Source organism: Agelaius phoeniceus, chromosome 1 (assembly GCF_051311805.1).
Source record: "Agelaius phoeniceus isolate bAgePho1 chromosome 1, bAgePho1.hap1, whole genome shotgun sequence".
Taxonomy (NCBI): Eukaryota; Metazoa; Chordata; class Aves; order Passeriformes; family Icteridae; genus Agelaius; species Agelaius phoeniceus.
The window spans coordinates 8,520,989-8,646,099 of record NC_135265.1 but is presented as its reverse complement, the minus strand read 5'-3'; the positions used below and the strand labels follow the sequence as shown (position 1 = coordinate 8,646,099).

Below are 125,111 nucleotides of genomic sequence, written 5' to 3'. Positions count from 1 at the left end.
AAATACACCTAAATGTTTCTCCTCATTTGGGTGTAACTGAATATGCAGGAAAATTGGAATATCTTCTTGTAGATTATACATTGGAGATATTTTTTTCCTATTTATATGGATCTTGACAGGACAAAACTATTTATTGAGAGTTAAATAATGACATCTGCTATCAGGAATATCAAATCCAGTAGAAGATGTTTCATATTAAAATAGAAACTCATGGCCAAATTTCCTCTTGATGAATACAGACACAGCTTTATAAACTTCTTCAAAGTTTCACTCTTTACACCAGAATAAAATTCAGCTCAAGGAGGTTCCATTAACACTCATCCACATGTGCAAAAAGAGTCTGCTTTTTAAAAGTGTCTCACAACAGCAACAACAAAAAAAGGGCAGAAACAAGCCCTCAGACCTTTCAGGCTTTGTTGCATTAGGTGGAATCGAAGTGACCTCTAGTGATTCCCTGCTAACCGTGCAGCTTGGCAGCTGCCTGCACTGAGCTCAGGGGGGAGAGGGGATGTGTGCTGCTCTCTCAGCTGGTAAAAATGCAATCAATACCTGATTAATGCAAAATTACGGCAATTAACAGCCTTTACAATAGCAATTCTTATAATTCAAGTGTAGAATGTTTTCCCAATCTCTACCGTTCCTTTCCATGCAAGCTGTGCATTGTTAAAAGGAGTGTTTTTATCAGTCTGCTAAAAATCAGCAACACAATGAATTTATTAGTAACTTATCATCCATGTGTCTTCTGGCACTGCTGACGTGCTGTTCTGTAGGAATAGACAGGATAGGAAGTGCATTAGATTTGTGATTTAACTCATTTGTTCCTATTTTTTGGAACAGTCACGGGCTGATCACAAAATTATTACCAGTTGTGTAGGGAGTGTGGAATGTTGCTGTGGGGCTGAGCCATCCCCATCCCCAGGTTCAACCAGAGAGATTATCACCTCTGCAAGGTCATCTTTCCTCTCCCAGACTATTAAGTTTTTTTTTTTTTTAAAAAAAAAAAAAGCATAGAGAGAGAGGATGTTACAATTCATCAGCAGTGGGGGAAATGAAAATTGTGTATCAGCCAAATTATGTCAGTTTACCATGAAAATCAATACCAAAGGGGGTTAGAAATGGGATGTCATCATTCAGAGGCAATGCAGGAGAAGATCTGTCAGCAGCAAGACGGCTGTGTGCTCTGTCCCTGTATTCCCCAGGGATATCTCAGGGTTGGGGAAGGCAGAAAAAATCATTGATTCCTCTGGCACAGGAGATTGGGATGGGCACAAAGGAGATTCTCAGGAGATGCTGAGCTCTGCTGGGACTTAGATTGTAGATATTAAAAACCAGGCCTTTCATAGATCAGATGTGTCAATCTCTGAATCAGAGCTGGGTGAAAACCAGGACCCTATTCCTACCAGAAGAAAACCCACCCAGCTGCTTTGGTTTCCTTCATGTTTTGAAGAATTAATCTCTGACCTCTGATTCTTTCCTGCCCTATCTCTATGTCCATTAAAGACCATGAGGTTTGACATCTGCAGGAAGGAGGACAAGAACATTGCTTCTGTCTTGCTCCCTCTCCCTGCTGTCAGCTCTCCATGATGGCCATACAGAGAGCAAAATGCAATTTAAATCATTCCCAGGGCTGATTTTGTATTCCCTGTAATTTTCATGGAGGCTGTGCCACAGCCACTGCAATGCAATGAGCTCCCTTGTTGTGGTCAGTGCCAGGCTGATCACCCACTTGCAATAAAGATCCTTTTTCCCCCTGGATTTGTCAGCACCTTCCACTCCTACAGCCAGTGCTATTTGGGACATTCCTCAGATACCCTTCAGAAGGACTGCATGTGGAAATGAGGAGTTCAGCAAAGGGAGTTTCCAGACTCAGTGTCTCAGCCTGACCCTCTGCCCGCCCAACAGCCCTGTCAGGGGTGCTGGGGACCCTCCTGCCTCTCTGAGGTGTCCATGGTGTAAAACCAGGCTGTATTCCTAAAAACCTCTGCTTTCTGCCCTCAAAACACAAGGCTGGACCAGAGTGTTGGGCTGTTGTTGTCAGAGTATGATTTCATCTGCCACTGCTCAGGAGCATCTTCTGAGTTCAGCCTCCTCCATCCTGAGGCATGAAGCAACTGATGCCTGTGTTTGTCCAGGGCTAGAAATCAGCCAGAGAAAACCTATTTGTCTCCCAAAAATGGATTCAGCTACCAGAGAGTCCCAGCCCAGGCTCTGCTCTGCCTGGGCAAACCTTCTATTGTGCCATGACTGGGGGCCAAGGAACAGGTCCCATCCACATTTCTGTGTGAAGTCAAATATGGCCCAACCTCTGTTTGCTTTTAAGGCTTAGAGACTGAAGGGAAACATTTTTATTTGTTGTGAGCAGAAAAACCAATAAAAACAGGTGGATGAGAAAAAGCAGGGGGCTCAGCACGGGATGATCTGGTGCTAACCCTGAATTATCTTTTAGGCTGAGGCATCTTTATTGGTGTTAAACCAAAACAGAATCCTTCTGTGCATCAGCTAATTTCTTTCACAAAGAAACATGCACATTTTATTAAGCTCCTTATAAATTTCATTTTCATTTTGGATTAAATGATATAATTTTAATGAAAGGCAGCAGCTAGAAAAATGCATTTTGTCTTGAAAGAATCACTTTCTGGTAAAGCACCATTTCCTATTTTTTAAAGCCAGGACTGTGATAATCCAAATACTTGCATAGCCTTTGGTTACCAACCCTGAAAGCTGTAAAAATATGATTTATTTTGCACATGCATGCTGTGGGTTTATTTTTCCAGCTAAGGAATGAGAATACAGAAGCTAGTTTCACTTTTGTGGTCTAATAGGTCAGTGCAGATTTACCATTTTAAACATGTGCAGCCATAAATACAAAACAAAACAAATTGCTGCTGCTGCTGTGATCCAAACCCCAAATTAAAAACAAATACAAATTAGAAATCCCCTTTAGAAATCTCATCTGTCTAAAGCTGCTGAAATATTGTCTTGATGACAGAACTTCTCACATAACAACACTTCATAATAGGTTGACCATTTAGAGTATTTTCACTAAACTTTTGTTTGTTTTGAATATCCTCAGAGGCATTTTTAAATTTGACTCTGTGAGCATGTGTTTGCATGTCAATTCCAGATTGTGTTGGTTTTTTTCAAGTTATCTTCCAGCCTTCATTTTCTGCAGCAACAATGTTAAACCTGTGAACCTGAAATGTTAAAAAATGAAATAAGGAAATTTAAATAAAACTTACTCTTGTATTTATGTCATGGTAAAGCTTGCACAGTTGAAATTGGGATCAGGAGATGATTCAAAAGTAGCAGAGTGGAACATTTAAATTCTTTGATGCTGGAAGCCATAGAAAAGTGTAAACCAGCCAGCTGGGTACCAACCCACCCAGCTCAGCCTGTCCACAGAGAATCTCACCCCAGCCCTCCATGGGCACTTGCTTGAAGAAGGAGAAACACAGTGAATATTTTAAATATTCACACAGTAAATATATTGGATATTTTACAAAAGGTTCACTGCTGCCTGAAGGAAAGTTTTCCCAAGGGAAGGAGTTTGACAATCCATTCCTTGGAAAATACCTGGCTGAATTCATTGGGACTGGAAGCAATGGTGGGTGCAGGAACAGAGACTGCCCAAAGAGCCTGGAGAAACCAGTGCTGCACATTGTGCTCCTGCAGATTCCTCACAGCCATCTCTGCAGACCTGGGTTTTCTGCCTTGGTACCCCAGAGTGGATTTAGGAATGTCAAGGGAGAAGCAGGAGAGAGGAGGGGCAGCCCTGGGGCTGAGGGGTCCCTTCAGCTCCTCCCCAGCATCTCCTGCAGGGGTTTCCAAATGGAGGAACCTCCAGACTTCCCTCCTGCCAGAGGGCAGTGAATCAAAATATTATAACAACTGAAGGTTCCCTGGTCCTGGTAGGGCTGCACAAGCTGCCAGGCACATTTTGGGTCTAAAAGCAAAAGAAAAAAAAAAATTGATTACCAACAAAACCTAACAGTAATGGAAAGGACAATGCCTGAAAGCACAGTGAAGGTGTTGAGATTAATGTCTCTTCTCCCTGTATCTTCCTGGGCTGTGTCTGTGGCTTAGCCAATTTTGTAATGGCTGTAAAGTGTTGAAAATTCATTTCCAGTCCTCTTCAGGCCCCCTTGCACAGGGCAGAACCTGACACATGACTGCAGGCAGACCTCACTCCTGGAGAGCAGCTGGCAAGCCCCTGAGTAGCAAAGAAACCAATCTTTTTGGAGTTTCACAAGGAAAATTACTATAAACCAGTTTTTCTAGCTTGACTTTGCATAGGAATAACCTAAAGGCTGTTGAAATGTCCAGGTAAAGATGTGTAGGGATAGTTCCATTCATCCTGCAGAGAGGAGCAAGTCAAAGCTAACTGAAGCAAAGCTTGAAAAGCACTTTGCTGTGATTTCCAGGAAAATGCTGATACTGGACATGGGAGGAAGAGAGAAATGGCTCATGGATACATATTGAAAATTACTGGATCCACCACAGAAATTGAATTTGTCCCTTTAAGGCCTTAGCCAAGCTGCTCTGCCCCCAGAAGCAGATGGGAAGCAGCACTTGGGATGACACATCCAGAGGGGATGATGTTCCACAGGTCCATCACATCAGCTGTGCTGGCAGGGAAGCTGGGAAAGCAGAAACTCTAATTTGTGGTAGGAGCAGAGGGTCAGAGCAAGCACAAACCAAATGTCTCAGCCTGGTATTGTACAAAAAAACAGAGCAGCTTTTAGGTGAAAAAAGAATCAAAGATTGAGAGCCAAACAGAGAATGGGATTTATGGTACCAGACTGGGTCAGTTAATGTAGAACTGTTCTTTGATAAAGTCAGCGATTTTATGTTATTTTTAGAGAGAACAATTGATCTAAGGTGAGTTTGCAACGATGCTACATTAGTATGAGCCACCTCAGCCCAAGAGGGTGGAAACAAGCAGAGCTGATGTGCAGGCTGAGGGCTTGGCAGTGAGGGGCTCTGCAGAGCTCACTGTGAAAATGGAAGGAAGAGACAAATGGATTTCCTTACACATTGATTGTTTCACTTATCTGCTCCAATGTCCTGGCAGAAATTTAGGAGTGTGTGAAGGTGGGTGACAAGAGCTGACACAGTCAATAAATGTGACCAAAATACTTGCCAGGAAGCCTGAGACAACCTTGACCAAATAATAGAAATTATGAGAAAATGATAACCAGAGGTGCTCCTTGTGAGTAAAATCAGTTATTCCTGTTATAAATGGAAGGCAGGAAGGGAGACCAGAGTCCCCCAAGCATTAACCACATCCATGTAACCATCAGGAATGCAGCATGCCTGTGCAAAAATCCAGCATGATGCTAGGAGGAATCAGGTGGAGCTGGGGGGAAAGCTTTGGGAAGAAGCACATGGGCACAGGAAAAAAAAAGGGGGTTTGAAGTTGAATTGTTTTGCTTAGAACTCAAGTGAGTCTGATGATGATGGAGATATAGGAAGGAAGTCAGGGGTTGTGTGCTCTGAAAGAGGAAGGATTGGAGAAGGGCCCTCTGCTGGAAGGCTGCTCATCCTTTGTGTGCATTTACACCACCCATGGAAAAACAAACATTCAGCAACACATCACATCTCTCCAGGAATTTCAACAGGTTTCACACATACCTCTACAGCTAATTACTTGTTACTTAAAGCAGTGTTTTGTCACCATGATATTTTATGAAAAATCCCTTCACCAGGATTTTTTCTCCTGGGAAGCTGGGAAGCTTCAGCTTCTCCATGTTTTGCTGCTTTGGAATGTGATTTTGAGAATTGTTTACCCAACATGTGAATTGTTTTTAATTAATGACCAATCCCAGTCCAGCTGGTCTCTGGTCAGTCATGGGGTTTTATTATTCATTCTTTTCCAGCCTTCTTTAGGTATCCTTTCTATTTCTTTAGTATCGTTATATAATATAATATAATATAACGTAATATAATATAGCGTAATATAGTGTAATATAATATAATGTAATGTAATATAATATAACACAATATAGCATAATATAGCATAATATAATATAGCAGAATAGAATAGAATAGAATAGAATAGAATAGAATAGAATAGAATAGAATGTAATATAATATAATAGTAAATCAGCCCTCTGAGAACATAGAGTCAAATTCTCACCTCTCACATCATCCTGTGGACCCCACAACTCCACAGTGTTTAGCTTGCATTCACATGTCAGGAGAGGCTTCCAGGGCTGACCAGCCTGACCTATGGGTGTTGGAGCAGCAGGCAGGAGATGGGCAGAGCTCAGGGTGACACTGAAACAGCCATCCCAGCCCAGGCTCTGGTAAATCAGCCCCGGGGACAGGGGTTTGTCAGGAGAGAGCTGCAGGACAGATGTGCACGCCTGGATGGGTGTCCAGGTGAGGTGCTGGGAACTCTCACTGATGGCTGGTGGTTTGTGGTGCCTGCTCTCAGGGCTGGTGTGGTGTGGGCAGGAAGTGAAGCTGTGGCCTCAGCCAGTGTGGGCTGCTGAGAGCAGCCTCAGGCCAGCTCTGCTCCTGCCCAGGAGCAGCACCCCAGCACCAAAGGGGGCACGGGGCAGCCCCCGGTGCAGGGTCCAATGCTGGGTGCTTCCTGCATGGACAGAGTGCACAGCTCAGAGCCAGAGCCCAGTTTCTTCCCAGTATGATGAAGGGACTTTTGCCTGGCCAAACTTGAAGCCCAAACTGCCACCCAGCTTTTCCCTTGTCCGGTTTGGTGCCCAATTCACTATTTCTCATAGCAAGTTTCCTTTGGTTCAAGAATCTGCTCTTTAATATATCCACAGTTATTACTGAACTAAAACCTTCCCTTTTTCCAGCTTCATTCCAGGTGAAGAAACTGACAATTAACCTGATTCAGTTGTGAGTTAATTCATTTAATCTCCAGGTGCCCTTAATCTTGAAATTAATACCCCTAAAACATGGCTAAGTAGCATTCAACCTTCTTCCTTTAATAATGTGTATAATGAAGCTTGTTTAGAGAGCAGCCAGCAGTATGGAGACCACACTGCAGGTGTTGCCCCTCTTTCCCACCCCAATCCAAATCCCCTTTTCCAGGTTAGTATGAGTCAGGACTTCACTCAGCACCAGCTGACAACATTCGTCCTAAAATGTCTCACGTGGCACAAGGGCCTGGTAAGTTTTGGGTCTGTGAAATATGAAGAAGAATCAGTCTCAGTGGATCCAGCTTGTGGTGTGTTATGGTTTTTGCTGCCCTCTGACTGCAGGTAAAGAAGTTTCAGTGGCAGCAGTCTCCCCCTGCTCCTCCCACCTCTCCCTGCATTAATCTGCTCTGCCACACAGGACCCTGGCATCCCTCAAATGCTGCCACTGAGCAAGAAACTGGAGTTAAACTATTGTCTTCTACCTGATCTCCTGAATCTGGAGGGAAGGAGGCTCAGGAGAGACCTTATCACTCTCTACAACCATCTGAAAGGAGGTCACAGCCAGGTGGGGGTCATTCTTCTCCCAAGGAACAAGTGGTAGGACAAGGGGAATTGGCCTCCAGTTCCACCAGGGGAGGTTTATATTGGATTTTAAGAAAGAATTGCTTCACAGAGAGGGCTGTCAAGCACTGGAACAGGCTGCTCATGGCAGTGGTGAAGTCCCCATGCATGGAGGTATTTATAAGACAGGTAGATGTGGCACTTGGGGACACGGTTTAATGCTGGGCTTGGCAGTGCTGGGTGAACACCTGGACTTGGCATCTTGGGGGTCTTTTCCAAGCTAAGCCATTCTGTGGTTCTGTGACACTTGGATTTACACCAGGAGGAAGGCTGGCATGGCACATGGGTGTGGCAGGAGTTGTGTCCTGCAAGGAGTGCCCTCCCACCAGCCCAGACTGCAGCAGGCTGCCTTTCCAGAGCTCTGCTTCCTTGTCTGCTCATTTTGCTCCTGTCTAAAGACTGATGGGAATGCCAGGAGGAAAAAAATAAAATAAAAAACCCTACCCAAAGCACTGGTAATTAGTTCCTGTAAATGGGTTTCAGTCTGGTTACGTCCCTGGCTCAGTCTGATGTAAGATTTTTTCACACCCTTTTCAAAATCACATGTTACAACTGGTTCTCTGAGAGTATTCTGGGACATTTGGTGTAAACAATTCTGATGTAAAACTGCAAAAAGGTGTTCTTTGGGTTGTTTTTTTTTTTTTTGTGTTTCCTTAGAGTGCTTTAAATCATGGCACAAGGACCATCCTCCTGTGGGAAACATGATCTTGTTCTCCCTACTCTCTGCTCCCCTGGGAAGTTGGGCACCTCATCCACCACTGCACAGCTCCCAGCACAGCAGGCACCTCTCCTGGCACCTCTGGGCTTGGCATGAGCAGCCAGAACTCCAGCACAACCAACACCTTGTTCAAATCACTCCTTCCCATGCTTGTGCCCACCCCACTGCCCTATGTGGGTCCATGTCCCTCCATCATCAAACCTTACTGGAGACAGGAGGAGGAAGGGGAAGGTGAACACTACCAATGGATCTCTAACCCATAAAAGGGATTAGAGATGGGCACAGGCTCTGCCTGGTTCCCCTTTGAGGTGCGTCCAGGCTCCCCCATCCCTCTGGCTGTGCTGGAAGAGGCAGCACAGGTCAGGTAGAGGGTCAGGGAGGGGACTGGGAGCTCCTGGGGAAGAATTTCTCAGGGAATTGCATCATGGATTGCTGGCCTGGGGATGGGCAAAGGTGTGGTTGAAGGACGTACACCAGATTTATTTAATTTTATGAGGCTGAGAAAGAAGAAAAGCCCTTGTGCCTTCATGCCCAGCATGAGTTCTGGTAAACAGGGCCAAAAATATCACAGAGCTGGCAAGAGTTGTTCACTGTGTCACACTGGCTCATCCTCCTTTGCTCAGATTCACTCACCAACATAAGGCAACCTAAAAAGAAAATCTGAGGACTTTTGTGACACTTTGCTTTCATGTATCTTGTCGTGGGTAACTTCACACCTCCACTCAGGAAGCAACCCCAAGTATTTTGTAAATAAACACCACCTTCATTGGAGAATGTTCCTATCCATTGTGTTGCCCTCTCTGTGCTTTTAAATCAAACCCAGGAGGTTTGACTAGAACGTGCCAGAATTTTTAAAATTTGCTTTGATGTTTCTGATGTCTCAAAAATGCTTGCCTTCAATACCTTGACCCTTTGGCTGTAGCATTGTGTGTTTTGTACAGGTTTTGTTGTAAAGTTGGTTATTTTTTATAAGTCGAGATTGTGGTTTGACCCTCGGTTTCCCCCATGTTCTCCCTCATAATGGTTTGTTCCTGAGTTGTTTGCCTGCGGGAGGAGGCTACACATGGCCTGTAAGGCCTCCTCACCCTCCCTCCCTCAGGTCTCCTCCCGAGCCTTGGGGTGAGCTTCACCTTCATCTGAGGCCTCCCTCACCCTCTGCCAAGCCCCTGTGATGGAGACCCAGGCTCTGGTTTGTCCCCTCCATGGTAAAGGATCAGCAGCAACTGAATATTCCCAAATCCATGGGACCTGCTGGGATTCATCCTGGAGTTCTGCAGGAGCTGCCAGATGTTATGGCAGGACCCTTCACCTACCAAAAGTCCTGCAAGTCTCTCCTGCTGGAGCTTCTCAGTGTGAAAAAGGTGTGTGAGGGAAGCTGCAGACTCTGAGTTCAGCATCAGTTCATGGAAAAGGTGTGGGGAAGATTCTACTGAGTGCTCCTAAAAGGCATTTAAGGAGTGATACAATCACCAGGCACCATCCCTGTGGGTTCACATGGGGAAATGCTGTCCTCAGTGCTCATGTTTGAGCAGAGAGTGAAGCTGGGCCACCTGGTGAGCAGGAGCTCATGAGGGACTGATGCTGGGTGGGGAGACAGAGGCCTTTTCTGGCTGGGGCTTTTCATTTGATGGGTTTGCTGGGTTTGCTTGCAGGGTTTTTGGGGTTTTTTAAGTTATTTTTAGGCTTTTGGGGGTATTTATTGATACTATTTTGATAAGACAAGTACTTCTGTGCTCAGTAAATCAACCATCTGCTTCACTTAAGTGCTGTGAGAGGAGGGGAAAGTGAGGATGCAGCAGCTGCCAGGTATGAGGTGCTCAGAGGATGCTGCCTCTGGGGCTCAGCAATCTCTTCTTACACCCTGCCTTGTGTGCCCACCCTGTCAGAACCCAGGACATTCCTCTGGCTGCCCTGGGGGACTCCAGACCCTGGCAGGGGGCTCAGAGACCCTGGCACAGAGTCAAAAACACCTGTGCCTTTGATTTTAGCCCTTGGAAACAATTACCAACTTTGTGTGAAGAGTTACAAGCCACAAGGGTTTGAATAGAATGATAGTGAATTTATCACAGGGGGAAAAAGTAGAATTTTGGGGATTTAGAATGGGGGTTCAAGAGGCAAGATGGAGGAATCTGGGTGTGTCCTGTCCTTCTTATCCTCCACCTTCTGCTGTGATGGTGACACTTCTGGATTGGTTTAGGGTAGAGACAGACTGCCTAACATAGGTGATGGGTATTGGAAAATTATTGTAAATAAAGTACACATAGTTCTTAGTATAAAAAGCTAACACCACCCTGAGGGTGGTCACTGTGCCACAACCCAACCTGCTGGACAGATCTCAGCAGGTCAGAGAAAGAATGGAACAGATAAGAGAAAATAAACAGCCTTCAAAAGCAGAACTGAGGAGTCTCGACTTCTTTGGTTGTGGGGCTGGGAAAAAAGAGACTTTCTAATACCTCAAAAGTCATCTCAACCACAGAAACCCAAGATCACCCCATCTCCTGAGGCCAAACCAAGGGGGAGAAGTCAAGAAGGCAGCACCTCTGAGCAGGAGGAGCCCAGACTGGTGACACCCTGCACTCACAACCCACAGGACCTCGGACACTTCACAGCTTAAATTCTCATCTCAAAAGGCAGAGTCTCACCAGAAACAGCCACAGGAAAGAGGAGCAATGAAACAGAGACTGATGCAGAGCCTCACTGAGCTGCTCCCCCACTGCTGAGGCTCCACCGAGCCCTGCTTGCACCGCGGTGGCTCACGGCAGCCATCTGGTGAGCACAGCCATCGCCTTCTACAGACAGGTGAGGGATGGCAGTGACGGGGACAGAGCTGTAAGCTGCCAGCAGAGCCTCCTCCCACCCTCCTGAGCTGCCCCGAGATGGTACCTGTTTCCTTCAGGCAGCACAGCACAAACCTGGCTGGGCTCTTGCACAGTAACCATTAATTAGATTTCAGATACATCATTTTCAATGTATCCAAAGTGTTTGCATCGTCATCAAATCAGTGACAGAGCTAATAAAGCCAGGGAAATGTAGAGGCATTCAAGCCATTGCCATCGTGCTCTTGTGTTTGACTTCATGTTTCTTGCATACTCAAAATATTTAGGGTTTGGTTTGTGTGTGTGTTCTAAGGCTCCAGTACAATCAGTGAGGATGCAGGTTTAAGACTGGAGCACCACAAGTCCTCTCCCTCTCCCTCTCCTCTCCTGCTTTCAAACAAATGCTGCCATCATATTTGTTCCTTGCAATTGATTGGACAAGAATTAAAAATAAGCCAGGTGCTTTTAGATCTTAATGCACATCTCTGCAATAAGAGATTCTCTTGCTTTGAAATAAAACAGGCTGAGAGACACTTGTCAGTTTTAATCAATAATGCAGGGAATATCTTTAATATCTTTGCTCAGGACTCATCCCTGCAGGAAGTTGTGTCAGGGTTTTGAAGCTCCCCGGGAGCAGAAGGGCAGGAGGGATGTGCTGAGTCACTGAAGGGCATCACCCTGTGGAAGGAAGCCCCGGAGCAGGATGCAGGCACGGGGCTCAAACTGCCAGGATGTGACACAAAATCTGCCAGAGAGGATCCTGCCTGCTCCGGGCCAGCCCCTTCATCAGCAGCATTCACAGAGTGAGGACCCATTTCACCTCCCTGAGAGGGGTAATTATTTCTTGTCAGTCAGACTCAATCACTGAACTCCCCACAGCTGGTGGCAGAGAACCATTTAGCCTCATTTACCACCCTGATGGCCTTTTAGCTCTCCCACATTTCACAGGGGCTCTGCCATTTCGCCCATAAATTCTTCTTAAAAAAAAAAAAATCATAAAAATTTATGAGGGGGAAAAAAAAAGGGCAGAAAATGGAGGCAGCTAAGAGAAAAGGTACTAAAATTTTCAAATGAAGATGAGGTTATGTACCCCCAGCTGTTTCAAGTGCAGTGATTGAGGGGCTGGCTGATGAGGGATGATTACATTCCTTCTGCCCCTCTCCCCCATGAAAAGCAGTGTGCATCCTCCCCCTGGATAGGGCTGATTAACAGCAGCACAGGGAAGGCTTGGAAACAACCTCATCTTCCCCATTTTGATGCAATCCTCGAATTTTCCTGACCCAAATTAACAAATACAGGCCTTTTGCAATAAGCCAGCACCTTTAAACAGTCTGAAAGCTTTAAAGCAGGAGGAACTGTGGGTATCACTTGGTAGAGAGACCCTTTTGTGGCAGTGTTTAAGATGGAAAATATATAGAGAAATTATCTTCTCATCAGTTAATTGGGATTTGGCTTCCAGGACTGGTTCTGCCACACAAAAATCCAGGCTAGAAGCAGAAAAGTACATATTTCCAATGCCAGGGTTCTCAAACTGTATCCAGTCCCCAAGGACTCAGATTTTGCTTTCAGCTACTGTTTGCAGAAGTGCCAGTTTCAATAATAATATTAATAATGATAGCAATAATTTTTTTTTAATAAGCAAATTATAAAAAGTGATGAGGAATTGACTGAGGGCTGAAAGAGCAGCCAGGCATCCCAAACCCCTGAACACCTGTTGAGTCTTATCAAAACCAATGAAAGAGCTGCCTTCCACTTTTTTCCTTTGAAGCTTTTAGCTATTTCCCCATTTCTCAAGTCCTGCAGTGGGATCCATGGTGATGAAGGCTGTGGAAGGCACCTGACTCACTGCATAGATAAATGTAGGAAAAAGTCTCCCAAACCCCCCTCCCTCTGCTCTTACTGGCTTTGCTGCAAATAAAGACTGTGTGCTGCTGTACAGGAGCACCACAGTTACAGAAGGCACAGCCTAATTTGTTTGAGACCCTAGAAATCCGGATTGGAAAAGGCTGTGGGGCTATTCAGTCCATCCTCATGCTGTCTAAAAATCCTTCTTATGAAATGACAATCCTCTCATCAGTAATTTAATGAAAAGATTGTTAATTAGGTAACAATCAGCAGCATACAGGACTGGAATTGGAAGAAATAGAAATGCTTAACTCCCACGGTTCTCCCCACAGCATCCCCAATGCCAACAGCATCTCCACAGAACAATTTTCCTGGTCAGCATCTTTAATTTTTCACCAGTTGAAGGCACACATTCCCCTGGGATCTTTTCAGAACAGCACAGATGGGTGAAAATATTTAATGTATATTCAGCAGTTACCAGAATTGACATCTGAAACCAAGGAGCAGTGGCACCGTGTGACCAGTCAATTCTCATTGAACCCAACTAAGGATGTTTTCTGTAGCTTAAGCCCTGCTCTTTGAAAGGCTGAATGTGTAGAGCAAAATCAGAGGAAATCTTTGATAGATGAATCATTCAAAAAATCTTCTCAAAATAAATATTCACAGGGTGTTACTACTTAGGGCAGTAGGGAAGTGGTTGATTGGGCTGCAATTTTTGAAGTCCAGCATTAAATCTTCATGCCACGCATCCACATGCTAATAACTCAATTCTGGAAGTGCCTGATGCATCCAGCCTAAAAAGGCAGTAGTCTTTTTCCTCATAGGTCACCCCATCTATAGATCAGATATCTGCAATTAATTCACTGCTCTTCCTCTTTTCCCAGTGACTCTTACAGCAAAAATCCTTATTTATTAATACCAGAGTGCATAGCTTTGCACTTTGCAAGATTAAATTTAATCTCACCTCTATTATTCTAATTCTCCAGCTCATCCAATTCCTCTAAGATTCTCTGATCCTCCTCCTCCTCAGCTGAGCCCTCCCTCATCTGTCTCTCAACACGCTTGGTGAGCACACTCCAGCTCATCCTGCCCAAATCATTACAAATTAATTGATGTCAATCAAGACCAATTTTTGAAGCACACAACTAGGCATCTCAGGATTTGATTTTAAAGGTTTGTTTGCACCTCCCTTGGTCACTCCCTTTTTATCCCCTCAGTAACCATTTTTTAGCCACACTGATTTCATCCCTCTCTCCCTGGCTGTCAGCCTTCCAGCTCCCAAAGCACATCCCTGCATGAATCCTGCAATCCTACAAAATTATAAATTTTAAATTCTGAAGACCAATAGACTTCTATGCTCAATCCCCACCTGCCCCCTTGTAAAGGGAGTTTGTTCTTCCCCTGTGCTGTGCAGTGTTCAATCCATTCAGTTAAGGGCAGGAGTGGACTGGAGTCAATGCTCAGTGGTGCTTCAACTTCACTAAAACACAAATTCCTGCCCCAAGACTACAGACTGATAGGGCTAGGGAAAGGTGGTCCAAGGAAGTGAGGAGATAGGACTCATTAAGTTTGGCTTTTGATGGATTTTGGTGAGGTTTACTTTGGTTTGGAGCCTTGTCTATAGGAGTAGATGTGGAAGAGGTGATGCTGCAGTTGGATATTTACAGTGTGCCCCTACTGTTTATACAGGACAAAATCACAGGCTGAGAACTAAGCTGTAACTTTGCTCACAAAGGTGGCTATTACATATTTATTCTGCATTCCCTATTTAAATCACTGAATCAGAGGCAATTTTTTAACCCTGATGAGCCTTCTGAGGTCACTGTGTGCCCTCCATCAGGCTACCAGAGGAACAATTTGGGGTGTCATTAGTCTGCCCCACATAATGAGGTTCTCTTGAGATGCACCCCAGTGATGTGACAAGCTAGCAGTGCTTCCCTGGAAAGGGAGACACTGCATCACAGGTGCCACTTGTAGTGATGCCAGGATTTTTACATTTAACTTTGTGAATAATGTTAACAGACTACTAAAAAACCCCTATGAAGTGCAAAACAGCTGATTCTGCCCTCTTTTCTGTAGAACTTTTCTTGATCTACAGCAGACCAGTGGAATTAGCCTCCATTTATGTTGATATAATTGTGTTCAGGATGGTTACCAAACTCAGCTTGCCAAAAGCTCCTCTTTATGGCATGAATTAAGCAATATTTGAAAGTAGAGATCTTCCATTTGACATGTCAGTATGGCTAAAAAGCACCAGAAAAGCTTCAACACTCACAGGCTTTCCTCCTGTATGTATGTTATCTCTTTTTAAAGAGACCCCTCTTGTTTTCCAGACCCTTTTACCCAGCCACACAAGCACAAGTTCCTTTTACCCTCAGCCACTTTTGCTTCCATCTGGGGCACCTTTGCACAGCTGGTGAAGAACCCTGTGTTACGCTGCTGATGTAAAAGCAAGCCCAGAGGTGATACCATAATAAAAATGGTAAAATAATCCAGTGTGTGAAGCCTTTTTTGACAAGTTTGTAGTTGTACATCAACAAGCAACAACAAGCAGGAAATTATAAAGATCAGGTTTTATTGACATATTTTAGGTACAATAAATATATTTACATGTTCACATTTCAAAACATGGAAATACATGTAAAAAAACTTGTACACGAGATCATCTTTGTGTTTCCATTTTTACATTCACCCAAATAGGTAAGACAAAGATCTCTTATGCTCGTGGAGGGTTTGGTATAGTCCAGTATTACACTCAAGCAATCAGCAGTGCACACCTGGTGCAGATGATGCTGTAGGAAACATGAGGCAGATGCACTCCCAGTGCAGTCAGTATGATACAGTCGGCTGCTGAATTTATATCCTGAACTGCTAATAAACAAACTCTGCAATCCAGATTAGAGCAGTACATTTGAAATGATTCTCAAAACACCCAGATACAGATAAATATGTATCTATCTATATATATATATATATACACACTGCTTAGGACTTTACAGGTTAGGAAGGATCACATTCAGTAATAGTAATAGGAGGTAGAATCGTGTCGACAGTGTTGGTATTTCTACGTGGCAATAACAAAAAGTGCTATTACTATCACTGAATTCAAGAACAGAGCTCCTGAAAAAGTGAAAAGGATAAAATAGTTGTTAATCCTGTTTAGCCTGGCTAAATGCTCAAGCATGTAAAGGAAATGTCTACATTCCCCAGCATGGGTAAAACTGCAAAGCAAAAGTGTTAAGTGATGCTTCTCCAGTGCTCTGGGATGGGCAGCATGGCCTAAGGGGTGACACCTGTACCAAAGCAAGCTCAACTTCAGGCACCAGAGTCTGCAAAGGAGAGTGTGGTAGGGTGGATTTCAGAGCAGGACATCTAGGGTTCAAGTACCCTCAAAAGAGCTGGAAGAACAGAAGACAGAGCAAAAGATTGAATGCAATGCACTCAGGAAAAAAAGCAGAGAGATGAACAGAGAATGAAAAGGGTGGGAACATAACAAGGATACAAATGGAAATGGAAAAATGGGGGCAAATGAGATGAAAATGAGAAAAAGCATAGCAGAGAGGCAAAGGGCACCACAGGAAAAAAGAATATTGACTTAATCCAAAGGCTCCTTTATAAAAAAATTATATGCAATGGTACAGAAGATCAGCTGTGAATAAATAAGGGTTAGCATCTGGTCTCTGCTGGATCTGTAAGTAAAAATGTCTATTAATTAGAAGTTAAACTGCTGAAAGAAGTTTCATCATCTGAAAAAGAAAACCTGCGAACAAATGGTTTTGTTATTCTCAAAATAGAGATAAAACTGTAAGGTTCCAATCTCAGCCTGACAGACACTAGGAAAAAAATACCATGCATATTAAAATCCATTAGATGCACACCAAGAAAATCCTGAACAAACACAACATCAATACAGCCGTGTTGGAAACTGTGATCTTCCATGTGACTACACAACATTGCAATACAGCTACATTTAACTGTACACAGGTCCTTTTACAAAAGTATTTTTAATCTGCAATACTGTTTAAAGTTTAGATGGTAAAAACCACTGAACACAAGTGCTGTTACATAAAATAAAAGCAGTGTAACCTGTTGAAAAAGTGTATCTATAAAGCCCATTTCCACTTCATTAGAAAAATCAGTGAACCAAGAAAGCAGAGAGCAACACAAGCACCTAAAAGACCCTGTGAGATTAACTTTCACCTTGAGGTTTTCTTTAGTGCAATAAGGACCACACTTTCCACCAAAGTAGAGAAGCAGAAAAGGAGTTTGTTTGTTTGTTTGTTTGAAATTAAAAAACCCAACCCTGCCAAAAGCAGCATTATAAAGAACAAAATGATCCTTCCCAACCATATTGTACCAGAAGTTGGCATACCCAAGGATCCAATATGAATCTGGTTTTGTACACAAGCCCCTGCGCTCATGTGGACAGTAAGTTATCTCCATGCTTAAAAATCAGGTTACAAAAAAACCTTACAGAAAATCCTTAGGATTTGATACTAATTTAAGATAAAATACTTTCAAGTATTATAGTTATGAATTAATTCGAGGACAAGGCATGATTTAAGGTAACATTGAAACAAAAGCTCTATGTTACCCTAAATGACCTTTATAATACAGCTAACTTTCTGCAATCTGTTTAGGATTTGTTTCCTTTACATTTAATTTCTCATCTATCATGATGCTAAAAAAAGAAACAAAAACAAAAGCACAAAAATGCATTAAAAAAAAAAAGGTTTATGTCTCTCTGAACAAAAAATGCCTGTTTGACAGTGAACAGGTGACACAGATTTCTACCTTCAAGTACCATGACTCGTATCACAGACAGAGTACTACACAAAGGACAGGAAAAGCACAATACTATGCCAGAGAACAAATCCAGGGTATCTCCCAAGCAGACAAAAAAAAAAAAAAACTAAAAAAAACCAAAAACCAAAAAAAAAAAAACCAAAAAAAAAAAAAAAAAAGAAAAATAAAAACCCAAAAAACTAGGGCAAAAAAAACCTCTCAAAAGAACCCCCAGAGCCTCCCACCCCCTCTCAGCCCAGGCACAAGGGTGACACACCCACACACACATACAGCCACACGGTTAATGAGGGCAGGAAGTGCCTGCAGCAGCTTCCAGGGAAACGGCATCATTTCAAACTACACAGATAAAAAACACTAGCTTTAAAAAAAGATAAATATAGCACCAAGTAAAAGTTTGGTTTTTTTAATCCCCAGTACCTGACATTAAAAAACACAACTTTGAGGACCTCCAAGGTTATTCTGAAATAACCTTCAGTTTTACTCTCATCTGTGTCCTTGCAGAGGGAACCTAACATTAGTGAATTAAAATGCTCAGTCTGCTTGGCATTTTACAGGCTAGAAGGATTTCTTTACAAAAAATCAGAAATCTGAAGCAAACCTTCAGATTTAAATGGGGGGGATAAACTAAATATCCAAGGATACCATGCAGAGGGGGTGCCTGGATCCACTCCTCCTTCCCAAAGTCACACTGGGGATATGTGTGGGCTGAGGACAGCATCCCTCTGGCTATGGAAATGCTACAGAGCTGTCCTGGTCCCCCAGCCTGCAGCAAGGACCCTGAGCATCCATCCCCAGCACCACACCAGAGGCTGGTGTGGCACTGATAAGGTGTGGCACTGATAACACTGGGATGCACCAATGTGCCACCAACCTGCCCCACATGTGAAACCCAAACTGTGCAACCAAAACAGCCCCAATTTTTGAGGACAGTATTACACCACAGGCCTAAATTTGTACCTGCAAACAGCACAATGGAACAAACCCAGAGAGACCCCGTGCCTTGGTCTGACAGTGTTTCCCCTCAGAAGTTAAAGGACAGAGTTGTTTAAGGGTTTTTTTAATTAAAAAAAAAAAAAAAATAGAACATTCAACTAAAATACCACAGATCATATGGGTACTTCAATATTTTAGTCAAGGCAAAATATGAATAGTTATAAAGTGAATTTTCCAGTGGTACAAGATGGAAATGAAATAATTTGAAAAAAAAAAAAAGCTGACTTCATATAACCACCTACTGGAGTTGCCTATTTAAATAATTATAAAATTATGCTAATAAAAACTGAACAAATAATACACAGATCAGGATATATGTATTGACTTACTAGCATCTTTATAAAAATTTGAAGATATACACAAAAACACATCAACATTTATGGAACCATATCCATTTAAATTTAGATAAGACAACACAAAAAACTAACAAATAGCTAAGATGTGGTTGACTGTAAGCACTTTGAGTAGCATTTTAATTTTAAAAGGTCAATATTTACATACTACATAAATGCCTTCTCTTTTTTTCCATTTTGCATCATATTGTGAATTCACTACAAAGAAAGAACAAGATAATGGTTGCAACAGATCTTCCAAGAAAGTTAACTTAGAATGCTCAGATTTAACTCTGTGCTGGAAGAGAACACATCAAGAACACGTCTGTCTAGCTTTACCTCTATTTCCTTTGGGTGTTTTTGGGAGGAGACAGTAAATGGATCTAAAGGAGCTGTATCATCCAAACCAATCAATGCCAAGAGATCCACTTTTAGGTTATGATTTGAGCAGTAAGAGAACACAAACATTTCAAAAAATGACTCACCTAATTGCTACTTTTGCTACTGAGTTTTTTAGGACATTAGAGAGACATGGTGACAACACAGGGTGTGAGTATGTATGTATGTGTATAATAAAACAAATATAGACATACATACATAAGGTAGGTTTACATGGAGGAAGGTACCCAGGTACTGCAGTAAGCAGCTGAATTAATCCCCAGCAATCCACCCATACCCTGTCTATGCACAAGCATAAATCTCCTGCAACTGCTGTTAAAGAGGATGCATCTACTCATTAAACAGGCATTGCTCATGTCACTCCTTCATTTAAATAGATATGAGGCCATTTCATGCCTTTATTCCAAAGCCACACATTTGTCTCAAAAAAAAAAAAAAATTAAAAACCCAACTGAATAAAAATTTTTAAAACTTAAGTTGGCTGAACCTCAGGCTCTTTGGGATGGATTCAAAACCCAAAGCAGGAGCATTTCTACAAACTTCTTTGACTTTTGAATCAAACCCATATTCTTAGGCTCCAAGAAACCCTCTAACCCCAATAATGTTTGCTTCTGACAGGACAGCTGATCAACTGCAGATGTTCCTACTGCTGAACTCAGCTGCTGGCCTGTCTGGAGTTTGCATCTATCCCAGATTTCCAGGCACGCACTACCGTGACTCCGGAGATGTCTCCTTGTCCTGCTCACTGCAGAGAAGCTGCTCCCTAACAGTGGGATGAGCAACTGTTCAATGCCTTATTTTAAAGATCACCAGGTATTTCTTAGGAGTAAAAGTGACATAACCTGAGGAGGCAGTGTAGGGGTCCCAGAGCTAAGGGTGTGAGGAGTTCCACAGCCTGGGGCTGATCACTCTGCAGGTCTTTGGGGCTGGTCCCACTGGGCACTTCCTACCTGCAGCTCTGTCCTGGGCTTGGCTCTACCCTGAAGCACTAACAGCACTTCATGTACAGCAGCTGTGGCTGTCATTAAACATTATGCATGAATTATACAGGTGGCTGTAAACCCTGCCTCCATGAAAAGATTCTCATTCTGTTACTGTGTCTTGTCACTAAATTTTAAATGGACTTAAAGAATATTTCCCAAGCACCATGTTATCCTAAATTATTTCAATGAATAGAGAGCAGGTCTACCTAAAAGTCTTTTGACAGTACTTATTCCCTCATTATTTTTGGTAACTTTTACTTAATTGAAAATCTGGACCAAAAGTGGAAGAAAGCCAATTAGGTATCTGTGCCATTAAATCATCCAAAAAAAAAAAAGATACTATTAAAAAAAGGTAGTATAAATTTGCTTAGCTCATCCCTTCTAGATTGGCATGCCTATTTGGGACCCCATTTGCAGCTCTTTTACTTCATACCCATAGTGTTCTTCTGCAGTCACTCAGGTAACAAACCTACATTTCTGCAAGTCCCCCCTTCAAAAAGCAGGTGGAGTGCTTAAGAGTATTCCTAAAATAAAGCATGAAGCAAAATATCATGGTCTAAAAACTAAGGAAATGTTCATAAAAACTGGAATCCAATATAAAGATGACATTTTAATAAGTTTATTCAGAAGTAACTGAAAAAATTGTTACTTTGGCAACCCCCTCTGGATGCTTCTAACCAAAAGGAAATATTATGAATTTTACTTTGAATAAAATATAAGCTCCTTAATGTTTTCATAGCATTTTTGGGAACTGACACGCTCATCAGGAGATTCACAATGTCCTTATTGTTCTTTATGTATCAGGAACACCACATCAAAACAAGTCCCTTCAGTTACAGGTTTCTTACTGTTCAGCATTAATGACAAAATAAATCTCAAAGAAAAAAACCTGATCAAAATAAAGCATGAGGCAACCATGAAACACTAGGCCAGAAGAACTATCAGGAATGCACCACTCTTCCTGCATAACATTTTTGAAGTAACCCACCAAATACTTCTTTTTCCTTAGATCTGGCAGAGTTATTTAAAACAACCTAATTACAACTCAGAGTTCACTACCCCACGATGCTACTGAAGGGTGAAGATCCTTGTTTTTAAAAACCAAGGGAAAATACAGCAGTGTTATTCCTCCTACACAGGGTTTTATGGAATAAGTGGAGTTGGAAAGAGAAAATGAAAGTCTATGTTGGAATAGAAAAATGCAGAGACTTATTTACAAAAATCAAAACTACAATTTTCCAGTGTCACCTCCAAAGCTTCTCAGCAAACTGCTACTCAGCAAAGCAGACCATGTTCAAATCTATGCAAGAATACCTTCTGTGCTCTCAGGTATACAATGCAACTAATTTGTTTAGAAAAATGTGTTTTCATTCAAATACCTTGCACTGAAGATAAGAGCAACCATTATCAAATATTCTTTGCTATTCTTTGAAAGTTTTTCAAATCTTTCGCTGTAACCGTTCTCTCTCAAGTCACTGTGGTCACACAGTAGGATCCTGAAGAACAATGTCTACATGCATCAAAAGCATTTTGGGAAAAAAAAAAAACTCTATAATTCCATGTGGTTACAACAGAATGTGAAGAAACTGAACAGAAATTCCACCTTTGCAGATCCTGTCGAATTCACCTCTCCTGGAGGTCACCTTGGTGCTTTCTGGAGTTCAACAGAGCAGTTACAGACTGAGCTGACAGGGTCCCAACCCGATGGATTTTCCTCTGTGAGTCTGTAGCTCCACAGTACACTGAGGCTGGTGCAGGGGCTTCTCTGCAGACATCACTCCACTATCAGTGCCACGTTGATGTGGGACAGATCTATCATGTGCCTGTTAAAAGTTAAAACAAAGTTAAATGTGGTGCTCAGACTGATTCGGGCATGGAGCTTCCATGAAGGTCACTAATCAACAGATGCTTGATTGGATTAAAGAAACACTGAGCCAGAGGAGACTGATTTTATCTTCTGAAAGGAAGGAAGGACCCATGGTGGCAGCAGTGCTTAATTATTTACCTGTGGAATTTCTGTTGAAATGCTAAAGCATGTGCTGGCTCCTTGAACTTTGCTATGGCTTTCCGTTGCTGAGGGAGCATCTGTAAACTCTGCAGAGACAGAAAAGCCAAAACATATTTTTAATATTCACTTCAAGATCCACTTCACAACAGCATGAAATCGACTGAAATTTTGCTGTATTTCTTTATTCAGAAACAGATTTCTGTTTTCTTTTTTTGTGCAATAAAAGAATAGACTGGAAAGAGACTTCTGAGACTGCAGTCAGGGTCCCAGCTGATGGTGTTTGACTTGATGCTTTAAGCAACTGTACCACCTGGAAAACCCAGACTATCACTTGTTAAGCAAAGGTGACAATTCTTCAATTCAAGAGCAGATGAGCCAAACCCCACAGCCAAACTCCCACCAAGTAAGAAGCATTCAAGTGGTCAGGGCTCAACTGCCCACACAAACACCTGGAGTCATTTACCTGAGGTACATTAAGGGATCAGGGCTTTCCACAGGTTAGGCAGGGCAGAAACAGAAAAAAGTGGTAATTTCTCTCAACTGCACATCCTCATGCTGTTTTTATGAAACAAGTGGCCAGCTTTTGGCAGACATCACCACAAAACCACGGTGAGATGGGTTAGGTCACCACTTCCAAGTCCTCCACACAACACACATCTCCTAGACAAGTCCATCTGACACATGCCTCCCAACCATGAGAGAGAATTTCACAAAGCTTCAGCTGTGACAAACCCCCTGCACAGTACTGAGCTCTCCAAAACTCCAGCACACCTCAGCCAGGACTCTGGAGAACTGATGTCCTTACTCCCTGCTTGCAGCAGGTCAGGCTGACCCCAGAGAGCAGCCCTGTGGCCTTGGTTAAGAGCTGTTATCACACTTATGAAGATTAAAGTTTATGAGTTTTTGAGTTAGCACTTCATTTATAATAGAATAATTTTCAAAAAGACACTTGAGAAATTCAAGAAGATGAAGATTCACACATTAAATAGCTACATATCCAAGAATCAGTGAGAACATCCAGCAAGTATTCAGCATCACAGAATACTCAGGATGGAAATATGATCCTGCAATCCTGCTGCCTGTGAACACAGGCCAGAGATTTCAGAGTAATGAGGTTAAAACAGATCTGAAGGCTTCCATCGAAATTTCACAGTACCACAGTGATTCCAACATCTCACAGAAAGTTCTGGATGTTTAATAGCCTATGCTGCAGCACATTAAAGACAGAATTGTTCTGATTCAGCTTCCAGTTGTTCTTACAGCTTTGGATGCAGAATAAAGAATTATTAACATTCTACTTTTCTCTGACTTTCTACATAATGGCAATACAGTTTTACACTGAGATATGTACACACACAGACAAATGCATGTATATGGACACCTTAAACTGTTCTAGATTATGATCTCCTGATGGATAATATAAACATAATTCTTTGCTCTTGCATTTTGCCTGGAACTCAGCTGCATCCCCCACACTTGGATGATTCCAGCCCTCTGATGGTCAGTCCTCAGGATTTTAAACTTTGCCTTCAAAAACTCTGTATCACCATCTAGACTGTTAAAAAAGCACCACAGATCTTTGGAGGAAGCAAGGATTCCTTGTGAAACAACATACAACCCCACTCAACACATTTTGGCAGTGACACACTTTGGTATCTCTTAGTGAAAGAATTTTTAATCCCACTAATCTGTTCCCTGTTCATTCAATCTAATGGAGCATTTAAAGCAAGATGTCATATGCCTAGATGAAATTTGTTATTAAAATTGTCTACTTCTATCTTTTTTGAACACATAAGACTCTCTTGGTAAATGTGTATTTAACAAGAGCCATGGCACCTGATAAGTCCAATTTCTTTGTATCTAAGCCTGACAATTCAGCTTTGCCACTTTCTGTAACTTACCTATCTGTGATTTTGAAGCAATTAATTTTGCACCTTCTTCTAACTGACAGGAAACTTTCCTCTCTCCAGGAAAATCACAGATGTTTAGTATTTCCACCAGCCTGTGATTTCAAAGTGAAAGCTGAGTAAAAGTTAAAGGATTCAGCAAATCTGATAAGCATCAGGAGGTTAATTTGCATTTTATAGTTTTTGGAAAGCTGCTATGATGAAAAGGTACAGCTAAGTCACTGCAACTTCTCCATTTCTGAGCTGGGAGAAATAGGATTTAACTTTAACAAAACACACTCAGAGGATGATCTTTATTTCTTTTTAAATCAGAATGCTCTTGACACAGTTAAGCACATTTTACCAACAAGAATGCAGTCATGCTGCAAAAAGCAGTGGTGAAAGACCCTGGATAAAGCTCAATTCACCTGCAGGTTTATCTGCAGGAATGTGACAGAGATGCTGAAGTTTGTGTTCTCCTTCCTTACTGATCTCACTTTTTTATGATTTATTGAACTAGATCTTAACACATGTTTCCTTGACACCACTTTTCTTGCTAAAAAAGAAAGAACCATGAACTAAGTCAGTCTCGTCACTGAGGACTATGCTTTGAAGACTAAAAATTAAAAACAGCCTTTAAGTAAGATTTGGAAAGAACAAACTTTAAGAGTTGCCAACAAAAATATCTCTGAATTACAGCTGAAAACAAACAAAAAATCTCTTCTGTTCAAAGAAGTCAACGCTTTTAATGACAGAAAAACCTGTCTGAATCACTGAAAGAATGAATATTTCAGAGAACAGTTCAACAAGAGGAGCTGTACAAGAACCTGCACCCTGCATGTCCTGCCTCCAAGTGATCCTCCCCACAATGTCAGGTCTCACTCAACTACCACAGCAGATTCCCCCAGTGCTTTATGCTCCAGACTCCTGTTGTGATCAACTGAAGAAGAGAAGCTGCTTTTGGTGACTTTTCCCACAAGAACTGAGATATTACTGCATTAATATTCTGGAGAGGAGCAAAAGTAAAATTTGATTTTGCAGTTTATACAAGCATGATGATGAATTATTAACAAGTTTCTCAGTAATTAGCATGTAAAAATTGACTAAAGGAAGACATTCTGGTATAACACAGACTTATTAACCAAATTAGGCAAAGCATCTTAATATTATTATAGATAACTTATTTATACTTTCTTATGAATTAATAAGCTTATTAACTGACTGGTTTGGGTACTGTGTTCTTACACTGTATTACTGCTTTATTTTCCAGAGCAAAAAAAAAACCCCAAAAGCAATCAAAACACTAAATGCATTTTAATACTCAACTGCTTTGGCAACAAGGCATCAGTTCTTGGGTAAGTTTACTAAAAAGCATCTTTATCAGATTTAATTTCACTGGTCAATACAACTATGGAAACAAAAAACCACCCATCTGATCCTTCACTGAACTGCCTAAACACAACCCAGCACCCAGCCTGGGGTAAGGCAGCATCTTCTCAACTGCTGCAGTTACACATGCCTGATTTAAGACTGAGAATTAAGGACTGCAAAACAAGGGATAGACTAATGTTGCACAAACAGTACTGCTCCAGTTGGAAACTTTCTGAAAAAAAAAATTAAATGGGTTTTATCCAAATTCTCAGCCTCTGCTGCAATCAGACTATGTCAGCAAAAATGATGCATAATCACTTCGTGTTTGTTAAGGTACATGAGGTACACACACCTTCCTTGGGTATAGATAAAAAACCCCTTCAGGTTCTGTTTTAACAAGAGACAATTACTAAGCCAAATTACTCTGAAGATGTGACCACAGTCTGAAATGGCACCATCTTTGCTGTGTTTTCAAACAAATCCTCATCTATCATGACTTGCAAGTGTGAACACTATGCATCCAGCTAACAAAGATTTATTTATGTTCTGACTTTGGGACAATACCTTCTTTCTCACTTAACTACCTAAGCCCTGACTGTTATGTTCTAAGAACACTGATGATAAGGCACACAACACATTTACCATAGGTGCAGGGCCTCAGCTGCTGCCATCCCATCCTGAGCAGACAGGCTATGGGCTGGGAACAGAAATTAAGAGTTCCACTTCAGGAGAAACCTGAAGTAAAATTACTGCATTCTCATCCTACTGGATTATTTCTGTCTTTTTGAATTTGGGGTGATTTGCAGTTTAGAGCTGATCCTACGTTTGGAAGATGTTAACAGCTACAGTCAGAAGAAAACTTCCTTGTGTATCCTGTTGAATTTTATTATCCCAAAATATTCAAGGCATTATCTCAAAGACTTAGTCCATCAGCTTCTGCTTTTGTTGATTCCAAACAAACAAGCTAGGAAAATACATCCAAAAATTAATTCATTTTACAAATCTTACCCATGTTACTTTGCTAGTTTAACACACTTGAACTTCTTCATCCTTTTTGAATAATTTGGCAGCTGTTTTTTTGTTTTTTTTCAGTGATAACATTCAATAGCCCCTCTCCCCTTCTGAAAACACATTACTATTTGAAAACAGAGGCACAACCACCACTGCTGATGGTGATGGTCAGGCAGTGGTGAGTCCATCTTGGAGTTGGTTGGCATTGGCTCAATCAGACACAGGGGAACCTTCAGGCAGCTTCTCACAGAATCCACTCCTGTAGCCCCCCACTACAAAAACACAGCCATGCAAATCCAACACCCATTTCTCAAAAAGTAATTCAGTGTCTTATGATCTCCATTGTAATGACAAAACACATGGTTCTATGTTTTCCAAAGCATGACACTTCAGTAAGCATTTGATCAGAGTTTGCTATTATTCTGACACCTACAGATTTTGAAAGGCCAGTGGTGGGAGGCAGGGTGGCTGCAGCTCTGCCTCTGGAGACCAGCTGGTTCTAGTGAGCATTGTTTGATTTACTTCCTCCACAGGAGACTTCCCTACTGCAACACCAGAACCTCCTATCATGAGCCCCTAACCTGAAATGCCACAATCCTCCCAAACGTCACAGCTCTGAGAAAACAACTTCATTCACATCTTCTCTTTAAGTTGACCTAGTCAGATGTTCACCAGAGGATGAAAACCTCTTCTGGGACCCACTCAGGTGGAAAGGATTGACAATACACACAATAACTTCCAAGGGATTTCAAATGACTGGTTACTTCACAGATTTGGCAGTACAGATCTACTGTGCAGCAGTTCCTGATAGCAGCCTGAGGTCACAGGTATTCTGAGCATGTTTGACTCTGGAGGACAGAAGTTACATTCTGACATATTTCTAGCATTAAAAATAAAAAGCCAGTTTAGAGTGAGGAAGAGTATTTTACATGGAAAGGATTTAGGAAGCACAGAGCTCATATTGATCTTGACTGTCTTCTTTTTCTGCTTAGGAACTGCCATGCAGATCTTAGGCTGAATGGAAAATTCAAGAAGCTCAGAATTTCATAATCATACTTTTGATTGAGAGTTTGCTTACAAGCTGTTTTAAAACATACTATTTAACTCAAAAACTTAAAAAATAATCAGCAGCTCTGGCTTTTTCTGCAACTGAACTACTACCAGTGACTAAATCATGAGTATCATAAAAGGACCATTCCCTCTGAAGGTATTTCCTTAGGCCTGAAGATCTACACTGCCCTCAAATTTCTCCTCTATCCAAGCTCTGTAATTAAATTTGTACTTTCTTGTACAATACTGAAAGAGCCAGTATGATCAGAACAGCAAATTAATCTCTAGTAAAACTTCACTGCAAAACCAAGGGCCTTGAGACAAACAGCAGGACATCCTCAAGTACAAAGCAGAGACTGCAGAATGCAAACACCTTGGACACCAGAACTCTCAGAGGTTACACAGAGAGTAAGAAGTGAAAAGGGAGATAACAGAGCACTGGGAGATGGAAACCAAGCAGGTAGGAATGAGACTGGAGCAAGCAGGTGTTTTAACTATAGGAGACACATGGGAAGTGAAGGTTTCCTCTTTTACTGAATTTCTCTCACTGAAGTAAATGTACTGCCCAGCAGACCACACTTTCAGTTCACCAGTGGGTTTGGGATTAGGGGTGCCAGTTCATCTAAACTATTAAAAACCAGGTCTGTGCAAAAAGAAAGCAAACTTCCCCAACCAACATCATCTCTAGTGTGTGATCCAAGCTGTTCTGCAACAAGTCAAATAGCAGCACAGCAGGCACTTTCTAAACAGAACAACCAGATTCCATTTTTTCTTCCCTCCCATCAATAAAGGCAGACATGTTTTTATTGTCCTCACAGTCTCCTGATACCTGAAGCATCTTTCCTGGCAGTGACACTTCACAGCTACTACCAGCAGGCAGAGAGGCTGGGACAGAATGTATTTATTTCACCCTCAGCTGCTGCAATTGATCTCTTCCACCTTCTGTTCCTCCTTTCTGCTTTTCTGACACCTTTGACTTCCTATTATTTGCCCTTAAAAGTACTCAGCTTTCTTTTTCCATATGCAAGGTGTCATGAGGGGAAATGCTGTTCTGTCCCTGAGCTGGGCATCTGTCACTCCCACACAGCTCTACAGCAAGGCTGAACTGGGCAGGCTCATGATGGAGCTGCTCTTCTTTCCCCCAGCCCTAAGGATGGAGCAGGACTGGCCACATCTTCTCCCATAGCTTCTGCCACAGCTGAAAATATTTTCCCAAGCAGAAAGACCACAGTGGTCCCCTGGTCAGCCTGAGCACCTCATGTAAGAGCAGAACCCCCTGCTGCCCTGCAGGAGCACATTCTGGGGTGTGCACCCAGGCATTTCCCCTGATGCCTCTGTGAGCTCAGATAAATCCTGGGAATGCAGGCAGGAATGCATCTTGATATCTTCAGTGTCATGCTTTTTATAAGCTACAAGAACGTGAAAATTTGGTGGATGATTGATTGATAACTTATGATCATGGTTTATATTTCTGTTGGGTTTTTTTGGGAGGGGTCAGTTCTGGGGTGGTTATGGAATGATGATGACTGTTGGTTATTGGTTTTGATACTAGGAAATACAGAGGAAGGTTAATTGAAAGTGTATTGATGATAAGTGATTTGGATAATATAGGGATATATGGTTTAATTGTTTATTAAAAAAAAGTAAAAATGTCAAGATAGAAAGAAAATGAGATGTGTAAAATGGGATTTAAAGGGCTGGCTGGGGCTGCCTTTACAGCAGCCCAGCACTAGGTAGCACTGTCACTCCAGGAAAGCAAAGCCAGGCACATCAGCACTGGAATTGCTTTTCCTTTCCCAGACCAGAAATGAACATGTTAGCAGAGCAAAACCCTTATTTGTACAACTACTCACAGTACACCTACAATCCCAACACTCTCCTCACCTCTGATATACAACAGCGTGTCTTCCCAATTTCTCTTTTTTTAAGCATCAGAATTTATAATCTTAAATGTTCACAAATACTGAGATTTTGCACTGATGCTTAATGTTTGCATCTATTTGCATCTATGATGAAAGATGATGATGATGGAACACTCCATAAAATAATTCTCTCAGTACTAAAATTATCTGGAGATCTAGAAAACAGTTTACTCTACCTGCCACCATCCCAAACTCAATTCATCTGAGGGTGGCAATAACTAGCTGAACACAACTTTTAGACAATATAAACATTAAACCTGAATTCAAGAGCACAAAAAAGAAAAACACAAGTGCTGTTTCTCATGACCTTTGTAACTTATTAGTAATCTACTTTATCAAGTGGTTCTGAATGGATGTGCATTGAATGTCACTGCTCCACCACCATTCTCAGGAGGCTTTAGTTTGGTGATGTGCACAGAAATCTCCTGTACTTTCCAACACTTTGGAATACATAATTTTATTTATAACATGTAATTATTTTAGAATCAACAATGAGATTTTACTGTAGGTACGTTATTTGCTTCTGAAAGCTCATCCTCTCCAGAAAGAGCATGGCAGCAAATTGTATGCTGGAAGGAAGCACTTCTGCTAATTTCATCATGTTTGAGTTGTAAAAGGCAGATGTAACAAAGGGGATGTTCCTGGAGCCCCAAAGATTTTCTTATATTCAATGTCTTGAGAATCTTAATGGTATTTTTTTTTCCTATGTTAATAACACTTTCAGTGAAGCAGGGATGAGAATTAAAGAGTTTTCAGTGATTAAGCAAGGTATTATTTCAGTGATTTAAGAAGGTATTTCAAAGGTTGTACATGGGAAAAGGTATTTTTTCTCCATTTCTAGGGTATGGGAAGGGAAAAATGCCAAATTTCCAACTTCAGCTCTAAGTTTCCCCCATCCTGTCTCATGCATGCCCAGTTATTCCCAAACTGTGACTCACTGACACCTCAATGAAAGCTGATGGCAAAGCTGGGAGCATTGAACATCATAAACTGAGGGAAGTTTTTAACTTCCCATCCCAAGGTTTGTGCAAGGTACTTGTACCTTGAGAGTGATACTGACAAGAAAAAGCTAAAATAAAACCCCAAGCCTTTTGGGCCCAGAAGAGCAAAGTAATCTCTTCCTCCCTGTTAACTCCATTGAGAGATTATAGACTTTTCCCACAACTTCAAATTGTTATGCCAGCAAAGAGTCACTTTCTGAGAAAGACACACAGGATGATCACACTGTAACAAATTCAGGATATTTGGAACCAAGAGCTGGTGTGGGCTCAGTTGCTTTACAGATGCCCCAGCATGGAAGGCCAGGATGAAGCAGAGGTTCTCTACCAGGTGAGACAAGTGCTCATGGTCTGTTCTTCTTGTCAAAGAGCAAGGAGCTCCATGGATTTCTTCCTCCTCTCTGGGAGCTCTGTCTCAGCCATTTCCACCTTCAAATCTTGACTGCAGCAGAAATTGATACACGAGATACTCAGATTTCTGAGCTGTGTCTCATGCTGCATTAAAGCAAGGAGCTTGTTTAACATCAGAGGTGCTTGTTTAACTATGTCCCACAGTTTGGGAATCCTTACCTTTAACCAGGCATTTGGGGGGTGGATATGTGTCATTTCAAGACACTATCCAGGCATGATGAGAACTCCCTAAGTTTTGATTCAGATTTAAATTTCCTTTACAATTGCAAAAAATAAGCATGAGTTCAACACAGTTATTTTCCCTGAAGAGAAATGAAATGAAAAATCTTGATGTCAAAAGAGTTCAGGTCCTTAAGAAAAATTTTGGTGAATATAGTCAACAGCTGAAGACAGGATATTCTACACCTTCAAGACTGAGTCAGATAGAACTGACTGTCCTTTCCCTCCTCTTACTATTTCTTCAGCTCCATCAGAAACCAGCTAAAAACCTGGGCACCTTGGCCTAATTTCAAAAAAAGCAGCTAGAATTTCACAGCTTGCTATTTTCTCACAACTGCCATCTCCCCAAATCTCTCCTATTTCAGTCCACCAAGCTGCAACACTTCATCTTAGAGGACCAGAGCTCTGCACTACCCAAGATCTGTTTGCTGTGGCCCATGCCTCCCACATACACTGTCCTCACACAGGAACCCCCAAAACCTGCATGAAAGGAGCCCTTTCAGCCACTGCTGGGCTCTTCTTCAGCAGCTCCCTTCAGCACTCCTCCCTGCACTATCCCTTGCATGAAACACATATTAAAGGAAGAATGAGGAAATAATTGAGTCTCCCTTTGCTATCACAGCCTCTGACCATCCCAGCTGCAGGGGATTTTGTGCAGCACTGAGCATAAACAAGAGTTAAAACATTAATTTACAGTCAGGAGAAAATCCACTTTTGCACTTCAGGATATTGACCACTTTGAAAATCTAGCATCACCTGTATAAAACTAATTGCTGTGGACAGCAACAATGCAGATTTTCAAACATTCTTGTTTTCCATTCTTGTCCTTCAAGTCAAATTGTGACTGCATTCTCCTAATTTGGTGCATTAACATTTCTGTGGTGCCACTTCTCAGGGTACCATTAAAAAACAAAATCAAAAAGCTACGTATTACAGATGGTGGAACCAGTCTCATATTCTTCCTACAAAAGCATCACTTTTTCCTGCATATCTCACCATTTGTACTTGTGAAACATCATTTAGTCTCAAACAAGCCAGGAAATTTCCAGCCTTCTACAAGTCAGACTTGAAATTCAAGTGCAGAATTAGCACAAGAACATTCTGCATCATTAGCTAAATTCAAGCATCTTGTTCAAGTACTACTTCTAGATTTCTTGAAAGGAAATGGATGATGATTCAGAAAGCATAATTTCCAAAGGTACGGTTGATGCTGCTGCAAGAATACAAGTTCTGGAGGGCATAGATATGCATCAAATCCCACTAGAAAATTAGTCATTGTTTTTTCTCCTGTAAGTACATCCTTCTAAATTGGTCTGTGACATTGAATTGAGAGACCAGGGTTTGGAGTCTGCTATGAAACAGCAAGTACTGAATAAATTTTTTAGCACATTCTCAATAACTTCTCTCAATTGTGAGATTTCATTGCAGGGTTTCTATTAATCTCCTTCTAATATTCTCATGCAAGATTTAGCAAGTAAACACTGAATAAATGTGCTTTGGAACTGTATGAATAATTTCCTAGAGTACTACAGAACACAAAGGCACAAAGTATTTTGTGAGGCTAGTTTTGCTTTCCCAAACAAATTAAGCCTCTCTGAATTGATGACGTAAATAATTCAGTATTATTCCATTTACTAAATTAGGAACAAGTGAGGCAGAATGTTCATTTTTAGGAGAGCAGTCTGTTTTGCAACAGAGAGATGATCCTAGTAATAAAGAATTCTCACAGAACACCTCCAATTCATGCATTGCATTTGTCTGAAAATGTTCCTGTCAAAAGGAAAAAATTCTCACCTGTACTTTTCATTATTCATTGACTGATATTTTTAAATGCAGTAACAATAAGTCAGAGAGGGCCTCCTAAGCCTTTCACTGCTTTGAAAACCTCCTGCTTTCCTCAAGTCATTTAACTGACACATCAGTTCCAGCAGGCAGTTTGTGAACAGAAGCTGCACAGCAGATACAAGTGTGTGCATGTCATAACCTTGCCCACAGGCCCCTAACGAAGAGAACCTTCTCAAAAATTAAGGATCAGTAAATTCCTCCAAAGAAGACTGAAAAAGTAGAGGATGCTACACAGGCTAAAATGTCCTCTGAGTCATTAGGTGCTTGTACCCCAGGACTGCAGTGACAGGAAAAGGTAAATGTCAAAAAGGAGAGTAGGTGCAAGTCAACAATAAACAAGGACAGCACCCAAAATACATCTGCTCTGATATGACCATCTGGCTTCAACAACCTCACAGAATGGACAGGCTTGTATTGCCTATGAAAATAACAGAGGAACTCCAAAATGAAGGAGAATTTTGCAGCAGGAATGTGATGGTTAGCAAAATCCTACCGTGCCTCCTGTGCTGCAATATCATCACGTGCTTGCCTTTGCTACCAGGTGTAGCTTGTGTGGGTGGGGGTGCCTTCAAACATAAATTACCAATAAACACGCATTGTACTTAGTGTCAGGGAATTAATTGAGCTTTCTGGAATGAAAGCCTTTTGGCACAAAAATGATAAACCAAGGTTGACCTACCTGAATGGGTCCCACTGACATCAGCAGGTTTTTCAGTTGGACATCAGTAGTTGATGAAGAAAGCCCTTCAACTGACACAATACAGGGCTGAGGTTTGCACTCCACCACTCGCAGGTTCTGTTTATTTGGCATCAAGCGTCCTCGGCCCATCTGGCCTGCTACTCCTCTGCCTCTGCCGTGCATAATGACCTGCCAACAACAAAAGTAACAGTATTTTGATTTACTTACCCACTGACTCTGTGTGCTGCACTTGACAGAGGATATAAAAGTTGGCTATTCACTTGAAGACTTGATTAAAGTCTTGATTTAAAACAGCTTGTTGCTGTTTGCCAATTTGAAAGGCCGCTTACTAACATATTCCTCCACTGCTTACACAAACCTCTTTTAGCAGGGTAACAAGTTATATATTGAGTTATATATACTGCATTCATTCTAGAAGTCTCACCTCTAGCACAGATTGATCAATCACACAGTGGAGGATCTCAGACAAAAATATATAATCTAGTTTTCAACACTGATCACATCAGCAGCATGTGTTCGGCTCCAGCATTTTGAGTATGGACAAAAAAACCCAACAGGTGATCCCTCTCCTTCTTCTATTCTTAACCCATAGGTAAATTTAATGTACTCACAAGATCAGCAAAGTGCTTCAAGCACCTTCAATCTCTACTGCTACCAACTCTTGGTTTTATTCGCATAAGGCTAAATAACTTTAAAATAACTTTTTTCAAAGTTCCTCTTCCCTGTACTCTGGAGCAGGAAATACATGGATTTAATTCTTGCAAATCAAATGTTGAACAGTCAAGAGTGGAAAAATAACAATCAAACAGAGTAACAAACATTAAACAGAGTTAACACTTAACACTGAGTCAACATTCAACAGTTTCTTGACTTCTACTTGTAAAGCCTGTGATGGGTAATAACTTTTCATACCCTTCAACATCTGCAACAAAACTTTATCTTTATGAAACAGGAAGACTATGGCCAACAGTTCAAAACCAAGAACTAACTTAAAAGCCAAAATGCCAGCTACCTTCAAGGAGTGTGCCAGCTTGCAAATGCAGAGAAGGCACACACTGCTGCCACCCTGACCCTTGCCTGCCTCCTACCAGGGCATGATCAGGGCAAAAATCAAGTTACAAGATCACCAACTGTTCTGAGTGATAGCAACTTCAGGAATCCAGCATAGAGCATCCTGAAACAGTTACTGTGTGCTCCTACATAAGAGGAAACTGCCAAAATGAAATCTTAAGCACAACTTCAAAAACTCACTTGGTTTTAAAGCTAAAAAGCACACTGGTTACCATCTCCTCCAGTAGCTGTCTCGGGACACATGCACTTCCCCAGGGAGTGCTGAGCTGGCCACAACATCAGCAGATGAAGCAACCTGCAGGCACTGCCAGTCTGTGCTGGGTACAAACAAGTCTCTCTAGATTAAAAGCTTTATATGCAATTATGCATCTCCTGGGTCATGCAGCCCTGTGCTAGCAACTGACAAACAGAATGCCGGTTATTAATAGACCAACACAGCTAGACAGTGAAACTTCTAGCACCGATATGCATCTAAAAATCACCTTTTTAGGTTGATGGATTCCCTGGATGTTTTTGACTCCTTGAGGAGCTGGTGAATGGATCTGTGCCTGCTGCTGCTGTTGGTGCTGCTGCATTCCCTTTGTCAATGTGACCTTCCGCACTGGCGGCTGTTTCGGCTCCGGGGGTTGCTGAGGCCGCTGGGGTTGGCCCTCGGGGTGAAAAAAGCCAGCATCCTCTCCCCCCTGCTGAAATCAACAACACAACAGCGGCTCAGGGTCCAGGCACTGCACACCCTTGCCCTGAGCAGGCTCCTGCCACATTCAGCTCATTCAGAGAGTGTCCAGGGCTTTGCCTGCTAAAGCAAACTGGTGGCTGTGGCAGGCGCGTGCAAAGGCTCAGCCTGCAAATTGCACTTCAGCCTAAAATAAATCTGTGCTAGCTGAAGAACAGTTTACTTTGTTCAGGTTTTATTATATACAATGGTCAATCATGCCTTTGCCTGTTTTCACTTCTCTTTCCAAATCATTCTTCCTTCCAGCTTACATATGAACTATGCTGTGTGTTATATTTTTATTACTTTTCTTTTTTTTTAATATAATGAGAGACATACACATTGCAGAAGGAGGAGCAAAGAACTGTGGAGGCTGGAAGAATCAGGAAAATGCTCTGCTCATCTTTAAGCCTCCAACCTCTCTTTAGTTAAAAAGCTGGTACTTATTTTGAAGTGCATACTCCTTCTCCAACTTCTATACCAGCAGCTTTTCAAGCAGTCCCTTTCCTTGGACACTGTCTGTACTTGGAACAGTTCCTCAAGGTGTTTTTTTGTTTGCCTTACAAAGCTCTTATATTTATAATCATAAACACAGTGAAACACCATCTCAGTGTCTCTCTCATCCAAGGTAACTCTTGCCATAACATCTCTTGGTGCAATCAGGCACAGTAAAACCATGAGCTTCAAACACTGACATTATTCCCTTACACTGCCTCTACACAAACAGTTTGTTTTTTTCCTAGAAACAGGTGATTCTTGAATTTGTGTCTGCCTGTCCAGATTAGAACAATCACTGAAAATTCCATGGAGCATGAACCAGCAGAGTCTGACAAAGGATCAGGTACTTTTGCATCCATGACCTGCGTTGTATTATTGCATGGTTTCAACAGCAGTATCTATGCCTTGACAGGACTTCCACTTTAGACCTCAAATACTAATGAACATTTTATCTGCAGGGGGAAGGCTTTGACTAATTCCATAAACAACCTCTGGTAACCCCACAAAAGCTCTCAAATAGAATGCATGTCTAAGGGAAAAAAAGTAAGTATTATGAGAGCACCTTTATTTACACAGGATTTTCTTTTTCCCTTCCCTTAAATATTCACAAAACTCCTTTTGCACCTGTAAGACATCAAAAACCAGAGGGTTTCATGCTAACTGGCACATTTCTTGAGGATAAGGAGACAAAACACAAAGGTGCAGAAGGAACAGACTTATGGTCTAATAGCAAGATTATTTTCATTGACAATACAAATTAGTACCTCTCCATTAAAGAAAAGCAAAAGAAATACCCAGTGAGGACTGGTTACTAAGGCTCAGCTGAGATTTGGTAAGAAACAGTTCGTGGTATGTGGGCCAGTTCATGTTTGATAGCTCAGTAATTCAGAATTTACACCTCAAAATCAAGGCCTCTGCATTATAAAGTATATACAGGCTACAACTTATCAAGAACTCAAGTACTTAAATCCCACACAAACGAGCTTCAAACCTCCTTGCACTACAACTCAAAAGCACAACTTGCCACAGGGAAAATCCTAAAGCTCATCATGGCATTTATCCACAGTGTCCAAAACAAGAAAACAACAGAAATGTGCATCTGTCTTTTCCACCTCTAATCACAAAAAGGTTTTTTTCACTGCTGAACTGAATGGCACCAAGTCTTCATGGAAAGTTTGGTATATAAACCTTTGAGAGCAGCAATTAGTGAGAAATTACAAAGCTTTCCCTTCAATTTCTCTTCCATTTGTATTCAAAAATACAAAAGCAAGAGCACTCCTGAAAAACCCAAACATATGCACAAAACCTTACCAGCATTAAATCCTTGTTTTAATATTAGTTCTGATATCAATATCACCATAAACTCTATGCCTTGATCAGATAATTTCTTTTATTCAACCCTACAGCAGCTGGAAGATAATGAAACTAAAAGGAACAAAAAAAATCTAGGAGGAATTTAAATGCAATAACTGGGAGCTAAAAATCTAATCTCTGCTAAATGCCTGCTGTGAGAACCATAAATATTTGCAACCATTTCTTTCCAAACCAAAAAAGGATCCCAGCACATCGGAAGAGCATCTGAGAGCAAAGCCCTCAGGTACAAAACACATCCAACATGCTCATTACTGAAACTTCAAAAGCAAACAATCATTTCACATAAAAGTCTAGGATGGCCAACAACCACCCAATATTTAACTACCAAGCTCAATTATCACCAAATAAAACTGTATGAAGTGAACAGAGTCAAAGGCATTAGCACACCACATTGGTTTGCACTGATGAAAAATCTGATGGGGCTTGTTCCCTGCTGGGATCTCAAATGCCACCACTGGTCTTTGCTGCTACCAAGATGCTTCTGTGAGCCTGAAAAGGTGGAAAGCTCTGGACTTTTTAATGACTCAATCCATTTCAGAAATAAGAAAACCTACAGAAGACAATAAAGAAAAGGGATGGAACAAGTTTTGCTTGTTCCTGCAAAAAGAATGAAAGGAAAGGCAACTGGATCAACCACTCCTTTTTTTCACTGCTCTGAACATTTACTGGTTTTGAGATGGCTTGAAGAGGGGAAGCAGAGACAAAACTGCAGCACTGCTTCTCCAGAGAGGTCTGTGAGTCAGACATGGTGCCCCAGGTCTAACAGAGCTGAGCAAGTCAGCAGAACATTAATTCCTGCTCCAGCTAGTCTGGCTTCAACTGAAGATAAAAACCAAACATGACTGCTAAGTGACATGTGCCAATAAGCAAAACAACCCAGAAGAAGCTTTTCAGCAGTAATTCCTTTTTCAGTGGTTAAGGACACAACAGTGCAAGGACAAACACTGTTACCACTAATTCCCATGTAGTGGTGACTTAGTCTCACCACCACCACCATTGCTTACACTTCTATGCAAGAGAACAACAAGTGGCTTTTCCAGGTACAACAATGAAGAACCAAGTCAAGCAAAACACCTGAAAAGAGCTTTTTAACTTCTGGACTTAAAGCTACAAAACCTCAGAACATTATGGACAGGTCACCTGCTCACAGGAGTACACTGACATTTTGGAGGAAAGGACATAGAGCTGTGAAGATGACTGTACATATGCTGACTCCTGATGTTCCCTCATCACACAGCAAATTACAGGCAAGCAGGTAAGTCCACTGAAGCTGCAGTGCAGTGGCTACCCAATATCATCTAAATCACAGAAACTAAATTGCTAACATCTCTCCTACTTAAAATGTCTCAGGTCTAGCTCATCTTAAATCAATGTTTGTTTTTCCTAAAGACAATTTCTGTATTGTTATTTTTCATCAGCTTACACCACTGCCTTCCCCAGATTTAAATATGCAGCAACAGAGGGAGGTATTAATGTTTTAAGCCTTCTCATGTCAAAATACATTTTCTTTCTGAGAGTATTTCACAATGTATAGGGCTGCACTAAGTTTTTCAGAGATGCACCTATTCATCATCAGGGCCTGTCTCACACAATTTGATGTACAAAATGCTGAGCCCAGGTAGAACACCTTAGTCAACCACAGAGACCTGGGACTGATTGATACAAGCTCTGATTTTATACTTCAAATTTCCTCTAAAGTCCTGAGCAGAAAATGAATTTTCATTCTTTGTCTGCAAATCAATGAAGAAAGAACGATTTCCTCTTATTGTTTACTCCTTAATTTCTAGATTATAAATCATCCAGAGTTTCCAGCTCCAAATTTTGAAGTTTTACAAAGCGTCTGCCTTCCTAGGATCTGGCCAGGAAAGAGTTCTCTTCAATGAAAAAGAAACTTTTCTATTATTCAATTAAAGCTGGAGTAATGAAAACACCTTTTTTTTTTAAGTTGCAGGAGTTCTGTTCAGGGGAAAGTATAAAAAGCATCTTTCAAATTTCAAGTACTGAAAGATTGTGAGCAGTGCCAAAACAAGTTAATTTTAAATACTGTGTCTATATAAATAAAGGTCAAAAGATTGAGGTAAAAGGATTTGATTTACATGGTGAATGTTTTTCAAACCTCTGCTCTGGAAGAATCTGTAGTTTGACCTAAAACTAGACTAACAAAAAGAAGTGATGCCATTCAATGGCCATGACTTTTAGAACCAATCCACTGATACCTATCAAGGCTGTTTTTCATCAGCCTCTCACTATACAGATCTATATATAGTCAGTGTTGTGTTTTGAGCAACTTAGAATTCTGTCAAATATGAGATCACAAATTCTAAAAGCAGAATTCTATGAAGGACTGCTTGAATTTAGCAAGCTGGAGCCTCTGTCATAATCATTATGACAGTTTTATGATGAAGATGAAGTTTATTTGCCACCAACATTAGCAGGACAAATTTATTTATAACAAATGCTTTAAAATGTACTGATAAAAATGCCTATTGATACTGTCAGAGCTGCTTGCAATTTGACAGATCAAATCTTATTTTCATTCTTAAACCCCATGAAGGAATGGTATCACCAACTTGCATTCTGTAGTGAGCAAATTGATTAATCCCCCTCTATAGAAATCTCAACTCTTGATTACACCTATCAGACGTTAAGCAGCATTATTCTAGAGTGACAACACTTGACAAATTCCCAAACCATTTTTCTCAGCCTTTGTGGCCCTGCTAGCTTGTATTAACCCTGATGAAAAATTAATTTTCCTTATCTTCTGCTAAACCCCAAAATCCAAATCCGCCAAACTGGCAACTCTTTCTGTAAAGGTATTATGAAAACCTCTAAAAGATTAATTGCATGTCTTCAGGTGACATTAAATTAATTTCTGTACTCGTGACAGACATTTGATACTCCGTACTGAGAGGACAGATAACATTGTCAGGATACACAGAAGGACAGTGGTGCAGTGTCCCAGGGCAGCCTCTTATGAATTCTCCTTTCGATAAGGCCATACTTCACTGTCATTGGCACTGTTAGTGATCTTGCAGCCCACAGACCTCACTGCACAGGTTTCTATTAACCACCACAATGCTGGCTCTATCCATGTAATCTTTGTAAAGCTAATTCAAAATCGTCCAATAGCAAAGGGATGTGCATGCTGGATAAGGGAATAAATAAACTCTGGCTGATTTGTGTAAAAATAACACAGAGAAGCAAAATGTTGTCAGCTTTTCTGAGATGCTTTACAACTCAAATTCTCTGTAGCACGATGAAGACTTAAATCTTGTAGGGAAATCTCAGTCCAAAACTGTGCTGTGATTGATTTCTTGTAAGAAAGGAGAAACCCTTCATCTGTTACCAGTTTAAGTCAATATTTCTAGAAATTAGTACCTTTAAAGTATCACAGTAGTTGGGGGAGGAAAACATCCTTTTGATTATTAAATTCATCTTTACTTTCAGGAGAAGAGAAATTACTATTCCTGAGCTATATAGGTTTACATAGGTAAACTTGTATTTTACTGATACTGCAACTGACTGCAGTGAAACAGACATGTACAAAGACAGCTGTGATCCTCACATAAGAAAAAGAAATGTAAGGCAAAAACCACACAGAACAACAGTGACTTTCATCTAATATATACAAGTATTTTTTCACTATAATTATCAGGAACACATCTTAGAAGCAACCCCTAATAATGAGCTATTTCTCTTTGACTGGTGCTCCAAATACTTTACCACTTTGATACAGCTGGCTGACAGACCGGGGACCTGGGAATAGGAAGCCTAATCACTTGCCAAATATCCCACAACCGAGTGACATGACCAAGCACTGGTTCTGAACACTTGAAGATCTGTTTTCAATCTGTCAAATGCCAATGAGAAACACCTGGAGACCTTTTTTTTTTTTTTGTTCCCAGGCATTCTAGGACCTTTAAAAGGCTCTTTTTTTATTTTTTTTTTTTTTTAAGAATAGCAGTAGTTAAGAAAACTGCTCTCCCACCAGGCTAGAAAATGCCACTCTATCAATAGACAACTCATCATTAACAACTGGTTTAAGACATTAATGGGCTAGTTTTGACTGAAAGTACACACAGCAATAAGCTACATCAGACTACAAAAGTGATGAAAGAGCCAAATCATTCCCAGTTCACACCAGAATAAAAAGACACTTCTGATGCTGGTCAGTGATTCAGTTATTTTTCCCAGCCTAAAATTTTTGTATAGGTTGAACTTAACCCAAGAAAGAGCACCCAGACTAAGCAATAAATAAATAAAATGCAGAAATAGTTCCCTTCCTGTGATAAAAGGACACTGCTACACTGCTTCAGTGAGCCATGATGTGATGAGCATCTTCTGTGCCTAATGGTGTATGAAAAGCCAGAACAGGAAGAAGAAAACATCTTGCAGAAAAAGCAGGTAATTCTATTTAATCCCATGTACTAACACAATTCTTAACTGAAGTAGTTCCTCATCCACCTGAAAGGAGAACTAATGCATGGAGAAGGACTGGCCCAAGAGAGTCCCAGCCATACCCATGCTGCATGAAGTTTCACTGGGAGTGACAAAAGCACAGGTGAATCATGCTGAATCAGTGTTGAATCACAACTATATGGTTTTTAGTTAAAGCACCCACCTGCTCATTATGAAAAAATAATAAAAACTGTATGTCAAACCTACAGCAAAATCAAAGTTCTGAATGGACATGCCTAACACTCTCAGAAATGCTTTCATTTTTATGTGTCATTTGCAAGATCTATAACGTAGATAAACAATGTTTTAACAAAGTTTCCTGGTTTGTCTTTCAGCTGCCAGTCTGAGAGGTTTTTGTACGGAGAATTTTAGCAAAGGCTGGACATGCAGAGAAAGACCAAGAGAAAAAGCTCCTGCTGGAAAATATCAGTGATACAAATCTTGTGATGGCCCAAAGCTCCAAGAGGAGCACTTCCCAGCTATGGCACAGAAAGCCAGTACTGGGTATCAGAAACCTGCACAACTAAAACTTCCCTTCTTGTGCCGTGTCTGGCCTCTCTAGTTCGTGTTCCTTGAAGCTTAAAACTACTGGCAAGTCAAATCGCTCTTGTGTCCTGCCTGAAGCTCCTGGTAAGTGTTAATAAAGACAACCCCCACTCCTTCCCACCCCAAACACTTCTGACTCAAGAGCCAAACTTCTGCCCCAAAGGCCTATTCCAAGTGGTCCAACTTCTCAACGGAGGGATGTGACTTCTCAAAATATTCAACTCTACAACTCTGCAAGCTTGCCTCCCAAGTAAAGAGACTGCATTTTCATATGAAACCTGACTTGCTCTTTGTAATGCACTTTAGTGGTGTCACAGCACAGTTTATCAGGAAACTGGGCTTCAAGACACTCTGTAACACCAAGATCTCTGTAACACAGACACAAATTCTGCACTGTAACATTTACCATGGCAAAGAAACTCTCCTTTGAGACTTAACAAGAGTGACAAGCAACAAAAGCTCTGCTTTCTGGGTGTTCAGGAGCAAGCTGCACTCTTCTTCAACATATAATTTAAAAGTCTCCTGAGGAAAAGGAGAAACCTTTTCTGCAGTCTACAATAGAAAATACTTTACTGCACTTTAGATCCATGTTATCCATAGCAAAGTCAGATTCAATTTAGGTAAGTATCTCTTCCCCCTTTCACACATTTTATGAGAAGCCCATAAAATGTATTACCTGTGTGTGGTTTGGCTGTCACCTTAATTCTCACTTTCTAAGTAGGCCCACACATGTCCCTTTATTTCCTTTTCCCGGTAATAAAATATGTCCTAAAGAGTAGAGCACAGCCCATCCCCTGACCCCAATGCATGAAATCAGAGACTCTGTCTCTACAGGGACCATCCTCACTGGATGTCTGGGAGGACACAGCTCATTTTCAAATGTTCCTGCCATGGGCAGGGACACCTTTCACTAGACCAAATTGCTCAAAGCCCTGTCCAATCTGGCCTTCAACACTTCTAGGATGGGGGATCCAAGCTTCTCTGGGCACCCTGTTCCAGTTCCTCACCACGCTCACAGGAAAAAATTTCTTCCTAATATCCAATATAAATCAACCCTTCTTCAGTGTGAAGTCATTGCCCTTGTCCTGTCACTCCATGCCCTTGTAACAAGTCCCTCTTCAGGTCTCTTGCAGCCCCTTTAGGAAGGTTCTGTAAGGTCTCCTTGGAGCCTTCTCTTCTCCAGGCAGAACAGCTCCAACTTTCTCAGCCTGTCTTCAGAGGGGAGGTGCTCCAGTCCCTTTACCAACTTTGTGGCCTCCTCTAGACACATTTCAACAGTTTCATACAACCAAGAAATTATTGTCCACTTGTGAAACATTTCCAGAGTGAAATCCTGCAGGTTATGGCAGGCAGAGTCCTTCTTCAACAGCACTGACATTAATGCTGCTTCAGAGCTCATTTTGCCATGGAACCTGGGCACTCAGAATGGCTCCTGCAGCTCCCCCAGCCCACTCCTAGCTGGGCTCTATCCATGACTCCTTCAAACTCTGGGATACAAATGAACATCAAAGTCACTCTCCTGTTTCTTAAAAAGTTATAGGACCATACAGGGGAAGAGTTCCTTTGTCAAGGGTTGGGGAAAGGGCTTCATGAACTTCCCACACAAATGCCACAATTCTTGTGTTTGCAATTCCTGACATATTTAGATGAAAGGCGCTAAAGAGCTTTCAAGTCAAATATTTTTAATTAAACTTGAACACATACATGCAAGTAGAAACAAGTACAAACATTAAGCAAAGTTGGTTGATAAGGTTACATTATCAAACAACAATCATCTCAAGCAGTATTTTTTTCCATATTTAGAACTCCATATTCATCTCACACTTCCCAGTTGTTTGAAATTCGACCGAAGTTGTCTATCTTCCATTTCCATCTTGTTTTTGCAATCCAAGGACATTTTTTTGTGACAGGCTTTTCAAACAGAGGAACTTGCCAGCTCTTTTTTCCAAGCTTTTCATACGAAGCATTTCCAGTTTTCAGGAATTAGGATCACTTACAAGATACTGCTTGTAATGCAACAGGGAACACCAAGATTTTAATGTATTTTTATCTATGTATTTAGGAAAAAACTCTCATTGTGCAGCCTTCCACAGAGACAAAGATTGGTGTGTTCTTGGTGCAGCATAAGAACCAGCATTTTCAGGTCTTTGGGACAGACACACAGCTCTCTGAGCATGGCAGGACATTTTCTGGCTAAGAGAGAAATCATCCAACAACAACATAAGATGACAATAACACAGAGATTTTATGATATTGTAATTTACCACAGAACCTCCAACTAAATAGAAAACATGTTCAGCATATGTTTCATATACTTTTAGATATCTAATGTTATAGATGGTACAAACCTGTTCTTCCAGGACTAAAACAACTCTGAATATATTGACTCAAGGAATTCAATTACATTTAGTACTAGAACTCTTAACAGACAGATTGATGACAGAGAGCCCAAAGAGCACCACAAACAGCAAGGTGTTAAAAAACATGACTCATCAAGAAAGAATGAAAGATATTAGAGCTCAGAAACAGTAAAGATATCCTGAAAAGGAGAGAGAAATTCTTCCCCATCTCTCTTCAGGTATAATACAAATAGTCAGAAATTCAAACTTATAGCAAGAAAATGTGATTTGGTCACTAAGAAAATTGTCCTAAATATACACATTTGATACTGGAATAGATGACCTGGGAAATCTGCAATAATGAGATCTCAGAAAAACATTGGACAAATCTGTCAGGAATACTACAGAGTTCATCCCCTCCTTTCAAGACAAATTACTTCAACAGTCTTTTCACCCTTATTTTCTATAATTTTATTATCACATTTTCAAGTGATTTATTAGGGTGTTTCTTTCCTACACTCTCATTGACTTTATACTTACAAGTAAGTTTAGAATTGACTTCAGGCTCCTCAGGAAGCCCAGCAAGTCTCAGATGCTTTAATAGTAAAATTTACAAGTATGAATACTCAGTGAATAGACTGAGCTCTTGTATCTAAAAAGGACAGCTGTGAGGAAATGCCACAAAAACAAAGCACACTGGATACAGTGAAAGATATCTATGCCTCCTTGGAAGAAATAAAGTCAAGAACAAAACCAAAAACAAAGCAACAACAACAACAACAACAAAACCCTCAAAAATCCCCAAAACCCACTCCCCTTCCCCCCCAAAAAACCCAATCCAAACGCAATCCAGCAACAACAAAAAATCCAAGTCCATGTGCTAAACACTGCCTATTTTTCCAGGAACATAACATTTGAAGGAGTAATTAAAATGGAAAACTATTCACTTTACTGCCATTCCCATATAAATTATATGTATATTAGAAAGGGATGGGCAAAGTATTGGAGGGAAGGTGAAGGGTGGGATTTATTTAAAAAATAAAAAAGCATCAACAGACAAAATCATTACTGACAGTATCTAACATGTCACCTTGATACACAGACTTAGTCTGACATACTGGAAATGCTGAATCATTTTCTACTTTCATTTTCCTGAAGAACAGAAATTGTAAACTAGGGCATCTTATGTATCAGGAAAGCTGAACCAGTTAAAATATTCTTGGAATTTACAGGGTAATTCTTAAAATTCCAAAAGTAAAATCTTCTCACAAAAGAATACTGTGGAAACAGATAAAAGATCATTTTGTTTTTTGAGGACCCAAGGGATATTTCTACCTGCAGGTCAGAGATCTTCAGTAGCAGTGCTGTGGCCAGCAACACAAACAGACAAAAGCTCAGCCTGGTAAAGACTGCCCTCAGGAAAAGAAGCCATTCTCTTCTCAGTTCTCACCAACACACCAAACTGCTTAAATATTACACAAAAAACAGCAGCAGCAGCACCAAACCACTGAATCCTGGTTCTACAGATGATCCTACTGAATTAATAACAAGGATTCTGGTTCTAAATTCAGGTTCTGATTCAGGTTCTGGTTTAGGCCAGCTTGGTCTAGAGAGAGTGAGTTAGAACAGCTCTGGGCTGGAGCAGCTCCTTCAGCTGAGAGCTCCCCTGTGGTGCTGTGCAAACAGGACAGACTTGCCAGGTCTTTACTTGAACCCAGGAAGCCCCAAAAGGGAACCTGCATTCTGTCTGATCATGAGCCATCTCACCTGTACAAATGTGTTCAGAACAGCTCTGCACAAAAGAGCCCAGGGAAGGAGAAGAGTACAAGGAATTCCACAGAGAGCAAGACCAGGGATGCTTAGCTGCAGGACAGAGCCAGTGCATACAGATGAGGTACCAGCAACCCTTTGGCCAAAGGCAAGGAATAAGAGGAAGCACTATTAAATGCTAAAGAGAATGGCCAGGGAAAATGAGATTTGGCTTTTGCTTTGTATTTAGTGCTCAGGCAAAAGTTGTGAAAACAAATTAAACATGTGGCAGGACTAAAGCAGTGAAAACCAAGTATGATCTCCAATTGTGGTAGTATATGGACCCTAAGCACCTTTTAACTCTTCTTTTAAATCCTGTCAAAAACGGACTAGATGATTGCCCTGCTGCTCAATTTGTTTTTCCTTGTGTGGTCAAAGAAATAAAGTCACAAATTCAGTTTGTCATTAACTGATTAAAAATTAATCAATTATATTGATCAGTGTTAACAGCTAATTGCACTGCTTGCTTTCATTCTCCCACAGCTGGAAGGAAACTTAAGAAGTCCATGGCAACATGAAAACAGTGACAAAGGCTACATGCAAAGAACCTGCTTCACCCTTGCTGAAACCTCAGTATCTGAAAGTTAAGGACAGCGTAAATCTGCTTCTGTACACAATTAAAGAGGAGTTACACATGCATTTAATTAAGCTAATTGCTCTTGCTTACCATGACACTTATCTGAAACAAATCATTAATGGTCTTCTGAAATACAGCACGTGATAAAACCAATTTCATTGTGAATGCTGCTGTGGGCACTGATAACTATTTGTTAGGAGGAGCTGTATACAGTTGTGACTGGCATTGTTTTGTTTCATCACATAATAAAAGAAGTTGTGCATGACTGCTTTATTCAATTATGCATGAATCACAAACCTGTCATACCTCTTGCAGGCCACTGGGATTCCTGCAGACATACTTATATATAAATATTTTTAGCTCAACAGAATTAATTTCTTTCAGTTTCCTGTACTTTATTCTTCTGTACTTAAGTTACCATGTCTGAGGAATTAGAACTGACAACAACCTGACATGCAGGATGTCTGTGTAGTCAATAATGCCCTGTATGTTAATATTTGGAAAGACCATACAGTCATAGTGCAATTCACAACTCTGAGTGCAATTAAGTTTTATGACCTGTAGAAAAACATTCACAAGAAGTAGTTAAGACTGGCTTTTCAACTTCCTCCCCATTTCTACAGAGTAAAGCCTAGCCTCCAAGGCCTTGTTCAGTCCCTGTTACACAGTTTTGTTTTCACTATAAAATTATCCAAATAATTTAAAAGCATTCTTCCAGAAAAACACCTCCAATGTGCTGCTACTTCACATCATTCTTTCCTCCTCAGCATAAACCCAAGGACAGACTTCAAACACTGACAACATGATCTCCATGTCCCCTCATCTTAGTTTCTTTAGAGCCCTAACAAATTAACTTGTCTTTTCATTAAGACAGAAGAAATTTGGTCGAGAGACTTTCTCACCAAAACCCCAGATTTTAAACAGGCACACTGTCCTCAAGACCATCATTGTGAGTCCTCCACACCAGTGCTCAAGGGACACACTGCAGATAAAAGACCCCTCATCAAGAGATAAGGAAATCTCATTTAGATGCAGAAGTGAAATGGTAACGTTTTAAACCCAGCTTGTAACAGAAAACAACCCCCTCCAACACACTGCTTAGATTAGTTTCATAACATGCTTCCTAAGAAAATAAAAACCATCTTCCACTGAGTAGAAACCACACTAAGACAACAACTGCACACAACTAAACCAGGTGGCCTCACTTACCAAATAAGCAGGTCCTTTTTAACCAAACCTTAGTTAAATAATTAATAATTAAGTCACCTAAATTCTTTTCTCTGAGCAATTATCAACCTTAAGCAAAAGGAGCTCAACTGAGCAGTCTTTGAGATTTCAGACTCCAAGTTACAACTTAAAAGAAAGGAGTATTTCAATATGATTTCATTGGTAACTGCCTGGCAGTAAAGCATTACAGGAAACACTAATTGCTTAATAACTGCTAATAAATTACAGTTCTGGAAATGTAATATATAGACTATTAGGTATGCTAAACCTGTCACCTCCCTCACTAGCTCAGGCCCATCTTTTATTCTGGGATTCCACAGAGTCAACCACACAGAAACAAACCACGAGGAGACACAGAGATGAGATGAGCCTTGTACACTTACCCCTCCTGACAACTTAATCACCCTGACTTTGCTGCCTCCATGGGGCCCATCACTAGCACTGTTTGTCCGCTGCATCACTGTCCTTTTCACCCCCGGCTTCTGCTCCTGGGGCCGGCCGGGGACCGCGGCCGCGCGCGCCGCCTGCGCCGTGGGCAGCGCTGCCGCCGCGGCCGCTTTGCTCGGTAACACTTTCTGGGCTGCCTGAGGCTGACTCGCAGGGATCGTTCTAGTTTGCCTCAGCTGCTTCACCGGCTTCATCTGCTGTCCTTGGTAGGGGCCGTCCCCTGCGCCCTGGGGGAAGTCTGTGGGTTTGGGGTGGATGTTTGCCACTACGGCGTCTTGTTTTCTAACCAGGAGTCTGCTTTTCACGTTGTGCCGGGTCTGCAGGCCGGAGTGGGGGATGTAGGGGCTGCCGTTGGTGGGGAACTCGGAGGAGTCCTCCTCGTGCTGCATGTAGGGCTGCTGGGAGCAAGGCTGCTGCTGCTGCTGCTGCTGGGCAAGTCTCTCCAGCAGCTCTCTCTTCCTGGCCCCAGCCTGCTGCTGCCGTCTCAGCTCCTTCTGCTTCAGGATCTCCTCTCTCAGGCGCTTCTGCTCTTCTATCTTCAAACGGTACAAGCGAGTTTCTTCATCCTCGTCTGGGTACTACAAGGGAAAAACCACATGAATTTACAGAATTCTAAACAGATGCCCAGCTTGGTCAAAACAACATGAAATTGGTTCAGATGTAGAGCTTTTTACATTTTACCTGATACACTCCACTAATAGCCTTGATTGGGTATCTGCTGCTAGGGTTTATTTGCTATTCATTACAGACAAACAGCTCAAATGGTTTAGGACTTAGATATACTACTTCCTAGACAGAAAAGCTTTAATACCACTTGAGAAATCTGATCAGAATACTAAAAAAAAAAAATAATAAAAAAGTTTGACAAATTGGAATTAATTTAAAAGTTTCCAAAACCAATTAAACTATTAATATAATTCAAGATATCAAAATATGTTTCAAATAGGAGGTAACAATACAGAGGCAACCCACTGTCACACAGGTTTTATCTTGCTCTTTTCTGACAAAGTAACAAAAGGTAGGGTGGTAAATGACCTGAAAGGCCCTGATTAGAACTATTGATTTTTCTCACAGAATTTTAAGCCTGATCTCAAACTCATTTGTCACACAATAATTGGTTATAATGAACAGCACAAGTCAATCTCTCTGACCTTGAACTCATGCACTCTCTTCAGAATCAAAATGTTGCCAAATGCAGTGTTGGAATATTAATGGTATATAGAGAATGCCTTTAATATTCCAGCCCTGGGCCTCTCTGAAAGTACTATACACCATCAAATAACCTTCCTAAAGATTCTTCCACTCTGACAGAAGGGGTTCTTATGAAAAGCTGTATAAAAATGGACAAGAGTCTAGGAAATGCAGATTCTCATCATCCTAGAAAAGAAATCAAATGGCTCTTGCAATAAAATCACATATATTTTTCAAAATTAGGAAGCATACTATTTTATTATTTCTCTCTTTTTAACCATTTGAAATATTAAGTTAGACTTATAGAGAATGCTTACAAATGGTAATGAGCACAACATTCTACTCAAGATATATCAACCACTCCTAACAACAGCCTCTCCAAGAAATGATACTTTGCATTAATGCAGAATAAGTGGTAAATTAATGCAGAATGAGTATTAAAGTATTTCTCAAAAACTGTGAATCTGTGACAAACCCTTATGTATCTTGCAGCAACTGGGTGCAAACTGTTTTTGACACAACTGCCATTTTTTGAATGTATGTGACCCAAATGTGTGAATTGAAGGTTTGGGGTTTTTTAAGAGCTTTTAATCCTAGTGCACCCTAGAATCCTTCCCAACCCAAGAAAAAACCCAGCAGAATAGATTCAGCCATAATGTTGGTTCATGGATGTGAAAGCCCAGCAGAGTCAGACTTGCACTCACAGCACCCAGATGCACAAATCCTGAATGTTTGTTTCCTTCAGCTATAGCTGCTTCTTCCCTGAGCAAGTATTGACAGGGATTATTCTCAGTCACTAAAACCAGCTCATTGTCTCAAATTAGAAGTCCAATTACAAGCATCTAATTAGCAGTCTAATTAGAAGCCAAAACATTGGCTAAGTAAGACTAACCAAATTGCATTTTTAAAATTTGCATTTATTTTTTAAGTATGGGTTATAGTTCAGGGATGAGATCGAACAGTTCTTTGCATGAGAATGCTACATCCACCCCAAAGTTCTTATCTTTATCTATACTTTGTAGAACATGATGGTGGTGATTAATAATCACTGTGACAACTAAATTAAAGCTCTGTGATGATAGATGCTACAGAAATGTACTTCTAGAGGAGGAAACACAGATATTTCATCTTGTATTGACTACTGGAGATGCTGGATTGTAGCAAAAAATAAGAATTAGAATTTATCCTTAAATTTACCAAAAAAAAATAGAATTTACCCTTATGAAATACAGGGAAAGATTAAGACCCTTAAGAATAGTTTGCAAAGGATGAGAAAACATGTAAGCTCCACCTAGGAGCAGGATATGCTGTTATGCAGATCCTGATGTAATTATTCAAATTTTCAGTCATTTTCAGAGACACTAAATATCACAATTACTACAATTGTTCAGAGGGAAAACTTGTTTCACTTAATGAATTAGTTTATTCACCTGCTTCGGTTTAGATTGTAACAATTTACAATTTATCTAAACAAGCCTGATGGATGCCATGAGCTAATACCAAGTTTACTTTTGGAGGCAGTCCTGTAATTTTTTTCTCTTATGTTCAATTGGAACATTGCAGCATGAGTCTTCAGGAGACCACCACTTCTATCAGTGCCCTTTATTATGAGGAATTTGCCTGCTTATTTTATTACCTAACGAGTTCTGAAGGCCTTGGGAGACAGAGACCACGATGTGGCAGGCTCAGAACACCAACTCAAAGGTTGCACATAGCACAGAGATGGGTGCTTTGCAGCACACTCAAATGAGCCCTGCCAGCAGACAAGGAATGAACATCCCAAGGGACTCTGACTAATACATCCCTGCTACAGCCCTTGGACAGACACACTGATTCCAACTATGCCAAAATTAAACACAGAAAGATGACTGACATAAACTAGACATAAACTCTAATACCAACACACATGCAGTTCAAAGAATGCTTAGTAGAATATTCAAGCAATTTGATCTCAAATATAATCTGAAACGTTCCTTTCTGGAACTAAGGAAATTAGTAATGATCCTAGGAAGTCAATCCCTTCTTAAAAGTTAAAATCAAGCATTAAGAGCCCTGAGGTTATATGACAACTGCAGATCAGTCTGTTAACAGGCTAGAGGTAGACCTAAATCCTTCCAAAGCAAGGTACTACTACTACTACTAGTGTTAAATTCTAAACAAAATATCCCCACAGCTGGAGGAAGAGAATATAAAGACTCTGTGATGATTAACAAAATACCTCCATAAGAAGTCAGCTTTAACTCAATTTAGTTGCACAATGGCCCAACAGTACAGACTGAGAAGGACAGCAGACTCCTTATCAGGATGAAAACAGGGGCAGTTAAATCCCCTTCTCCTCAGCTCTAAGAGCACCTTGTACACACCACCCTAGAGAGTGGGGGTATATATGTGATGTATAGTACACATAAATGACCTAGAGTATGTAATAAGGACATTCAGCATATGGAACAGGCAAGACAGGGTCAAAATGAACACAGGACACAATGCCTACTGCTAATGACTTCCATCCCATTAGTTCAGTAAGCCCAGGATAGATTTCTCCAACAAGCAACAGCACTGCCAAGGAAAAAAAAAAGAAAAAGGCAAGGCAAGCAAGCATTTTGCCTACAGAATCAACTGGAAGAAAGTACACATCCTTCAAAGTTCAAACCACTCTAATTTTCCCATTCTGTGTCTGGAAGCAACATTATCTGTAGGTAAAAAAGCAGAAAAACATGGAGCAGCCTTTTCTCTAGACAAATTATTAAGCTTCACATGTTTTGGGTAGAAAACTCCCCAACATGAAGAAATGGTACACTGCACATGTATATGGCTCCTCCTTTTACAGGAGGCTGCAGAGTACAAAAGGCCAGACAGGCACTTGGTTTTGTGGGGATGGTTTTTTTCTGCCAGGTTTTGAGGTTTTTTTCTTTTCCTTTTTTTTCCTTTTTTTAAGTGGAAATTCTCATCCATTTTTGAAGAGCTTTAACACAATGCATTTCACTGAGGTTTGAAGGAAGACTGAGCCTCAGCTGCAGGTTTTTCTTCTCCCTTATGATCCAAGGCAGTTTTGATGGGAAGCACCAAAAGAAAACATTACAGGCTGCTCTCCTGAATCTAGCTGAAGAGCACCAGCAAGAAAGAGGGAAGCAGCAGTCCCACATCCTTCTTCTGGGGATTCTAGAATGGCACTGTTGACTTAGGAAAAGACAGCAAGAACACACTCTAAATCAAAGGATTAAACTTTCTTCTGAAATTTAAAGTCCTAGTACCAGTAGCTTGCTTTTCATGTGTGAATTAAAAAGAAATAAACCCATACTTTTTCAGAAGTCTGCAGGATTAATTGCCAATTAATAGAACTAAATGCTGAGTCATAAGAACCAGACACTATTAATGTTCTGGGTGGCTCCCAAGGAACAAAAAAGGAATCATGCAACCAGGATCACTTATGTGTCTCAGTAAAATGGGTGCAAGAACAGAGCATTCAAAATGGTTTGATCTGTGGCATAAACACAAACCTATTTTAAAGCAGGCTTGTCTTTATTTTTTTAAGCTGTAACATTAAAAACATAAGAAGCAAGAATAATTTGTCTAAAAATTCATACCAATTGTTTGCAAAAGGCACAGCCAGATCCAAATTGCATCATTTGGCTGCTTGTGTTCAAACCCACAAAATATCTGAATTAAAGGGTACCTACATATACACACTGTACATTTCACATTGCTGATAACATCAGCTCCTGAACCCAAGGAAGGTATGAGACACCCCACAAAGCAGAGATGTTGCACATCTTGGACAAACAGGGAGAGAGTGAAGAACAAGGTTACAAGTTACTCCAAGAAGCACACTGCCCTCTTGTTCATTTCCAACTGGAAACAAAAACTGTGATGAGACTCTTACAAGCACAAGGCAGGATGCACCATTACAAAAATCTGGAAGAGAAGTTATTTAAACTGGAGAAAATTCTAAAATTTTTCAGGTAGTGAATAACCAAAAATATTAAAATATTCAGGTACATTTGATCTAGTAATTTAGTGCAGTAACTCTCTTCCATATTGCAAGCCTTGTCAGAAAAGACAGCAATGTAAAATCCAACAAAATTCTCAATTCACTGGATTTGGAAGAATGGAATACAAAGGTTTTCTTTCAGTACATCAAGGACATTATCCCCAGTGTAAGTACTAACATCAATACACTGATGACTACACAGTGCTCTACTAATTTCCCTCCTGCTCTGAGCTCCAATATCCATTTCTCCTAAAGACACATCACCTTTCTCCATTCTCCCTCCTCTTTAAACTCAAAAATGCTTAATACTGCCTTAATTCCTCTAATCCTAAGCTGACTTCCACAGCAGCAGAATTAGGCCCACATCATCCAGACTTTCCTATTTCAATGACAAAATGATGTTTCAGACTAAGGATATACAATTTAAATCCTGGGGAGTAAAAGCTATTCTCAACAGGCATTTAAGGTCAGTATTTTGCAGCCTCACAGGAACAGGAATACAAGCATTCCATTTAATATACAGTTTTTAATCTCCTATTCACTCACATTGCAAACCTTTCAAATATCTATATTTAGGGTGAGCAAAACCTCTAACAGCCAATATTGCTATTTTTTTGGTGCTTCCTGAATGATAGGTCACTCATAAATACAGTCACTGACTCTTTAGGAAGAAAGATGCAAAGAAAAGTCTTAATTTTCCAGTTGAAGACACTTGCAAAATAACCTGCCCAATTCAGTTATGTGCCATATAGCTAGAAAAGGTGACAGAACTTAACTCTTTCTCATCATCATCAAAAGCAAAAGAATAGGATGAAGGCAGCTAATTACAAGAAAAAAACACAAAAAAGACTGCAAAACATTACAATCTGCTTAAGAAGAGATATGTAATAACCTACATTACAAAAAACAGTGAAGGAAATGATTAAATGCTTGTAAATGAACATTTTTAGTGCAGCATTCCCATCTGTAAGAGTGACAATAAGCAGCAGCAGACCAAGAGCACTGCAGTGGCCCAGCAGAAATGGGACAAAGCTACTACAGTGTTTGCAGCACCAGGCTCTGTTCCAGGTGTGCTTTGGAAGGACAAGGTTCTCCTAATGCCTGCCAAATATAACTACAAGGGCTTTACTAGGAGACTTCATTTGTTCCAAGACAACCCTGGCTTTTTATCCTGCTTTGCAAAAACTTGCATAAAACAGGTATCAGAATTTTATCAATGACAGTTTTGACAGAGAAATAAAAAGAAAGTTTTATTTGTAATACACCAAGAATTCACACAGGTAAGATTAGTTGGTTTGATAACCAACTAGAGTATGTTTAAAATGTAAAATGGAGACAACAAGATGACTGCTTTGGGGTTTGTTTGATTGTTTAGTTTTCTCTTTAATTAAAAGAAATTTTAAAAATTCTTATCTTTTTCTAAATACTGCCAGAGATACTTTGGAGCCAATGCCCTAACTTTCATTTGAATATTTTACAGAATAACTTCAAGATGTTTTAGATGGGGAGGCCTGTGGCTGATTTTTCAAGACTTACCTTAGTAATGGCCTGAAAGACAAGGCTTCTCTACAAAGCACTGCATTTTGCATTTTCTGTGACTGAGATTATTCCAAGAGACTGAATTGAGGGGAAAGAGATTACTTAAATATTTTTTCAAAAAAAGGTGAAAATTAAAAGCTAAAAAAGGATTTTTTTTTCATTTCCATTGAAAAGCAAGTGCACAGGAGGTCAAACACTGATAGCTTTAGGTTTCTTTTGTGCCTCATTTATGGAAATTAGTTATGACCATCCCTAATTCAAGAACAAGATGAAAAGCTAATCATGAGCAGCTTAAAGGAAGACAGCATTATCACAATTAAAGCTTTCAATGGCTGTTGAAGAAAACCTGTTCCTTGAGACAAGATTCATGGTTAACTATAACTATGAAGATTTACAGTTCTTCACAGAATAGCCTGACAAAGCACACAGGGTGCATTTAGCCATCATGCTCAGGATATAATGAGCACCATCAGTCCAACCCTACCCACTCTCTCCAAGTAGCAGAGCTCAAGGAGAGTCTTCTCCAGCTTCCAGGAGATCTGTGCAGGGAAATGGTCATCTGTTCACATGACACGATCCAGTGGAGCTGAAAACACTGGCATCTGACTTTTTCAATTGTGCAGAATACCAGCAGAGCAAACAGCATCACTTTCTCCAAAATGGAAAACTTAAAAGCATCTCCTCTTTTTCCTTACATGAAAAGGTTTCAAAAAAAAAGAGATTTTCTTTCTCAAGAGCAAGAAGCTCCATGGACATCACAGCTATGATCTCCTGCATGAATGCTCAAGGCCAAGTAGAGACTGAACAGCCTAAAGGAAAACAGCATGAGGAAGACAGCTCTCCAAATAGCCTTCTTATTTTGCCTTTGAGCCATACAACACCATACAAAACGACAGAGAAGAGGCTTTCAGACTTAGAAGAATGCGATCACCTGAAAATAAATTATAATTCCCAAATATAAAAATGGGCAAAATGAGTATTTTAGAGACTTGTATCACTAATCACCTTTACTCAAAATCTGCCTTTTCCGAGTTGGAATGAGAACTCCTCCCACAAAACAAATTCACCACAGCCTTGCCAACTTTCCAGACCTTCTATGTCAATGGAGACTATTTCTGCTGTTACAGTAAAAAATAAAAATGCAATTCAGAAGGGAGGCCTCTAGTGGCACCTAAAATATTTGGTGGATAATACATTATTATCCACCAAATATTTTAGGTGCTTTCAATTCATAAATCAGACTAAAAAAGTATTTTAAAGGTGGGAGCTTTGTTTCTCGTTGTTTGGTTTTTGATCTTTTGTGTAGGAGTGTCGGGGTTAGGATGGTCGGGACGGATGGAGATGAGAGATTTCTGAAGCCAGGTTGTGGAATTTGGAGTTTATTGCAAAGTGTGTGGGTGCAGGGACCCTGCTTGGAGCTGCCAGCCACAGCTCAGAGCAGGCTTAAGAGAAGAGAGTGGTAAAGAGGATGAGAGAGAGAGGGAGTAAAAGAGGGTAAGAGTGTAAGAGAGTGAGGTTCTCTTTACAATACAATAAATCTTCTTCTGTGTTGAATATTTTAATTCTCACTAACTAATTTAGTACAATATACAAATCTTATAGCATTAACATACAGCTTATAAGAATCATTACATTTACTATACTGTGTTACATTTTAAACTTTAAAAACTACTTTTTGGACTCCTTTTGCTAAGCTAGTAGGGTCTGCTCTGACCCTTGGACCTGCCTGCAAGCAGAGGGTGTTGTTTCATCAAAAGGGGATCACCTTCAGCCAGCTTCACCATTGTTTTCCAGTTGTTCAGTAATTGAGGTATCTCAAAGCTTGCTTTCATGTCAATCTCACTTATAGTTTCTATATTCTCAAAATCTTTTGCCAGGCAACCATATTTATAAGGTTTTCCTGTTTCATCTTCCCCAACACTTTTGTTTAAGCAAAACAAAAAATCCCTTACCTCCGGTTCACATTTTCCTTCTGATTTTGCCTGGCCCACTGGGGTGATTGCTTTAGCTTTCATCTCAGGCCTTCCCTGGGAGTTGGCAGTAGCAGTGGCAGGCTTGGTGGCAGGCAGGGAGCTGGGGATGGGTTTGACCTGGGCAGCGGGGGCAGAGCTGCGGCGGGTGCTGCCCATGTCCAGGGCGTGGGCCGGGGCGATGGGCAGCTCGCGCAGGTTGCTGTTCCTGGGAGCCGCCGGCTGCAGCTGCTGGCTGGAACGCTTGACGATATTCTGGGATGGGGTGCTCTGAAAAGAACAAAGGAAAAGAGCTGCTGACTTCCACCACTAACCAGGCTGAAGCGATTCCGGTTTCACATTTTCCAGATTTAGTTCAGTTTGGGAAAATAAGCTTTGTGAAAAGGCACAATATTTTAATGTCAGGGAAAAAAAATACAGAAATGAGAATATTTTAATAACCTTTCCTAATCAAAGCAATTATGTTAAACTAACGTTATATTGTCTTGAGCACTGCTCCAGGCTGTTGTCCTACCCAACCTACCAAGCAGCAAAATATGCTGCATTGGAGGAAACTCACAAGACAGGAGAGGCATTATCTGAACCAGAAAACTGATCAGCAGTGGTACAGGGAGGCCTTCAAATCAAAAGAGTGTCACAGAAGTGGGCTCCCACACAATCACAGACTAGCAGCAGTTGAAAAGCCTTATAAAGCAAACTTCTCCTTCACCACCCCTCCATTGGTAGTTCTTGGACGACTGCAACATCTCTTACTGGACCCAAATCAAAAAGAACACTGACGACCAGAGGAGAAAAGAAAGATACACAAGGTATTTTCCAATGTAGATTATAAAACAATCAAAGCAGAAAAATGAGCAAGAAATGGTAAAATTAGGGGAAAGAGCAGAAGGGAATAAATAGAACTGAAAACCCATGCTGGTAAGTTTTGAAACCTGTGCTTACATGCCTGCTACTCATGCAGGACACTGCTGTTTGTGGTACTTACATGCCTTGGCTTCATTGGACCCTGTCGTGGCTGACACTGCATCCTGTTGTTATTTGGCTGCTGCTGTGTGGCTTGAATGTGAGGCCTGAACTGTGGCTGGTTCATGGGCATCAAGGGCTGTGGAGGCCCTTGGAGATGGTGATGCTGCTGCTGCTGCTGGTGATGGTGCTGCTGTTGCTGCTGGTGATGCTGCTGATGAGGCTGAGGTTGTGGCTGAGGCTGTAATGGAGGATGCATGGGACCCTTTACATGAAAAAAAAATATTTTAGTTTCAAGGTAATAAACTCCAGAAAAGCAGCTCCAGCCTCCTAAGTCCTCAGAACTATAAGCAGCTAATGAAGCAGGTTACACCAGGAAAGAACAGACCAACCAGAGAGGTGTAAGGTCTACTCTTAAAACCTGTGTAAGGCAACAGGTGAAGTAAAAAGAAAAATACGAATTCAAGGGTTGCTGTCCTCTACCCCGTTTTCTAAGGGGGTTTACCCCGGCCCCCTGCACATCCCCGAAGCGCTGCCCCGCTTCCAGCGGCCGCAGCCCCACGGCCCCGCTCCGCGGCCGGCAGAGGGCGCTGCCGCCCCGCGCTGCCCCGGGCCGGCACCGAGCGAGACCGGACACGGCAGCGGCGGAAGATCCAATAGATCCATCACTCCCCAGGCACTGCAGCGATGGCACTGCAGGGCCATCCCCCTCGGAACTGCAACGCTTCGGCTCCATCGCTCCCCCAGCGCTGTACCTGCATGCTGGGCTGCGTGTGCGGGGCCAGGAAGGGCTGTCCCGGCGCCTGCAGGAACTGCTGCCGCGGGGGGATGAAGGGCCGCGGGGTGGCGGAGCCCGGCTGGTTGAAGTGCAGGATCCCCACGGGGCCCTGGGGCTGCATGCCGGGCCGCACCGGGCGCTCCCGGGGATACACCGGCTGCTGGCCCTGCTGGGTAAAGGCGGGCCCGGGCGGGCTGAAGGGCATCGGGCTCTGCGTAGGAACGGGATGGGCGCTGTTCAGCAGCGGGGGAGGCGGAGGCGGCGGGGGGCTGCGCTGCTCAAACAAGGGGTGACCCGGGAACCTCGGATCTGCGGGAATGAGAGAATTGATTCAATTACAACCTTCCTGGGACACAAACGCATTTCGGAAACATAAAGCTCTAGTCTGAAAGAAATTCGGAAAGAAATCTGCACAATGCAAAACTCTATGGGATGTTTTAATTATAAAAGCTACCCTCAAGGTTATGTTTCTCTTGTTCCTGTCATTTGTGTATAAAAGGAATTGATCCTTGAAAAACTGGCACAACTGGTACTCTGATGCAATCAGCAATACCTTTTAGAAATTCTCCTTTAATAAAATCAATGAAGGATTCCACTGATTACAGTTTAAACCACAGAAGAACTCATAAAGCATTGACACCATTTGCTGACTTGGTATTTAGCACATTTTAACATACTGTACATGTGTAAAAATATTGTGTGTATATATATATACACACACACATTACTTATATGCGGTATAAATATAACTTACCCTCTCTTTCGTTTGCTAGGCTGTATCATTCTAACCTTAACAAATTTCTTACACTATACACACAATCCAGGCAGTTTAAAGATTTACAAGAAACCCAAGTTTATGGAAAGTACTTGTTTTCCAAATTATAACAAAGTGCAACAACTTCATTGCAACAATCACATAGATATTAATTATTTTTGTGTCTATATAAATATCTGGATTCATGGCAGTTACAGGTGAAGACATTAAAAAAGTAAAAATCCACATCAAAAGAAGTAAAAATATACTAGAGAACCAGAATTTCTGGCAATCAAATGGGATCTTTCAGCCTTCATGTTCTTCTGAACACTTCATGTTGTGGGGTATGCAGTCACAGTGCAGTCACTTTACAACAGGTGGGTATTAACTGTAAATGGGATTGAAAATGCTCACCTGCTAAGAAGAAAGGATCTCTGTCCTGAGGAGGTGGAGGAGGGAGTGGTGGAGGTGGTGGGGGCGGCCCTCTCCACTGGTCCTGGATTGGCAGCCTCGGGGCTTGGGAGAAGTTGGTAGGAACTGGTCCAGGTGTATGCTGCTGGAAGTCTGGAGGGCCCTAATTTAATAAGACAGAATTAAAATTAAGGCTACCATCCAGAAATTTATGTATTGTCTGCTATAACTTTTTTTTTCTCAAAAATACAATTGCTGTATGAATTATCTCCTATCACCTGTACAAATTGACAGCCCTTACTGTGTCATTCCTTCACAATGGAAGATACATTAAACCCAAGTACAGTATCTTGAAATGAATTCACAATGTTTTAATAATCACTAGCACCACAGGAATGCCATTTCTTCTCAAGCTTATTTCTGAAATCCATGCAATTATTGACCTTCTTTCCCATTAATCCAAAAAAATCTGAATGTCTACTTTAGAAGACATTCCTGACATTTATCTTCATAAACCATACTATTCTTCATCATCAATTTAGCACAATGTAAGCTACAGGAGGGAGCAGCTTTACTTAAAAAAAAAGCAGGGGGGAAGGACAATTTATGACACCCAGAAAATTAAAGAAATCATCTTTCTAAAAGAATTAAGAGGAGAGTAACATTTCAGGCTATTCACAGTTTAGCATCTGAAGCATTTTAAGAAAGAAAATTTTGTACTCTTTCTTCCAGTAAGGCATTGGATTTTTTTCTTTTTTTCATGCCTTTGTATATTGCAGGAAGCAGTATGTTAATACAAAACCAGAATTCTGCAGAAGACACGTTTAATTGCGTAATTCACACTAAATTTTTTTTTATCAAAAGTTGACAAAATACATTGGTAACTTCCAATATACAGAGTAAGCTTTGCTTCACATAAATTATATTCTTAACCATTTCCTTATTATGTGAGTAAATCAAGTAAGTAATGAAAATAATCTGTGAACATCCTTGCTTTCTATAAAGATTCTGAAATCAGTGATGGGATCTCTTCTGTTTACATGTGATGCTCACCTTGAGGCTTAAAACTTGCACTGCTGAAGACAAGGTTTTCAAAACAGATTCCAGACCAAAAGCTCCCTGCTAGACTGAAGTATTGTCATCAGGAAAGGACCAAACAACTAAGCTGCAGTAGCTTATCTTTTATCTCTTGAGTTGACCCCACCAAGGGTATGCACAATCTCACCCTAGCATATTTGCACTGCACAAAGACTGGAATTTTAGGATAAGAATTTCTCACACAGCAACAATGGCCCTGGAGCATACTCACTATCAAAGCAGCACAAGACAGAGCTGCTTATACAGCCCTCTACCAGCACAATACACCTGGGATTGGCAAGGCCCAAATAAGTAGATGAGCAGCACCAAGGATCAGATCCATTATTAAATCTGTGGCCTTCCTGAAACACCTGAATGGGGATGTGTGAGATACTAAAACCTCTTATTTGGGACCAAGACTGTGACTACTTATGTCATTATACAGCCATCAACTGTAAATACATTATCATTCCTAGAGATTAAAGGGTCTATATCCCCTTGCTTCCAGTCAGCCAGTCTCCTGTGGGTACTTCATTTAGTGAAAAGACATTATATTACACTCAAGCATGACAGTCCTCATAACATACACACTGTTTGTAGGAGGAGCTCTACACTTCTGCAAGTGAACAGTCACAACACACAATATTCCTGCCACCTTGGAACTGACTACTCTGCCTTTGAATTTCACAGGCTGTCTGCAAACAACAGCAGTTGGAGCAAGATGGAGCTGTTTGGGATGGAAAAAAAGTGACATTTATTTGTTCCATAAAAACCTTTTCAGGTTTAGCTGAACAAGGATGTTGAACTGCTTTGCCCTTCCCTCGTGTTGAGCAGGACAGCACTGGCTGCCTGCCAAACGATCAGCTGAACACAAACCTTGAGGATCCTGACCCTTCACTCCCAAACCACACCTCCAGCATCACTGCACATAGGAGCTGCCAGAGCTGCTTTCAAAATAAGGTTACATGCATACCCTCAGCTCAGAAGCTTTGGTGACAAAAGCCTATTTCTTCAAGCATTGCTCTTACAGCAATCCCAGGGAATACACACACAGCCCCTCCACATGCTGCACATCCTTGAGGGAGGCACCCAGCAGACCCACTCCTTTTTAGCTATTTATATTTTAGCTATTTAGTTATTAGTTTACCAGTGGATAATGCCTAAGGCCATTGCAACAGGAGCATGGGAGAACCCAGTTCAACAGGGCACTTGCACACAAGATGGTTTTAACCTTGCATCTGATTTACAGCACGTACCCACATGCTCATCTTTCATCTCGGGACAGAGCATGGTCTTGACAACCAATTTTCCCCATTTTCAAAGAGCTTGACTCAGAAGCTCTCAAATTCCTCCTAGTTTTCCCTAGACATATCCCTACACATATCTTAGTCATTTGTAAAATAGCCAGCAAAAAACAAATGATGTGGAAACTTACTGAAACCTGGGCTAATAAATCTTAAGTGTCACGTATCTGCCACCCGAGCTGAAGAACTGGCAGCAGCAATGATCTGTCTGGGCTTGGTTCCAAGCACCAAATGGCAGGGCAGTGATCATGGTCTCCTCTACCTGCTTCTTCCAAACTCCATGTATTCTGCCCTGGTTGAGGTAACAGATCCTTATCAGTCTCTCCTCTCACTCCCCAGAGTTCAGTTTTAGTGCTAGGCTGAAAGGCAACAGGCTTAGGCTACGAACTAAGCAGCCATCTCTGCTTCTCAACCACATTTGTTACCTGGTCTCAAGCATCTTCCTCAATATCAATTCCTTGCCCAATTTGCCTTTTTGTTCTCCTGGTCCTGCTCACTCCTTCAGATCCATTCTCTCATCCCCATCATGTCTTTCACTCTGGCCACTGGTTCCTAATCCCAGCATGGAACCAGATCCCAGCTTCCAGACTCCAAGCTGGTGGTCTTGGGTTGTGGCAGCTGGTCAGGAGCTCCTACTTGTCCCCCTCAGCCCCTGATTTCCTTGTCTGTACACTTACACCAGGCCATCTCCTCTCTTTTTCCTGCCAGGGAAGCAGCAGGCACAGGCTGAAAAAAATCCAGTATGTTTATTTTAAATAAACAATTCTTTGTACCAGCCTTCCCTCTCCTGCCAACCTGTACCCTCATTATTATGCCCAGATTTGTCTCCTCCTAAGGCAGCCCTGAATTGCAAATGCATGGAAAGTCCTGTTGAATTTCACACAGCCCTTATGTACTGAAACATCCTCAGTGCAGCCAAACTCAGTTTTCTTCCTTGGAAAATGAGCAATAATAAAACATTTCTAAATAACTCACCTAGGCACAGAAGTATTTTTCCACCATTTCAGTTTTAGAATGAAAGTATATTTGGAAAATTTCAACCAAAAGGATTCAAAATGAGGCCAGCAACCAGCACAACATATTGGTTTAGGCCACTAAAGTCTGTTAGTATTGCACATACTGAGAGCAGCTTTATATTTCTCATCATAAAGAAACAAACCTTTATGAAATAAGCTTTAGGTAAGTTTTAGAACTGAGTAATACAAGGTCATTTTAAGTCTGAGGAAGCCCACACTTAAAAAAACCAAAAAAAACCCCAAAAAAACAAAACCAAAAACCCCACAAACCAATAACCATCAAGACATTTTACTATTAAAAGTACTAGCAATGCTGATTTCAAGCTCCCTGTGATCTTCTGTACCAAAGGTGTCTAGCCATCTTAAGAATCAAAACATTTAGTGTTCTCTAAAAATCTGCCTTGATTTAACACAAAATAACAAGTATCTAACTGTTATCCAAAAGCTGGTGTCAGAAAATCCCAACAAATTAAGAATTTTTTCCTCTAGTTAGCAGTATATGTCATGTAAGTACATACCACAACACAAGTTTGGGTCAAAATAACTCTTAAAACAGTCCAAGAAAGCACAAGAAGGAAATATCTGAAGTTTGGAACTCTTCCTATTGGCCTCTCTTTTTTCTATCCCTAGCAGTGAAGAACTCTGGGGTTTTTTCCACTTTTTAAGATTCCAGATTCACTAACAAATATCTACTTATTTGATTGCTGAGCAGATTTTGTGTCTGACATTTTGAAAAACTACTAAATTATGACTGATCACATTTCTTGGCTGATAACCAAAGGCCAATCATGCAAAATTAATTGCAAAGACATTTGTTATTTGCTGAAAAGCAAATTACTAATGTTTGCTTCTTAAAAAAAAAAAAAAATTAGGTTGATTCTTTCCCTTCTTACAGTCATGATAAACTGACCTCCACTTCTTTCCTAAATCAGCTTTGCTTCTATATCCCTAAAGATAAAAACTTCTGCCCTAAATAACAGTATAAACAGGGAGGGGAAAGCTTCTATTTTCCTATCTTACATTGCTGAGATTTTTCTTCAGAAAAAGCTCCCAGGATAATTCCAATAAGAATTCAGTTGTGCAACTGATTCATATCACACACTCCATGTGAAAACTCTAACATTCAACTACTTCCAGACACACAATACTCTTTTTAAAAAAGAAAATACATAAATTATGATGGGTATTTTCCTAAATTATGTCGTCTTTGTCTATTATTCTCAAATGACATTACTTTCTTTTCCAATTCAATAGAAATACAACAGTACTACCATTTCAACTTTTACTTATGTCAAATTCTAATTGTCCTAAAACCAGTACAAAGTAATATAACAGCTCTCCCTCCATTGCTTAAAGCTTTTGAGGGTGGGCTTATTTTCTTGGTGGATTTTTTTTTTTTTTGTGTTTAGCAGTAGTTAAACTACAATTTTAGTAGTGGATTATTTTACCATTAATGTTAAACTCTCCATTCAGCAAGTATTTGTTGCTAATAACCCCCAAGTGCCCTCTGGTATTTGGTGGAAAAGACCACTCAGAGTTATTTAACTTCAAAAATTAATGAAGAGCAGGTGCAAAAGCCAGGTTTCATAATGGTCTATTTTTGATAAAAGAAGCATACTGTAACATAGATGCATAATAAATCTTTATATGCACAGTAGTTACTCCCATTTTTCATGGTTTTGCTATCCGGACAGTTTCAAATTACACCCAACTATTCAGTACACACATCAGCCGGAGTCCCTGCAAAAAACATTTTAACTATTACTTCACCATTATTAAATCTTTCAGGAAACTTCCTTACTCAGTGTTCAGAACACTTATTTTTAAGCTAACAGGTTCCAACTTAAAAAAGGAAAATTGCAAATTCATATGATCAGCCCTGGCTCCAAGGTTCTACATCTCAGTCCAACACTGGGGCCAACTCTAACACTGAAGGAAAGGACAAAAATTTATGTGAGATCCCACAAGACTGGTTCACATTCATACAGAAATGGTTACCATGACACCTACCAAACGTCCCTAAGACTGACCCAGCATACAACAGTATCTTTTCCTGTTCTGAACTCCATAATTTAATTTATCCTCATGCAATTTTATTCCGAAAATTCAAGAAGAAAAAAAGGTGGTGCATAAGAATAAAGACTTGATGTCTAGAAGGAATTTACACTGGAAATAGGATTCTGTGTAGATTTCTTAAGAGAACACAATCACAGATATTTCAGAAATAGTTCAAAGGAGAAGATAACACCACAGTGAAGTGCTACTGACAGGTATTTTGTCTTAGATCTTTGATTTTGTGATGTTTACTCTTAGCAAAAAATGTACCCACTCTTCTTCCCCCACACACCATAATTTACTGCACTTCAGACTGACATTTTTCTACAGTTCTGAACAACTGCATGTTGTACAATCTCCCCTTCTACTAATTTCAATTATTCAGTATAGCTAAGGCAGAACCTACACCTTATCAATCACTTTTGGAAAAAAAAAGGCAATGCAAACTTGTGTCTATAATTCATTAGAGTTGTGAATAGCTCATTGAATATGACTTTCACACACTCATGCAATCCCACCTTCTGAAAGAACACGAGATAAGGTTACTTTAATCCTTTCAAAGAACTGCACTATTTTGCCTTCCTTTTATCCCTTTAAATATCCTTCCTGGTTAAGAAATTAACATTTTCTCTCATACAATTCTTACACAAATTGTACTTTTACTTTTCTGCATCTCTTGTTAATTACATGATGTTATCTCCAATAATCTATTCATGAAGCACAGATAACTCTGGTTACCAATAAAAAGGAAAACTTAGCATAAATTGCTTAGCACAAAGTTAATCTTATAAAGCAAGGAATAAAGAGGATCTAACAGCTATTATATGATTTATCAGCTTCTCTAAAAGGGTCACTCCACTTCCTTCATGAGACTAATTAAATACCTTAACAATGTCATTGAAACGTCATGAATCTTTCAATAAAATACACCCGGCCTGTACAACATGTTTACATTTATTAATCTCACTTAAAATGCAAAGAACTAGGAGAACCCCACTGACAGTTAAGCAGGGCCACTCAGTTAATTCTTCTTATATGGTTTAAATGCAAAGAATAATGACCACTATAACCTATGACAATTAAAACTATAGCCATCTGTCACAAGATGTTAATCCTCTTATTTCAGCAGCCCCCAGACTTTTCAAAAAGCTTTCCCAAACTGCCTACCTCCTGTGCAAGAAACTGACTTTTCATCCTCTTGTGTAGGAAACCCTGCTCATATATCTTGGATATGGTTCAAAAATTTCCAAGTAGAAATATGTATCCATATCTTCCATGAAATATGGGTCTTCAAGTTTCACAGTATTTTCTTTTAGCTTGCACAGCATACAGAAAGGAATGACTCATGGAAATTTGCTATTATAAAATTAATTTTGATACATTTTAAATACAGTTTCAATGATTCCGTATTGTTATTCTCAAGTCTGTAACAATCACCTAAATCCATCAAGGTGAAATAAAACCTAGCAAGCACCATGGTTTTCCCAAAAGATCTAGGAAAAGATCACCTAATATAAAAGACACACCTTGAATTCATGCCAATCATGGACAAAACTGTTCAGAGTGCCCATAAAAGTCCAGACAACAGTTTTATGCCACCTACATAAGTCTTTTCAAAGTTTCTGGAACATATTTTGTGAGGGGAAAACATATAGCTAGCCAAGCACTGGTTCAAGTCTGTGGACTGCACAGATCCTGGCACTACAGGCAGACTGAGTCACAGAGAATGGGTTGATATTCTCAACTGAACTGGAAGTAATTTTTAATATTAAAATGTACCACACAATTTGGATAAGCTCCTCTCTTACACTACACAACTCCAAGAGATAGGAAACAGTGTTGGGCTTAGGCAGAAGTCCAGGTCATCTCTAGGAGAAATCACCAATGCCCTATTTCACTGTTTAGGGTCTCAAAGTAGAATTTCCATGTCAGCCAACATGGTAAACCAGTACAAGCAAGGAGAGAAAGGCATGGAATCCCCTGTTATTTAAGTCAACTCATGATCAAATAGCTAAAATAAGTAACACAGGCAATGCAGACAGAGATGGGTATTCCCAGCAGACTGACAACCCCTAACAGTTCAGGAGACTAAAGCTAAACATTTTAACTGTTGTATACTACAAGTGTCCCTTTTCATCAAGTTTCAGGGCATCCCCACAATACATCCAGCAGGAAGAGATTCATGTTGCAAATGGAGACAAAACCAGTCCCAACTTCAGTGTGTTACTAAGAGAAGCACCAAAGCAGATGGGCCCTAAGCAACCACTTCTCCACAGGAGAACTTCTGTTTCAGAGAGTCCTTAATGAAATACAGACAGAAAATGTACTGGTAATGAGATCCCAACCCTAGATTTAAATTCCTAATTTAAAGTGCTGATGTGCAAAAAAACCACACTCCCATCCATCTATTTGGTATGGATGAAGGAAGAGTGTCCCCAGCAGAGAAAGGCCATAATGAGAAATAGTGTGACAGACAAGCTGTTGCAACTTGCACAGACTGAAGGGAAGAGTAAACCCAAACCTCTCAAACCACAAACCTAAGGAAGTTCTTTAACACTAAATTGTTAAACTAATTCATCTGAAAGATTCAGTTTCACTTAAGTTTGCAATCCTCTGCAGGAGTGGGGTGTAGAAGAGTGCATGATAATTTTTGTTTGGTACCCTCTAACTTTTAAGGTTAAGTACAACACAACAAATTGGGGAAAGAGTGTAAGAGACATTGATGTCATTCAGAGCAATGAACTCTCCCTTGAAAGATGAGGATTTCATCATCATTTAGTAAAAGGCAGTAAAATCCTTCTGCATACATTTTGTGCTGACAGCTAACAGTTTTATGGATGTGTAAAGAATTAGGAACCCCTCCTACTGTCAGAACTGAGATAAGATCTTTCCCTTGGACTTTGCAGAAACTACTCCATGGACATTATCATGGTGTTTATGTGTATCTTGGTGGCCTGCAAGTCACTAACAATTAGAAACAACTCGAGGTTACAACTAAACTGGATCATGAATATCAAATTCAAGATTTCCATATTACACTCCAAGCTTGAAGTTGCAGTTACACTTTATTTAAAACCATATTTATTTATTTAAATATGGGATGGGGATGATTTGTTTTTAAAAATGGGACCTGGGGATGATGCTTCTCTCTTTAACAAGAAATGGTCAGGATGCTACAAAAAAAGTCAAGAAGCAGACAGCTTTATAGAAAACAAAAATGAGAATTGCTGCTAACCTGGACTTTGAAAAGGACCTAATTACTTAGTAATTAAATTACTGGATTGATGGTTTTCAGTTCTGTTAGGAAATCTCATTTTTGAGATGTTCTGCACATCTCTGACCTTACAAACACACTGATGTGAGAACTTTACATACCCAGAGTTCCCAATATGCTTGCAAGTACTATTCATGCACTGGGTAAGAAGACCTGAACATTTTCATCATTTTACAGTCAACCCATAATATCTCTCTGAATTGCCTTATTTTATTGTAACAGGAGTGACTTACTGCTTTATAATAAAATGAAGCATTTTCACTTTCACATTCTAAAGAATTAGCAAGAAATGAAAGCACAGAAGGTGAACAAATACCAGTTTATAGATTTACTCTTTTTCATATTGTGATGACACAAATGTACTGAGTTATCTTTTAAAAGCACATTTTCTCATCTCAGTAAAATAGCTTAAGATAACTATACTATCATCTAATACCTCTAGTTTTATAATAGATACATTTTAGTTCTCTATTCAGTGTTTAAGCTCTAGATTACTCTTACTGTATTGTATGCAGCAGACTATATTTTAATTGGATTTCTTTGTAAGTCTTGATTTCTGCAAAGTAACTCTTTAACAGTGCTTAATTAACAGCAAAATAGCATATGCATAACACTTTTCCCTCTTTGTACTGACAAAAGTTTGTGCTTTGCTTACAATGGATTTTTTAAAAGCTTCACATTTCATTCACAGAAATATACAAAAACCAAAGTACAACCTATATAACCAGATAAACAAAAACTTTTTTACTTTAAGGGTGCCTGAGCACTTGCACCATCCTTGGAGATATTCAGAAGCCATCCACACATGGTCCTGGACAACTGGCTTCAGGTAGCCTTGCCTGAGCAGGGGGATGGACCAGGTAACCTCCAGAGGTCCCTGTCAACCTCAGCCATTCTGTGATTCTGTGTTGAGCAGGTACTAAAGCTGAGATTGAAGAAAATCTACCATCATTAACACAGGGGAAAAAAAAATCTACAACACTGTTTTTTCTTGGCTGTGCTAAACAGCACTCACCTTACAGAAAGATAAATGACAGTAAAATATAAATGCACAAGTTTTCTGCTCCATTTTCCTGTCTACAGAGCACGTGCACACTGGAGCCAACATGACAAGTTAAAGGGTTACTGCATTTAGAAACCAGCTATTTCTCTCTTATTTAATAGCTGTTACCATCATGTTTAGCTGCTGCTGCTCCTCCTGCAGATGGGAATTCATTGATATGATTAAATTTGATGGTATGATAATGTATGGTAATCGTGATTAATCAGAAGCCCACTAGCAAATGGAGGATGTTGGGTATTATGTCACCTGCATTTTAAACTGCTTTCCCTCCATGGCAGCCTGACAATACTTGACAGCTGGAGAGATCTCATGCTGCATTTGCTTGCTACTACTTATAGATCTGATAAGAGAAAGTGCCCATCATTCCTTCACTATCTTAAGTGCTGTAATTACAGAGCTTTGCAGTCAAGTTGTGAAAACTGTACCTGTTAAAAACCAAAGCCTTTTGCTAGCTGCTGAACAAGCTCTGTCTCACATCTGCAAGGGCTATAATCTGAAAGAAATGTAATTTGATGCAGCAGTCTCATTCAAACATGATTTGCATGAAATGCTGTGTAAAGCAGTATCCAAGAGATGTCAATCAACACCACCTGATACCATGTATTCTGTTAAATGGAAACAAAATGCTTTCTACACTACCTGTGATCTGCCACTACTACACAGCAGTAGAGGGAAAATTTCATTTACTGTTACTCATTATAGTGAAGCCATAGCTAAAGCAAAATAATTGTGAGGAAGTAAGAGAATCATTTTCACAAGTGGCTTTTTATTTCCATTAACAGTTTGTCTCCTACACATGTACTGCTGCAAACATGCACAGGTTACTAAACATCAGTTTAAAATGACTGCCTGTGGTGAGATGCAGGACTCTGACTTGTTCTTACTATGTGGACTACGAATCTACAATAATAACAAGTGCTAAAAAACTCTTTCTCACATGTAGCAACTCATGATTAAATTATGAAAAAATGGGGAAAAAATTCCATCCCTATTTGCATTTCCCACAACACACAACAAACAATTTTGCAAGGAGTTTTGTTTTCAAAAGCACTGCAAATTTCTGCCTCTACATCTTGTAAGAGGTGGTGCAGCCACAGACCCAGGCCCACTGTAATACCACTAAGCCAACCCATGTTTGCTAAAATGATAGTGGGGTGATCCATGGCAGTCCCAGCATCACCTGGGAAAAAATAAGTAAGCTGTATTCTAATGTACCTTTTATAATTAATTTGTACAGCACTAATATACTGCTTTTTTTAAAGAAATGTTTCAAACAAATGACCATGAAGGACAGCAACTTCTGTTTTGGGCAATGACTAGTCACAGATTAAATCATAAAGAAGTGTTTAAAAACAGTGTCTGGAACACAAACAACACTCAAAAACTCAGAAATCAAACTACTGATTCCATAAATGATGGAAAAATGAACCAAAACTGATCATCTACCCTTCACAGCATCCATTTGAGACACCACCTGATGTGCTGGAGATCGAATGGAAGCTTGTTGAATGAGAACATGAAGAAAGTTTACTAAGGTTTTTGCCGTTTAAGGAAAAGAAAATGTATTCTTTGAGATGAAGATTATTTTAAAAATAAGTTCTAAGTTCCAAAAGCAAATAATGTCAAAACCCCCGGGAATAAAACAGACATACCACATTGGCTACTCACAAGGGCCTGAGAGTAAGTCACCCTGATAAAGTCTTAAAAATACTAAATAAAACATAAATCATGTTTTACAATTCAGCTTCTTCAGACACGAATCCAAGAGTTATCTGAAAGATACCCAGCCAGTGCACTAAGGTGTCCTCTCAAAAGAGAAAATCTTTGTGCATTAAAAAATAGCAAAGCCTTCATGGCACAAATTAGCCAGGTAGACACTGGTGCCACTTCATCTTGTACTTGGTGCCTCTTCAGACAGTTCCCAACTTCAGCTCTGAAACTCAAGTTGGCCAAAGGCGTCTGTGAGCTGAGCACCTGCCCAGCTCACACCACAGCCAGGGTGAAGCTTAAGGACAACAGCCAATTGAGAATTGATCCCAAGTTCCTGAGAGCCAAAGGCACACAGCTCCACTCAACAGGCTCTGCTCTCACTGCAGCAGCTGCAGAGGAGGATCCAGGCCATGGACAGAGGGGGAATGGCCTCAGAGCTGAGGAATCCCTCTCTTCTGCCTTTAGCAGAGGGAGGCAGGGTCTCCCCAGTTCTCTCTTCTCTCCAAATGCCCCACACTCCAGCCACCAATCTGGATGCTAGGGATAGCTCACAATTTCTGGCTGAAGAACACTGAGACCCTCTCTCTGCCACATTCCATCCCAAAGTGGGCATGACAATACTTTATCTCTGTATGTCCATTAAATACTGCACATGTGTTTCATGTAGTACTATTACTTCAGTGTTCATAAGTTAAATAAATTATGTTTGAAGCCAAAAGCTTCTATACATTTTTCTTCAGGCAAACACTGAAATATTTCAGACATGGAATGTGCTGGTGGACTCATAAGCTGATGGTCCAGACTTTTTCATCCCTTAATTTCCAGCTTCACACTCACTAAATGCTCTGGCTTCTGTAACAGTCAGTTAGCAGCAGCCTTTATATAATGAAAAAGAAATACCTCTTGCATTTTCTATTTAATCTCCTCTTCCTTGTTTTATCCCATCTTTCTTCACAGAACACAGGAATTGAAAGAGAAATTAGCCAAGATAACAAACACTGGATGAAGGACAGAAATCACAGTGGTCCCTCTTGTGTAATATAAAACCCTCCAGCTCCTTCCCCTGCACTGGGGCATCAGCAAGAATTAGTAAATTGGTCAGAAAACACATGAAAAGTTCAGGAGAGCCATGAGCAGCCTGTGAATAAAATCTTCTGTGACCCTCCTGTAAATGGATCAGTTTGCAAAGGAGACTGCTGTTTGTGAGACTGCTGTTTGTCCCAACCGTGACACTGGGACAGGAACTCTGGAAAAGGCCTCTTAACCACTTTAAAGCAAAGGCAGATGATAAAGCCAGACCTTCAGAAGGACTCTGCCAAAGAGGTTATTTAATCTATTCTTTAAACTGTTTAAAGAAAACATTCAGTTGGCACTTGCACAGGTCCAGGTTAATTCAAACCATGCTTTTAGACTGGATTACTGTGAACTATACCCACAATCACTGTGCAATTCAGACAAACAGAATTCACATCCTTAACTCCCAGATCCCACAAGTGCACTCTGGTTCTCAGCTGTGACACACCCCAGATCCACCATTTATTCAGTCCTTGTCAGTTACAAATAGCTCTCAAACACCATTCACACCAAGTCATCTCAAATGCTCAGAGAGTAACAGGTAAGACAACTTGACTGCTTGATTCAAGATTACTGTAAGGGTTAAAATAACTCTGTGTACACAACACACATTCATTCCCTTGTACCTTTTCCAGTACTCCCTCTCTAAACATTCCAGGAGTTAAGTTTTAAGAAAAAAAATAACTGAACAATAAGTTCTACCTTGAAATACTAAAATTGAGATTCAAGATTAAGGGAATTCAATCAGCCCCCACTCTAAGCAGGTTCAGTCCTGATCAACACTAGCCTGACACAGCACTACATTATTTCCTATAATTTAGGTCTCACACCATATGTTAACACGCTCATTACAACTTTGTTCAACCCTTCAATTATGTCCTCCTGCAGAAGGTTGTAAGAATTAACCATTACATGGTTACAAAGTCATTTCATCAGCCCCAAATTAACAACACCTGGTTTCCAATAAATTTAGGACTGCCAATTGATTAGCACTGATTGAAGTTCTTCCCATATTTGGAGCACACAGGCTCTCTGCACTGAGAGGTTTCTCTCCTAGATAAGATAGAAACTCAGTGACAAATTTTTCCTTCAGTTATGGCATGGCCCACTTCTGGTCTCTTCTTGCAAGAATTTAATTACTCTTCATGTTTCCACCTCTGTCACATTCAATGAGAAGAAACCATCCAGTTCAAGGTTCAAGGGGAATGCAGACTGCAAATATTTAATTCTAACCCCACTATCTTTTAGAAGCAAAGCAACCAGAAAAATCAGTTAACTATTATCCTTTGATTATGCAATCTTAAAAACAAGAGCAAATTCAAGTTATTACCTATCCAGAGATTCTTTATACAATGAAGAAAAGGCTGAATGAACTGTACATAGTCTGGAGTAAGTCTTTGATCTTTTTCAAATGGCTTGTCAAAATTGTCTAACCACTGCTGCATTGCTTTAAGTCAACATTTATACATAAACAAGTGAATTATAATAGCACAAAGGCATCTGACATGTAACAGCAAAAAAGGTAGTTCTGCAAGATAAAACGTTAGTCAGAAAGTAAATTTGTCTTCAGCTCAAGAGCTAACATACTACATTTAATAAAACAAACATGAGATATGTACACAGTGACATTTAATTCCTAATCCTAATATGACTGATAACCCATGCAAAATTTATAAAGTACTTCATAGGGGAAGTCCACTTTATAACCCAGTGAGCCATGGAAAGATGAAGCAACTTTCTCAGGGTCATGCAGCACCTTACTGCTGAAGTAGGAAAAAACCAGTCAGGGCAACCAAATGACACTGCCAGACCCTCACAGTTAAGTCAGCCTTCCTCCTCCTTATGAAAATTTAATTATACTGACTCTTTTCTGGTGCACTGCTTATATAAATAAAAAGACAGCAAGCAGTTAAGTTTTTCCTGCAGGCTAAAGGAGCAAAGGGCCAACCAAAAAATGTTCAGTTTACTTTATTCCCTTTTAAAAACTGCTGCATTTAGATTAGTTAGGTTTGCAATACTTCTCAACTTGCAAACCCAAAAGTGAACAGAACTAAAATCTAATTTCACACTCAATTTAAATAAAAATTAATTTCCGAGTTTTCTACGCTGATGTAAACACACTTCAAAGATGCCAATTACAATGCCTTTACAGATATCCCTTATCCTCCAATTTCTTTCCATCCCAAATTGTGTTTACGGGCAAATCAACTTAGTATCAAAGGAAAACAAATGCATGACACTTGTTTTCATAAAAAATAACAATTAAAACCACTTTCAAAATGTAAATAAGATCTCCCCATAATACTAAAGTGAAGAAACTATTTCCTCTGAAAACCACAATATTTTTAGTTTTTAAAAAAGCTCAAAAATATTTTCTTGAAGATACAACATGAATTTACTTAATGAAACTGTGGGTTTACAACTCAATTTTTTAAGACTTCACAGAAGAAATGCAGCAATGTAAAGACTGTTTCTCTGCAAAATACACATATCACAATTCCTCAGCCATAAGTCTGTAAGAAAAATATTCTGCATTAAAAACAACCGGATGCACACTGGGCAATCAAAAGTCACAGAAGGTTTCTGAAATTTGCTTCTTTCTAGCACATCTGATCTCTATGCCAGAGATACCACACAGATGTTCAGACATCTATTTTCCTTCTTCAGCACTGCACACATCAACACATTTTAATGTGTTTTATACATTTGGGAAGTACAGTATACAGGTTTTTACTTGAAAATACTTTAGGTAATATTGCAACCTAGGTCTTTTGCTTATTTTGATACCTTGCTAACCATTTAAACTAGAAATTTAGTATAACAAAACTGAAATGATGAGAAAAGTTCTAGAAGCATATACTCTTCTCATTCATAGAGTTTAAAATAATTATGAAGTGAAATTAGCCAAGTGAGGCAGCTAAGTGTCTGGTTTGTTGTCAAAATTAGAAACATAAAAGAAAGCAAGGTCATGCAATGCCAGTTCTATTTTTCAAATAAAAAACATGAGAGTGCTGAAATACATTTAGTAATGATAAAAATTGCTGCATTTTACAATAAATACATATTACTGCTTTTTAAGCTTAGGGATTATTTCAAAAAGCCTTTTATTATATCAAATAAAATAAGGATTCTATTTATACAGAAAGAGTCGAGTAATAAAATGAAGCCCATATTCCTTAAGACAAGATGCATTCATGTCTTTCCCACTGGAGAGACTGGTTCAACAATTTTACAGTTAAACAGAATTAATTCTACTCTCAAAAATCCATTGACCTTAAGCTTTTAACAAACATTTTCAACTGCAGAGTGTATTGTCAATATTTACAAATCCTTAAAATTATATTTCACTAGAACAGCTTTTATTTGCTATATTAATATTTCCTTGCAAATGTATGCTTATCCATATCAGAGAAGAAGAAACAGCTGCTACTCACAGGAAATCTCTGGGGTCCTACAGCAGGTCTTGGCTGGGCAGGAACTGGCAGCAAGGGCACTGAAACAAGAAGCACCTTTTAACACCATTTGTTTTACCTAACAGTTGTAGTTATTTCCAAAAGCATTTGCAATAAAAAGCCATGATTAAAATCTGCTACTTTTACTCTCACATGTCACAGTTACTACAATTAACTTTGAGGAACCGTTCCCTCCCCTACAACATGCAACAGGGCAATTAGGATTCTCCTAGTTAATTTACATAATTTAGTTCTGCTTTTTCCAGAATTAAATTGCTCCTTGTTGCAGGAAGACAAACTAGAATAGTTATTCAGCCAAAGACATCCCTTAGACAAAGCTGACAGAGACACTAACAATAATTTCACGTTTCAAATAGAAGGATACATGATTAATTTGCCTTCTCAACTTCATGCCACTCAACATTTCCTAGGCATCTCCCAGTCTCACCACCAAACTACCACAAGAAGCATGAACATGAGAGACACTAACTGGTAAAAATCACTGCTCATGAGGGTAAAATGAGGCAGGCAGCTGCAATTAACAGCACACAAAAACTACTTAGTCTGTCTGGCCTTGGCACCACAGTGGTGTGTGCAACTGCGATCACAGAACTGCTGATCTCAGATGAAAGACAGTGATTGCATAGAGATACCAAGAAGAATCAGGAAACCTTTTCTTGAAAAAATAACCTCTAAAACTAGTATTTCAGGGGGATTAACATGGATGATTTGCTCTTACAACTGCACTTTGAAATGCTAGTCACAAAAAGCTATTTCCCAAAACATTCACTTAATGTTATGGCAAAATGCACAAAGTGCTACAGCTGGATCACCCTGGGAAATGAACCTGTATTCCAATCTCAAATACAAAGTGTTATGACAGCTCTGCTGTTTTCCAGAGCACTTTTTATTTCCTCTCATAGTTGTGTAAGTGGTTAAAAATACAAACATTTCCATTTTAAACAAAAGGCCTAGAGAAGCCCAATAAAGCATTTCCAACCTCACAATGTGTTTGCTCATTTACTAAAAGCTTTTAGTAAGATTCTTCTCCAGTTTGTTTTTAGCACTTCTGAAAGTGAGAGGGAAACATTTCCCAAGCAGGGTTAAACAGTGACTTTGCACACAGCTACTGTGTCACACTTCAGAGCAGGAAAGATACCAAGAAATGTTTCTAATTTGAGAGAAGTTGGGTACATTTCCCAACATAGAGCTGGCTAAGATGCCTCAAAAATCCCTTTTCCCTTGGTAACCAAGGCACAAGAACTAATGCATTAGTGTTTTGTTTTTCAGTTCATGTCCATGTCTGGCTTCTATCCACTTTCATTAAGTACTTGTGGTTTGCTGGTTCAGAGACTGATGGGGTAAACTAATTGCAGCAGTCTTTCAGCATGGGAGGACTGTGTGCAAGCTTTGTATCACATTACACCAGAAAATGACTGCAATAGTTTCATCCTGGCTTCTAATGAACATCTGTTGGTATCAAACAGCCACGGCCACACAGAAAAAAAATGCTAAGATGCTCTTGACAGACCTAGTCCTAAAATAGTTCAGGTATTACAGGTCAAAGAGGCACTGAGAAAAATGGCATAAGGTGGGAAATGTAGAGAAATGTCAACTGAACTAGAGTCTATTTCAGTATTCTGCCTCCAGCAGTAGCACATAAATTCATATATTTATATATTTTCAACAAATTAATTTAATACTCATGAAAGATAGTAGTTCAAACTCTGTGCTCTTTCAATCCTTGGACACTTGCTTAAGCAGCAAAGAAGTCTCAAGCCCTCATTTTCTTGATGTCAAATATTCCATAGGTGTGAAAAGTATGTTTCAAAAATAATACACAGCATGTTGTAAGGCACTATTTTAAGAAGATTAAATTGCTTCTTGCTATAAATTCCAACACTATACTGGAAAAGATGAAGAAGCAATTCCCACACTGATTATCCAGGAGAATTACAATGTGATTGTTCCCAAGACACCAAACAGTTTTCAAAAGGTGAATGGCACAGTGAGCTGCCATGAACTGCTCATTAGTTCATGTCAATTTTGGCAGCACCACAGGATCTCTGAAATAGTTACTGGTGGTATAAACATTTAAGGGGAAAAATGCAACACCTATTATCACAGGTTAAATCAGTACTTCACAGTGCATCTATGGACAGTTCTCCAGCATTAATAAATTGATCATACTCAAGTTTGGACACACATACAGCAAAAATTACTACCTACAACTCAAAAGTAATTTGCAGGATAGGACACAAAGAAAAGATAAAACTATGAGACAAGCTAAAAGATATGGGATTCAAATGCCACAGGAGGCACAGCTGAACACCAACTGCACAGTACCTGCAGCAGGTATCCACAGAGACTCATCTTTTAGGGGTTTGAAAGACCAAGTCCTTAATCATTTATGAAGCTTCAAAGACTAAAAATAGTACCAATCCATTTGAAACAAAACTGACTTGAAAGTAACTGTTTTTTTCAAATCAGGATTCAAGGCTGGGCAGGGAGATGGTGGCCACTGTAAAGAGATTTGCCTTTGAAACATCAAAGGAATAAGCCAATGATAGGATTCTTCAACAGTGTTTCTACTCCTTTTCAGGCTGAAGTAGCTGTCTACTAAGAGCTCTTATAGATGGTATTTTATTCACATGAAAATTTTGTAACAATTTACAGGAGGTTTGAGTCTATTTTAGAAAATACTGATACAGTCGAAGCATTTCAAGACTAACTCAAACCAAAAAGATGTTTTAAAAGTGTATTTCTATGATCTGCAGTTAGGAAAAGTGTCCCTGGTGCTGACAATTAGAAGTGTGTGAGCTTTATCCTGCCATAAAATTAGAGAGGGAAAAATGCCAGTCTACACTAAAACATGACAGCACACCATTAAAATTACCAGAACCTAAGTGTGCATATCATGCACTTCCAGACATGGCATTTTTAGCTTCCAGGCATCACATTTTCAACAAGAGAATCCCAATAAACTTTGCACCTATCTGACTGTATTCTCCAATGTGTAAAGCCCCTCATGTATCTAGAAATACATTCAGCCAAGAAGGGGCAGGACATCATCAAGAACACAAAGACAATCTGATCTTTCATCCTTCCCATTACCCTGAAAGAAATGATGCTGCAAGTGGAACACATCCTTTTGTTGCCAACCACCAGTCTCTGCCTACTGGGTCTTCAAGTAGATAGATTAAAGGAAGACTTTTTAAGAGGAAGCTTGGAGCAGCACTTCCTACACTGGAATTTCTATCTACCATTTGCCTGCAGTGACTGCTTTAAAATTTACCTTAATATGCAAATACCATTGAATATGTTAGAATTATGCTCATTTGTAGCAGACAACTTTTCATGTAAAATCTTTTCTTTAGGATTTTTTTCTTCTTGAGAAGCTGAGATTCAGAGACAAAATGTAAACAATGGTTATGTGCTGCTGTGGAATGCAACAGGTGGATCTTTCATTGGCTCATCTTAGATGTTTATAATTAATGGCCAATCACAGCACAGCTGTCTCGGAGAGAGTCCGAGACAGCTGCCTTTGTTATGATTCTTGCTGATTCTATTCTTAGCTTAGCTATCCTTCTAAGATGAAACCTTTTCTTCTATTATTTTACTATAGTTTTAATGTAATACATATCTTAAAATAATAAATCAAGCCTTCTGAAATATGGAGTCAGATCTGCATCTCTTCCCTCATCCTAAGACCCCTGTGACCACCGTCACACTAATTTATCTACAGAAAGCTCCTCATTTCCAACACATTTTCACATTTTCCTTATGTGTGTGTTTACTCTCATGTAACTTAACTGTACTGCTACAGATTAAGACTGAGATGGCCACTACTCTCAGTCACTGCAGGAGACTCAGCTTCCAATACATGCTCTCTAATCAAGAATATGAAATTTCTACAGCGACTTAAAAGATTGTATTTAATGGTATGCTGCACACCTATTAGCAGAAAAATTCTGTAGTCTTGCCAAGGACTCTTTCAGTAAAATTAATGGCACAAAGGTATTCCATATGAAGCAGCTGCCATGAATACACAGAGCAAAAAATGTCCTTGCTGAATGCAGGTTTTAGCACCATTCAACAATCTCAACTCACTCTCCAGGGCAGCTCAGTCTAGAGAACACCTGAACTTCTACAAGTCAAGAAATGAATGTGCACATAAAGTCAGCAGATGTAAGATCTAAAAAAAAACCTAATAACACCCTCCCCTTTACAAATCCAATACTGAAGATCTCCTAACCTGCAGGAGGTACACAACTTTCTGGAAATAAGGATATGCATGAAGACTGAAAAACAGACTGTGAACAAGATCAAGCAAGAGACCTGCAACAGCTACAGTGCCACAGACACAGTGGTAAAGCTGAGAAGAGCCTGAAGCTTCTCAGCAATATGAAAAAAGACTCCTCAGACAGAGGGAAGAAAATACACTGGGATAGTTCTGACATTAGGCAAAAGCACACACCCTCAGTAGCCATTCCCAAGATTGTGATCACATTGTTGCTTAGCTAGATAGAAAAGATCTAGTACTGTTTCACAGGGACAGAGAAAAGGCATAGAATAATCTAAAGGCAATTTCTGCTTCTCATTAAACAGTAACTTACTTTGGTAGTGCTAGATAAATGCACAGAAGGTGCAAACCCACAAGTAAAGATTCTTTTGGAGTGTTTCCAGATAATCTGTCCTGATGCATAATTTTGTGGGAAGCACCACGGGGAAAAGCAAAATAAATTCTCTGACAAAGCCATATGTGAGCAGCAAAACAGACCTCCATACTCTGGCAATGTTCTACCCTGCCAAATTCCTGTTTTTCAAAGATAGCACTGGCTTGGAGTTCTGCTGATGTGAAGTGGGGGAAAATACAGAAAACTTAATGGCAAATATGTATAAATATTTATGTATTTCTTTAGTCTGTCTTGTCCCAACATAATGAGAAATCAGAGCTGTGCAGGTATCTTTTTATAACCCTCTTTGGGATTAAACACTTCCTAAATAAGCAGTAGTAAGAACAGCTTTGCTGAGAGCTACCCTAAGAAGTGTAGCTCAAATGTTTGTGTTAGCTTAGAGAAAACACGTATTTGCAAATCAAAACAATTACAGACGTGCTTCTGTGAAAGGAAAATTGAGGGCATGTATCTTGTCAAGAAAGGACAGCAACTGGTATCTTTCACAGAGAATTACATTGCAAGGAGTGCCTCAGTACCCTCTCACCAAAACTGGTAGACAGTCCTGGTAAATTTACAAATTGCAGTACTTTCCTAGTTTTGAAAAATGACATTTATTGTTTTTTTGAAAAGCACATTCTCTTTTTAGTTTCCATTTTCCTTGCTCTTCTCAGGCTTTACATTAGAATATCAAACATGGTAAAAGCTGAAAAGGCTTTGCTTGTTCAGCTGGCCACAGTCCAACAACATTATGTCTTACTTCAGGCAAAACATTTGTTTCAAGCTTCAAGAAAAAAAAACCAGCAGCCTGAAGCGCATTTCCATGAAGTGATAAACAAACAAATTGTTCCATCTCTGGCAAAGAACGAGATGAGTCACGCTTGCATGACTGGCAAGGTGTTCAGAGAGCTCACCTTGTACAGGCGTCACCACGGTCCCCTTGAAATGCGGATTGATGTGGATGTTCTTCGGCTGCTGGGGGGTCACTGGAGGGGGAGTCATCATTATTCGAGGTGTTTCTAGCTGAGGGGGCATATGTAGCCCTGGAGGAGGAGAAGAATGATGCTGATGCTGTAAAGGAAGCAGAGATTGTAACTGTTGCTGCTGCTGCTGTTGTTGTTGCTGCTGCTGTTGCTGTTGTTGTTGTTGTTGCTGCTGCTGTTGCTGCTGGAACAGACTCATAACAGGTTGCTGGTGTGTTGGAATTAACCTCTGTGAGTGAGTCTAAAGTCAGACAAAAGAACAGAGTCACTAGGCTTTAAAGTTAAAATATCCTGACATAAATGAGCACAAAACCAAGACATCTCTGGAGAACAATTAAGGCCAATTATGAACAGAAAAAATTCTTTTCCCTATAATCAACTGGATCCACCAAAAACCATCAGCACAGGAAAGCAAAGGAGCAATCAAAAACATTCATGTGAAGGAGAAGGCAACAAAGAGCAAAGAAGCACAGGGAATGCAGACACATTCACTCCTTTTTAACAGTGAAGCTGTCTGGTTTCATATATAGTCAGGGCTCTGCATAGGTCAGTGTTATTAACTGCAATAAGGTTTATGTGGAGATCACTAGAAATCTGAGTCCTAGCACCAAAACAAATCCACTACCTCTTCTCTCATGTATACAAAAGCCTCTCTCGGATAACAGACCTAGCACTAGCAACAAAAGTTAAAATACAAATTCAGGCATCAGTGCAGCACAAATTCAAATATTCTTTAATATCAGGGCAGTTTTTTCCTCAAGCAGTATAATATCTATACTGCTTGAAGAAAAAACTCATTTGAAGACATCATTTAAAGGTATCCTTCCAGACATAGAAGAAAGTCTCTTGCTGCTCAACTCTCAGAAACAAATGGCCAAAATCAGTGCTAATAAAAAAATAGTGTCTCTTTTCAGAGAAATTCTTCTGCCTCTGAGTCACTGTTACTAGATCTCAGTCCTACACCAGCAACTTGCAAGAGGCAGCACAAGAAGAGGCCCAAGGAGGCAGCCTTTTAGCAACAAAGGTGTGACAGACTGTTTCTTGCTTCTTTCAGTGTACATAAAGCAAAGCAGCTACATAGTATGCACAAGAGGACACTGTGATGAACATAAAAATATTTAAATGTAAAATCAAAATAGCTTGCAAGGACTGCAGCAAAACAGAAAAAAAAATATCCAACTTTCACTGCTTAAAAAGCACGAAATTTACTACTGCAGGGCTCTCAAGCACTGAGATATCCACTGACTCCTGCCAGTGACCAGCTCCTACTTACTGCTGTTGGAAAAAATCACCTTTGTTTAACACAGATGACTTTGTCCTGCAAAGATATATAAAGACTTTATTCTACAATCTCAGCTTCCAGTATATTTTATGACAGTGAACAAAAATAAGTGCTGACCTCTTGATCACTTGCTGGAGATGGTTTTGGTTTTTTAAGGTTTTTTTGATGGAAAAAGTAAAGTCTTAATATTGTGATACAAAGCACAGCAGAGAAATAGAAGGTAGTGACAAAGCTAAATTTCATTTGAAATCCCAAAATAATAACTTATCTAGTAGTGAAGTGCTGATTACTGTCCTCGGGTTTTATTTACCTCCATAGTAGCATAGCTTATATGCAAATAGATTTTTTAAAAAAGTATTAGCAAAAATATTACCTTGACAGAACCCAGGAAGTATTTTACAGAATTGTATTTTTTAAACTACATTATTATAAATAAAGAGGGACTGAACATGTTTCCATGTTGCATGTAGACTTTTCAGAGGAATTATTCAGTTTTTCCTCCATCCTCATGCAAACCAGCAGATAAGTCTGACTATGACTCATCAGTCAAAATGCACTTTTCATTTGGAGGTCTTGAGATTGCTCAGGGTGAAGCCAGTAACAGGATTAAGCACATTCTTTACAGTCATCACATCACACAAAGCCCATACTGCCTAACAGTGCCCTGAAAGAGCAGAAGGTCTACACTGGAATATATATCCCATCTTTGCAAAGATTCACGATTTAAAATGCATTTCTCCACAACTTCCTGCAAGGATGCTCAAAGAATACTAAGGACTGAAAGGTACCATTGATGGCTGGTTTGGCAGCAGTGCAGGCCTGTGATCCTTCATTCTTCCCCTATCATTATTGTCTCTCCTTTGATCTCCCATTCCATGGCACATCACTGAGCCTCCTCTTCTCCCTCCTCTCCTGGAGCCGTATCGCCCCTGCTTAAGCTGCCTCTCCCTCTCTTCAAACTCACGTAGTGCTGCTTGGGCTTCTGCAGAAAGCTCTGTTGAGAGAGAAATGGGGAAAATTATTTCAGCTTTGTGCTGAAAAGGTGGAACACACATTGACAAATAGAACACTGCCAGAACTACAGAAGAATCCCTGCAACTAACAAAATTTGCAGGCACTTTGATCTCCTTTAGGTGGCATGTTAACATTTTGTTAAAGACACCTTTAAAAGGAAAAAGCACAGATACTTCTCTCCTCTGCACAGGCAAAAACCAGCAGATAAATGAAACAAACATGAACAAAAAGGTTTGGTTGTTTTCTTTTTCAAGATGGTATTGAAGTCTGCCTTTCTGCTCTAAGAGGAAGCTGTGACTCCCCTCAAAGTTTTGTTATCTTTAACATCTCACGTCTCTGCACATATCAGGCAAGACAACGAATCTGCAGCAAACTTTACAGTAAAAGATCTGCTGAGTCTTCCATATAAACAGATTTTATGCACCAGACTCTTCTGCACATTGGTCTATTCCAAAGAAGAACATTCTGCTTGCTGAAGTCTTTCTAGTACATAAATACTTAATTTTTGTTTTACTGTATGTGGTTTAAGAACCAACTGTACTTCACAAGTAGTAATGCCACTGAAGAGAGAGCACACATTAAAATCTGTGCTCAGTTCAAGTCAAACATATGGTGCTGATAACACCCACCCAACTCACACCACAGGTAAACACCAGAAAACACCTGGTACTCAGCAAAGAGGACAAATTTGCTTGAAACCTTTGGATAGTGCTGACGACATTAAGCAAGAAATAATGCAGTAATAGACCCAGGTATTGAAATCACAGAACAGGTCTACAACAGACTTCAGAAAACCCACCATGAAAGTATAAGCAGAACCACTCACCAGGTTTCACTCACTGACAAGGGGTAATAAACTTTAACTCAAACATGCAGCTGAATCTTTTGACACACGTTAGTCAGATCCTTTGTTACCCTAATATTGATTTCTGCCTCTAACAATGCAAAATTAAACTACTTTTATTTGTCACGAGTGTATTTGTTTTTAGCATATTTTGAATTAATATGGTAATTACTTGTCAACACTACACACAGTGGCCATAATATCAGAATTAAAGTAATAAGTATCTGGCAGGAGACATTACTACTATGTCTCCACACCATGAGATATCCTCTCCAAAGAATATATAACTAAATCAATTAGAAAACTCTAACAATTTCTTGTGAGTCTAAAGGCCAAAGCTACTTAAATCACCACCATCTTTAACATCTTCATAAGTAATCTCTGTTAGTCTTTGAAGTTGAGGATTGACAGAAGGGCAGAAAAGGGTGAGCACTGAGCATTCCCTCTGCGGCAGTTGCTCTTACTTTGCTACAAAAACTACCTGCATGACTGAGCTGCAAAGACTGTAAATTTGCATGTCCCAGTTTTCAGAAGTATTCAGCACCTCCACAAAGCAGGAGCTTTTCAATTTTTACAAGTTCTGAACTTGCTGATGGCCTGTAAGAACACAGCAAACAGGACAGACTTCTAAAAGCCCAGGATCTGCCCAAGTTTCCTATTTCATTTTTGCACATTGGTGATGAGACAAGTTTCTCTACCTCCTTTTCTCTCCACTCTGACACCACAATTGAATGGCATAACAAATACTCTTATGAAATGCAACCTTTGCCCTCAAGGCATAGCAGAGCCCAAGACAATCAGGCTTTATGAGGAAAATCTTACAGAATGCTTAGAATGAGGGAAGGAACCACAGTCACTCAAGTCTTAGTATGAAATGTGCATTTCTGACAAAAATTAAGAGAAATGTACTCTTGCCCAAAGCAATTAAAAACATTAGATGCAAGTAAAACAACTGCCATAGCCACCTTTGGCTGCCAGGGATCAAAAATGCTGGTTAGATGGGAAAAACCATCTAGCTTTTACTTCAGGTCGTCTTCCTCTCCACACCTGAAGCAAGCAGTGTTTCTTCAGAAACCCACAAACATGGAAGGGCAAACGTGGGCTTTGACTTGACCTGCCTGAAAGACAGACCCCTACTCTCCTTACATTCAAGAGGGAAAATAGTGCCACTAGGCTGCAAAAGAGTCTCTCTATCCCTTATCCAGAAATGATCCAAGTCCTGCAGGGCATCCTGAGCATTCTGCTGCTTGGACAGTTGTTTTGTTCTCCCAGAAATAGGACAGGCAGGACAATTTCTCTGACATCTTCCACACTACAACCCTGAACTCAGCAAGGCTGGAGTCTGGAAAATAAAGTTCAGTCATTGCAACAAGTACCTACCAATGATGGTCAAGCAAGATAAGAAGCAAGTTCCTATTAAATAGCTTAGAAATCACATGTGAGAAAGCAATTTTTAATGAACCTGGGAACAGAGCTAGGCTTCCTAAAAAGCAAGACTGTGGCCAAGTCTCTCAGCCTCCTGAGCACACACTGGAGGACACTGAATAGACACAAGAATGAGCTGCTCCAAACACAATTACTTCAGAGCACTGTGCTGATTAAGCTTGGGGAAGGGATGACAGCATCCATGCAAAGTCAAGTCTGTCAATCTTGGATGTGCAGAATCACTCCCTTTAAAATACATAAGTTGTTTTCCTCCTCACTTTACATAAAATTTCTCAAATTTTTAAGGCCTTAAAGGCACAGCTCACACTCTCAATTTTTCAGCCAGAGTAGGGGCCAACTTTGGAAAAAATCCCAAACAAAACCACACACAAATTCACATTTATACTACACCTATGACCACAGAAGTACAATATAACAACTGGATTTTAAAAATAAGATGATTACATCAAGTATATTTCCTCCACAACATGCCACTGCTTAGACACCTAAATGCAGGTTCAGAACCCTCTTGCAGAAGTTAAGACAGATGCCATGAGCACCTCAAGTGCTGCATGTAGCTACATATCACCCACCACACATCAAAATATCATCAGCTCTACTATGAGGGGGGCTGCATATTGAATTTGAGAGCACTGTGTCCCACACACAGAGATCAAGCAGAGCAGAAGGCATGGGAGATGGTTTTGCAAGGAGGGAAGCAACAGAAACAGTCCCTGTTTCCCTGAAAGCAACCTCAGACTGCTCAAGAAAAGAGGGGATGAGCAGAGGAAGAAGAGATTCTCCTTCTCTCCCTGGGCTCTTCCAAAGCACAGCCAGGTGTTCATTCACATGAATACAGCTCCTCCCTGGCTAAGAACACATGCACAACTACAAACACATATTCATTTACATATATATGCAATTTGTTGTCATTTCTTTTCTCCTCATCATCCAGATCTGCAAACTGATTATACTCTGTGCTTTCTGGACACAGAGCAACTGGACAAATTTAGAACATTCACCTTAACTTCTCAGCCCTGTCTGAAATCTCAGACATGAGGCATCACAGTGAACATAAGCCAACTAAGCAGGGCATAACAAGAAGTACTGCCACAGCCAAATGACCTTTGTTAGCACTTTGCAATTGGTTCTGCAGAAGTCTAAGGGTTTGAGTTTGTATTTTTCATTAGATAGAAAAGGAATACTTTAGTTTGGTAATACCAAAGACATTTTTCCTCTTCACTTTCCTTAAGATCTAACTGCCTCCACAGAATAATGACAATTTCCACTCTAAGAAGGCTTCACCAACAGGCACTAAAAGAAGATAATGTACTTCTTATCAAAGGTGACAAACTTGGTATTGCTAGAAATCAATTGCAGAGCTGTCCTACAATACCCATCTTCTGAACTTTGAAAATCCATTCTTTACATTATCTTGGATGAATAAATGTTTAGGAAAGATCTTAGCTACATTACTGAGAACACTGTATTTTTACATCTTTTTTACCAGCACAAACTTGGTCTCATCTTGACGGTACGTTCTCACACACACAGTTAATGCAGTGAATCAGCAATTATTTTTCTAGTGTCTCTAAGTGTCAAGATTAATTTCACTATTGCTGGTAATAAAATGGTTTCAAATGACATCTTTAATCAGTAAGTAAGAATGCACTCCTCCAATAGAGACAAGCTGTCACAAAAGGTCACCAAAATGTGACAGGATGGAAATTACGTTTGTAACTTCAACTGAAATGTTAATTCCTCCTTAAGTGTTTTCTGAACTATGTTCATATTTTAGAGTAAGGAGATGTAGGTCTGCAATGAAATTTCATTTTTAAACTATAGCAGCTGTAAAAATTTGCTTTATAATCTTAAAAGGAAGCAGATATTTATATATGCAAACAGAATTTTTTGTGGTTTAACCTTCTACCACATGGTCAGTTATCTGGTCTCTATCAACAAATAATTAAGAAAAAGTAGTATGAAGAGAAACCATTTCACAACAGCAATATTGTGCTTTTGCCAAACATTGGTTTAAAAACCTCTTTATAGGATCATCCACATGTGCCCTCATCTTCTCCTTATATCTCAGAGCTGCATCCCAGATCACTTAGAATTACATTTAAAAGTCTAATTCAAATCACTGCTCCTTTAACAGTCAAGTTCCACTATAAGGTTTTCTCCGTATTGGCTGGTCTTATTTTTATATTAAACTAAAGAATAAATCCACAGATATATGAGAACAAATGCAATTGTCCTTTACCTTACAATATGTGCAGAAATTTAGTTATTCCAGTGCACTCTTGTTTTTAAAATATTCTCTTTTTTTCAATCCACCAACACCTTTTGTATAAACAAGATACAGTCTCTATGTGGTTTGTAGAAATATGGTCTCATGGTTGCAAACCCATTTGGAATGCACCTCAGCTAAAACACCCTTTGCCTTTTATTACCATTCATTACTGCCCTGCAAAACAATCCATTGCCACAAAGCCTCACCCAAAGTTTCTGGAATGTTTCTCCTTTCTCTTGTCACATCTGAGAGCCTGATGATGGTTCCTTCTTTCCGTTCGGTTTTGAAACGTAATCGTCCAGACTCTTCATCATCATCCTCCTCCTCATCAGACTCTTCTTTTGTTTCTTCTTGAAGTTCCAGAGACCCAATAGCTGCCTAAATCACAAAAACCAGAGGACATTTAGCCTCAAAAAACCAAGTCTCTTGTAAACAGTATCAAAAGCAAGCTTTCTTTAAAAGGCCCTTTCTACAAATTTTGCTGCCATCATACATTGTGCTCATATATAATTCAGGGAACATTTAAGAGTTGGTGATTTTTTTTTTAAATAAAAATATATGTACTACATAATAAATAATAAAGTAAAATGTATTTAGAAAATAAATTTGCTCTAATATTTAAGGGATTATTGAAAGTCCAGTTAGAACCTCCATCTGATTAGTAGGTACTTCTGCACACAGATTTTTATCACTGAATTGACTATGATGCAAACTTTGGTTACTACCAGATTCAAATAAGAGGAACAGTAAAATCCTATTTTTTTTCATCTTTTAACAACTGTCAGGACCATACTGTTAAATAAACCTAACCAACCAAAAACAAAGATAACCTTGTATCTCAATCCCATTCCTCTGGGTATGTATGCCTTTACTTTGCTCTTCAAATACTTCCCAGTTTCAATTCAGTAATTGATGGGGAGAATAAGAATAGGATTGGATAAATTTGAAAATACTACATTTGTATTCTGGATGCTATTGGAATGCTTCTAGAATTTATTTTCCAGTTCTCTCTAAAACAGAAAACATTTATTTAAATAAAACAATGATCCAAATGAAAATGGGTCCCTCTCCTTCAAATGAATAGAAGTGAAAAAAAATTCATTTTTGCATGTAGGCCTGATGAAAATGTCCAGAGTGTTACACAAGTTATACTGGATTTCTACAGCATTAGAAGTGTTCTAATATCATGTGATTCTCCATAAAAATTTTTGATTGCTGCATATTTGATTATTTCTTGTACAAGCCTACTTGTTCATTTCTTAGAGCCTGTTAAATTAAAATGCATATGCATTTTAATTCTATGCAAAGCCACTAAATACATCATAAATTTAATGCTGCTTGAGGACAGTTAAAAAATGAGCCAAATCTAACATGCAAAAACGGTTTAATCTTCTAATTAACCAGATCAGTGCAGAAATTTATATGAGAAAGGCATAGCAAGTGTGACAGTCAGGTGGACAGATATTAAATCACAGATCAAGAAAGAATTAATAGCATAATTGTGCAAGAGATTGCAAATTTCCCTATCCAGCAGCCTAACTTCATCCATAACCAAAATAAAAATGTGTGAAGCAAGATCAGAGACAGGGTGACCTGGCAAAACAGTTTCTGCTTTAAAAAAAGACAGCAAACCTGACAAACTCAAGCTCAAAGCTACTCCAGCTTGGGTCGGGTGAATAAATGATCTGTGTCCTTAGTTACAAGCCTTTAATGGGCTACTGATCCCAAGTTGTGTGTTATACATTCCAGACAAACTTTTAAACATTCCATTTCCTGACCTCACAAAACTGCTTTAAGATATACAGCCAAGAGAACAGTCCAATTTTACAAAAGGTTTTAAGGCTTGCACGTTACAGATATATTTATTTTGGTGTAACAGCTTTATCATATTTAAAAAAAGCAGGTAAAAACAACAGGCAAAACAGGAGAAAAAAACCACCTTCAACTAGACTGAAAGAAATCCAAACCTCAAAAGCAAACCCAAACTGAGCACAACTCATCTAATTAACATATCTACATATAATCAAAACACCTTTGAGAGCAAGCATTTGATACTTGTGGAACAGAGGAGGGATGTTAGCAAGGAAAGAGATGCTAACATGGTTTAATGAAAACAAACAACACCAAGAGAAAGACAGGGTTGGCATTTTACTTGAAAAGAGGGACTCCCAAAAGAGCTAGGAGAAGCAATATCTCTATTAAATCAGTGTTTTCATAAATATCACAAACTCCATAATTTTATTGTCTTACTTCTTTTTAGAAACTTTTCCTTCAGGATCAGGATTTGGAAGTCAGAACTGGAGCAGCTGTTTTGCAAGACATACTTACTCTACACTGAGCCTCCTGTTTTACTCTAAAGCACAAACCCCAGACACATCCATGGCCCTTAAAAGCTACACTGGAATTCTGGGTTTTATTAATCTAAGACTGGTCTCAGTCCTGTAATCTCATCCGTGAGTGCTAAACTTAATCATGCAAAGCTGTGTGTAGCTCAAACTTTAGAATCAGAACTAGAAAGGGTAATGAAGCCTACATTGTCCTTAAAACTTCTGCTATGTTTTAATGAAATGTTATTAAAAACCCTGAAACTCTGTTGCATTTTGACAACTACTCATTCTGGGAAAAAAAAACTACTCTAAAAAGAAAATATCCCAATTTCTGACAGACTATCAGACAACTACTTACCTACAGAACAATAAAAAAAAATTCCAAACTTTTCTAGACTGGCATTATTCTATTCTTACCCATTTATACCAATTCTGAAGCCTTGTTCTGACTCACTTTATTCATCAGCATAATGTTCATGCCACCCATTAACCAGCAACAGCCATACAAGCATTAAATATCAAAGACAAAAAATATCAAAGGAGCCAATGAAAAAGCAGGCACCAAGGCAAGGCAGTGCTGGAGAATGGTAACTGACCCATGTCCAAATCTGATTACACCCATTACACCTTTTATTGAGGGATTTATGCAATGGAGACCCAAACATGTGTGACAGCCACCCATATGTTCTCTCCACACAGCTCCAGGGAAGGCTGGCTGAGCAGGGTAGGAGCACACACCCTTCCCTTGCAGTTTGTTCTGCAGTTGGAAAATGCAAGATTCCTACATGATCTTTTCCATCTTCCAGCTGAACAGAAGAAGCTGTTTTGCCAAGATACAGCATGAATGGATTCTGTGTTTCTAAAAGACACAACTGCAGACACAGAATTAAGCCATACTATTACTTACAGGATTGGCTTTAATACCTGCTAATCATGAATATCTCTGCATAGATATTAGCAGTCCTTGAATGGCCACTTGAGGTCACTGGACTGGACTCACCAGCCCAGGCTACCCAAAGGGAGCTTTACATTTCCCACTATGACACCTTGCACAAAGCTACCAAAGAGCTTTGCTGACCCTTACACAGAACCAGAATGACCTTTCTTCTGCCACGAGGTCAGAGGCTCCTGCCATCCTCATTCAATAACTGTGCCCTAAATCCCACTAAAAGCCACTGAGCAGGACTCCTCACACTGGGTTATGATCTGCTGGGATAAGGGCTGAGTGCTCCTGCCCTGAGCAGCTTACAGGCAGCTGCAGGAATGTAACAGACACAGCCCAAGGGATGCTGCACAAACACTGACACAGTATGATCCTCCCCAAGATGGGATGCCCCCCACCCAGACATGGGATACCCCCAAAGTGTTCAGGAGAACTTGGTGCCAGACATTCAGAAGATGTGCAAAAACAACTAAATTAAAGGTGAAACAAAGAACTTATACTAACAAGCCATAAAAAAGGAAATGGAGGCATCTGCTACAGGTTAACACTGAAGAAGATGCAGTTGTTCAATCCCAGGGGATCAGGAAATAGTAGGGCAGATAGGAGGAGATTATCCCTATTCCAAGGGCACCTCGATTCTACAGATGAAAAATGGAACTGAAAAACAAATCTAAGTGCCTTATAATATGTTTAAAAATTGGCTGGTTTGATTTGCACTCTTTTCACCACTTCCCTCCAGGCTGGCAGGTCGTGTTTTCAAACCTGACCAACAGAACTGAAGTGCAGAAGTTTTGGCTAAGCACAGATGCAACATATCAGACATAATATGTTATTTTGTCTACAAAAAAAAGACATATGGGTCTTTTTTTTCCCCAAGCCTTTATTCTATCAAAAGAAAAGCAGTATGCAGCATTTCTTCATGAAATGCTTTCTTGACTAAAGTACTCTTCACTTCTTATCAGCATAACCCAAGACACAGTTTAAATTATGGAATGATAAAAATCCTCTACCACTGACTTCACAGATTACTTTCAATATAAAACAAAGACATTACGAATTCTAATTTCATGAGATTTAACTTTTATGAACACTTCACAGAAGCAATTAGTGATATTTTCCCTCTAAAATATTTAGGACATGATACTTCATGTGGCTGTTCTGTCACACCTATTTGCTGCTGAAACTTCAGGGTGTTGGGTTTTGCTTTATACCTCAGGAAAACAAAAATATTTTCTGAAGCACTGCTACATTTTTCAAGGAAGTCACTGAGACTTGTTTATTTAAAATTCAAGTTCTGCAATTTTGAGCACTGTTTCAAAAACAAACTCTACCTGCCTATTCCTCACTTCTCCCACCTGGGTGCCACTTGTAACAATTGTCTCACCTCCCTTATTCACGTGTTTCCCCCATCACGTTCCAATTCCCCAGCCAGTCAGCTTTTCTCTTGGTTTACAAAAAGATTTCTTATTTCTTCATGCAATATAGTAAGAGGCTTTAGCTGGTTTTAATGTGGTAACTACTCAAAATAAAACACCCAACATCCTTCTCTGTTACTCAGATGCCAAATTTCAACCAAGGGACAATAATGTTCTTTCTTTGTACCAGATCCATTCCAGCTCCACTCTTTTGTTGCAGGAGAATGCCAACCCTTACCCCTGTTTACAAGCACTGAATGTTATGAGATTTAAGGTAAAGTGCTGTTACTTAAATCTTGAATAAAGAACAGAACTCTTCAGAGCTGGAGGCAGGCATCTAACCATGCAATGAACAGAAGTGAATACTCTAGAAAGGTTCTCTCCCATTCTTTAGAGAGTGCAACTGTGAGCCTACTGCTAAATGGAAGTAAGATCCATACAAAATAATAAAGTAACAAGAAGATGGCATGGTTTTGGAAAAAAGAAACCTGTGAAAGTCTACAAACCATGAGAATAAAGCCAAAATGTAGAATAACTGAAGATATGGCCAAAACATTCACCATATATGATGAACAAATTCCATAAAAGCTTCCTTTACAAAACAAATTTAAAACTTTCATCAATGGTACCTTTTGAATTAAACACATTTAATTCTGAATTAGACAAATTTAGACAATGTGAATATTAGAGAATTCTCATTCCCAAAATGAAGCTGTGGTTTTTTACAGCAATAAGTTTGGCATTGAGTCCCAGCTATGCATTTAATTTCACATGATGTGCATTGTGTCCATCATCTCAGAGTGTGGCTGCAGACACACAAATGCATCAGTTCACTCCAAAACATCAAAACAAAAATGTGTATCAATCCAGTGAAGGAATAAAGAGTGTTCAAGGATGTCACAGCTCTTTTGAAGGGCAGATTTAACACTTGGGAAGCAGGAAATTAACGACATGAATGTGTATTTTGTGCAAGATGTTACACTTGCAACAGTGGAGGCTGAAGGATGCAGGTGGTCCCTTTCAATGCAGATCTCCACCCACCAAAAAATGTTGTTTTACCAAGATAGGTTTGCTACAACTGGAGCATCACAGCACATCCAGTTGTGAGAACTTCATACAGTAATGCTGCTGTGTCTTTGAGGAATTAATTTCCTGATGAGTTAAAGCTCCAAAGAGGAAATACACTCTGACTACACTTCTCAGCAGGTAATCCATTCAATCCTATTTAATTAAGAACTGGAATAAAAGTAATATTAAAGCAGATTCCTGGTGGGGAAAGGATAAAAAAATCTTACATCAAAAACTTGCTGCAAATTAAAAATGGTTGTGATACTCTTGCCTAATAACAAAAGGAAAAACCTTGCAACACAGTTGAAGTGGTAAGATAAAAAAGCAACTCTTTTATGAAAGCTACAGCTGCACAAAATATGGCATTGCACATGCATGATACAGGATTTCTATAATTTTTATAAGGTTAATTAATTAGTTTATCTAGCCAGTACATCCAATAGGAAATCAGGTATGCCAGTAACCCAGCCCTGGGTCAGTTGGTCCAAGGACTCCTTCCCTTTTTTCTTGTTATGTCTCCTAGGTTCTGGTAGAACATAAGATGTCCTTGTCAGGAATTATCTTCTTAAGAATAAGACTAAACAGAATTTCAAGAATGTAAAGTAGGGTTTGTTAAATTGTGAGAGAGGGCAGGGAAAAATAGTACAACCTACACAAATACGTATTAAAAATCTACAAGGCTGTAGATATATGAAAAATATATAAAAAGCTAAAAAACCTTTAGGCATCACTACCAGGCTATAATTAGTGAATGCATACTTGGCAGACTTTACTATAAGCTTTCTTATTGCAAATGAAGGAACTCATCCATTTTCCTCACTGAAGAGGATAAATCTCACAGGAATTTCAGTCTCAACACAACTTTCAAAACAGCAATCTCTTTGCCTGTCCAAAACACCAAACTTTCCATGCTTACACCCCCTCCCTCAAAGGGGGATACCCAAGAACTGCATGTACATCCCACCAGCAACAATGATCCATCTGGAAAGGGAAGCACCACAGCTCTTGGAGATTTAACAGACTGTGCAGTATCACTGTCATTTCCTACCCAAATGGGCCCCTGAAGTTTCTAATGTTGAAGTCAAAACTAAATATGCACATTTTGGGCTTTCCCTTATGATTCTAATCCCAAGGGGAGAGGGGATCTGGTATGTTTGACAATATAGATGCTATCACAATTCATTTTATACATTGAATACTACCACCAATAATTCAACACTGGCAAAGTTGCATCAATTCTTATCCAGCACAATTCTATGTATAATTCTATGTACAATTCTACAAAATCAAATTGTAACAGAACTCGTTATTTAAAGTTTCCATTAAATTCATGACATACCTCTTCTGATTCATTAGCCATTGTCTGGGTTTCTTCCAACTCCTCATCAGCTGCATACTCTCCTTGTTCTTCCATTGCTTGCTCATTATATGATTGCATGTAATCTTCATCCTAAAGCAGTAAACAGGAGGGTGAAAAAACACAAGGCCAATGAATAGGTGGGGTCTGACTGCATTGCTGCAGCTTCCAGAGTGGAAGAGAAGTATTGCATTTCTGGGAACAGTAAACTGTGAGTGATATACACATACAGCACACATACAGCATAATCAGCAGGGCTTTTAACTAGACAGTGATTTCAAAATTATCAAAACCAAAACAGTTTCCATTCGTATCCCAGCAATGTCATCATAAAGATCCCATTTAATACTGTTTGTCCCAACTACTTCTATACATTTGCACCCACTGATTACAAATTCACGAAGCAAACACTGCAGGACTTTCTGGCCACAGCACATATACATTAACATCAGATTTCACCCCATCAAATATAAACATTCTTAAAGCATTCTGCAAAGGCTTACATATGCATGGGTTCAACTCTGAAAAATTATGAACATAAAACAAAAGCAAAATCTTGCTTAAGTTTGCTTGTATTTTTTCAAACACCTCACTGATCACATACTGTTTTGATTAAGATTAAATCATTTCATTAACAATTAAAGTCAGTGCATGTTCCCTAATATGCCGCTTAAATTATATTGAATTATGCAGGTGACATTTTCTGAACTAACCTCCAATCTCTTTATTCAGGTTTAGACAGTTCTCAGTTACAAAAAGGATGAACAAGCAGGACATCAATCACTTTGGGATATTAGCACCTTAAAGATGTCTTTAGCAGGTCAATAATCTTTTCACCTTGGAAGGACTTTATCAGATCTTGTCTAAAGCCTGGATAAAAGCTTTTGCATTAAGTACTTCTAACAATTGGCAGTGTATCTCCACCACACAAAGCAGTTTTCTTCCTTAAGGATACAACCCTCAAGGTCATGATTCTCAACTGCTTTCCAGCATGACAAAGGAGCATTACCTACCGCCAAACAAGCTGTCAACACAAACTTTGTCACAGCCTAGATAAAGAAACTGGCAGACAGTGATAATAGGTCTAATTTCCCCTCCTCCCCAGGGAGGTAAACAGATTTTAAATCAGTCTAAAACCCTATGCACGTGAAGCAATGTTATCTTTGAAGATACAATAGAAGGAAACTCACTGGAAATTCATCTAGGGGTTCATTGATTTCAAGGTCTAGCACTTCATCTTCTTCTCCAGGCTCTTCCCCATATTCTATTTGGTCTTCTGTCAGCTCAGGATCATTGCCTTCATAATGTCCTTCCTCTGCATACTCTGAGGCATATTCTTCAGGTGCTTCAGATTTGTCATAACCAATTTCATCTTCCCCTTGGTCATACTCAGACTCGTGTTCCAGGGAGGGGTCGTTGATGGACTCGTACGATGTCAGGATCCCAGATGTGGCATTGAGGCTCACTGTGACACCTGGAGAGCTGGGGGACAGGGGCACAATTCAGAGGCTCAAGTCTAACTGGCAACTACTCACAAAGATTCAGCAAAACAAAGCCAACAAATGTAAAATCTCCAAGTTGGTGGATAGAATTATACCCCATATACTGTCTGACTCCATGCCACATTCTCATAATGCATACTAAAATGCAGCTTATCACCAGCTGCAGGCTATTTGACCAGGGGAATCAAACCAACCAGATGGTTTAGCAGGTCAAACTGGCAAAAGTCCTGCTTGGTAACCAAAGCAGACCAGATTCAATTTTAATTCCAAGAATAACAAAAAAAAAATACAAAAAATGACTATAACTGCATCTATTTTCCTAATCTTTCAGAATACACTAGTAAAACACTTTTTACTAAATGTATTAACATTGTTCATTCTTGATTATTGAATTCAAACTTGCATTTTTATGATAGATTTAATATTCTACTTAATATAAAACAAATAGTCAAAACTGTAATGTAAATCATTAAGACATTCTTAACCAGCACAGACACTGAAAAAAAACAATAGAAAAAATGGCAAGTTTATAATCTTCAGGCAGGCAAAGCAAAGCTCAGGGTTTACTGTTTACAAAAGCCAGTGCCATCAACACAAAAAAGCAACTAACCAACAGCAGACTAGTTCTTGATTTGAGAGCTCTGTGTATAAGGAAAACAAAGATTTTTTTTTTAAATAACATTCCTATTATTCTCCATTTTCTTAAGTTTGGGGGAACAAGACCCAGGCAGCTTTGAGCTATTTGCATCTCTAAGAGAGAGAAGATTTAAAACAAAAGTGAAGACATTATGCAGGATTATCATTATCCTCCCAACTACAGAAACACGAGGTTGACAGGAAACATAAGGGCAAGGGAAAGGCTCTCTCTGGCAATAAAGCTGCTAAAAATGCAAAAGTTTTCTACAGAAACCTGCTTCCACTGAGCAATATTATCACATTTGAGATGTTTTATCACCACTGTGTTTGGTCACACAGCCATCTCTGCTACCCAGGTGTCTCAAGGAGGCAAAAAATACAGCCAAGAACTGTAACTGGGATTCCCCTTCTTGAAGGGAACAGTCCCACCCTCCCTCCTGCATGGAGAAAATGGCAGCCAATGAAGAGATTGATGGTGGAGCATTTTATCACATCCTCATCAATCCAACATAGGGACTAGAGTCTTTATCCTAATCACAGCTAATACAGGAGATCTCAGAGATGGAGACCTATGTATGTTACACATATACATACATTCACAGCCCTTCAGATGACATGCCCTGCACAGCATGCAATAAGGGAAAGCTGGAAAAACAGGCCAGTAAAAGCAGCAATGGCACTGCATCACTTTGGCATTACAAGCACTTTCTCTCCTACTTCACTCCAGCTTGAAAAGCAAAAACAACAAGACACTCATTTTGACTTGTAATGCCCATAATTCAGCTGAGAAACTGTATTACTACAGGGTATTCACAGGGCAGGATTCTCAGTAAACTCCCATGGAAATGCCTTAATCCTATTAAGTCTGTTCAAAATTTTTTGCTATGTAATTGCACACAAAAATTTAAGTCACAAATTGCCTTCCTCAGAGTCTTAGGAGGTAAGATAGATTTTTAAAAGAAAGATGGCAGAAAAGGACTATATAGGTGTGATGCCTTTCCCTTGGTCCTAAAAATTAAGAGCCAGACACAGTTAAGGGATAAAGGGCTTTTACCTTGGTATTTAATAAGGATCCTTATGGTGCATCACTTCACCAAGGTGGAATGTACCAAAATGCACACAGCACATGATAGATCCCAGATACAATTTACAGACCTTACAAATCAGCATATCTAACAAAGATGCCCCAATGAGAGGTTTGAATGAATAGTGTGATATTCTCCCACCCCAAGGAACTCCCCCCTGGCTGGGCCAAATCTCCAATTTACAGGATGCATTCCAGAGAGGACCTTGGTTTCCCAAGATAGTGTAGGGTTTTCCAGCCTCCTACTACAAGGCCTTCAGGATGTTTGGTCTCCTGGCCTAACAGAACACTAGGACTATGATAAATTATCAGACTTAAGGAATTACAAGTATGCATGCTAAGTGTACTGAGGATACATAAAGCTGATATATTAAAGAAAAGGCAAAAAAACATCTGGCATCAGAAGGAGGCTTACCACAGTAAGCAATACTGAGGCAGCAAAGTAAGCCCTGTAAGTGCTTATAATTAATTCTATATGCACAGCAGATTACACTATTTCTTCTTATAAGTTTTTTAGAAATTTGAATAAATTTATTAGATCAAAATTAACAAGAAATAATTTTACTGAAATGTTAACAATGCTACTAATCACTAAGTAGCTGGCTAGGTAAAAAGCAAAACTATTTTAAGTATATACCAATAACTTCAGTTTAGTAGTTAATAGTTATCAGTAATAGGAGTCATTCATAGCTTTGAGTTATCCAAGACAAGATTCAAAAAAGAAATACCGAAATTCTTGTTCCTCTTCATTGTCACTTTGCAGAAGATCATCATTCAGCTCTTCATCTGACAAGTCTGACTGATTCTAGGTTTCAAAAAAAGTCAATCATGAACACAAAGATACAAACTTAACTAAGTACTGAAGGCTAAATATTTTTTATGAAGAATACATCCCAAACTAAGACCATATCTTCAAAGAAATTACATAATTCAACAATAAAAATCACACAACACAAGATCACAAATTTTAAAATACATCTTTGACAATCCTAAGGAAATTTACAGAACTCAAATTTGTTTGTCTATCAACACTTCTTTTTCACTGATGCACTCTCAAATATGGCCAAAGATGACACCTCACTTAAGACAGACCAGGAAGGAAGGAAGGTTAGCTCTTGTACACAGCCTTGTGACATTGATACATTAGACAAGTCCAGAAAACACATGAATTGCAATTTCTAGAGAGAAGAAATAGGAGACTGGAAGAAAGGATATGATAAAGAAAACTGAAAAATCATGATTACTTTGTAAGAGAAGAAAAAACCTCCGAATTTCTCTCAAATTAAACAACTTTCAGTTGTTTCTTTTTTTAAATAATTACCCCCTAGGGAGACATAACTGCAGTTCTGCTGAGTAACATTTCCAACCTCTAAAGTAATAGGGCCAGCAAGGTTACACAAAGATAGATTTATCTAAAAGTATACTGGAATGAGATTAAATAGAAGGAAGTTTAGCCTAAATAACTCGGGGAAAACTTTCACATGAGTCCATACCCACAGATACTGCCTGTAACATGGCAAATTAAACAGAATAAAAAAGGCACAAAAAACTAGAATACATTGGAGAATCAAGTACTGTTTAGCATTCACATATATAATTTTTAAAGATAAGTAAGTAGCTTTATCACCTCCATTCAATATTAACCACTTCTGGTTTTGGTAACTGTGTAACAAACATCTGCAATCATTATCCTCCTGGAATTGTATCCTCTTTAAACCAGCACATGAGAATAAGGAACCTCCTATAGGAAATGGTTACAGAAGCTATAATAATTTCAAGAAGCTAACTTCCAACATTTAGAAGATGGTTATAAAAAACTACAATATATAAAACTCAACTCTTAATATAGAGCTGGGTTTCTTAACAACCTATTCATCTCCAACTGGAACTTCAAAAACTACTTTCAAAATTAGTTCATTTAAAAGATAAAATATAGAAATAGGTGATCTGTCAATTTGATTTCTCAAACATGTCTTCTCCTATGGATATCTGGCAAATCCAAAGGTAAATTTAGCTCTTTTCCCAGAGTTCAGTCCTGGAAATAGGTACCAGCAGGAAGAGTCTATAGCAGACATGGGGAAAACTTGTTTATGTTTCCCAGTTTTAGCTGCTGACATATTTTTCCCCTCACTTTAAAGGGGGAAAAATATGTTTCCTCATCAGACAACAAGGTAGCAGATCATGCACACTGAGTGTGAACTTTCACAGCCAACAATGACTGCTTTTTGATTTCCTCTCTGGTAAATACTGCTGGTATTTTGACAAGTGATTTTTAACAGCCAGGAAAGTGACACTTGGATTAAATTTTCCATCATGATAATTAGCATTCAGGAGACCTAACTGGGTTGAAAAGAAATTTTTCGCTAAGTTTTATTTTAAAAAGTCACACTTGGAGGTATTTCACAAAAGGAACCAAAGCCCTGGGTGCAGAATGCTCTGGCAGTAAGGCAGACCTCAGGTACCTCTGGCTGTGCTTTGGGGAGGTGACTGTAAAATACATGAGGTCAAACCAAACACCTGAACTGTCTAAGCTGAACAACATTCACACTTTAATATCTGAAATAATTCACTTTAATGCACATCTCTTACCTTTTTTCCAGTCAGCAAATCCTCTCCAAGCAAGTCATCATCAAGTTCACTGCAAAACATAACCAATTTAAGAAGCTGAACTTTACAAAACAAACCCAAAAACCTTACAGGGCATATGCCTTAAAAAACTGCCTCAAGGAGGATTATTGCCAAGCCAGCACAAAGCCTATTTTAGCAAAGCATTCAGAGAATAAAAGGTTTTTACTTTTCAGTGAAACAACAGATCATACATATTCAATAAGTCTGCTATTGCACAGTCACTTCATTTCTATATGCTCTCCTTTCCATATTCCCTGAACTGAACACAACATAGGAACAGGCACAGCCAGCCAAAACACAGCCATTGTAGATCCTTCACTCCAAGGCCACTTGGACACACTGTCCAAACTCCAAATTGCTGATTTCCAGCTCCCCAGGGAGGACATGGGACAGGAATGTCCTGTGGGCTCAGTCTGCAGGTCCCCATGTGGCCCAAGCTGCACTCAGCAAGGAGCTGGGAGCCTGGAGAGCTGCCTGGCTTGGGAGCCTGGACCTGTCCTGAAAGCCAGGCTTAGGCCTTGATCTTGCATAAATACTTCATTTCCTCCTCCTCAAGTTGAGGGTAAGGTCAAACACACATTTGTAGGGTGACAAAATCAAATGCATGTTTCATCAGTTCTATATTTGTGCCCCAGAACTCAGGAAGCACAGAAATATTGGCTTACAACACTTCTGCTATCACAGTGCAACTGCCCCATAAATACAATTCAGTGCAAGGAACTACATTCAAGGTGAGCTAAACTTCAGACAAACTGCTTAATTTCATTCCTCCTTCAGTGAAAGGACTATCTAGTGACAGGGATGACCAGATTCCCCTTCAATAACAATTACTTGTTACTGACAAAAACATGGATTAGAATATGCATATCAATACTACAATGAGATGCCAGTGATTTGAAATACGAGCTGTACTTTCAGAGACTATCTCTACCTGACCACCTTAAAAAAAAAAAAAAAAGAGAAACAAAACCCACCACCCCTTAGGTAGTACAGAAAACCCAAATCATCCCAAGTGAGAACAGCCTATACAAACTGGAAAGGAATTTGTGTAGGAGTTCCTTAGGACTACATGGCAAATGCTTGAAAATGGGGGCACAATCCCAAAATGTACAGCAGTTGGTTTTCAGATGGATCAATCTCTTTCAGAGCCAATTACTGTAGAGATAACATAGGAGGGAAGGGGTAGTGAGGGCTGTAAAACTCTTGTGGGCTAGGAAAGAACAAATGATACACCAAATAAGCCAAACATGCCAAATAAGCCAAATGATACACCAAATAGGACATCAACATCAGTATACAGAATTTATCTACTATTACTGATCACAAACAGGTCCAGGAATGACTGAACATTAACAAATAGCAATTGTTTTGTGCTCCATGGAATATTAAACAAAAACTGGGAGATAAGACATATCACACATTCCAAAGAGCAAACTGACTAGAAATTCAGCTTTTTCTTTTAGAGACAGGAGAGTCTATGGAACAGAAATGGCTGCAGAAGAATTTCCTACTTCAATTCTGTCTCTTAAAAAAAAAAAAAAAAGAAAACACTTATCTTTCCAACTGTCAGTAATCTGACAAATGCACCAAAATGTTTGAAAATATTTCCAGCACTATGGCCAACCATGACAGCTTTTAATAAAACTGCACTAGAGAAATTCCAAGAGATGCCAAGAGCATATGTTGCAGCAGCATTCAAAGATAAAACCCAAGTTTGGGTAGCAAGAAATTCAGATTAAGGAAAGGAATGCAAAAGAAAGTGAAAGATTAATTTAGTTATCTAAACACACCTAGGCCTATTTACCAAATTATTAAAAGGATCCCTGAAGTGATTGTTTCGGAAAAAAACCAACATTTGATCTCCAAAATTAACTGCAAACATATTCTAGATTTTCAGAAACTCTGACCTATTGCTTGACAGTCAAAAAAAATTAACACTAGGATATAAATGAAGTTTGTATCAGAAGCAAAGTGTCGTTCACAGGGTGCCCTTCAAAGCCTATTAAAAAATTCAATATCATTCAGTATTTTCATTGATAAATTAGAAAAAGAAAAATGACCATGAGTAACTTTTTTAGTAAACAAAGTAACAGTGAAAAGCCTGCACAGTAAAGTGGAACTAAAAGTACACACCTATTCTAGTTCCAAAAGCATCTCACTCTTGCTATCATCAAGACACGAAAGTCTTAAAAGTCTTTCCAAAACCACAATACCAGAAAATACTGGGTTAAGATAATTTTGGGTTTGTTGCTCTCATAAGAAAGATTTTCCTCCCCTTCCTCAACTCCCAATACCCAACATTTTCCTCACTGAATAAATTTAGCCTACTCAAATTAGAAAAAAATAACCAAAAAAAACCCCAAAAAAACCAAAACACCAAAAAAAAAAAAAACCCACAAAAAACCAAAAACAACCAACCAAAACAAAACAAAAACAAAACAACACAACAAAGCAGACAATAAAAAGTGGAAAATTTTCAGCCAGCATAGAGAAATCAGTAATCTCAAAGAGGGGTCTGAACGAGTGAATTTCAGCAAAAATCAGCTACTAAACCTGCCCTGTCATCTTGAAGGAGAGCACCAGAAATGCAGGTTTTTCCCAAACCCAAGCTTTGGGCTACTTAATGAGAGAAATGTACAAATTAACGTGATAAAGACATCAGACTGGCCCTTTCAAGTCTCCAATTTCATAAGCATGCCTCATTAAACATGAGCAGTAGCAAGGACACAAATGTTTCAGGAAAAAAACTTGGAAAAATGGGGAGAAGTCTCAAGAACAATTTGTACTCCCAAATAACTGGGGCCTTCCAACTCTCAGTTAACACCCTCCAGGGTTTGAGAAAGGACAGAGATATGAAAATTCAATATTTAATTATATATAAAATAAATATACTACTAATAAATATATTACTTCTATATTCAAAATCTTATTATTTTAATTATTTAAGTGACTGGGGCATGGGACTCAGTCAAGTAACAACACAGCAGGAGCTGATGGTTGATGAGGATGTGTGACTATCAGAACTCCTTCATCTCTCCCTCCCAAATGATGCTTCAGTTGAAAACAACACATGAAGGATTAAAACACCAAGATTACTGTGTTCATCCAGCCTTTTTTCCATCTTTGAGAAACTATGTCCTACACTGAATTAGGCCAAGTAGGTAAAAAACTCCTAAGCAATTACATTAGGCAACATACCATGTACAGCATTTCTAATTGCCAAGACAACCACAGAACTCAACACCTACAAAGAGAGCTTTGCAATTTAAAAAGAATAATATTAAACAAAAAAAAATATTCCAAGACATACAAATAGCATTTTACTAGATACAGTTGTAAAATGAGATTTCTGAAATTATCAGCAAGATGAAACTCTAGAATCTTCTGCTCTGCAACTGAAACCACTTCCCTCACAATTTCACTACTGAATTTTTGATAATCTCTCTTAAATTAAATACAGCTAATAATAAACACATAAATGAAAACATTTTTCTAAAACTAAATCCCTTTATACTTCAAAGTCTCAGCTCAGTGCAAATACTCTAAAACTACTGTCAAGCCCTATTAAAATCAGCTTTGCACAAGCAGAGTTTGCCACTGGGTAAAAGCTTCCAACTTCTGATGTAACAGCTGCTGGACTCTTTCAGATCTTATCAAGTGATGAGTAGGGAGCTAAACCTGAATGTGACCAGTCAGCAGCTAAGAGCCCACCCATTTATTATGCACCAAAGGCCAAAAGTTCAGAAAATATTCCAATACAAAACATTCTGCCTGCAATTTTAAGGTTTCTGAATAGCCAGTCCTGGGTACAGGAGGCAGCCCAGGAGAGTCCCAGCATTTTAATTGCACTCTCAAAGCAGAGCAGCTCCTTGGTGCACCTCAGCATGCAACCCTCAAACAGCTGCACTGGGCTGACAGAGAGCAGGCACTGCTCATCAGCAAACAGCACAACACCTTGAATATACAGAGCTACTGCCCAAATTCCTCAGTCATCCTCCTGCAGCAATGAAAACTACCCACTCAACCTAGCAGAACACCAAGGAAGAGGAAACTAATGCCTCTGGAATGACAATAAATGTAGAGCAGTTGATTTACTCCAAGGGCTCAGCTCTGTGGAAAACTACTTACAGTAAAATTTGTTTACTACAATCACTTGAGTGATTATTAGAGAAGACAGAAATCTACTTGGAATATTTTCTCCCTTTTAGAGTGAAAACCACTGGCAAAGTCTGAACAAGTCTATTACTAAAAAGGAATCATAGAAAAATGACAGAAATAAGTGAAATGTTTTCTCCCAGAAAGAGCAGATCAGTGTAGCTAGCAGCTTGATTCCTGTCTCATAAAAGAACACACATTCTCCCCCAAAACAACCCAGAGCACACACACTTCTCTATCTTTAGAACAGTCATATTGTTGAAGAAGCCCATGCCTAAGCTCTCCTCCTCTCCCCCAATTTAAAACTGAAGTAGAACTTTGATAATGGGAATTTAAAGATCAAAGTAAAAAAATTTAAACATTAATTTAAACATTAAAGTAAAAAATATTTTAAAAATTAAATTGGGAAAATTCAAGTACTAGCAAATTCTATTTAAACCACCTAGCTCTATTAAATATTTAAAAGCAAAACCAAAACATTAATTGCAAAATTACACACCACAAATACTTTGTATTTATCCAATTTCTAAAGGCATCTCTTCACAATGCTCTATATTCCTCAAGGCAAGTACATGTTTGGCATGATCTAGCATTGGCTGACACATGCAAAACAACATCTTCATTAGAATCTAAATGTGCACTGCTCTAAATGTTAGAGTACAAAATGCCAGAATGGGAAAACAGAACAATGCAATTCAGCTTACAGAACTGAACATGGAAATATTCTACCTACCTGTCCCAGTCGTCATCTCCAGCTCTTCTTCTCCAAGACCTTTCTGCACCAGGCTTATCAAACTGATCAAAGTCATCATCTGTAAAAAAAAGTGACTACATTAAATAATCCTTACTGAAACTGAAGCACAGAATAGAACTCTCCAACTAGTTAGAAAGTGGTGTGTGTTCATTGACAGCACTGGGCACACTTTGGGAGTAACTTCCCAAAGATGTACAAAATTCACTGAGCTCTGGCTCTCCGTTTACTCACAAAAGTCTTACAAATTCATATAATTACCCAATACACCCATACAAATGCATTTCCTAACCCCACCTACCCCTGCTTCCCATTAAAATGTATTGAGTCCAAAGTTCTTTTTACACCTGCACAATCTCTTGGTTGAATTAAGTCAGTGGGCTTCCAAATGGGTCTGTGGTCTTCTGAGAGCACAGTGACCTTTTTACTTCTGCCTTGCTGGCAGGCTTTGGACCCCTTGGCTATAGCTCAAGTTTCAGGGCCCAGGTGAGGTCACAGTTTCTTCATTTTCACAATAGCTCCAAATATTTATCCTGCTTCTTCAAACACAGTAAGACACATAAGTGATTTATATCCTTAGCCTTAACTACTATCTGCTAATAATTAACTATTCCCCATTACTTCTACTCTTCTTGGTATACTCTTAATCATTATAAATTGTTTCTATCCTCCTAACTAAATCTAGCTAAACTCTTAACTCTTTCAGTTTCTTTAAACCTTTGATTCCAAATGAAAGGTTGCCAAAGCAACCACACAGATGGGATTTTCTGAGTGGGTGTAGGAGTGTGCATGTTGTTTAGAAGATGCAAAACCACCTTTTTCTACTTTTCAATTAGCATGAAGAAAACAGACAAATACCAGCATAGAATTACAGAATCATTAAGGTTGGAAAAGACCTGAAAGATTGCCAAGTTCAACCACCAACCATGTTCACCATTAAAACATGTCCTCAAGTGCCATATCCATGTTTTTGAACCTTTCCAGGGATGATGACTTCACTTCCCTGGGAAGGCTGTTCCAAAGCTTTACAATCCTTTCCAACATGCAATCTAAACCTCCCTTGGCACAACTTGAGGCCTTTTCCTCTCATCCTGTTATCCCTTGTTACCTGGGGTAAGAGACAGACCCACCTGGCTACAGCCTCCTCTCAGAGAGATAAGGTCCCCCTGAGCCTCCTTTTCTCCAGGCTGATCCCCCCAGCTCCCTCAGCTGCTCCTTGTCACACTTGTGCTCTGACCCTGCACCAACTTCCCTGCCTTCCTCTGGACACAATCCAGCACCTCAGTGTCGTTCTTGTAGTGAGAGGCCCAAAACTGAACACAGGATTTGAGGTGTGGCCTCACAAGAACCAAGGAAAAAGGATGATCACAGAGATGATCACAGCCTTTGCCTTGCTGGCCACACACACAAACCAAGATGCCCTTCTTGGCCACCTGGGCACACTTCTGGCTCATGGTCAGCCACTATCAACCAACATCTCCATGCTTCAACAATAAAAAACCCCAGAATGTACTACACAGCTTTGCCTCTTCTCACTGTTGCAACAAGGATCACCTAAAGGAAACAGAGCATGAGCTAAATCATGGGCAAAATCTGCCAGTGAAGGTCATTCCAGAAACAGCAGCTCCCCAGAAATGCATGGAACTGAGATGCAGTGGAGGTGAAGATAACATCATCTGCCAAATCTCTGCTTGCCTTGGAGGCCCCAAGCTCATCCACTACCACTGAGCCTGCAAAGGCAATGTGAAAATAGGAGTGAACATCAGGACAGCACAGGGCAGGGAAGCAGCAGCAATGCAGCACAAGAGAGAAGTCAGGTGGAAAAACCATCAGTCATCTCAACTGGGGCAGTAAAACCACCAGAAGTCACTGAAGCAGGTTACACTCTGTACCTAAACATGCACTTGCCTTCCAAGAAACAACTGCTGCTCCATATTTCTCTCAATAAATATCCTAATTTAGCCCACCACTTCCTCTTGCATAGCTTAGTTTGCAAATGACAATTTTGCTACTGAAATATGTAAAAACTTCCATTTCTCTGCAAGAATATGCAAAGGTCATTTGCTCTGTTCAGACATCATGTCTTGTCACCAGGAAACTGGAAGCACATACCCTCACATACCCTCAGCCTCCACTCTCCCCTGCTCTGACCGCAGCCCAACAGAGAATGCACAGCTGGATTCACTCTCTGTTCACACATTTTAACAACTTAGGTAAGAATCCAACAAGTGGACAAAAGTTATGCTCAACAGAAGGAAACCTGCTTCAGTTGAATGGCCTGCAAAATACAGCCTGCAAGGACAAAATCCAATCCTTGCAGTCTGACACTGAATTGGGATTGCTAAAATGCCATAAATCCACTTACCCTCCTGAGTCTATTTGCATTCAACTCTTTGACCAAGTACACTGCCAAGGAACAACTGTTTTATTGAACTGTGTTTTTTGGTTGGTTGGTTTTTTCAATAAATCTCCAAAACCAAATCTGTCTTCAGCTCTTTAAACTCAGCCCAGTATCCTTAAGTGAATATTTCCCATATACAATGACAAACCTACTCACTTCTCACTCCATCTCATCAAAATATCAGTGTTAGTGACTGATGGAAGTTTAAAAGAAGGTAAAAACATTAAAAAGAGAAAATCCAGATCTTGCAACATCACTGTATTAAGAACATTCAAACCAGAAATTTCAATCATAAATAGCTATGAAAGAATGATCAGTATGAATTATGATACAACAGAGGACAAGTGTGGCAACTCTTTTATTTTGAAACAGTAACTAGAAATAATTCCCCTTGATGAGGTTCTCCCCTTTACTATCAACAGATATGTATATATTTAATTTATCTTTTATGTTTTAACTGACTTGCATAATCTAAAGCCATTGAAAACAGTTGTTTTACAGGTCTCTGCTCAAATATCTCCATATTGCAACCTCCTATTCCAATTCCTATTTCACTCACAGAGGAAAATCAAACAAATACACAAGTATTTCCCATCTTCCTCCTGAACACTAAATTAACTAATTCTGTGGTCTCTGTGGGGGGAAGAAAAAAGGTCACATTGCTCTCTTTATGGTCACTCAAAACCATGCTGCAGTGCCTTAGTGCACTGACATTTCAAGGGCACGAACATCCTACACTGACACTATTCTTACAGCTGGATTACAGTAATCCACTGACTTGATGTAACCACCACCAAAGATTATTTTTTAAGGTAAAGCAACTGGTTTGGCAGCAACCCAAATAACGAGTGTCCAAATATTGCCTAACACAGCTCAAGAAAATTGCCACCAGGAAGACTGTAAATTCTTTTTAAGGTGTGCCTGCTTGCAAGATATATTTTTTCATTTCAGGCACCCCTTTAGCACTAGAGCTGCATTATAAACCAGGAGCACTTGAAGATCTTTCACACCATCCTTCCAGAGATGGACCTTCACATCAGCCAGTTTAAATCTAGACAACACAAAATTACACACCAAACCTTTCTTCTCTCCACAAAGAATCTCTCCACAGCACAGTGAAACACTTTTTGGTAGAACTCATGGTTGACTTTTCCACCTAGATATCAAAGTTTCACAGCCATAAAAATGTTTCAACCTATTACTACTGCTAGTGAAGAAATTATAGCAAAGGACAGTCCAAGCTCCTGGCAAGTTTCTGAACCTGGAAAGTGTGGACCTGAACTCTCACCACTCAGCCAACATCATGAACCTCTATGCTCCAGCTCTTCCAACCCCTCCAAATTTCTTGCATCTTATTTCTTATTTATGAGCAACTTCTACCAAAATTCAGAGCTGAATCACATCCAGCAAAGCTCCTTTCCCAAGTGCCCTCCAGCAGGATGCACACAAAATCCTCAAAATGACTGGTGCATTTGCCTTAGTGACCACACCTTGCAAGAACTGCTCCCCACATCCCCTTCACCTCCCTGTTCTCATCTCAACACACATGATATAAAGATCTTTGGGACAGAAGGAGACAGCTTTTCTTCTTTATGCTTATTTGTTCTGTGACAGCTGACACTGAGTGTTACAAATTATGCCATTTTGGCATTAAGGACTGTCAGAGCCCAGAGCAGGTTGTAGCTTTTCTTTAGAAAAGGAAGTCACAACAGTTACACACAGCATTCTATGCCAGCTTTATTTGTGAGACAGCAGCTCTGAAATGGATTCAGGCCTTGCACCTGCAATGTGCTGTGATACCTAACAGTGCTCATGAGGCATCATTTTCTCTCCATTTCTTAAACCACACAGACATTTCTTTTTCTTTGACCTGTCTAGGCAATAACAACATAAAATACCAGTAAATAACAATCAATGTAACATTTATAGCTGCTTCTCCTTGAGAAACTTTTAAGTCAATGTTTGTGTCACAGGTAGTTAAATGCCTGTAAAACATTAACTTGTACAGAAATAAAACCACTCAGCATCAGCAGAGTTCATAACCACTGAAAGCAACAGCCAAAGTTTAATTTTTTTTTTAAAAATAATTCTCAGTATTACTGTGTGGAAGATGGTAGGAAAAAAATGGATGATGGAAATCCATGAAAATAAGGGTTTAAAGCATTCAAATGCCTATGGCAGGGAAGAAGTTCTGTTTCTCTTGCAGCACTGGTACACAGCAACTGTTGCTAAGACACGCCAGGCACTGGCCACAGCTCCTCCTCCAGCAAAGCTCACCAAGAGGATGTTTGTGCATCAGCTGGGTACCAACTGGAAAATGCTGATAGGTGATCTCTAAACACATTAAGCCCCCTCTGATTTCCAGGCAAAATCAGCAAGTAAAACAAAAAAAAAAAACCCACAGCAAACCAAAAGAGACCTATTGAACACTAAAAAAAGCATGAAGTGAATAAGGAAGCAGAACAGGCCAGTTAAAGAGGGAAAACCAAAGCAACCCACAACTTGGCTCTTCCTAAAGTGGCAGGGAAATTTCAGGATGCTGCAGAGAAGGACTAATGCTGGCTGACTTGTCAGAGCAGCCTGTCATGCAAGGCTCTGGCCAGCTGTGAAGCACAATAAACACAAACACACTTGGGCCCCTGTGGCATTCACATTCTCTGAAAAATCCCTTTGCCCAGGATTTTTCTCCTGGGAAGCTGAGAAGCCTCAGAGAAAAGGAAAACAATTCTTATCTCATTTGCTTCTCTTATGTTGTGCTCACATCTGGAATGTGTTTGGAGATTGTTTCATTGGATTCTGCTGTGAGTTGTTTTCACTCTGGCCAATCAGGGCCAAGCTGTGTTGAGACTCTGGAGAGAGTCACGAGTTTTCATTATTATCCTTTTTAGTATTTAGTAAGTATCCCTTCTGTATTCTTTAGTAGTTTAGTATAATATTCTTTAATATAATATAGTATTATAGAGTAATAAATTAGCCTTCTGACAACATGGAGTCAAATTCTTCATTCCTGGCTTCATTGGGGCATCTCCAGGAAATCCAACAGGACCCCCACTAAAAGGCTCCTATTTTATTGATATTTACCCTGGTGCTGCACCAGCAGTGCTGCAAGTTGTTCCATACAGCTTATGTTCTGGTTTTATAATATATGGCCAAAACTGGTATCTTTTTTCCTGTTCAATGAGAACAGATCATCCACATCAGAAATCCACAAAATACAAACCTCATTTCTTCTCTGGCTGTGCTGATGGCAGTTTGTAACTCTGTGGACACCCCTTCAATAAAATCCTCCAATAAAATAATTTTTTTGTGTAAAATGGAAGTCTTAAGCTGCACAGTCAAGTCTCACAAGCGTGGGAGGTAAATCAGCAGAACACTGCAGAGCTCTTAACATCTTCAAATGGTACTAAGAGCCTGAAAAGGTAGTCACACATAGCAACTGTTGCTACGATGGAGTATTTTACTGCAGTGACATGGCCAAGACTTCTGGAGGAAGGAAAACATTTGACAACTGCATTTTCAGTCCTCCCAGACCTACACCTAAAAGCTTTCTGGAACACTAACCAGATGCTGTCTCACAAACCTGAACAATTCAAAATTCTACGTTCTGGTTTGCTTCAGCATTACACTTTCATGAACACAAAGCTTATTATTGAAGTTTTAGGCACTGAAGACTTCTCCTGATTGAAAACAAGATGGAGATGCCACAATGATCCTATAATTCAATGGATAAAAAAGTCCTACATACTCTTTATCCAACAGGTCTTTCAATGAAGTGACTAAAACTCACTGCTTTGGGGCAAAATAAAAATAAACCAAATATGATTCTTTGATAGGTAAGGGAGCCAGTAAAATAAAAAAAGAAAAAGAAAATAACAGAAAACTAGAGAAGAAAAGGTCATTTACCACATGAAAAACACCATTTCAATGTTTTTCAAATAATACTGAATATAACAAGCCCATCTTGCTCTATCCCATTCAAAACACTAAACATGACAACTTGGCAGCATTTCAAGAGCAAGACTCCAGCTTAAAAACATTTTACCAGATTGTTTTTATGTAATAACATATTTCTACAAAATATTTTTCTGCATATTTCATTGTTAAAGGTTACAAAACAGATAGGAATTGTAAAAACTTGATTTTCTGCACCTGAGTACACCATGTGATAACAGCTAAACAGTGAACTGAATTTTGGTATCTCTTGCCATGCAACACAAAAAACAGGTTTCATGAGCAATGTGTGTGCCTGTAGCACAGGCTGGCAAGGTAACTGTACTGTTAACATCAGTTTAACAGAAACTTCTGGTAACAAATCCTGACAGCATCTGGCAGGAAAAAAAACATGAGGTCAACAGGAATTTCTGAATCCAAGTCTGTGCTACAAACCCAACACTTCATGAAGCCCACTATAAATCCAGTCCCACTTATTACAAAATAATCAACCTTCCTACACCATCAAAAAAATCATGTTCAGCCTCACTACCACATTATGCACAAATACACCACACTGAAACACAAACAGTTCAGTTTATCTGTTCAGGGACAGACACCAGACAGCCTTGATATTGGTAAACAATTACTCATAGAAGCCCTAAGTACTCGGTGACTAAGTATGACAACCCAACAACTGCCTAACCCGTTCCTCAATTAGTGTATTTCATGTTTTGTTTCCAAATTATTTTTGTAGACAAAGTTTAGCTTCCTCAAAGACATAAAGCAAAATAAGGTACTACAGGAGAGAAATTATTTTTATCTTCTTATAACCAACCTTTTTTTTTGAGAGTTTGTATGCAAAGCAAGTCACTAGCAGTATGCAAGATCAGAACTAATTATGATATGCTGTCTGGAATTGAAATTTCTTAATCAATGCTTGAAAGAAATAGGGTCTCTTCTTCCTTTTCTTTTTTAATTAATAAACTACATCTAAACCCAAAACTACCAAGTCACACAAAAAATCTACTTTCAAAGTCTGATTGAACTAGAAAATATATTTGCTTTGGAAAACCAAAAGTGCCATAGTCTTTATATTACAAATGTTCAACAGTGAAGGAAAGCTGAGAGCTTAAATGAAATCCACATGAGCTTGGTTCCTAAATGGATTTGGACACTGATGAGAAACTGCAACTCTCCAGAAACTCTCCAGCATCCTTCAGAGCAACCAAAATTATAGTTAAAATTGAAGCTGCATCACAGCACAACATAACACAAGGTGAATCACATCACTTACTTGGAAGTTTTTTGGTCAAGCCTCTGAAAGCCATCATCTTAAATTATTCTGACAACAAATTCTATGTGATCTAAATCTGAGGTGTAGTATTTGATACAAAATAATTTGGCCTGGCTTTTGTAAAAACAACTGATACTAAGGCTATGTTTATTTCAGATGACTTGAAAAGAGAAGACATTCAGAAGAGTGAGACCTTGTCAAAAAAGCAGAGATTAAACACTGCTGTGTTTAAAGGACAGCTCCCTGCCTCAAGCACACTACTTAGCACTGGTTTCTGGCACTAGCCCCTAGTACAATACTACATACAACACAGGTGCACAGGTTCTTGGTACACCCTGAGCATATTATTTTATGAACTGTAAACTCTTTAGACCTCTAAGACATGGAGTTTTAATGTGTGCATCACCCAGGCACAAATGCAGAATCTATTTCCAGTCCCTGGAGGCCACTGCTGAATAGCCTGAAGCTCAAGTTCAACTGAATCTGTCACCCTGGACAATTTCTACTGCATCCTTGGACAGTGATCCACAACACACAGAACCTACCACACATGCTGTGCTAGCAGGATCAGCTTTGCTCCACTTTTTATCAACTGCTTCACAAGAGGCTTTTAAAGCCCTGACACTGCTGAGAGTGCAGGAGCAGACCTCAAACATGCTCAGATTCAGTGAAGCTGCTGACAGCCTCAGAGGTAAAGAAACACCCATTCTGCCACTGTCCATGCAAGACTGCCAGCAGGAAGGGACACATCTGTCAATGGACCCTCTCCAACTCCTCCTCCACCCCATCCCATGTCATGACTCACAACCCCAAGACATCTCCACCCAAAGTCTTCCAGGCTACTGATGTTCATCAGAAGTAAACTAATCCAAAAAGAAAATTTACAATAATTTTCCCTTACTGCAGTATGGCAGAAAATGAAAAGATTCTCCTTGCTTTGTTTTGAACATGTTTTGTTGCTTAACCTCTCCCTAAATGAGACTAATATCTAGCTGCACACTGACTCCAGAAATATCAAGATAAGTATCAAGAAAAAATGTCAGCATTTATACAAATGGCTTTACCTTATATGATCATTAAACCATGTAGAAGTCCAGGTTTGAAGGGACCCTCCAACACCACTTGGTCTCCCATGAAAAAGGGAGCCTAGAGGAGATAATTTATCTAGCACCCTGTCCAAACACATCCCAAAAGCCTCCAGTAACAGAGGTTCCATCATGTCCCTGAGGAAATTTTTCCAGTGACTGATTATCCTCCCTGTTAAAAGAGTCTTTCTTGTAGCAAGTGAAGCCTCTCCTGGTGCAATTTGTAGCCATTGTCCCTCGCCTGCTCTGCATGGATCCTGGTGAGGAGAATGCCTCCATCCTCTCTACACTCACCTTTTAAGATTATGTTACTCAACACTCAGTGTTTCCTCTGGTTCTGTTTTTGTGTGTAAAATTGGAACAAAGTTTGGGAACCAGTGCCTTATCAATGAGCAACGATGAGCCCTCAAGGTCCCTCATCACTTGCACACTCACCTCAACTTCTCATGTTTCAACATGCAGCCATTCTACAGCTTGAAGCAGGTTGGATCAGGCTGATTAGCTAAAGAATTTGCAAACTATTATGCAACTGTGAATTACTCCCAGAGACCTCACAGACCATCACTTCAAAACTTTCTGGTTTGTGAAACCCAACACCAAAAGAGCCTTAACCTTCATCCTTAGAAAGCTTTGCTGCACCAACACATCTGGTCACAGAAGTACTTGTGAATTATTTATTCTAAAGAATCACACCAGTATTTCCCCAAAACTTGAAAAACTATAAATGAGCAATGAGTCCATACATGCTGTCCAACAGACACATCATCTTCCTTCCATCAAATACATTGAAATGTTCAGCCAACACAGACATTTCACATTTCATTCTCAGTCCTATAACACACCCTTACAGAGGACTTAAACTTTAATCTGCATCCTCAAAGCCAAAACTATCCAATTTTGTCAGGAGTCATGCTACAATGTCAAATTAACACTAATTTATATCCACGACACCTATTTTGTACTATTTTACCAATCATTAGCCTGCTTTTTTTTTCTTTTAAGAAAGCAGAGGGGTGCTGTTATGCCCATATTTTAGTCTTTTCCTCACCCCAGAAATTCAAAAACTAAATTCCAAACATTAATTTCTACAGTTAAAACTTTAAACAACCAAAACCACTTAGTTTGGGGCTTCTTTCACATGCTACCACTACTGACTTTAGACAGCAGTCCCCTCCCAAAAACAGCTGCATATTCCTTTTCTGTAAGTCCTAGGCTTTCTTGACTGGGCTTTAAAAATGTATTTAACAACCTCAACCAGGAATTTTCCCTGAGCAGTCACATGGACCACATAAGTGTGTGACCTGTGGGTTCCTCCATTCAGCAAGTGTTGCACCAAGAGTAAACAAACACTGTCTATATGGGGCAGAGACCATATTTAAGTGGCCGCCATTTACTGATGAGCACAGTGTGAATGCTGAACAAACAACTGCTTGTGCCCACTTAAAAAAACAAAGGGATCCCAATTCACCCCTGGACACAAATGGGAACTCCACAACAACAAAAATCAGCCTTGAAATGGCAGTTTCACCACTTTCTTGAAGGTTGCCTGCTGCAGTACATGAAAGCACGTTCATTCAGCTTGAAGCAGTTTTAAACATGAGAACGAAAATGCTTCAAAAGTGAAACTTTACTTAAATTACTCTATCCTCAAAATACCACAAAAACTTCCACCTAGCACATGAATGGCAACCTTACTTCCACATCACAAGTGGAACCACAGACCTGAACCACAGAAATTAGCACAAAGACTTTCGAAAAGTAACTCAAATATTGCAGTATATTTAATCCTATTATAACAATGCTCAAGGTATTAAACTATTTGCTGTTTTACCAGTAGTGTTGTCCTTCCTAGTCTTCTTCCCAAACTCAAATCCTAAATTTGGGGATTTCTTTGTAACATTTACCTTTATGTACGGTAAGACTTCCCATAAAAATGTAATTATGGTTATTTCCTAGTTACCCATCAAACCAACCATGGAGCACAGTCAGACCCCTCAGCTGAGTGAGCACTGAACCAACCACTCCTCTCCTCCTCGACAACAACTTACTGAGACTAAATCACCAAAAAACTTTTGTACAGACAAGGACAAGTGGGTCAACTGACCACTCTGATCAGCCTTTATCAAAAACTGCTACTCCTAATGAAAGCAAGCACAGAAACACACAAATCCTCTTAACTTTATCACTCCTGAAGACTCCAGAGAGACCCCTGAAAGACTTTCTTTTAATCACCCAACCAAATGTTCTCATTTTAAAGTTTGCGTAATCAGAACCACAGAGCTGTCTATTAAAATGCCGTGTGTACAAGTATCTGTATTCATGCAGAAGCACAGTGGAACAAACACCTGAGAATCTTGGAGTCAAACACTGACTTCATTTTACACTTCTCAAGTGAGATCCTCTACTTCTTGATAGTCTACGAAATAAATTATAGCTATGCTGCAGATTAAAGACGTGTTACTCGAGCCACATACCTGTACCTGTAAAAACTATGTGAAAAAATAGCCATCATCCCTAGAGGTGTTTAAAGAACGACTGGACGTGGCACTTAGTACCGTGGTTTAGGTGATACGGTGGTGTTCGGCCATAGGTTGGACTGGGCGGTCTCACAGATGTTTTCCATCCTAACTGACCCTGTGAATGTCTTTCACTAAAACCCACCCACGTCCCCCGAAGGCCCCGCACCCGCGGCGAGGCCGCTGTCCCCACGGGCCCTGCCCCGCCGAGCGGCCGCAGCCGCTCCCTGCCATGGCCGGTCCCAGGAGCGGAGCGGCGCTGCCAGGACCCCGCGGCGCCAGGGCCGCTCCTTCTCCCCCCGATCCGCGCCCCCAGCCCCGGCCACGCGGGACGCGCCGCCCCCAGCCGTGCCCGTGGCAGCGCCTAGGCCCCGGGCGGGCCCCACCGAGCCCGCGGTCCCCTCACCCCGCCGGCCGCGCCGCCCCGAGCCGGCCCCGCTCCCCCGGGCGCGGCCCCAGCACCCACCTGCGCCTCCTCCCAGCGCGGCAGCCATGGCTCTTCGGCCGGCCCAGGCGGCGGCGGGTCGCAGCAGCGCCGCGGTGCCGCCCGCCGGAGCGGCGGGTGCCGGTGCCGCGGCGAAGGACGCGGGCGAGGGGCCGGGAAGGGCTCGGATTCAGCGCCCGGCGGGCCCCGCTCCCGCCGCCGGAGAACAACAAACTAGCACGACATGGCGGCCGCCACCGCCGTCGCCGCCGCGCTGCATGCTGGGACGGTGGCGGACCTCGGGCCCTCCCTCCGCGGCGGGGGCGGGCGGGCGGCGCGCGCCGCTGGTTGGTCAGGCCGGCGCCCCCCGCGCGTGCGCGGGGCGGGAGGGCGGCGCGCGTGCGCGGCGGGCGGGGCGCGTGCGCGGGGGCGGCGTGAGGGCGGAATGGCGGCCGGGGCGGGGCACGGCACGGCCAGCGCTCGCTGTCCCGGCTGCGTGCGGGGCGGCTGAGCCGGTGTTGGTGCAGGCTCCACTGGCCTGCACAAACAGGGGGAGTGGGAGGGAGAGACTCCCTCATGGAGGTCTGTACGTGTCGCTTGGGGACGTGGGTGATTCCTCGTACTACCGCTGAAATGCGCGGCCCGCACTGAATCACGGGCTCAAGTTGGGAAAGACCTGAGATCATCGAGGCCAGCCCGTGACGGAACAGCGGCATAGCAATTACAGCCCCGCACTGAGTGCCACGTCCGGTCTTTCCTTAAACGCTTCCAGGGACGGTGACTCCTCCACCACCCTGGGCAGCAAATTCCAATCTCTAATCGCGCATTTTGTCCCACCTAAACTTCTCCTGGTGCAACTCAAAACTATTTCTTCTTGTCCTATCGCATATTGCTTTAGAAATGAGGTCAGCTCTCCGCTGACCACACCTTCCTTTCAGGTAGTTGTAAAGAGTGATAAGGTGCCCCTGAGTCTCCTTTTCTCCCGGCTGAACAGCCCCAGCTCCCTCAGCTGCCCCTCGCCATTCTTGTGCTCCAGGCCCTGCAGCAGCTCTATTTCCTTTCTGTGAAGCCGCTCCAGTGGGTCCAATGTCCTTCGTGAATGCAGGGTCCCAGAGCTGCGCACAGGAGGCTGTATTGAGGCTTCGGGAGTCACTGCTCCAGCTTGAACCACCGAGTTCAGCTGCCTGTTGGGTGACAAAAAACCTCACAAGTCAATTAATTGAATACACCATGAGGGGGATGGGTCAAGGTGTGTTAGGTAGATCTATGATTCCCCCTCTTCCAAGGCTTAGCATGCAGAGAAGTTAACCCATGTATTAATTGAAGAAGTTCAGATCCTGTGGTTCTTGCTTCCCCACTCAAACCTCACCTGAGTTTCACAAAAAAGTGGCATTCCCAAGTGGCATCTCCCTTTATGGTTCAGAGTTACAACACGCTCAGTTTAGTTCACTGCAAGCTGTGAATCCCTTCCTGCTGGCACTCCAAACACTGCTCTCCTGGCTGCTTGGCCACTTGCCCCCTCTCATTTTCACTGTGGCTGCTGAGTAAATCAGTTTGGATCACTGATCAGAAAAGTAATTACCAAAAAGTTTTCCCTTCAACTTTTCCTTCCTGACTTCTCCAAGTCTTAACAGGGAAATCCAGACTTTTGCACAGGCCAGGTTAAGTGCAATATAAAATTATGCCATGATACAAAACAAACTTCTAGGTTATACTACTTGTAAGGAAACCAAATCTGACCTAAAACAATTTAATGGAGCCTACTATAACAAGACTAGTTCAAGTAAACGGCAAAACTTTCCCAGGTGGACAAATCCTCATGGAAATAATTAACAATGTTAGTATTTAAATTATCAGCGTTATCTGATTAAACCCTCGCTAGGAGAATAGGGAAGTTCTCATGTCACTTTGTTCTGTGCTCCCTGCAGACTTGTCTCTACATTGCATTTGATCTCATTTTTCAGGTTTTCCTCACAACCATACAGCTAGAGGTTTATTCTTTATGTACTCCTACAAACTCACAGCCAAATTCTGCTTTGATGTGGGAAACAGGCCATCAGTAGGTGATGGTTACTGATAATTTAATGTGTAGTCCATCAGTCCAGCTCTGACTGCCTGACATGGGGGTGATGAGTGAATACAACAACTACCAATGGTAAAAACCCATGAGGATTTCATGGGGGGGGGTCAGGAGTTCACCAATTGCTCCTTGGTATTGATCTTTCTTTCCTGAAGCTGGTTCGCAGTACAAAAGGGTTTCCTGGCAATGGAAGGAGTTTCCTGGACCCTTTAAAGGCTGTGTGGGGCAAGACTCAGCCAGGCTCATCTGCAGCCTGTTACAATTCACAGCTCTCCTGTCAAAATTCTCTGTATCCCTTTTGTTTGATGCTGGGAAATTGTTAAACAGTGTTCACAATGGGCAGCTTTGTGGAATTCATATATGTAGATTTTATGGATATTTTATACTCTATGTTTTTGCTAATTTTAATAGCAAATATTTTGACTGACAGTCCAAACAGAGACCAATTACCATTTTCTTAACAGACCAGTCCAATGTTAAAGAGGAATAACAGGACACTTAACTATTATTTTGTTAATATGCAAACACTTTTGCCACTTTGCACAGCTCTGGTACAAAAAAAGTGGCATTCCCAAGTGTCTGAACTTCAGCAGGTGTGAAACAGGGACCTAAATGGTAATGACAGAGACAGGTGTGGTGACTCTACTCACCTTCCCTCAGAACTTTCTATGAATTTTCAAATTCCAGGAACTGTACTTGTTCTGGATTCTGTATAAAAAGCCCCAACTTTTTCTCTGTACTACCTACACCATGCTATGAATGCAAATGTGCTCGTGTCTTTTCAGTAAGTTAACATACAGCTTCTGGAACCCATGAATTAAAATTGTTTTATGTGAACTAATCGTCATCAGTTTAAAAAATACTTTTGGAAGTTCTGCATAAATAACATATTTGCCTGTGCATCTTCCAAGCAAATCCTGTTGTAGTCAGGAATGCAACAGATTGTCTTGCAAGGGGATGAGGTAAATGACAGAGAGAGAGCTCAAGATCCAATAATCCTGGCTCTGCATTCACTGCATTACTGCAGCAGGTTGCTTTGCGTTTCCTGCCCCACATTTCTTCTTTTAAACTTTTCAGTAAAAATTGTTGTGTCCTAACTTCTCTACATTAATCTATTTCCACAGTAATAGTCATTATCAGTTCATTTACAGTGGGTTTGGATGTTAACATTTTCTTTTCAAAATAGTTTGTAACTTATTTCTGGAGAAGAAATAATATTTTTAAAAATCTTTTTTATACTTAAATTATTATTTATTTTTGCACTCTAGAATGCTTAAAAATTAGTCAGAAATCCAGTACAGCAACCTTCCAAGTTTAATGCCATGAAACACTTGGAATTAATATGAGGGTGTTTAGAACAGCGTTGTCAACAGCAAATGGTTCATAATTCCATAGACAAAATATAGTTTTTACTTACTTTTGAACCACAGTTGCCTCTTTGTGTGCTTGCTTTCTAATCTGGCAAAACCAGACTGAGTTTTCACAGCATGGCAGGCTGGGCCAGATGGGTGATCCAGTCTGGGTTTGGCTCATAACCTCCTTGTGCTGAAGCTCTCAGTGACACCTGACATCTTCCATCCAAAGTTAAACCTGTCTGGGTGAAGTCCTCCAAAGCAGACACTTAACAGTTCTGGGGGTATTTCAGCAACATCCTGTGATGCAGCATGTTCTGTCAAACCTGACAGGAAATTCTGGATTTAAAGTGTACAAATGGGAGGTGGAAAAGCAAATTTGCTCTCTTGTAGGTGTCACTGGGCCTGATCCGTGACCTGTTGGCAGTGCCAGCAATCATAGGAGGCAGCAGTACCTCTTGAAAGAGAGACACAGGTGAAAGGTCCTTTCCCTTTGAGCCAATCCCTGGAAAGGCAGAGGCAGATTAGGAAATGGCAAAGACTTAAAAACTAATAAATGTCTTACTTAAGGGAAGAGAGCAGTATGAGAAATAAAACAAATTATATGAAAAACACTGGTGATAAACCTTGAACAGAAACATTTCTGAGTGTGTTACAGCCCCATGACTAACTGTAGTTTCAGAGCTGTGGGCAGCTTCATGTGTATCCAATTTTGGTTTCACTGTAATTTTTCTTTCTGTTTCCTCCTGCATTCTTGCTACATATTTATCCCCTTGTTGCAGCTTATCTGCCTTGTAGTCTGCAATCCACTTGATGCATCTTATTTCAGCTGTAATTTCTTCAGGGCAACGTGACCCTGAAGCAGCTGTGAGGATGGGGAACAGGAGAGTTTGTGGGCTGAGAAATGGCCTGAGCAAGCAACGTGTCAAGTGTGGAGTCCCTATGATAATGGAGCCCTGGAAAATGATAAAGGTAGACTTTGAAAATATTAGGCTTTGTGTTTTCTCAGATCACTGCACCTGAGTAAGCAGTATGATAAATGATATAATTGTTAGATGTGATGATTGTTTAGTAATTAAATATAATTATTGTATAATCATAAGAAGAATCATGAGAAACTGTGTTGGAAATTTAAGGGGGGCTATGCTAAGCTGAAATCTATGTATACAATAGAACAATATAAGTTTAATAATTAACATGAAAGTTATATAACGATAGAAAATAAAAACACGATCATCTCGAATGTATGGTTAGAGTCAGATTTGAGTTGAATACTCCTGACACCCAGAGCTCTTAATAAAAGCACCTGCATATAATCACTTATGTGATTATGTGTTTCTGAATGCTAACACCTAGAAAGCTGGTCGACCTCCAAAGACCAAAATCTCAACAGAACACATACCTTGTTGTATTATAAAATATATACATTTTCACCAGCTCCAACTGGGCTATACTTTGGGTTCTGAACAGAGAGCAGCACTCAGAAGCCTGGGTAGTTCTCTGGACCCCAGTGTTTACAATATATTTTAGGAATCTAGTGAAAAGAAATCAGAAAACACCAAGGAAATCCAAGTGTTAAATGTTCACAATGATTTTTTCTAATTTTTTTTCACTCTGGATGCTGGAAATCTTACTAAGCTTTGCTTCATTTTACCAGGATCCCATCTGGTGTCAGGAATGGCACGTGAATCAGGGTGAAGTTGACAAAGTAAGGCAGTCCTTCCTCTCAAGAAAGGCTCAATGTAGTGGATAATGTCTAAGATCCCCCATTCTTAGGTAAAAGGAGTGGTACCCCATGATAAACATATCAAAATAAATATAAAGGTTAGGATTGTTTCCCAAGACTTCCTGACAAGGAGCCAATGTACAGCACTGTTGTTGGCCTTGCCCAAATGCTGAGCTTTGGGAAGAGCTTGCTTTCTCTGGACACAGGCCAGGCTGTAAAAGAGCAGAAGGAGATGTGATGGCTCTAGGCAAACCTCAGGGCATCACAAGGAGCTCCTGTGGCTCAGATTCCTGTGACCTGTACCTGTGAGCAAAGCACAGTGCTCTGTGGAGCTCCACTGAACATTGTGCACAGGTAGCAAATGTCAGCACTCGGGTACAAACTTCCAGATACGAGCTCATGTTCCTAAGAACTCCTCGTGCCAGAAGGCTATAATCCCGTTAAAAGCCTCTGGGAACTGCTGCAATGCAAATAATAGTAGCAATAATTAGCTCTGCTTTAATTGATACTGTGTATTCCTCAAATGTCAGTGAAAATTTGCTTTGCTAAGCCAACAACTTCTCCCCTGGAACTCTGCTGTCTTTACCAGAATTACACGAGGGGTGAGTTTGGATCATTGTAGGTTCCTGGCATAAATTATCAGCTGTTGATTCCTTGCCCTTTAAAACTTGGCAAGCGTACAAGAAGAGTTTGCCAGACATGCAAGAACTAGGTCTATGCATTTATGGGTAAATCCTCTGGGACTATGCACAGAAAGGAGTACAATTTGCTAGAAGTAGCCAGCTGTGAAATCCAGGAACTCCTGCACACAGCTCAAGCAACTTAGAGCATATTTAGCCTGGCATCAATACCAGCGGTTCCTGGAAGCAGTTTTTGCACCCTCAGCTTTATGGAAACAGAATGTGATAGCAATAAACCCTGTAAATGTGTGGAGATGCTAAATTTACAGAATGATTCTAATGGGGGTGATTTGGAGTGGCATAATCTAGAGTCGGTTTGTGGTTTATCCCAGTGGCTAGGAGTTGTCTCTGCTAAACATTGAGAGTGCAGGTCTGAGAACATCATTGGCATAAATTAGTAAAAATAACACACTCCAAAGCTCTCAGCATCTTCAGCATGAATCATGTCCTCATCTGGACCTTTTATCTTACTGAGCACCTGAGAATTTTAATGCCCCATCCTTCACGGACAGACATCTTGCATTGTAGCACTGGTGCAGCTTCATGATCAGATGCTTCTCAGGGCTTCTTTCTAAGGGGAGGATAAATGTTCTCTGCCTCTGGTTGTGTAAAGGTCAGAGCTAAGCTTGTTGTGTAACCTCCTTCACTCAGTTACATTAGGTGGGCTGAATGGTGCCTCTTAGCTGTGGGAGACCTCTCTTGGTCAAAGTGAAGGGAAATAAACCCCAGCCAGAATCTC

The 125,111-nt window shown here is 40.1% G+C and overlaps 1 protein-coding gene across 5 annotated transcripts; it reads right to left on the bottom strand.

Moving 5' to 3' along the window:
- Positions 1–15,442: 15,442 nt before the first annotated feature.
- RBM33 (RNA binding motif protein 33) lies at positions 15,443–118,827 on the bottom strand. Of its 5 annotated transcripts, none has more exons than XM_054647310.2 (19): positions 118,577–118,827; positions 106,864–106,942; positions 101,937–101,985; positions 100,076–100,152; positions 97,316–97,607; positions 96,108–96,218; positions 89,222–89,393; positions 84,228–84,433; positions 82,089–82,398; positions 76,481–76,539; positions 60,477–60,636; positions 59,286–59,617; positions 58,553–58,795; positions 57,550–57,837; positions 48,816–49,457; positions 35,375–35,578; positions 33,801–33,989; positions 22,406–22,494; positions 15,443–22,223 (listed from the first exon to the last, which is right to left on the bottom strand). In XM_054647310.2, the coding sequence occupies exons 1-19, from the start codon at positions 118,602–118,604 to the stop codon at positions 22,175–22,177; spliced, it is 3,579 nt and encodes a 1,192-aa protein (XP_054503285.2). In that variant the 5' UTR covers positions 118,605–118,827; the 3' UTR covers positions 15,443–22,174. The 5 variants fall into 5 exon arrangements, with proteins under 5 accessions (XP_054503285.2, XP_054503292.2, XP_054503300.2 ...); XM_054647317.2 differs by having other exon boundaries at positions 35,375–35,575; XM_054647325.2 differs by having other exon boundaries at positions 82,089–82,245; positions 118,577–118,826.
- Positions 118,828–125,111: the final 6,284 nt, after the last annotated feature.

Coding starts and splice junctions, on each gene's coding strand:
- RBM33 (XM_054647310.2), bottom strand. CDS start 118,604: ATGGCTGCCGCGCTGGGAGGAGGCGCAG. Junction 76,540..82,088: donor CGTGGTGACGCCTGTACAAG/GTGAGCTCTCTG, acceptor TTCTTGTTTCAG/TGCCCTTGCTGCCAGTTCCT. Junction 59,618..60,476: donor AGATCCTTTCTTCTTAGCAG/GTGAGCATTTTC, acceptor TCATTCCCGCAG/ATCCGAGGTTCCCGGGTCAC.